Raw genomic sequence first — 121,896 nt, 5'->3', positions numbered from 1 at the left:
CAGAAGGCCAGGGTGAGCCTCAATTATTGCCTATTGAAGAGCATCAATGCATTGTATTTACCCTATACTCAAAGAGGAACATTTAAACTGTAGGTTGGGCTCTTCCATTCACCTCTCACTGGGTCCAAATTTTGAATCTTGTCATTCTCAAATCTGTAATTAAGTCACTGCTTTGGTTATATATATATATGTGTGTGTATATATATATGTGTCCTGGTTTGAGCCAGGATGAAGCCAGTTTTTCTTTTGCTGATTTTTTTTTTATTTCAGTGAGCTTTCTTCAACTAGCAACTGCGTGTTCTGCTAGGTTGATAAGACACTGGAATGTTTTTGTAATTGCTGGGCTCTCAAGGTCGTGCCTTTGCTCTGCCGGCTCAGACACTACGGAGGGATTTGTGGCCCCCTCGTGGGGGGCTGGGTTAGACGAACAGCAAAACTGGCCAGAGATATTCCATTCCATATATCTACGTAGGCTCGGGGGAAGGTCGGAGATGACAGAAGAAAACTTCCTTCCTTCCTGCTTCGCTCTCTCACCGCTTCGCCTTGCCTATCTGCCTTCCTTTTTCTCTCTTTTCCTCTTTCTTTTGTTCGTGGCCGGCGTCTGGGAAAACACCATCTGCCCATCATCGTCGAACCATCGACCTCAAGCCCTCCTGACCCTCGTAACTCTCTGCCTTCTCCAGGAGCAGCTTCGGGATTCCTCGGAATTGTCTCATCTGAGGGAAGTGCTGTGGGAGTTGCTGGGGGTGGGGGGAGGCGAGAGGCTTCTGCCACACTTTTGTATAATCACTATATATATATATACACTCTAATATCACGTATTAATATTCTAAATAAAGTTGCACGGTTCAGTTTTCAATCTAGACAAGTCTCTTTTTTTCTCTCTCTCCTTCCCTACCTGGGTAGGAGGGGGAGGGGATCGAGAGCATTGTTGTCCAACTGGGTCAAACGTTGACAATATGCATACTCTACTGAATCAAATTGGTAAATTATTAAGTGCTACTAAAATTTAACCTTTCATCTACCTCACACCACTAACAAATTTTTTATCACTATGAACTCATAACTGTGTCAAAACATTTCACCCGTGACACCCACAAATGCACGAGGTAGATGACAGTCGTTCTTGGAAGGTCTGGATCTCAGTAAAGGGTGAGATAATGCAAACCCTTTCCAAAAATCATGGCCAGTCCTCTCTTCAGAGTGGTATTTCCTAGCCGTCACTGAGCCCACAGTTGTCTACTTTAGTGGCAAGATCTCAGACACAGCCTACTTCATGGAGCTCCTGAGAACCTGGCAGCAGCAGTGGCTTTATTCTTCTTCCCTAAAAGGAGGATAAATTGACTTTCAGCTTTCAAAGGCAGGTACTTTGCACATCTGTATCACCCTCATCTCAGCACTGGGCAGACTCCAGCTGCAAACTTCACCACTCCTCTTACAAATAGGAGGTAAGGAGTTCTGTATACAAACTATTCAGCCAGGCAAAACAACAGCTGTGATTACACCAGGATCACTGCCTGTGTATTTATAGGCATAAAGACAGTCAAGGGCTTCATTCAGATAATTTCAAGGAAACTGCACATACACACATACACATTGTATTTATTAAGTAGTACAGTGGAAACTTTACCCTGACACGTAAATTAAGTGTGTAACGTAAGTTACACAACCAGTGTAACCTGGGTAAGATTCACTTTGGATTTTTGAGGTACCAGAAAAAAAATGTTATCACTGCAGTTCATAGTAAGTCAGAAGAGTGCCTCTTTACTTAGTTGAGATCAGAACTGTGCGATGCTTTCACTAAGAAATGTGAGAAAATTATACACCAAGGGGAAAAACGAGTATACGACTGTATTGTTCCAAGAAGTGGTGTTTTCATCTCGGTTAGTTGAAGGTGCAAGACTAAACAGTTCAATGGAAAACTCCTCCTATGAGAGCATTCCCTGCTACCAAATCAGATGGTTGGAGATTGAGGGCAAAGATAGCTCAATACAAGTGCAATTGACATGACAGGATGCTGGGTTTTTCTCAGATGACTACAGCACACAGGCAGATCAGATGGTGACAATCTGCAGTGCAGCTGCAGCCAGAAGACAACTGACATTCAACTAAAAATTGGAAAATTGTTTGGTGAATGAAAATAAACAACTATGCAACACTGGGGACTAGAAGAAGGCAGGCCAGGAAAATTTCAATGCATTTCCAAGATTCAGTGAGAGCTGAAACAACAACCCTGGTCAACATCTTGGACACCTTCCACTACAGTTTGCTCTTAGGGATGTCCGAGTCCATCAAGTGTCGCCAGAAAAAGGCCTGTATCCTGTGCCATGCATCTTCTTGAGCTTTGGCATGTTCCCTCCATTGCCCTCCCCAATGCACAAACATCCCAAGCACTTTGTGGATTGAAGCCTGGCATAAAGGCAAGTATGGTGGCTCCAAGAGGTGCCCTGCTCCAGAATAGGAGCAAAACTCCACTTCCCGTCCATACTGCTGGAGGCGCTGAACAGCATCCTGGCAATAGAGGTCACTTTTCCAGTTCTTGTCATCCAGTCCAGACAGGAAGAGGAACTTGGCCAAGGACCTCTCCACTGGAATGCGACAAACCCAAGTCGCTGGGTCCCTGTGATCATCTAGGACATCTGAAAAATCTATTAGTTCAGACTGGTCATTGATCTTCATCCTCCCCAAATCATATGGGTGGGCAGGAAGAGTGAAGCCATCCCCCTGCAGGGGAATGAAAGAATTAAATCCACTTCCAGATATGCTGACAGCTGCCTTGATGCCAGGTAGAAATGTGGCTATAGAAAGGGCTAGATCAGCTCCTTTAGACAAGCCCAGAACGCCAATCCCAGTATCTTTCACCTGAAACACAGTTATAAAAAAACCATTATCAACCATTCCTTATTTCCTGGGCTGACATAACATCTCCAGTACTGCTTCCTCACTCCTTGTTCAACTAAGACCACTCATATTTTACCTCCTCCCTCTCTTTATTCTGGTTACCTCACTCTTGTACCAATTCCTTTGCTGAGCCTCCAAAACAGTAACTATGAATTCTACAGCTCCTCAAAATTTTTCTTCATGTAGCAATTTTCCTTTCTGGTGACTTCTACAGACAAACCCTCTTTGCTCCCTCCACATTCTAGCTAGACACTTGGTCTCAGTATTGTATCTTCTACTGCTCCTGCCTCCAAACTACCTCAATCTTCTCTCCTCAGATCCCCTTTGGAAAACCACTTTTTCATGGGTTTACTTGCATTGATTTTCTTTCATGCCATTGTTTTTTGATACTCTCCTACAGCTGACTCAGTATCTTCTGTTTTGCCTTGGAACACCTAAGGTTTATTACACCTGAGGCTGAATAAGCCCAACAACTATTTAATATATTTACAATTAAGGCTTTTTTTACCAAATTCATTTTGCAATGTGTGCCTTGTAAGATAATCTGGAAATTTCAGAGGACCATGAGAAACAAGACAAACAAGCAAGGCAGAATTCTGCTCTCACACTGGTTACATTCCTGGTGTCCACGAGCTAAAGGATACATAACTTCTTGAAATTAATACCACATTAAGTAGCATTCCATTCAAAGTTTAAATGCTACTTAATTTCTCTTGGTCTCCTTTGGTTTAATTATGATGATATATGGCTATAAAGTGTCCTTCTCATCCTACATACCTGTTCTAATACAGCCTCAGTTTCTTAAGACATGGCACAATTTCCAGTGCTACAACTGTATGGGATTCTGTTGTGAAAGTGTCTTGTGAAACTCACTCAGAATCAAAAGCCTGTAACATTTCAGAAATAGTAGAAAAGTTCAAAGGATTTTTTTTCCCCTCTAAAATCTTGAAAGATGCAAAAGTAGTGGAAAAAAAATATAAGCAGTGTTGTGCTTCTAATCCAGGAACTATCTTAATTTAATCTTACCCAAACACTGTTTTGCACAACACTCTCTGAATTTTCTGTGCAAAACCAGCTATCCAACCACTTGCAAAATTGGAGTTGAGGTACATGCTTTTTCATTTCTCAGATCATGCTATTTTTCAGGCAATGCTGTCTCCTTCTAACATCTCAGACACTGAGTTGCATTCAGTGACTTACAACATTTCAAAAACAGGATTTATAAAATGGGAAAATAGCTTCCAGGCTGAGCACCACAATTTGTCTCTTACCTGCTGCTGCTTCTGCAAAAAGTTTACAGCTTCCTCAAAATAGTCCAGTTCAAGAATTTCTGGCATAGCAGGGAGATCTTCAAAGGCCATGTAAGCAACAGCCAGAGTCACAAAGCCTCTGCTAGCCAGAAGACTTGCTCTGTATTCAACAAGACCTCCTCCAGATCCATATAAATCGATGAGCCCAGGGAATGGACCAGCTCCTGCAAGGAAAGGTGTGTGTGTATATGCATACACACACACACACACATTGGCAGATCAGGACAGCAGATATCAAAAGGAAATCATCCTCTGAAGCTTTCCGTGGAGATTCTAATTCTCAGGCACACATACAATCACCTGTAAGAACACTATGTCGGATATTTCTCTTAGGAACTCACTGTAAGAAGTTCCTATGTTGAGCATTCTTCTCACACCAGGAGTATCAGCTGAAATTTGCCTAGATGTTCTCAGGCCGTTGGAGATTGAGGAACAAACAGTAGTGCTGTGTGAGCTGTGCTTCTTTAGGAGCTATGCTAGCAGGTTGTCTAGGGAGGGAATACTTAAGGTATGAAATGCACCCACAAATGCCAGCACTGATGGTGAATTCAGGGTTCAGTCTGATCTGTTAACTACCAGTGGGCTTCTCAGCTCTCCTCCTGCAACCATAGGATCTTCCTTTCATGCTGCTGCTCTGCCCATTCTTACAGACAGACGTGCCTTAAAAAGATTTGGTTTTGCAGCATCTGTAAGGGACTTTTTATTAATTACAGAGCAAAATATTAATGTTTAAGTACTGCTCAAGAACATACACAGTTCAGACATCAGAGCAGCTTTATACAGGACCCAGTCTCTGCACTGTCTCCATACAGAGCTGTGGAATATGACATCTGTTTAATTAAAGACCTTGCTTTTCTCATTTGTTTTACATCTTCCTAAGTAGCCCATGCAGTCAAGCTGCTCAACCAGGTAGAGATTTCTTTCTTTTGCTTTTCCTTAGCCAAAGAAAGAGACAGTGAGACAAGACCAGAGCCTGCAGAAAGATCAATGGCAGCTGCTGAAGCAGCCTAAGCTAGTTGCAGCCCTGAGTCCAGTGCTCCCACCTTGTCTCTCCTCACCCCTTGGCCAGAGCTATCTTGTCTCACAGCTCTGCTGAAGACCAGCAGCCTCTCTGTCCTGTCAGCTCAACAGAAGAACTAAGAAACAAACACACTATCCCCCAGAGTTCTCACTGCAAGAGAGGTCCTGGTCCCCCTCAGCTAGAGCGAATAGGACATGCCTCGTATCGTCACTGCTGTCTTCCTGGCATTCCCTGCCTCAGCACTTGTCCAGTCCAGGCAATGCCTGCTCCTTCCTGCTCTGCTTCAAAGATCTAAGTTGCTGAACCAAGTACTGGATGAAGGCTTTTGCTGAGGTTTTGCTCTGGGTTGCCAAGAGCATCCAGAGGCCATGGGGCACACACAGTATGTGGTGTAAGTCACACCTGGAAAACCAAAACAGAATTCGAACTCACCAGGAGGGAGGAAGAGGGTTGCCTTCAGACGACCTTCTCTGACTGAAATCCTCTTCACTCCCTCTCCTAAAAACCATCTCTCATTGGTGCATTTTGCCAGCAAGCGGGTCATATCCCCGTGGCCCTCATACACTTCAAAGTCCACATAGAAAGGTGTCAGGACGTTCCTCTTTGCCAGCCGTTTATAGGGCGCTTTAGACTGCAGCGACCACAGCAGCCCCATCGGCTCCACTCCCGAATAGCTGCCCCCCAGCGCAGGGGAGCAGCTTAGGTCGAGCTCGCCGCTGCTCCCAGCTCTATAGCGAGCGTGGGCTTGGAAAAGTTCCCCACCGTCATCCACCAGGCTGGCTCGGAGGGTGACCGCCTGCTGCGGCAGGAGTCCCGCCACACAGATCTGCACAGGGTCATCGAACAGGCACCTCGGGGAAGGCAGAACCGACACCTGCACCGCCATCCCAGCTCTGCTGCCCTCCTCGTGGCGCTGCGTGAAACACGATCCTCGGCAGCCTGTGGCTTCTCAGGTTTATAATCTTTGCCCAAAAGTCCAGGAGGAACGACCGTGACCGCTTCCTTCAGCCGACAAGCACGGGCTGCTGGGAGGTGTAGTTCAGAGCACGCCTCCCTCCACACACAGCCTGTGATTTGCTCCTGGTCTTACTTTTGATTATAGATTAAGGTAAAAACCCCAAAGTGACAAAGAGGTATTCAAATCGCATTTCCCCCTCAACAGTGGGAAAGTCCGGATTCTATTGCAGAACTGGCTTGGACACCTTTTCCAAGTGAGCACAAACAAGCCTGGAAAGCTGAAGTAATGTGACACGTTAATCTAGCCGTGAAACAAAGACTGCCCTTAATGCTTTATGCTTTAACTGTGTTTCCTTAATGAGAGGGGAGGGGAGCAAAAGAACCATTATCTTTTTTTCTTCACAATAATCAATCCTGTCCCAAAGGTATCTGCATTTTCCTAATTATTACATAGAAAACACATTTTTTTCCCCATATCACTAATGTTTCTATAGAATTGTTTGAAGATTTGATGACAAATACCAACTTTTGGCTTTCATTAAAAAATAACGCTCCATTTTCGCAATATATTTAACAGCCTTGTAGTCTTACCCCGTGGGTCTCAGACACCTAAGTATTCTTATCCTGCTCTGTGGAAACACAAATTGGAATTCAGCCTGCAGAAAAAGGCTCCTGGTTCACACAATTCACCTGACCATGTGTTAGGCAGCAATGAATGGCAAATAAATGAAACAATCAATGAGCCTACAATCTGCAGAATCACACATCATGCCACAAAATGGCAGGTGATGTGCAGTTTAACTGCAGATCTGGCAAAGCAATTGTAAAACCACTGCTCAGGATGTAAGAGAATATGGGTACATTTAAATACAATGGTGGGGGAAAAAAACAACAACTAGCAACAGAAGCATGTAGCTTAACATGGAAAACAGCCAGCGCTGACTTTTGCATATCCTACTAGATATCCTCCACACATCACATCATTTGAAAAAAAAAAAAAAGTAGGAAATTAGTATAGAAGTAAGCTTTTAAACTGACCTTTTATTGCAGAAGTTGTAATTTCTCACCATGAAAACACCACAGCCACTGAATTCAGTGCATTACAACTGGACAGGCCTTTCGCCTTAAGCTGAATGCATATGTAGGACTGATGCAGCCTGATGCACAGGTGGGTGGCAGAGCAGATTCTTCCTTGCCCACTTGGGTTGTCATGAAAACAGTCTGTAGATCTGAACAAACAGTCATGACTTCTGCTTTGGGATTTCCAAACCCTGGATTCCCTTCCTTCAAATTTTATTTTGCCCACCGTCACTAAGGCATCATGCAAATACCTAAAAATGCTATTATCAAACCTTCTACTTACTAGTTAAAAAATGTGGTCGATTGATTTGGACTCTGAAATCAAGTAAAATAGCCATGATCTGTTTCACAGACATTGCTGTGGATAATAACGTTCAGTTCTTTTTACTTGAATCATGTTTGTAGCTCAGTCATAGATGCTGATGATTGTATCACACACGCCAGAAGAGAGACCAAAAGCTTGAGTCTCCCACCTCTGCTATAACACTTCCACAGCTTTGGCGAGACAATCTAGTAGTTGGTAATAGCTGTACTTGAGGTCATATTCCATGTCATACCAATAATTCACTGAGGAGACAAGAAAAGGGAAAACATTTCTAGGGTTTGAATGTAATAATTTACAAAACAGCTTTTCCTTCCTACTGACTGAACTCTGAAATGAGCAAATCTTTGACTACAGCCACAAATAACGTAAGCAAACATTCCAATTCTTTAATAGTGCTGCCAATGTAACCCTGCCTTAACCCAAACAAACTCCTCTTCATACTCTATTCTGGGGATTTCTTGGAGCTGAAGCTGGCAAAATGTTTAGGAACAGAAAATGTATGCTTCTATGTAGAACAAAAATACCAAATATACTGCAAAGTTTAATACCTGGATAGGAACCTCTCTTCTTCTGAGTGTATAAAGGATGGCAAATTCACTACTACTGCACAATGATCATCAATTAGTGCTTTAATTTTGCTTGTAATTTTAATTTTGGTATACGTCTCCTAGAAAAAAAAATAAGCCAAGCAGTATAATATTGCACCAGTGGTTCTTGGACAAGGATACATTCTAGCTTCAGACATTCACTGGACCAGACCCAGGGAATATTGATTTTTTGCAAGTGTATACAGACTGTAGGGCAGTTAACAGACTAAAGGCCAAATAAAGTCGTCAACTCTTTGGCATTTCTGCTAGACAGAGACAAGGGCTTGCAACTGGAAACAACTCTGTTTTTTCTAAAAAATCTTTAAGGGCTGATGCAGCAGTACATTGCAAATACTGAAAAAAAAAAAAAAAGAAAAAAAAGGGCTTGCAATATTTGCAGTGCTACACAAATACTAATGTTATGTTGTTCAGAATACTGTATTTACTCTTCCTGGGCAGAAAGGATTATTCCAGATACAGGACAGCAAAAAATTCTTACTCAAACCTTGCAAAACTTACAGGATATAATGATAATACTTCGCACCACCCCTTCACCTGCACTAAATGAGCAATGCTTGAAATTCTGGAACTCTCTTTGGGAAGGAAAAAAAAGAGAGATATGATAATAAATCCTATGAAGAAAGAGATTATAAGACTTTCGATAAAGCCCAGGGAACAGTAACACAAGCACAGGCTTATTAGCAAGGTAGGAGACTGGGTGAGAGCAGATTCCAGCTAACATGTCTATAGCCTATCCGTCTTCCATGTTGTGTTTCCATCCATGCCTAAAACTCATACACTTTCTTCTTTCCTCTTCTTCCCCCAGATCCTTTTTTGCCAATCCAATAACAGCAGCTGCAACACCCAGCTTCTTTGTGAAAAGTAGGTAGCTGACCAAACTGCAGAGAGCAGGCTAGGCAGACAAGCTGCTTAGCTCCAGGTCATACACAGAAACTAGATCACGAACACCAGATTAACTATCCGTCTCCAGACTTGAAAATTAGAAAGACATTTTCTTCTGCTATATCCCTAGCACTTGTCAACAATGCTATGAATTATAAGCAAAAGATACTGCAAGGAAGTAGCCCCATGGCATCTGTTGAGATAGCTATCTCCTCCTCAGGGGAGGCAGATGATCTTAAAGGGAGCTTTAGTCCCAGCTATGCTTCGCTGAGGAATATCTAGCGGCACACATACCACAGTTCAAAAACGTATCTGGAAATATTGTATATTTTACCTGCTATGCAGCCATGTGATTGCTGAACATGATGGAACCAAAGAGAAGGCAGGTATAACATCTCACCAGCTTTCACTGTACACTGCAAAGGTTTTGCCTGAGCATACTCTGGAAACCGTTCCAGATTTGGGTTCAATGGATCCAAGGGGATCCAGGGCACCTAAAAGCAAGAGAGTATGTATATGGTACTGACCCTGGCAAAAAAATTCCAGTAAGCTTCCATAAAATGCAACTGGGAATTACATTTATTAAGTTACACAGCACATATTTTGCCTAGCAGAACAGGTACACCTACACATCTTTCCGCATTCAACTGGGAATAGGTCATGGATGCAAAAATTTGCCTCCTTCAGTGAAGCATTTATCATTAGGGAAAGGTGCTAAATGTCAGCCATGAAATGTCAGGCTCATTACATGCCTTCAAAACAACTTCAGCCCCTCAAGTCACTTGTTACTCCTCCATTCAGTACTTCAGTATTTTATCTACCTGCCACACTCTTTTTAGAAATTCCTTTCTTCTTCTAAAGCTTTCTGGTCCAATTTTGTCCCCAGAAGCTAAAACCACCTTTCCTGCTGGGAAATTCCATTGCCTGCATTCATTCCTTCTATGCCCTACAGAGTTATAAACCTCAGCACTCCACCTTATTGTGGTACAGCGGGATTCCATTAAAAAACCCCAGCTGAACTTCAGCTGCAGCATTAGTCACGCATTGCAGTGGCAAAAGAAGGGAGATCACATACAAAAAAGCTACTGAGTTTTTGTAAAGCACCTCTGGATCTATACATTTTAACTAAATAAATATTGCTCCTGCTATGAAAACACATTTTATTCATTGGAACAGATGTTCTATTGCACTGGGTTATACTGCTGTAGAGCAAAATCCAGCCTTGAGTAGAGGGTCAAGACAGTGAATGCAGAGGAATCTTTTTCAGTCTTACTGAAATAAATCAGTTCTCCTAGAGAAACTGGCTACATATGGCTTATACCAACATACCCATTGCTGGATAAAGCACTGGCTGGCTGGGCCCAAAGAGTTCTGGTGAAATGGGAGTTAAATCCAGTTGGTGGTCAGTCATAAGTGGGGTGTTCCCCACGGCTGTTTTGGGGCAAGTTGTGCTTAATATATTTATCAATTAACTGGATGAGGGGATCAAGTAACCCTCAGTAGGTCTGCAGGTGACACTAAGTTTGGAGGGAGTGTTGATCTGCCTGAGGGTAGGAAGGCTCTGCAGAGGGACCTGGATATGATGGATCAATGGGCTGAGGCAAATTGTATGAGATTTAACAAGGCCAAGTGTTGGGTCCTGCACTTGAGTCACAACAACCCCAAGCAACACGACAGGTCTGGGGAAGAGTGGCTGAAAAGTTGCCCAGGAGAAAAGGACCTGGGAGGGTTGACTGACAGCCAGCTGAATGTGAGCCAGCAGTGTGCCCAAGTGGCCTAGAAGGCCAACAGCATCCTGACTTGTATCAGCAGTGGTGTGGCCAGCAGGAGTAGGGAAGTGTCCCTGTACTTAGCACAGATGAGGCTGCACCTTGAGTACTGTGTTCAGTTTTGGGCCCCTCACTACAAGACCTCGAGGTGCTGGAACGAGTCCAGAGAAGGGCAATGAAGCTGGTGAAGGGTTTGGAGAACAAATCTTACAGAGTGGCTGAGGGAACAGGGGTTGTTCTGTCTGGACAAAAATAGGCTGAGGGGAGACCTTATCCCCCTCTACAACTTCCTGAAAGGAGGCTGTAGTGAGGACGGTGTCAGTCTCTTCTCTCAAGTAACAAGTGATAGGACAAGAGGAAACTGCCTCAAGTTGCACCTGGGGAGGTTTAGATTGGAAATCAGAAGAAACTTCTTCACTGAGAGGGTTGTCAGGAACTGGAACATGCTACCACCAGGGAGGTGGCTGAATCACCATTCCTGGAGGTGTTTGAAAGACAAGCAGATGTGGTGCTTAGAAATATTGTTTAGCACTGGACTTGGCAAAGTTAGGTTAATGGTTGCTCTTGATCTCAAAGGTCTTTTCCAACTGAAATGATTCTGTGATTCATTTAAAAGTCTTTTACTGTATCTATTTAAGTCTGATACATGTTCATGGTATCAATGGTTTCATATGTGCAGCAAAAATCCTTTCTGGAAGCTGGGTATCCTTTGCAAATAGTAAAATACAAGTGAAATATCTAGGTATTCTCTTTCCAGTAGAGAAGAATTTCTAGGTATCAGTCAGTATGCTCAGCCTGAGGGCTCAGCAGTGCCCAAAACTATTTTTTAATGCACCGATTGTTTTCTTTATATATTTTGTACCTTATCTGCACTCTTCTCATCCACAATTTCAAAAGAACCATCTTCTGATACCTGGTAGGTTGCTGGCTGATAGAGCTCTGGAACAACAGAAGGAATTAAATGGTACAACTCAGAGTAGCTCTCAGAGAAACTAATGGCAGAGCACGACACACTTCCATCAAGTAAAAGAAAAATTAAGACAAAACCATTTTCTACTTACAGTCCTCCCCTATGTCCATTTCAATATTTATCCAGTTTCTTAATTTATTTATTTTTTAAGCCAGTATAAATACTGATTTGCCTTCCTATTTGGAATTCCAACCTTTTTTCTTCACAGGAATTATTCTCCATAAAACCCATTTTACTCCTGGTCCTACCTTATTCCAGTAACTGTCTTGTTTCCCTTTCAGAAGTCATACATGCATCCCTGACAAACACACCATTCTATATTCTGCCCTCTTCTTCTCACGTCAGTCTAGAAAACCTCACTCAGGAGAGTTATTAGTGACTTGTGGTCAGGCTTTTACTTCTAATTTTATCCAATGGGGCTCATCAACTACTTCAGATACTGAGGGTTGCTCCTCTTTTATTGCTTCAGCACATGTGGTTTTCTAAGCCTTCCCTTGAGACAGCTTCTCTCCATCTACCTGATATTCAAAAAGATGGAGTCATCGTTTTACTAGATGCTATAAAATGTGTGCATTGTCTCTGTTCTGTGCTTCAACACTAACTTTTACAAAGCAGGACGCATATGACATAAAAGTATTTCATACATTCACATACATATGACAATACTTCTTCATGAGGAAATGCTGAGACAAATGAGGTTGTTCACTCTGGAGAAGAGAATACTCTGGGTAAATATTTCAATAGATAAAGGGGCTTATAAGAAAGACAGAGAAAGACATTTTACCAAGGCCTGTAGTGACAGGACAAAGGGCAACAGTTTCAAATTGACAGAGCATAGATTTGGATTGGATATAAGGAGGAAATCTTTTACAGTGAGGGTCATGAGACACCAGAACAGGTAGCCCAGAGCGTGGATGCCCCTTCCTTGAAAGTGTTAAAGGCCAAGAGGCATGGGGCTTTGAGCAACCTGGTCTAGTGGGAGGTGTCCTTGTCCATGCAGGGGGGTTGGGACTAAATGATCTTAAAGGTCCCTTCCAAACCAAACCTTTCTAGGAGTCTATGATTTCAAGGTTGTAAACAAAATAAGTATAAACAAAATACTGTACCATTGCACAAATCCACACAAAATCATATTAGTCTCCTCTAGAACTCTGCGTTCACTTAATCTGAAGGTTTGAAAGTCAAAGAATGGGAAAGTAAGGTCTTACTTGATGAAGCCTAAAGTTAAACTGTCCATCTATTAGATGACACTACAAGTAATGAAGTATTACTGTGCACATAGGAAAGCAATAAAAAGAAAACGGGCAAAGTGATGTAATGTTGCCATAAGAATCTCTTTTTTCATTCTTCTGGTTCCCAGAGATTCAGTTAGTAACTTGAATATTTCATTAAGTTACAACTTATTTTTCTGTTTCCTGGCTTTTTATCTAGATAACAGAATGAGCAGCCAGAATCCAGACCTGTTAAACATCAAATAAGATATGCTACAAAACTGCCAAGATGCTTAAATTTAAATTAAAAACTACCTGCAGCACAAAATAGGAGAGATTTCTGTCCATACTGGAAAACACAACATAGCATGAACATCAGAATGTTATCTCTCCTTCCTTTTTCATATCTTTCAATATTTTAGTCTCTCCTCTCTTCAACCTTCAGACATACTGCACAGGAAATTATGTACCATATGGGATGAAGGGACGGTCACTCGGTGGATGCAGTAGAAAATGTTTCTCTCCAGAGATCACACAGTACAAGTTCTCATAATGATCTTTATGTACTAGGATTGAGGAAAAAAAAAAGAGATGTGGAGAAAGAAACAAAAAACGGTATTATTTCCTTCACTATGCCAGAAAATAGAGTAAATTGAAAGTCTCAGCTTGCCCTCTTATTATCAGGCTACTTCCTCCTCTTGCAGCCAGTGGGCATAGAAATTAACAATATAATGTTGTAGCAAATGTTTTCAATGAAGCAAATTAAATTGTCAGTGCCTTGTGTGACACAATGCCAGGCAGATGTACCCAGAGACAGAAGCAAGAGGCTGCAGAGGTGCAGGAGAGAGAATGCAAAATAACAAATTAAATTAGAACTGCTTTACCAGAGAAAACACAAACAGCCCTACTGAGACACTAACTCAAAACAGGCTCAAAACCTGTGCTGAGAACACACAGAAGACTTACAGTGCTATACTATACATACAAGATGTCACAGCAGCTGATTCCCCAAGCCAGAAATTCACAGCATCAGGTTTCCTCCCTGTATGGTTAGGGAATAGAGAAATGTTGTTAACAGAAAAATAATTTGTAGTGTTACATTTAGAAGCATTTTGAATAATTTTCTGCCAAATTCTGCCCTTCAACTTTCTTCGTAACCATGACCGGTTTCACTCTGTGAGCAGCAACAACCTCCTGCTACAATGGAAGCCACTGTAGTGCCCACCAGACTTCGTGACATAGTATTATGCATCCCCAAATCAATGGCTACAGCCTTTTATTTCCACATTCTGAATCCCTAAGGCAGCCCACAGAGAAGCTGCAGCATGTCTACGTACAGTTGCAAAAAGGTGAGATCACAATAAACCACATTTGAAGGAAAGACATGCTGTAAAACAGGAATCAACTGCAACAGATCAGCATTTAACTAAAACCAAAAATCTGTAATTTTACCAAAGGGGGTGGGGGCTGTGTGTTGTTTCACTCATTTATTATGCTAGCTTTGGTAACAAATGTGACTCTACATCACAGAAAAGCCACTATATGAAAGGAAGTGCTATATGGCACTATCACCATGTGGTTTCATTTGTGATGGTCCCAATGCACAACTGAGATACTGATTCTGGAGTAGCCCAAACCCAAAACTTGGGATTACTCTATTCAGTATTTTACCACTTCTACTTGCTAAGGGAATTAAACCAAAGTGAGCTGTGGCACCCAGAAACAGAACAAACACTACCATGTACCTAGCATGATTGTTTTAAAGCTCCATACAAAATATTTACTGAATACAGGAGAAACAGGTTTACCAAGTGCCTCACTCATCCACGGTATGTCAGGCTGCACATCACAGACAAGCTCAGGGAACTCCTCGGTGAGGTTTGAACACTGCTTCTGCACATAAAATACGTTGGGAGAGGTCACTTTCTTCTCCACAATGTCCAAAAAGTCCATGAAAGGCATCTGGCGCTCCTCTGGCATGACAAAACGGTCCTGAAACACCGCATCCGCGTAACCATTTGGTGTTACTGCCACACTCACTACCTTGGGACCTACCACCTCCCTGCAAAATAAATCAGACATTTATAGCCAGACCTGCAATTGGCCAAGATATTAAACACTGATTACTTTAAATATAATGTTTCATAAGCAGCAAAAATAAGAAGCCTGGCTTTCCATGGATGGGTGTCTCTAGACTAGATTTTGTACTATCTGATAAGGACTCTGGCATTCTGCTCCAACTGCTCCCTATAGTCATGGCAACTGTAGTGCTTTTTACCTCTCTAAATTCTCTTGTGTCTAACAGGTGAGTTCACAAGGGAGCTTCCTTCTCCTCCGTGCAGGCAGAGGGCTCTCTTCAGCCACTTCTTTTCAGGAATTATGGTGAAACCTGATTTCTCAGGACCACTCAATGCAGTCATATATGGGTGGCCACATGTTCAAAAGCAATAGCAGAGGGAGAAAGGATGGACAGACACTGACAGACACACACATGGTTGAGCTAACAGCCCTTATTTCTGTGAGAAATTTAATTTTAAATCCATAGATTTTAGGTCTAATCAGAAACCTCCTCTCATGAAATAACATTAAAAAAGAAAAAAAATCACTCATTGTTTAAAAAATTTCGAAAAACCCCCACATACACAGGCTCACACAAGTCAGTCTGTTCTTACAGCACTACAGCCCCATGCCAACTTGGGGGCTACAGGGTGGAGCAGTGGCCAGGGGACAGCAGCCCCAGTCTGTGCTGCACACAGTCAGGAAGAAGACCCACCCTTCCCCCTGCACAGCAGCTGGTCAGGGCAGCATGTTTGCAGAAGAAATTTACACGAGTCTGGCAAGACTGAACACCTTCATACAGAAGCAGGGAGGAATCTGAGCTAATCTGAAGGATAAAAAGGAAGGCAAGGGCCTTTTACTCTGGTCAACTGAAACTGACCACCAGTCCTGCTCCACAGCTGGCTCATACCTGAGGTATGCTGAGGTCCATTTCTTCAGAGCTGGCCAGTGGCTGATGGCATTCTGAATTATACAAGGTTTATTTGGACTCACCCATTCTCGATAAAACTCCAGCGGGGATGGAGGCCCATCAAGATAGGGTACGGAATCTGTCCACCCCAGCTCTGTCCGGGAAAACAAGAGACCGTTTCATTCAGCGCCCTGAGGAGCCCCCTCTGTCAGCACACCAGCTGGCTTCAGACCACACAGACACAGCTTCAAGCAAGGGGTGAGCGTCCCCCCGGCTCCAGAAACTGCTCTGTTAAAACCCTGAGGCTGTTAGGGGGGGTTTCAGTGCCAGGTGGGCACCCGGGGCCTGCTCCTCTCCTGCTCCAGCTCCTTCTGCGGACGGCCATGCCGTGGGCCCGCAGGACAGACACGACAGGAGCTGCACCTCTCATGCGATGCAGCACCGGAAGGTTTCTGGGAGCTGGCACAGTGCTTCGCTTTGCTACTGTACACGGAATCAAATCACCCAACGGGGCCATTTTCCCGAGGTTCATTTTCTTTCTGCAGCGGCCTCCCCACTGCTCCTTCGCCCTAGAGACGCTTGGCTGCAACCAGCGGAGGACCAAGGCTGCCCCCGCGCAACCCCCGCAGCGGCCTCTGGAGACCGCCAGGCAGGCGGCGTGCCCCGGCCCCCCGCTCGCCCGCAGCCGGGCCCGCCCGCCGGCCTCCCCCGCTGCCCGCCCCGCCCGGCGCTCACCGCGGGCCTCCCGCGGGAAGGCGGCCAGGCAGCCCCGGACGGCCCGCAGCGCCGCACCCTCCGCCGTGGCCATGGCCGCGGCCCTGCCCGGCCCGGCGGGGCGGAGCGGAGCCCAGCCCGGCCGCGGGGAGGAGGCCCCGCCCGGCCCCGCCCTCCCCTCCTGCCCCCGCCGCCCCCGGCAGCACCGAGCCCCGGGCGCTGGTTTGGGGGGGGGGGGGTTGTGGCGCAGCCCAACCGCAGCTCGGTAACAAATGATCACGTCTTTATTGAAACAGTTGAAGACACAGAGTACAAATGAGTACAGAGTTAAAATCAGCTCGCGCAGGGAGCCTCACAGTGCAAAACAAAACAAACAAAACCAAAACAAACAAAAACAAGAAACGATTTTTATTATTGGTTTTCCAAATAATTAAAAAAGACGTGTTAAAGGATTACCTTACCTAAAGCCGAAAGTATAAAAACACGCACCTAAAAATAAAGCAGGAAGGAATTGTTGCTGTTTCTCAGGCGGGCGGAGCAGAGGGCAGTGCGGGAGCACAGCCAGCCCGGCGGGACGGGGCTTCTTCCCGCCGAACCCCGCTCCCCAGGGACGCGGCCCCAGCCGGGCTCCTCACACACCCTTCCACATACGGGCCGTGCTGGTCCTATCCAGCGGAGGAAGCACCTGCTCACTCAGGGGCTGCTTAAGACCTATTATTTTAATGAGGTTTTTGTCATTTAGTACCCTGGGTGCTACGCATCCCACGGGGTGGGGTGGGAGGAGACACCGTGTACATGCATTAATTTACCAATTGTGTTTAAATCCCTGTATTTAGTTTTTCTTATATATAGTTATATACATATTCTTTCTTTAAAAAAAAAAAAGTTCATAATGTATCTATTCTTGGAAATTAAACGTCTCAATTCCTCTGAGTTGTGATGAAGTCTGCAAAACGGGGTCTGGGGAGGAGGCTGCTGTAAGGCCTGCCCCTACCATCACCTGGGAGGTTGCGTGGAAAGGAGAAGACAACCTGAGAGAGGAGGTGGAAAAACGCAGACCCCCGCACACACCGCTCCTGGGCGCTACTGAGGGGTGGGGAAGAGGAAGGCGTTACCCTGCCGGCAACGGGAAATACAACAACAGCATTTGCTGCGCTCTCAGGTTGCAGCCCTTCCTACTGCACCAGTTCAGAGGGCTCAAGTACGAACCGAGGGGTCCCACAGGCAAAGTAAAACTATTTACACTATGGAAAAAAAATCCCCAACAACTGTTCTCATTTTGACCAGGAATGTTGGGTTGAAGGGGACAAAATGTATTTAAAGAGGTTACGTAGGTCCAAATTATTTTTTCAGGCTATAAGTTAAACAAATAACTGGTCTTAACACAGGTATCTGGTTGTGCATATGCTAACACCCACACAAACCAGTAAGAAGGAGAGACTCAAGTTCATGAACTTCTCCCACAAGCTCTTCACTTCTCAGGCTGTTACCACTCAGTATTTCTCTACCTGGCCCAATGGACAGCCTGTGGTGGAACACATTTACAAGGTGCAACAAAACGTAACACATTTGTTCTGTAAACTAGAATTTTGAATGATATTTCCTACTGCCAGCAATAGGAAGTTAGCAAGGAAGAATCAGTTCGATCAGTCTCAAATTACAAAGAGCAACACTACCTCCTTACCCCTCTCAGCAACAAACTTGTGGCACCAGCATCTCCGTTACTTGTACTACTCAATTCATAACATCCAAGCCTTGGGCAATCAGCTTACAACTCTGCCGTTTAAGAGAAAACAGTTGCTTAGAGGACAGCGAGCGAAGAAACAAGAGGCCATATAGGACATACTTAAAAACAAACCGCTTCCAACTCATCCTTCAATTACAGATCATCATCTCAGTCCTAAATCTACTTTCCTGAAGCCTTTCTGTACTATATCTTTCACAGGTATTGGCTGAATTGTGTTATTCAGGCCAAGACTATGTCTACCTCTACTCTGTTTTCCTAAGCGTCCTACATTTACTATTCTAATTTATTTTAAACTACACAACCATCCTCCAACTGATCTACTTGCCCAACACTTCTCTTACCATCATTCTGATCAGATTTTACCTCTGGTTTCCTGTATGCAGCTACGACCCCAAGCACAATCCATTACAGAGTGTAAAACCCACTCTGATCAGCTTAAAAAAATCAGATTTGGTTCACACAACTAATTTCCAAGGAGCTTTGTTTCATAGCCCTATGTCAACTTCACTGGTTGTTGCTCTTTACCTTAACGGGAATTTCATTCTCACCACTTGATCTTCCGCATCATCTCTGACCCTTTTTGTCACTACCTCAAAGTTCAAATAATAAAATGGAATAAAATTGCACAGGGAAGTAATATAAAGGACCCTCAAACCATTATCACCAGTACCAAAAGATACCTGGGTTGGAGGGACTGCTATTTTACCTGAGTGTCTTGTGGCCCCAGTACAGCAAGAATTTTCCTGTATACTAGGACATATGTTCACAGTCTGAAAGTGGAGGAACTTATCACCTCAAAAGCAAGCCTGACCGACACTAAATCCATCACAGACCCAACAAGACTGCAAGCATACATTCTACTCATGGCATCTCCAGCACACCTTTTCACTCAAGGAAACTGCCAGAAATTTCTTCTCTGTTTTTCAACTTACCTTCCTTTGCAAAACCTGTCTGTGCAAGCGAAGCTGCCCATGAGACCGAGCACACCAGCTGATTCAGCACAGTGCAAGGCTGAGACAGGACTAGAAAATAACAGCTTTAAAATTTCAGTACAAGCCCATGGAAGGGAAGGTTACCGAGGACACCTGAAACACAATTAGGCAGATTTAAATTACAGGCAGAAGCAGCTAGAAAGCTCTCAAAGTGCTCCTCACACTGCCAAGTACTGAAGCACTTGCCAGTGGTGGTCAGCCAGCAAACCTGTCAGGAGGAGAGAGAGAACTGCAAATTATTCAGCCCTGAAGTTATTCAGAAGAATAACTTAATCCTAACGCTAGGCTGGCCAGCCCAGTAGAAAAAAGGCTGCACTGCAGATCTCCAGTCACAGACAAGAAGTCAACAGACCACATTTCCAAGTGCCACAGGGTTTCCAAGACATGACAGCCAGGACCATAAAATGAAAGGAAACTGCTTCAAGCCTGTAACCTGTGGAATCAAGTGATGCAGTCTGGCTGCCTTTGAGTCACTTCCGCAGATGCTAGCAGTCTCTCTCCTGTCAAAAGCTTGTTGTTTGCATTAGTTTTACAAACTGAGATTACACTGCTCTGCCTGAATATAAATCCAAGACAGACTAGAGATGGAGGAAGAAATAAAGCATTTTGCATACCTGTCCCTGTTGTGAAAAGGAGTGGGACTAAGAGGGAAGGTGCTGAAGAATTCCATTTGTTTTAATTTTTTTTTTTTCTTAGCTTATCGTTGACCAAATAAAGATCACTGGACAGTTTTAAGCCACAAGAAACATAAGTTTGCATGGGCTTTGAGAAGCTTCACAGAGTGAGAAGAGTATTACACATACAAATGCCAGAAGGGAAGATTTTCTGTTTCTTAGACAAGAAATTAAAGAAAAGCAAAGAGGCTAGGGGCAGGGTAAATTGTGTTAATCACATTGCAAAATATCTTGCTCAGAGTTCTTGGGAAACCATTTTCTGTGAGTAGTTGAAATGTTTTACAAAAGTTAAGAGATGTAAATGGATGCAAATACCCTGTTCTACTGGAAAAGCAAGAAGAAAACATTTTCCTATCAGAGTGAAATGAACAAATGACACAGATGAGCTGTTGCACTGAGGATCTGTCAAATGTAGAGTTACACTGTAAGAGATGGAAACCAGCTTTTCCATGTCACTTCTCAACAAATAAATCATCACCCCATACTTCCCAGTCATGATAATATCAAAGTCAATATCCAGCTCCTAATCATAGAAGGTGGCTGAAACAAACTTTCATATTTGTATCTGAATCCCATTTTTAAAATGTCTGCAGAAAACCCAGTCTGAATTATCAGTAGAACATCAAATTCCAGATTAAAACTATCACTACAGAATTCACTAAGTAATCTCCAAAGCATGGTCCAAGGGTTGCAGAGCCTTCCTCCAGAGGTAAATGCAGATAAAATACAGTGTGGGGACTCTCTTGAAACAAGAGAAAAGCAGACAGGGTTGTCATGACAACAGTAGGATGACTCCAAGTAACAAAACTAAGGCAGGAAAAGAAAGAACAGCAAGACAAGATTTAAGCAGAAAACAGTTCATTAATTGCACAGACACTCCAGCCTGTCTCCCTGTTGGGGGTTTATAATACAGAGATTGTTTCTCGCTTGGATATGGCAAAGGGATTTACAGTTTTTGTTAAAAGACAAAGATAACAGCCACAAATGTGACATAGAGCAACAGTCAGAAAAATAAATTAATAAATAAACCCATAAAAAGTCTGCTTCTTGATTCTCATGAAGCCTTGGAGAGGAAGGGATTGGCTTCACTTGGACTCCTTTTTTTTCTTAGTCAGCAGTTCAGAATTTCTTGGATAAACTGGATTTTCTTTGTTTCTTTATGTGTCACACATCCTGACCTCCTGGCTATGAAGAAATTTCAAGGCAATTTCTCCAAACTCCTCTTTCAAGACTTTGTCTAGAGACAGGAAGCTGAAGACCATTGGGGAAAAATATTAAAATTGTGGCCAGCACATTGCTAAGAATTAGAGCAAGTCAGTTGTAGGGACCTGAGGAAATAAATTTATAAAGGTCTCCCCACCAGCCCTAGACCAGTGCAATGATAGTATTTGTCTGAAGTTCCCTCCATGGTCCTCTTCTTGGGATTAATTTTGTGTATTCAAACACCTGAAAGCCACCCCTCTTAGAGCTTTTTGTCCATGCGTCGTTCCACAGCTTGTAGCAATAGTTCTGAGTACTGTTCCAGCAAAGCTAGTGTCTGCTCATCTCCCAGACTCTTGGGACTTGGTAGATTGGCACCACATCCCTCATTCAGTGGGTTAGTGGTATCTTGTGGCCTCACCAGTATCTCCTTAACCTTTGGAAGCTCCTCCTCATCCTTCAGAGAGTCCAGTTGTTTCTTCATTGAGGAGAATGTTTCTGTCAAGAGGCCTGCTATTTTATCTTTGTCAGTAAAAGACTCTGTATCATTTAACACCTGAAAACAGAGAGGGAAAAGGATAAAAGAATGCATTTGGGTTTATGTAGAACAACTAAAGAGTTTCCGTCCTTTCGGGAACCGAAGCCATTCAAGATCTGCAAAGCACTCAAGTGTCCTTTTCTTTCAACATTTGAGACTGCCAGTTTAGTCTTACAGCAGGGCATGCATCCAATACTGCTAGTCACACAAAATCCAGAGACATTGCTCCAGTAGGATAAAAATGGGAAGCACATTTCCAGGTAGTGTTCCCCTTATACTGGGCCTAAAGAGGTGCTACATTTCCCAGCTGCAGCACAGGGCCACAGTCTCCTTTTCTTCCTGTCTGCCAGATACAGCTGGTCACAGCACACAGCAGAGCTGGAAAGCTAATGAATGCTCTAAGGTCAGAGCTGCAGAGGACCCCAAGGCCAAAGCTCACCAGGGAAGTTTCACAGGCATTACAGGAGACTTGAAAGATGAATGCTAAGCAAAGAAATTAAGAGCCGTTATCTTGTTCTGCATGTAACTCTGGTCTGCCAGTGAGATGGACTGATGAGCAGTTCCATGTTCCGTGTCACAGCTGGATTCCCATGGTAACCCACATTTGCTAATCCTTTTCCCAGGCACCAAAAACAGAACAGATGGCAATAATATAACTTAAAGCTCCTATAATATTTTGTACCTCTAAAGCACTGTATAAATATTAACTAATTCCCTAATACCCCTTTGAAAAAGAGCACTGTTATGTTCAGTTCACAGATATGCTAAACAGACCAAAAAGTTAAATGATTTGCTCAGAGCTCCATAGCAAGCCACTGGAAAATCCAGAAGTTGGAAATCTTCCTGCCTCCCCAGTTGAAGCTTAAGGTGCAGTCAAGTGGACAACCAGGCAGCTTGTGACACTGAACACCCAACAGAAGACCCTGAGCCAGCAAGCACATTCACCAGATGCTCTTGGGCTGTGAAGCCCACCCACCCACTGCAGCAGAGCCCGTGCCTGAGGTCACTCACCCTGCGGTACAGACGGAGGGCTCTGCGCATGCTGTCCTGCAGCTCGGATACCACCTGCTGGCACTGCTCTACACTGACGCACGATTCTGAAGGGGAAGAAAAAACAAAAACCCACACTAAAGCACAGATGACTCCAATACCTGCAATCTCACAGTTCGGCAAGAAAACTTTTATATATATTTGAAAGACCACGTGGACACACTTCTCGTTCAATTTTTAGGGCTGGTTTGAGCCAATAATTAAACAGGCAAGTTCTACATGAGCTTTCCTTCATACTGCTTAGAGATGCTGCTTGTTTCAAACATTCTTTTTTTGTTTGTTTTTTTCCAGTCTTTGGCTTCTCCAAAGACAGCAATGTTTTTTCTCAGATTGCACATTTTTGTTAGTCAAGGATAGGCACAGTTTACCCATGCCATTCTCAATTTAGATAAATAAAGTCAAGTTTGAATGAAGGCTTCCAATGGCAAAAAAGGACTGATCTGAGGAGCCTCAAATTTAGCCTCCACCTAGTCAGAAATCTACATGCTCCCACTCATGCATCCTTCTGCAAAGTGTACAAGAAGGATTATACTGAATTATTACAGTGTTCTCTAGTGGGGACTAAGTTCCAGAGGAGTCTTGACAACAAACTCAAACACAACAGAATCACATTTCTGAGCAACCCAGGATATGCCCTGCTGATACAACGTAATTCAAAAATTAAAAATAAAAGCAAGCAATCAAAAGGCACCACCTTCTGCCTGGCCCCACCAAAGCATCAGAGTTGAAGTCCTGCAATGTTTTAATAAAATAAACACTTTCATGAGTTAGACATAAACCATGAACAAAGACATAGACACATAAACAATCTGCAGTTATCTTCAGTTTGTAAAGGTCTGGACAAAAGCCATTCAACCTCCTTTAATTACCTAAAAGCAAAACTTGGTCACATGATCACTATTATTTCTGCAATACTAAGAACATCATCTTTGAACAGGCTGGAAGGGAACTTCACTAACTTTCTGAATATACCTAGATGATATATAAGCCAATATAGCTAGAAAAATATCTATTCATACATAAGCAAACACACCTAGAAGAGCAAAGGGGCAGGAACAAATCCTTCCATCTGCATATTTTGTTCCCAAGTCACCCAACTGTGTAGAGTCTGAAGCACAGTGGGCTTCAGTGCAATCCACAATTTTTGCCTTTTTTTTTATTTCCCCACATTTTTTTTCCCCTGCCCCACTCCACCCCTCTTTTTGTTTTAAACCCAGCTATTTCTTCTCATGATCATTTTTGGATTTTTCCTCTGATCATGCTTTTTATGCTGGAGAAGGGTCATGAACATAACATAAATGCTTCAGTAACAGGCATTTTCTGCCTCTTGGGTGTGCAGAGCAGAGCTCTTCAGAAACCAGCAGAGAATATTAAACACAGCAACAGTATTAAGCACATCTACAGTATTTTAACTGTAGGTGTCCAAACGCTTTAACGAAAACAATCAAGTCTCTTTACTGCAGCTGTTATACAGGCAGGAAAATGGAAGAACAGAAAAATTAACTGGAAACCCAAAGTTACAGAGCAAGTCAGAAGCAAAACAGGTCTCTGCCAACCGTACACTTCTAATATAAATGGCCACACTATAATTCACAGAAGCCACAATAAATTGTTCACAGTAACAGCCAACATGGATCTAAACAGCTTTTCCAGCATCTACGACCAAAAATTTGGGAAACATGGTCTGTAAGAAGCTGAAGGTTGATTGCTGTCCAGTGAGAAAAAAACAAAACAACTGGGGAACCACTGTGCTAAATCATTCTAACTAAAGGATGCTGCTAAATATTCTGTCAGGGTGTGCTATGTAGTGGGAACTACTTAAAAAAAATAATAATCAATGCTGCAAAAAATTGTTCTTTCTCTGCACTGTGCTCATTCTGCAAACAACGAGTCCTAGCAACTGACCAAAACCCATGATATGTAGCTTGATTCCCAAGTCTAGAAGAGGAAGCTCTGTGTAAAGAGTACAGGCAACTGGACTGTTACTTCTCTGCTGTAGAATGTAATTCTGCAGCTCCAGGCTGAGAAGGAAACCTCATCCCTCTGAGGAGAAGGTCTGAAAGTTTCAAATGCACTCACTTGCTCTACAGAGCAGCTACCTATGGTGAAAGAACAGGAGGTCCCTCACACAAAACACCACATGTCCTGCTTTCTGTAAGAGTGCTTCAATCACAGGGCATTTGATTCCTCTAGAAATGCAAAAAGAAAAATCACGGTGCATCAAAACCAGACTATCCTTCTGCAATGCTTCGGTGTGGAAATACTACGCTTAACCATTGCATGAAGCAGCCTGGGACCACAGAAGTAATTGATCAGATACAAATAAGAACAACTTAGAAAAAGGGATTAAAAACTATGCACTGTATCATCCCCTGAAGGCACAAGGTATCAGAGCAGTGGTTAACATGCAGCTTCCTACTGGAGAACTCAGCTGAGTATCTCAGGAAGATTTGTCCTGAAAGTAAAGTGACAGCAACACAGAGACTTTCCCACTTTTACAGGTGGCTACAGCAAGGAAGTCATGTTTGTCACGCCTTATCTCATGTGATAAGACTATGCAAACCCTTCTGGAACCTGCACATAAACAAAGTAAAGCCTGAGCTGCCTGACGTAACTTCTCTGTCACTGTTACCTGTGCTTGCTAGGTTCAGCTAGCACATGTTGGCCTGTGCTTTCATCTGTTGGTCAGACATGCTCTGAGTGGGCCACGGGTGATGTAACTTAAACACACTCACATGGGGATTCCCAGCACATCAACTTTTAACACTGACCAGATAGAGATTTTAGCCCCTAAATGTAATTGTACGACTAAAAGCATGAGAGTGCTGAGGTCTACAAAATTTTCAGCTAAAAATGGCCTTCAGACATAAGACCCAGAGGAAATGAAAATTAAAGACTGAGAAAAAGATGTTAGGTTGAAGAAGTGTCTCACCATTGAGAGGATGGCTTATGGAACGAGACAGGTGCAGACAGGACGAGACAGGCCAGAAGCTGGACGTAAAGAAATGTGATGGGATCGTGAGGCGATTCACAAAGACAGGAGACAGAAGGGGGAAGACAAGAGATGAGTATCCATGCACACCTGAGACCTGTGCCGAGGCAGTTACAGATGTAGGAGACCTTGGCCTGATGGGGTCTAGTGGGCAAAGTCCAGGTTGATTATCTAGCACACAAGTGATGCCGGTGATCCTCTCCCTGCACACGGGCAGTGTGCCCTCAGGAGACCTCAGGTGCCGGCCCTCTGACAACTCCCTCAGTTTTGGATTAGTGACCCCTGGCTCATCCTGGCAACCTGTCCTTGAGACTGGGCTCTCCACTGGGCTCTCCTTAGCAAGTCCTGTTGGGATCTCTCTACCAAGAACCAGAGACCCAGCAGTTTGAGTCTCCTTCTTGGAGGCTCGGACCTCAGGAAAAGAGGGTTTCTTTCTACAGGCCCCAGCAGGTGACTGTGGAGACTGTGGCTCAAGCAGGGTTTTTGATTTGGTAGTGGGTGAGAAGGAGGCCAGTGTGGGTCTATCAGGCAATGGCTTAGGAATGTCAAGAATCAGATGTGCTCGGTTTGATGATGCCAACTTGCTGTGGAAGGACTTGGGAGATGAGCAGTTTACAACTGGTTGAAGTGCTGGCTTCACTGGAGCATTTTCTTTCACTGGTAGCTTAATCTTCTCAGCATCTGCTGTGGAACTAAATTGTGTCTTCTCTGCCACTGGAGGGCTAGTCCTCCCGTCAGTCAACATTTCAGTGGAGTAACCAAGGTACAGATTTTCCCCTACAGATATGCTCCTTGACATCTTAGCCCGGAAGCTGGTTGTAGGGTTCATGTAGGACTTTGGTTTTGCAGCCCTGACATCTTTGGCCAGCAGAGCACCAGATCCATCCATCTTCAACATACTGGCTGATAACACCCTGCAATTGTTAGGTCTGGGATCCTTCTCAACCACCAAAAGAGTCTGAGGACGCTGCTTGGCAGAGGATATCACTCCAGGACCCTTATCTGTGAAAATTAAACAGACAAACATACCAAAAATAGACAAGAGCCTGTGGTGAATTCCAAAATTGGAAAGTAAAAGAGCTACTCCAGCCTATGTGCATCAGCTCAGCCTCTAGGAGAGCTGTATGGAACCACTACTTCAGCTTAATATTGTCAAGCCTCAACAGCTCTCCCACATCTGGCTCACACACTTCTGCTTACCTGATGAGAGAGACTTGCTCTTAGAGTGTATGGCCAGAAGACCTCAGACCACTGTGACAGTTAACTGACAGGCCAGAGGAAGCAGGCAAAAACTTACATATGATGTTGCGGTGATAAGGTTTATTATTTTTAAAACAAACCAAGTGCTTATTGATGATTCACGAGTTGACTGTTTAAAAAAATGGAGTTCTTTCACACAGAGCATGGATACAGTAAGCTCCCTCTTACTGTCTCCTCCTTCCCTCTTTCTTCCCTACCCTGGGGAGCTTCAGTTTTGGCCTAAAGCAACCACCCACAGCAAGAGAGAATTTCTTTGTAAATAGTTCGTTTCATCCTTGGCATTGCTCCTCCCACAGCTGCCAGACAAATATCAGAGACTGATAATTAGGAGATCAGCATCTGCATTACAAATTTAAAATACTTTCCCTCGACAGGCTAGGAGTTAGAAGACATGCAAAGCCTGTAGCTCGGAATGCAGGAAGACATCATATTAATTTAATCTTCTACTCAGGCTCAAATCTCCCTATTTCATTCTTCAGTTTAAACCATCATTCCAACCTGTGTCCTTACCCTCATGAACGAGGTCGTGAACTGACTGTGCCTTTCTCATCGCTGTATTCACAGGGCCTTCTGGAAAGGATGCAATAACCCGTCCAGGAGCCATACCAACTCTGCTGGCCTCCAAAGCTGATCTGCGTTTTTTCTGGACACAAAGAGCCTGATTTGAATTTACACTCTCCAGGAGCTGGCTGTTCTCCAATGCATCACCAGGGTGGCTGCTGTCATTTTTCGACAGGTCTGGTGTGAACCGACTGGTCTGGGTTGGCGGCTCAAGGGGCTTTGAATCCAGTATCAGATTTGATGAAGAGAGTGACAATCGCCTAGAGAACAGGATAAAGAAATCCCAGTTAACATAAGTAAGTATATTGCCCTGGACAAACAGACACACAAATTAAGCCAGTTTCTCTAGGATAAAGAGCCCCTCCCTATCTGGATTTTTTTTAAGACAAAAATGCCCCAGGCTGTTACTGCTTCATTATACTCATCCCTAGAAGCACTGGTCTTCAGGCATTTGACCTTACGCTGCATGATCCCAAATAGCATTGGGTCACTGTTTCCAGGGGGGAACATTGTAAAAGGTGAGAGCGAAAGAGAAGGAAAAATTCCAGGCAGAGGGAAGACTGGGCAAAGTCAAGTCAGGTCTTTTCTCTCAGGGCACCTTACTAACAATAGAATCTTTTCAATTCTAAGATACCCTAAGAGAAAGTAATTATACTTTCTTTACATTATGAAAGCATAATTACTAAGAAAACTGGTTAGTATCTTCAAGAGGAAAGCTTAATTTCTTCTTCCTCCCCATTTCAGACAAGTACATTGGGCTTATTTCAGAAAGGAGGCAACTTTCAACCTGGCATGTTTGAACAGCTGAACAGATTAAAACTAAAAAGTTTTAGGCTATGAAAAACTGCCTCTCTTGTTACATCTCTAGAGCACCAGTGGCTTCCTTTACTCACCACTGCAACTCTCCAGAAGCTTACACAATAGCTAACGACTGCCTTTCTTCCCACACACACGCTCCCAACGTGAGACAGCAGCAACAGCAGCTGAATACAGCAATGACAAAAAAAATTCCCTAACGTGATGAATCTAAACATAACTGGTGAACCATAGAAGATGTAACCAAATCTGCTCAGTCCTATAGAATGAAACTAATTTGAGCTGAGATTTCAGGCTGGCATTTTAGAGTACAGGAGTATTTGTTTATTAAAAACAGTAATGAGCCCAAATCTACAAAATTATTTACCCTCTTTTTTTGTTTGGGTTTTTGTTTCTTTTTTTGTTTTGTTGGGATTTTTTTTCTTTAAACAAAAAGGGAAAGAACTTGGAGAGGTCTTTTGAGGTGCTTTAGGATTGAGGGGTTTTTTTTGAAGAATAAATCCCCACAGGGCTTTGTATGAAACACCAGAGGACCCTGTGAAGACATGGGACTGAGAAACAAAGCTGAATAAGAAAGGACTGTAAAACAAAGGAAAAGTTGACAAGCCTACTTTCATTGTCCAAGCTGAATGAAATGCAAAAGAATAAACAGAGCATAAACAGCAAAGAGTAAATTAGGTAATTAGCGATTCCTCCAGCTTAATCAATAAAGGCATTAATCATGAAACAATTAAGCAGATTGTTGAAAGAGGAAAAAGAACAAAAGAACAGTGTTACTTTAGAAAGAAATAGAATAATTGAAGTGACATAGGATGGCCTGTCCAAATCACAAGGGTCCGCAACCAGCCTGCCAGCTGCTGTGCTAACACTTTGCTGTGCCCAGGCATATCAAGGACAGAAGTTTGACCCAGGGCCTAGAATGAGAGCTACTCACACTAGTAAAAATAGACAAACAGAAACACTCAAAACAAGCAGAGTCATACCTGAGAGCTGGGGACTGGGAGAGAAAGCGAGAGGAAATGCTGAGATTTTCGGTTCTTTCCAGACTCCTACATGACCCACCTAAAAATTTTGGTTAAATGGAGAGAAAAATAGAGCAGTTTAGTTACAGAACAAATATTCTGAAACATGCATTTTCTTATCACAGAGACTATCAAATGTTCCCCTATATCCAGAGGGATTTTTGGAGCTAAAAACACAGGGAATGATGTAATTTCATTGCCTTTGCCTTTTCTGTTCTACATAGATTACTCTGCCTTAAAACTGCTACTCTCCCTAAGGGTATGTCTCCTCCTATTTTACTTCCCTTTGTGTCCTATCCTGCCTGTAGTACTGTGAGGCACTGGCATCAAGCAGAAAACAAGCCAATCAAAGGAAAAACAAAACAAAACAAACAAAACAAGAAAGAAAACAGACAACTCACATAGATATTGCTGCCTGCAACCATTATCAATTCTAAAAACACATGCTTTGTGCTGGAGCTGATCGACAAAGACTAACCAGTTCCTTTGCCACTCTCATGTGTCTTATTCTCTCCCTCCACCCAGCATTTCAGCCTTTTCTTTTGTGACATTTGGTATGCCTCACTGTACCACTAGAGGCCACTACATGTCACCGATGGGGGCGGGTGAACACACAGTTAATACCTTCGCTTAGAACAGGAAAAACAAGTTGGGAGAACAAGAGAGCGGCTTTTCAGAATTTCAGGGGCAATCTTTAACCCAAGTTGACACAGACCCCAGTCTCATCCACACAAACTTACACACAGACCGATGGAGTTAACAGATGTCAGTCATCTTTAGTGCTCACTACATGGGTTCCCCATTTTTGCTCCCTCATACACACACGTGAAAGCCTAGCAGAACTTGTAGCCTGGTTTGATTTATACAGGTGACAAATCTGGAGTGACCACACAAAGTCCACCCCACCGAGCAGAGAGCTGTACCTTTTCCATCAGTGCTGCTCAGGGTCCCAAAATGTTGCTTGAGAAACTTTTCCTGATCGGGTTGGGGCGGGGCTTCTCCCTCCGGCAAGCTAGAACTGACATCCTCCTCTCCTTCCTCTCCCTCCAGGTCTGAGATGCCATCCACACTTAGGGGCTCAGTGCTTTCAGAATCTGGAAAAAGGCAAAAAATCCCAATGCTGAAACAGCACAATGACAGTAACATTAGCTAGATTTAAAAAATAATCACCAAAAATGCTAAATTGAAAGTAGAATGTTAAAGCAAAGCTTGGTCAGCATTAACTGTAATTCTCTCCTCTGCCATATTCCCCAAACCAATAACATTGGTTATTGGGATAACCAATATTAAACCTGCCTCCATACCTAGAAGGTAAAAGAATGCTAAAGGCACACAGGAAAGGCCTCAGGTCATCTCATGAAGAGGATCGAGTATTAGAGGTCAGGATAGCAACTGATAAGCATGGCACAGAACCACCCTGGCAAGTTTCTGCAGTGTTCCACATCACATATAAATACATGTATAATGTCTTTGCATTTTACCTTCATTCGGATGGTCTGGGCTGGACAGACGACTGCTGCTGTAATCTACAGAGCAGGCACTGTCTGGGCTGTGTTTGTCTGGGCATCCATTACTGTGATAATCTCTACTTAGCTTCCCATGGGCTGATGCTTTTACCTGGAACTCACTACAAGAGAGACAGGAAAGATACAACACTAGAAAATATATTTGTTTGGCATGTAAAGAAGCACATTCTAATTTTAATAAGGCCTTACCTGAGTTAGTAACACCTTTGATTACAAAAGTAAGGCTTCAAATGGAAAAATAAGTTGATATCTCTCATCATTATACAGTATGTTTTTGCATTTCATTAAGCTTGGACAGTGAAGTCTCAAGGAGACTGTCTGACTTTCTGAGTGTTGTCAGTTTCCCAGGATTACCAGGTGCCAGCACAGCACTGCCCTGGCTTGATTTCCAGTATAGAGAAGGAATAAATATAGGGGTCGGTGTAATGAAAAAGGGACTAAAACCAGGCCTATACCTGCATGATAAAGACTTGTTTGTCATAGATTTAAGCCCTAATATAGTATTTTTTCCACTATGATCACCTGCTTCTTTGGGCAACTTCTGTGTTGAAAAACAGAGAAGATTCTGGGTTTGAGCAATAATAATTTACTGAAGAACATCATAGAAAAATACAGTGTTGTAGGACAGGGTTCCTGATTTCAGTTGCTATTTCATGAGTCTTATTTTGTCAAATGACACCAGCACTGTTCTTCTCCCTGGTGCCTGAGGACTTCAGTTTTCCACTTTATGAAATACTTTGGTTTCAGATGTACTTCAATGCAAGGCAGGATGCAGAAGTCACTCAACGGAACTGAATGGCAATTACCCCTGGAAGCTTGAAAATTCTATATACTTTGAGATGTGTCTAGTCTACATCCGAAATCACCAGAGCCCCTCCCTTTCTCACATGATGGAGAAGGACATGAGTCTGCACTGTCTAAATATTATCATTTAAAAAAAATTAAAATGTAAATAAGGAGAAACTGGGAGAAACCTAGCAGCTCCAACTGCAAAATCGTGGCATGCGGTCTTGCATAAAGCCTGTCTAAAGATATCAGCTCACTGTTTGTAACAGAGTAGGAGGAGACAGAGGAAATTAAACAGCCATTAGCATCAGGTTAAGAGGAGATGGGAAGAATAAAATTCAGGGAAGGAAAAAAAATGGAACACAGAAAGAATATTGAGGCAAAACTAAAAAAAAACAAAACAGCAGAGTAAGAAAGCAGGTTTCCACTGTCTCCAACATCCTTTTCTATTCCATCTATTGCATGCAAGCCTTACATTCTACATTTGTTAAATTCTTCCCAACTATGTTTGAAAAATTATCATAAATAGTAGTGTCCTCTATTTTTTTCTGAGCAGATATTTCACTGCCATGTATACACCACTTTTGGGTGGTTTTAGAGCTCCCAAGTTTTCCTTTACGTATTTCCACCCAGATAAGGGAGAAAGCAAAAAGGCTGCTCCCAAGTTGTTTATTAAAAACAAACAAACAAACAAACAAACAAAAAACAACTTAAGAGAAGAGTGTTAATGAGCAGTTTCCTCAGAGGAAAGATTATTTTAATGGTGCCCTCTTAATTTCAGATTCCTTTAGCATCAGGCTGGTGTAAAACTTTCAACTAAACATGCCTGGCATCAGTCACGCAGTAAGTCAACTCACTCAAGTTACCACACAAGCTGCAAGGAAACTAAACCAGAAATGTCTAAGCCATGCACAGCAGAGAGCTTATTTTTAACCTGCTAGAGTCTGTGTGTTGGATTTCATCTTGCTCAGGGTAGATTACACACTCCTCACTCTCAGAAGGTTCCAGTTCCTGAGGGAAAATCCCCTCTTCACAAGGCATAAGCCGAATCACTTGAGATCTCACACAAGACTGGTTATCTTGAAGAGGTATTGAGCTGCCAACCTGGTTTAAAAAGAGAGAAAACTAGATATTACAGGTTTTTTTCCTTAAGTCAAGAAGTGCTATGCAGAGTTGGAAAGTATGCATTACAGCACAGAATATGATCAAAAATTGGAGATCAGAAAACACAATACTACTATGTCTTTCCTGTTCCTCCTTATTTACTAGCCTGGACGGACAACTGTTGTAGTTTCCTATTTTGTTTCCTGTTTGCAGTCCCCTAAAATTCTCTTGGAAAGTACTGAAATCTCCATCCCTCTTTGACCACACATCAGAAGTGTAAGCCATGCAGCTGCAGGTTCTTCCTTTTATAGACTGATCAGACATAGTTCAGAGAAGTCTGTGGGCCACAGCTGAAAACACACTGATTTACTGAACGCAGCAAGCCCAATCCTCTTCTCAGTCATGCAGTTATAAAGGAAGGAAAGTCTCTAATGAAGTTAGGCATCAGGACAGACTGATACTGGAAAACAAGCATTGGGTTTCTGAGGTATGAGCATACATGACTTGCTGTGACCCACCAATACAAAGATTAAAGAGAACTTAATGATCGAGCACAACGCACAATCAAGGGCATCATAAGAGCCACATTCAGTGGCTATTGGAGTTAAGAAATTGCACCCCAGCAGAGTGGGCTAACAGGTAAACAAGTGCACATCTATCATTCCAAGCTCAGCTTTTCAGCTTGTTTTTGCCATAATCAAAGCGCTAAAAGAAAACATGAGTTTTCCCTGTCACTGGAAAGAAACCTTGATCTCATACAGGGTCTGCTGTAAGATGTCAAGTCACATGTTGCAGGAGGACTAACTACAGAAGAGCTATCTAAACAGGTTTCTCAGAAGATATAAGAATGGCATCAGGTAGTAATAGATATAGGTAATAATAAACAGAAGCAGGACAGATGCACTCAGAGTAGATTCACTTCCTCATAGTAGTACTGCCCTTACTTTGTTGATGTGCACAGGAAGATCTGCCTGCTCCTCTCTGTCATCCCCATTGCTGTTCTGAGAGAGCGAGTCTCGACTCGGAGAACGGGAACCAGAGAAAGACTCCAGCTGACGCAAGTCCAGCATGGATTTCACAGTCATCTCGATGCTGCTGCTTGGCTGGGACCAGCGCCCGCGCTGCCGGGGCATCTTGCTCATCGGTGCCTCTGAGCGCTGGATCGCTGCTATCTCTTTGGCCTGAAGGGAAACAATAGAGGGTCTTAAGGACTGAGGGTCTGCTGATGGAAAAAACTGGACGGAAAACACAAGACCCGCAGAAAAATACAACTATGTCCATCTACATAAAATCATAGAATCTTTACGGCTGGAAAAGAGCTCTGAAGCCATCAAGTCCAACCATCAACTCAACATCACCATGCCCACTAAACCACGTCCCACATGCCAAGCCTACACGTTTTTTGAAGACCTCCAAGAATGGTGACTTCACCGGGCAGCCTGTTCCGATGCCTGAGCACTCTTTCAGTAATGAAATTTTTCCCAATATCCAATCTGAACCTCCCCTGGTGCAACTTGGCCCCATTTTCTCTTGTCCTATCACTTATTACTTGGAAGAAAATACCAACCCCCACCTTGCTATAAGCTCCCTTCAGGCAGTCGTAGAGAGCAATCAGGTCTCACCTCAGTCTTCTCTTCTCCAGAAAAAACGATCCCAGTTCCCTTAGTTGCTCCTTGTAAGACTTGTAGAAACCCCAAAGCTGTCTGTGAGACAGCTTAAAATTCCTCTCTAATCATAAAGCATCAATTAAAAGTAATACTTTTGTTGCTGTTTTTTGCATAACAGAATGTTTAGGTGCCTCACTTAGATCCAAGTATATGATCAGCTTCAGCAGCACATGATTCAGGTCAGAAATGAAGGGGCAAAAGAATAACTTCTAATGGAAAGATACTGATGCAGAAATCTCAAGTGAAACTGTCTCTTAAATAGGCTCCATTTTGCCACTTTCAAGTCATTCTCCACAGAGCAGCTTCTCAATAGTTTACCACCTCAGCTGCACCTTTGCCTCCAGCACAAATGAAACTTTTAATCTCCATGGGAATTTATTTTCCAGTTTCCCTATGATGAGAAATACAACTTGAAGATTTAGTAACTCACCCTCCTCATTTCCCACTGGGAAAGGCTTCTTGAGAGAGTAAGGTCTGGATCTGCAAAAAGGAAAACACATAGTTGACATCCTTGGGCAGCAGTCCAGCTTTTAGAGACCTCTTACTTCATCTTTCCTCAAAGGAAGCATTCCTACACTTTTTCAACCAGCAGACCACTGTCAACACATGCTTTCCAATAGACTACCAAATCGTATCAAAATTTTCATGGAGACATAGTGTTTTATGTGCAGACCCATTGCAAAACATTTGCCACAGTGCAGCGGCCCACCCAAGGTTTGGGAAAAATCCCTGCCCCAATACCCTGTAGCATCTGTGGTAAAAATACCTCAAATTAGTAATAGCAATATCTACTGCAAGTTTTATCAGACATTTCTAGAATCCTCCAGGAGATCTCTTTTGGCTTCTGTGGATTTCTAAAGGCCTGTAGACCCAAGCTGAGGACACTAATTCAAAATTTACTTGGCCAGTTGGAACTAGAAGAAACTTGGCAATTTAACAACTGAATTTCTAGATCAGAGAACTCCAATATTCACCCCTCTTCAGATGCAGGAATGGGCAACTTCACATTACTCATTGGTGTTGATTCATCTGTTTCTGTCTTAATCTTTCTCTTTCAGCCAATATCTTGTTATCCCTAAGCCTCTCATCTATCTCTCATCTCCCCACTTCACATTCATGCCATTTTTCTCCATCTCCACTCAGGCCCCTCTCCCATTTATACCTGAATCTCTCTCAGTGTTGCAGTTGGACTGAATATGGAAAGACTGCAGCCCACGTAACTCATCTTCATCATTCCCTTCATCTTCACCATCCTTGTCACTGTCTGATGAGAGTGCAGGCACAGAGGACAGGGCAGAGATGGACTCGTGCCTGTGAGACCAGAAATGGAAGGAAATGGTCTATCTCAAGAATTGCCCACCATTTCAATCCCTACACCATGCAGTTCTCCACCTTAGCTCCATCCATACTCAGCAGCTGTCTCAGCTCTCTGTAACAACTGTTGCTCTAGCAAAATCCATCTCTGAGAAACAGGGCAAGTTAAACTCTGCACAAAGGTGTGTAGAGCCTGCAACAAATTTGTATGGAAGGATGACAGAAACAGAACAGAAATAAATGAGTCTGAGAAAGTCAAGAGGCATGAAACTTGGCCTTCCATTTCAGACCCTACTGATTCATAAGGTGTAGATGGCAGAACATACTTGAAAAGCAAATATTTTTCTCACCCTTAAGCATTTCCTTTCTGCAACTGCTTTGCACATCAAAAATGTCATTCCCTGTTTGACAACAATTCGGTATATGGCAAATTACCAAATAAGAGACAGGTTCACATCACGGATTGCACCATCCAGAACCTGAAGGCACAGCCTACTCACCATAAGAGCCCAGTACTGCCTTTTTCAGCCTTCAAACACAAGGAATAATGTAAAACATATTTTGGGCAGACCTTTAATCAAAATAGATCAGACAGGCGTTCCCACAGAGACCTCAGAGGCACTTCCAGCATAGAATTCCCCAGTACCAATCAAGGACACGTACCAAAACCAAACTCTACCTTCCCTCTTCCTTCTCCTCTTTCTTGTCCTTCTCTCACCCTTTCATTCAGCAGAACCAAATGAACTAACCCACTTTGGACAACAATTTAACAAGTTAAGCATCCCCAACAAACAAATTTGAGTAGTACCCACTCTATGTCCATGAGATAAAAGTGCCAAACTCATCATCAGTGACATTTATAGGGTATCACTGGTGGGTGTTGAGTGCCAAGCATTAATCATGAAATGAAAACAGCTCATCTACCAAATACAGCCTGGCCAGAGAACAACTTCCCCTGCAGCTGACAGATTGCAGGCAGTATATCTTACATGGTAAGAAGCAGTTAAGGTGTTTTAATCTTTTCTCTTCCCACACAGTGGCAGAATGATAATTTCCATTTTATTAGGAGTAGCTGAAAAATAACTATCGAACCCTTTCAGATGAGCTTTCAGATGTTCTGGCAAAAAGAAGAGGGAAACTGACTGTATTCTGCAGAGTCCTCCAGTGAAACAGTTTCATATTGGCTGTCCTCACCTACTTTTGACATTTGAGTTTGTTAGTCTCTTCCCCTTTTTTACTGTCCACCTTGTCACACTCAGGTTCTTGTGACTAAGCAGAGGTGCTTAGCACCACAGCACATTTGAGGTCATGTCATGTTTCAACCTGTGAGGTATTTTAAATTTACGCATGGTAGGCAATATTAACTTTGTGTCAGTAACTTTGATAGCATCCTTCTGCTTGTACGTGTCAGGGTTGTTTGAGGAGTTTATTGAGAAAGAAGGGTTGCATGATTAGACATTTTAACACCTAATCCATTGAATACCTCACCATGATGAGGTGATACGGCAAGGAAAGGCTACATGCTTGCTGAACTCCTGCATGTACTGTCACTGGTGTAAATGGAGAAGGTAGGATTGCTATCAATGTGTCTTATGAATAGAAGGCTGACCTCTGACCATCAGATGGTGAGTGACAAAATTAGTTAAGGAGAAAAGTATGCTCCAATATCCTCAAAGATGATGAGTAAGAGAATACAAAACATAGTATGGAAATTGGGTGGGCATTTTTTTGATATGCCACAGGAAGTGCCAAACAAATTATGAAGTCACGTGTCTGATACAAACATAAGGTTATCTTTCATTATCCCAGCAAAAAACATGCCTCCCTTCCACATTCTTCTTTTTAGAACTCAAATATGCATTTCAAACCCAGTCCTGGGACTTTTAAGGGAGATAGCTAAATGGGGTTTTCAAAAGGATCTTAGGCCTACTGACTTGCATCTGAGATACTCTCAAAAACAAAACCTAGGATCACAAGGTGATTTAGCTGTTGTGCTTGCTCAAGTCGATCCCTCAATTTGGGCTTTAGTACTTCTTTTCTTTCCCCGCCTTCTTCTATGTACTTTTTTTTTTGTTATTATTATTCTAAGCCCTTCTGTTGCACATATCTCCTCAAGACTCTTGCTCTGTTCTTGTTTATGCTTAGATGGAAGTTAGAGTAATGAAGAGTGAGGTTCCAAGCACAGGAGCTGCTTCCAACTAAGTGCTAAAGGAGCGCATTCTGAAAGTGAAGGAGTAAGACTGCTGGGTTTTGCTGAATTCCTGTTGAGAGCAGGTTCAGCCAACCCTAAACAAAGCATCATTATACCAGAAGGAATATTTCAGAGTAGCTATTCCAGAACAGCATGTACAGACATGTCCAACTCTCATTATACATCTGACTTGAAGCAAAGATTTTAATTGTTCTTTCTCTTGTCTTCTTCCTTTGCTGAGGAACTATCCCATTCTAGTACCACGCCTGGGTCTTGTTCTATACAGGTGGGCAGAGTTAGCTGCACTTCAGTTCCCAGTTTCTGAAGGGTCTGCCAATAGGTCAACAGCAGGGAAGGACCTTCAGTTAGAAAGTCTTCAGGATACATATACAGACTTAGAAGTGCTACATATCTTTATGCAGTTCTAGTATTAAGACATCTGATATTAGGTACTCTGAATTCTTTGACATCTCCTGAATTCAGCACTTCTTTCTTTTCTTAAAACAAAACAGGACAAGAATGGCAGCTACCCATATAAAAAAGGTAAGTTATCAGCATTTCCACTCTGATCTTGAGCTACTTAAACCCTCAGCTTTAGGGACCTGATTATGAAAATGTAATATCCTGTATGGTAGGGATGACTACCAGATTGCCTCCCTCCCCCCTCCACAAATGCCTAAGGGTTTTAAAAAGAAAGTTACCCTGCTCTTCCCCACAGAAAGATCACAGTGCTGCTGACTTCAGAGTTTTCCTAGTGTTATAATTGCAGTAGTTCAGCAGAGACTCAGGCACTACTTCTGATCTGGCATCAAAAACCTGCCCCATTCTGAGCCCTGGAAACCACAGAGATTCCCTGACCTGGACCAAAGCCTCACTGAGAATTAAGTAAGAAGCTCTTCTTTCCAAATATATCTGAGAGCACACAGTACTTCTTCAACATACATATATTAGTTTTAGACAGCTTATTTTGGATAACATTTCTGTCTCTTGCTATTTATACTAAAGTGTCAATGTAAAATACAGAAAAAAGTTACTTCTGAAATAATTGTTTTAAAAAGCAAAAAAAGTTCAGCTAAAACATTACTATAAGCCTCACAAACATTCTACAGTAAAATCAATCTAAAACTTTCCTTTCAAAAATTGAGACAAGCATTTCCAAACAATAAATGCATACTTGGATCAAAATCAAAACTGTATTAAAAGGCCTTCACATTATTCTTTCTCTGAAAATATAAATGCCTCAAAACCAAAATGCACAGGCAGTATCAGCTGAGCACAAGTTATTTTAACCTAAACAACCAAAGCTCCTCATGTTCAGCAGATGGGAGAAAAGCACACATCTACAGTTACCACAACCAGAAGCAGAACTGAAAGGCCCTCAGGATCGCTATGGGTGATCACTGTGGGTCATACAGGTCAGATCAGTTCCAAAATAATCCAGTCTCCCATAAAGGTGAGTCAGAAAAATCCTTCAGAGGAGACACTTTAGTCTCTCTAGAAGTTTTTGGAGGGACTGAGGAGTCACAGCCTTTTCAGTCTGGAGAAAAGGCTGAAGAAAGGTTATGATGAAGGTTTACAAAACGATGAGGAATACAGATAGCTGGATGCAGAACTATATATAGTTCACCAAAGCTAACAATATTCAGAAGCAGGGAGCTTTCAACAAAACCAGCAGAAGTGTGGTTTAATAAAGACAAAAAAGTGCTCTTCTTTCCACAGAGAGCAGTGAACTTGTCACCTCTGGAGGCTGCAGAGGCAGACAATTATTAAAAAGTTCAAAAAGGTTTTATACAAATTCAGTGGACAATGGGTCTATGACCAAATACTAAAGGGAACAGGCAGAGAAGTACCTCCTAACATCCCAGAGACAACAAATGAGCATGAGGTGAAAGGACCACAAAGGTTCATATAGCTCACATAATGTCTCACTAAATAGCATCTGCCATTGCCACTGTCACAGGCAGGATATTGGGCTGCATGGAGCACCAGAAAGGCATTTTTATGCTCCAGATGTTATTCACCTGGGTCAGTCCCTGCCCTGCCAGTCACAGGTGCAAAGGGACAGCACTGTCCTTAATGGGAAACCTTCCGTCTCCCCATCGCCTCCTCCGTGCAGTTTTATCTCCCCAGTATTATTCATCCTATGAAAATAGGAGAATGCATTACTACCCCCAGAACATTCTAGAAATCCTACTCCAGATAAAATATTGTAGAACAAATTATGTATCACTGGGCAGGGACCTTCTCTAAGCCCTTTTGAAACAAGTTTTACACCAAAAGGTACAACCTACACAGACAGACTTTGGAAACACAATCAAAACAGGTACAGGGCATCTAGAAAACCAATCTTACTCAAGTTCGTTAGCTCTTCATCTCCCACCTCAGCAATCCTGGTCCAATAGGCTCTTCCTCCATATTCAGTCCCAATCCAAAATGCTCTGGAGTTATATCTTTGCTGATTTCCAGTGACCACAGTGGTTGATCAAAACTGAAAACAAGCTTCCCAAGCTGACCAAACAAGTAGATTCCAGGCAATGAGGTTACCAAACAAGTTTAATAAAGTACTGGGCTTGGCGTGGCACTAACACCGCCCTCCCACAAGCGTCTGTGATGGAAACAAGAATCACCTACTGCAGAAGAGGACTGGGATTATCTGTCACGGGCTGAGCCTCGGCAGGGTAAGGCTGCAGCTGCTGGAATAATGAAGAGTCTGCTATAAAAAGCACATTGCTTGACAGCTCCAGAATTTTGGCTACAAAAAGGCTTCCTGAGGTCTCCCAGTATCATTACCAAAAGTACTTATTAGACAAGACTTGTTTCAAGAATGAGCAGATCAAGACTTTCCCATATGAAACTATGCAGACAGACTTGTTTCAACATTACGTCCTCCCAAAGGGAGTGGGAAGGTCCCTGTGATACTCTAACAACCAGTGTGATAGAGTCCTCTAATGCTTTGGCACTTTTCTATCCAGAATTCAATTTATAGACATTTGGAGGAAAAAAATAGGACACAACATAAAAAATTTGCATTTAACCTTTCCTCCTCATTTTGATGCCCTATCAGCTCAGTCATGACTCTCCTGCATCACTTACAGTCAAATTAGTCTCAGCTACTTACTAGCTACAGAGAAACCAAATACACTACACTACAAATCCATAATCCCCTGTAGCTCTTCCTATGTTTTCTTCTGTCTTTAAACAGGATCTGTGTTTAAGCACCACTTTTTAAAGAAAGGTCACCAGATAAATTTAGATCTATTCAGTTTGTGGGCTGTGGTAGTTTGTATTTAGAGATGTTGTTTACTGAGCAAAAAAAGAATAATATGATTTAGCTGCCAAGAACTTTTCTCATGGAAATTATTTTTATATTTATTATTTATATGATAATAATTTTTAGGTGACCTTTTTCAAAGCCTCTTGAAACCAGTTAACAAAGAAGCAGCACAACTGTAAGGACTCTTTCAGAATTATGATCAACATGGGAAACTGGTACAGGTCACAGGTATACTTTAGTACTGACACTGCAGAAAACAGCCTTTAAATTGCATTCAGCCTAGATCCAGAGAACTGTATCCACGAAAGAGCAAGGCTTCCCTGGTGGGATGCTGTGTACCTGCCTCAGTATAGCTAGGCAAACTGCTTATTAAAGCTTCTGATCACTTCCTTAAACTAAATTAAGACACATGGGGTATTGCATACATATTGCAATCAGTAAACCAACCCTAAGTAAGTCTGTCTGGAAGATCACAGTCAGGCTTCTATATCCAAAGAAGGGGAGCACAAAAGCCATGGCAAACGCAACAGAACAGTAAGAGAAATGTTGGAAGGTACTATCAGAGAAGACAGCAGAAACCTTACAGTTGAATCACAGAGTCACACTTTGCACATTACACCCTACAAAGCCAGCCACCTCTTCAGTCTACTCTGCTTACCTCTTAAGTCCAGCTGTCTTGTGTGGAGGAGACTTTTCTGCCTGCTTCCCTCTCTGTTTCATGTCAGAAAGTCGCTGCCGCATGTTGATGGTCATCTCCGAGCTCAGACGCCAGATGAAAATACAGCTGAAAGAAGGAAAGTTGAGGCTGGGGTCATGTCTCAGCTTAGCTTATTGATATTATCAATTCCCACTGAAGAGACAAAAAAGAGCCCTTCTGTCTGTGGCAGGGAGACACACACACACACAGAAACAGCTTCACAGAAACTCAATCCCATCCCAAGCCTCGTGACAAAAAGGTAAAACCTGCCTGGCAAAGACTGCCTGTGGGCAAGAGCAACTGCAGAGATATTTGCACAGGCTCATCTCAAATCCCATACCTTTAACTGACTATCTGACCAGCTGCTGAAGGAAATGCCACAACAAGTCCCCCCATGGTCACAGTAGGATAACTGGAGCCTACAAATGTCCTTTATATCCTATAGCAGTGTCTAAGCTGCAGTCTTTGATTGCAAGTAACCCTATGGGCAAGGCCTTGCCAATGCCCACCATCCCATGGAGTCTCTGTAGTGTAATAATGGTTAAGTTAATGTGGCAGTACTTTTTGGAGTCAGAGTACTCCTAATATTTTACTTGGACTCACTCCAGGAACCTTCTAAGGAATTTAATTTAATTTGGACAGTGGATTCAAAACTGTCTAAGAGAGGGAAACAAACAGTGTGATCTCATTCGTCTCATTTTCTTCATACATCTGGCTACAAGAGAAACAAACAAAAAAAATTCCTCATCACATTAGAGAATACTGTATCTGATCTTCAGTTACTAGAAAGTAGAATGATCCGCATTTTCTTAGAAATTTAACTTCAGTGCTAATTCTTTTTCTCTCACCCATCTTTCCTGTCCAGCTGAGTATACTTACACTGATGGAGAAACAGAAGTGGTGCTTTTAAGCATCATTTATAAAATCCTGCACACTGCTTTGAAGTACAAAGAAGACTTAATCAAGTTCCCCAAGACCCATCAGTGCCGCCATACTCATGGGTGCTCCAATCCGTCAGGGAGTTTTCAACAAGGGGATCTCCCCTCTTCCTTGCTAGTTTGTAAAAATTCCTTTGCTATGCCATTTTGAACAATGGCCATGAACTTCAGTCTCCTGCACCTGAGGCAAATGCCAAAAGCACCAGGACCCTGAGTGCCTGCATCTTCTCAATCTTTCACTCTGATGAGAAGATACTTTAAAAGGTTTGATTTCCATGCCACATGAAAAAAAAACAAACCAACAAACAAAAAAAACAAGCCACACAACCCAAAAACAAACAAACACAAGAACAAACAAACAAAAAACCACAAAAACCCTGCAAAAAAACCACACCGCACAAAACCCAGAACACCACTTTTTAGTCTGAGGAGACTTTAATGAAAAACTAAATATACCCTTCCTGTCCCCCAGTGTCCCTCCCGCTGTGACAAAGCTCAGGAGCGTCACTCCCAGCTGCTGAAGTCCCACACAGACACAGATGCTTCCCATCAGCAGTGAACACGCTGCCGCTGTTTCACCCCAGCTTTCCAGCCAGGAGAAAGTGGTGAGGCACTGCATCTGGGAACTATGGCCACCCAGGGGCAGCCAGCTGCTTCCCCTTTAGCAGCTCTCTTGAATGTAACAGCAACCAGAACCTGCTGCTGAGAAAATACTGAAGAGCAGGAAACAAAATTCAGAAAGCAAATCTGGCTTGTTCATTTATGCCACCCCCACAGCTACCAAACCTAGAGATAAGCAGCAAACAGTATGAACTTGTAAATACATTAACATTCAACACAAAGCTCTACAGAATCATGCTGCCACCTACACCTTTTGCTGCTTTTTTTCCTTGCAGTAATTTTCACACATGGATCTCCCAGTCCTTGTGCCCTTCTCCTTCTCCATTTTGCTTTTTAGTCTCAGTTTTATTCTTTGCACATGCTTCTGTGTGTGAACAGGCTATTTTCCCTTCTCTCCTTTGAAAAACATGCCTTTCCCCCTCCTTACAGCAAACTTCTTTGTGAATTCTTTCCTTGCTTCTCATCCACCTCCTTCACACCCTTACTAAAGGAAATGATCCTTTTGCTCATGGAAATGGTCAACAAGGGAACACTGCACTAAGTTATTAGGATGACTGAGGACCTCAAACCACCCACACTTCTGAAATTTATCACAAATCTGCAACATAAGGACTCTTCTTTTACTGCAACTTTTCCTCTATTTACACACGTGAAAGGTAAAGAAAGAGAAAACCCCTATTAATTACTTTTTACTGAAAGACAGAAATAACCAACTGATGCAATTTAAGGTGACATCATGTATATTCTGTAATAGCTCACCCTCTAAAACTCTTTTTTTTCCAGTTCAGTTATGGTTTATTACTAGAAAAAGGAAAGAAAGAATCTGGGCTGCTCTGGCCATAAAATAGCAGTATATCTTTCCAAAAGACAGATTTTATTCATTTCAGCTGATTTAAGTATTCATTGATCTAGAAGTAGTGGATCTACTCACCTCTACAATCATTCCATTAGCTGTGTATTCTCCTTTTTCCCTTGGGCTTAGTCTGGTGACTACTTAAGGTTTTGCTGAACTGATTTAGCAAGCTCAGTCAGCAGAAAACTCAGCTGAGGGCAGAGGAGTGCTGATGTAGTGACCTGAATAAGCTTAAGGAGGGGTCAACCACATCACAACAGACTTAGGGGAGTGGGGAAGAAGACCATGTAGACAGTAGCAAAGAGTGAGCACAGGCCTGTCCCTTTCGCTGCTAGACAGGTTCACTCACCTTGTGAAACCTCACCACCAGAAGTACTGTAAGATCAAGTTTTGGCACCACCATATAGAATATGACAAGCTGCATCACATCACAGACCCGAAGGCTGGTAAGGAAACAGGCCACATCCTTGTCTCCTTTCCAGCAGGGAATAGCACCTACACTCAGAAAGACACAGGGGAAGCACTTCACATCTAATTCCATGGAAGGATAATATAAGCTCTGAACTCTGCCAACAGCACTTAGCCCTAAGGTTTCTTTGGAACTCATAAAACATCCCTCATTCTATACAAAAAACCAAACAATTCTACCTTCCTTCAGGACATAAACTAAATCCAGTGTGAGGTGGCATGAGCCATTATCACAAATAAGCAAACCCCTCTTACCTGTCACCAGAAACAGAGATCAGATGTTTGCAGTCATTACTGAATTTCATCCCGGTTACAATCTCTGTGTGAAATAAAGCACAAGCAAACAAAACCTTCCTTGAATTATTCCAATTGGCAGAAGAGATCATCAGCCAAATAGCCATGCTCAGTCGCTCAAATTCTGATTCAAGCCAACATTCTTCACTGATCAATAGGCCCTACTTACCATAACCATTTAACAATCTCAGCTTGACATAGCAAGGGTATCTCCACAGCAATATATGCATGAAGACTCAAGTCTCTTTTTGCTTTAATAGAATAGTCTCTGCATGGTAGAAGCTGAGAGTATATCATAACAAAACTTAATACATGCTTCAAAAACACAGATTACCTTACAGGCTATTAGAAAAACTGTGTAAACAAATACATGCCCTGACAGGCATGTGTGTTTGTGTTTTGCAATGCAAAATGAGGTCTGGAAAAAGTTGAAATTGCAATGAAATAAGCTATTATACTTTATCCAACCATAACCTACTCCAAAATACCCACTGAGTAAACTTTGGTCGGGAGGGACCTTCAGAAAGCTTGGACTAGTATCAGACCCAGCTATATAGTCATCAGGAGAAAAAATACATTTCCAGAAGCTTACATGCCTTACCTGAATGTCCATACATGGTTGCAACACACTCGCCAGAATAGAAATCAAAGATGGAGAGGTTCTTGTCTGAACAACTGGTTGCAATATAAAGACCAGAGGGATCTGTTTGCACCTGGTTGAGGAGATAAAAGAAGTGCAAAGGTCTGGTGAGACAGTGCCTTCAAACTACACGAAAATGGTCCAGAATAACCAAAACAGTCATAGCAGTTAAATTAACAAGTAGGTTTTACAGGACTCCAGTTGAGTACCAGGCTACCCAGAATCCCAGGACCAATCTCCAACTTGATTAACAAGTTAAACAATCTCCAACCTCATCAGAGACTAAAGGCACTTACATTAAGCACCTTCATGACTGTGAAGGCACCACCACCAATGGAGAGACTTACACCTCTCTCTCCTACCTCCTTTAAACCACTGGGGTCTTACTGTCATCTTTCTTAAGATCAAAATGAAACCCATACTCCAAAACACCCTCCCCAAAAAACATAATCAGAGCTGATAGAGTTAATTGAAATATTAAAATACTCCTCTTGAGGACAGAAACCAAAAAAGAACTCAACACTGCAGAGAAATTTTCTGATAATGATGTTGTCAATCTCCAGCACTTGCAACTGCCCTTTTTGGATCAGCTGTGGTTGTTTTACTTGCACATACAGTCACTTGTTGCTTTATCTTGATCAAATACGAACCTCCTCCAAATGCCTCATGAGGTCTAAAGCAGCACTACACAGCAAATATAGCTACTGTCACCAAATGTCCTGCTTTGCCCTTTGCAGAGCTTCAAGGAACCAAGAGTGAAAATGTCTTATTTTTCAAGACATGGTATTTAAATAATGATAACATTTTTTGGTTATGTTTATTTTGTTGCTGTATCTTTTGTTTTGGATGTCCCTGCTTGGGTTCTACCTGTTAAACCACAACGTATATTACAATCTCAGAACAACATGCCAAGGAAGTTTAAATTCCAGAGACAACCATAATCCCTTGGCTACATCATTGAATTATAAATGAACAAAGCAATACTAAAAATAATTGAGATTCCACACTTGAGCTACACATGAAAAAAACAAAAAACAAAGGATATTAAAAACAAAATATCCAGCTCCCAGCAACATTTCATGGTTTGTGGTCTGAGAAAGATATAATCAAGCACCAGCAATAAAGTGTAGCAGGAATTTTTCATTTTAATTATTCTGGCTTATAAAAGACTTTGTAGGAATTATAACATGCCAAGAGAAAGACAACTTCTCTTTCTCTGTAAAACAGAATAAGTGACACTGAACAAAACTGTTAGTTTTCTTTTCCCTCTCTATCCAGTTATTTACACCCTTCAATAACACTGCTGACCTGTGCAGATGAACAGAAATATTTCATTTAAAAAGTAGAAAAATTATCAGTGAAAACAAATGCAATGAAAACACTTGAGAGATATTTTTGTTGTGTCAATTGGTCTTCCCCTTTAAAGACAAGAATGCAATTCTTCCCCATCCCAGTGCACTGGCATCACTCTGAATGTTGAATGCACCTGGTTTACCAGGGGAAGCCTAGGACAGTGGCAGAAACAGACATGCTACCCTACCCCAAGGCCTGGATGTACTCAGCAGGTAAGAAACATGAACAGACTCTAAACAGTACTAAGCTTGTCCAGCACTCCAAGACCTGAAGAATACAGGGTTTTCAGGGTAGATGATACTTTATTTAATCAACTCAATAAGAGTTTCAGTCATATTTCCCCTCAGGCAACCACAAATTTCTCAAACACTGATCAACCACCACCAACTTAAAAATCCTATAAAAAATAGTCAAGAAAGCCAGAATGAGCTCTCTGGAGCAGAAAGTAAAGGATTAAAGTAAATGGACTAAATAATTTCCTGACAGATACTGGTGCAGTTCTACTTGCTTTTATAGCACAAGCCTGTGCCTCACTTCAGAAACAGGACAGAGAGAGAAGTTATAGATCAACTTCAGCATTCATTGACTCTTTTCCTGTTTTAGCTTAATGGAAACCAAATATATTATCAGCCCTTAAGGATGGAGGTAGGAGTAAGCAGCAACAGGATAAGGGACAAAGTATGGAACAAGTGGAAAAAAAGAAAAAAAAAAAGAAAAAAAAGAAAAAGAAAAAAAACCCCACAACCCCGAAGTTCCTGTGTTCAGGTTTGTATTTCATTTTCTTAGCCCTGAGCTACATTCAGAAGAGCTGGAAAAAAAGGAAAAAGTAATAAAGAAATAAAACAGCTTACTTTGATGAGGGTGCCATCTTCACCTTGGGAACCCTTGTAAAGCTTCTTCTGTTTCCCACTGCTTATATTGAAAACCCTGAGAGGGATGACATAAGACAACATTGCTTATTTAGTCCAGGTACTGCTCTCTGGATCTTGTCACCAGGATCCTTTTCTCTTTCTGCTTCTCATTCCACATGAGAAGGGACCAGAGCCAAGACACAGGAAACGGAAAAATCATGTCAATGAACTATAACCACCGACCACTTAAATGGTTCAAGAAACAACCTTGAAAGTAAAGTCAAGGCTCAAGATGGAACTATTTCTTATCAAGCAGATTATCTGAATTAAAATTGAGGCTTGATTCTCAAGCTGATAACCAAAAACAAGTATAGTATCATGGCACTGAAGGAGAGGTCAAATGGGAGGGAGAAAACCTTTCCATACATTCTAATGGCAAATGGTTATGTAGCAGGAATGGCTCTTGATAGGCTTCGGTCAGTCCTCCCTGCTTTAAAAATACCTCTGGCTCCTTCATATTAAAGTAAAAGGTGAAGAGAGCAAGACCCTTTATCTGCATTAAAATACAACTGCAAATCAGATTCAGCAGTGGTATTCAGCTGTGATACAACAGGAGGAGACACAACAACTACAGTCTCTTTTGCTTTGAAGGCAGGAACAGACAGATTGGAGAAATTAATATAAAGTGAGCAGAAAATTGATTCTACATGTCAAAATACAGTCACTCCTAGCTCAATTTCAGGTTCTGACAGCCCCAGCTACTCTATGGGACCTCACAACTTCACACTAGACATAACTTTAAAAGTAAAAATTACCACCGCTCAGTTGTGTGTCAAGGAAGGCGCACCTGCTCTCCCAGACTTTGCTCTACAGAGCGACCCAGCGAGAAGCTGAGTCCCATGGGCATTTGCATATATTCACAGCTTTTCATCAGTGAGGGTGAGAGTTCAACCTCACAAAGTATGAGGTGAGGCCGCAAATCGGTCTGAAAATGCTGTGTCAATGAGGAACAACAATGGAGACGAACCCCCCTTGGCCAACTCATTTATGACTGCAAAAATGTTTTCAAGACAAGAAGTAAACTAACCTGATGTTACGATCTTGACATCCAATAGCTGCATATTTCCAGCTGGGGTCCACATCCATGTCATACAAAGTGGTCTTCCTAACAATGTGATGCGTTCGGGTAAACTGAACCCCTTCTCCTGTCTAGTATGTGAGTAAAGACTGTGTCAAAATCAAGTAGTTAACCCATTGTTAAAAACTTCTAAATAGAAACCAACTCTTCCCACTTAACCAGGTCTGCTGGAAGCAGCTGGAACTGGGAGCACAAGGAACTCCTTTCCAACCCATACCCTTTCACCACTCCTCACAGTAGCCTTGGCAGTGAAAGAAAAACAGATATCCTAACAGCTGTCTACTTTGCATCTTGCTGGGAGAGGTCAGGCTTGGAACAGCTGCATACCTCACAGAACTAGCTCTCCAAATGTAATCTCTTGCACTGAGTCAGTGGGAGACACTGAGGCTGAAATAGTAACAAGCTCATCCAGAAACTCTGATATCACTCTTTGAAGTAGTTCCTTTGTGGAGAGATTATTTTTTAAAAGTGCACAAAAAGCTGTAACGAGGTTACCTTCTGCGCAGTTCGGAAATAGATGCTCTTGTCTGCCCCACAGCTTATCATTCGCACTTTTCCATCGTTGGCTGCAGCAAAAGGCAGGAGAGATCAAAAGATAAACACAAATACCAGGTGGAGGAAATGTTTCCATGTATACCACTGCTCATTTATTCCCATCCTGATTAGCTAAGATTGACTCCTACCTAAGCAGCAGGATGCTGCAGCAAAACAAAAGCTCCTTCTCAGGGACAGGACTTGTTAATGCTCAGAGTGCATGAAGCCATCTGACATGAGTTAAAGGGAGTAAATCATCACAGAAAACAACTTTCAAAAGAAATGCTTAGGACTTCAGTCAGGAGATGGTTTTGAGTGGGGAGGAAGGAGAGGAGAAAAAAAACAAAAGGGAAAAGAAGGCAAGTATTGTCAAATATCACTGTCTGTTAGGACTGCAGCTACAGAAGATTACAAAAAAGCAGCTGCAGCTTCAGCCTGTCATAACCCAGCGTTTAAGCAGCTAAAATTACTTTACAACACAATGGGACAACAGCAATGCTCAAATACAGCTTTGGAGGGAGGCCATGATTCTCTACCTGCAAACTTCACAGCAGTGATGGAAGAAGAATGTTCATCCAGGGTCTGCTGCAGGCTGTAGTCCTTTCCAGCATCCAAGACATGAATCAACCTATCCCGACTGGCTGAGGCTAAGAGCTTTAAGCCTGTCAGAAAGTTAAAAAGAGTGCAAGACCATTATTAAAGGTCGTTTCCTCTTCCAGTCACTATTTTAAAACAGCTTCTCAATCATCTAAGGGACAAAGGAACACTCCTGGATTTCACACTACTATAACAGGCAGAACAAGTTTCCATCTCAGCCTACAATATTCCAAGCAAAAGTATGAGACAGAAGCCTTTTTCAAAGTTAGGCTCTACTGGCCCAACACTACAAGCCTGCTCTGAAATCCAAGAGTGGCTCACCACTGAAAGTTCTGACATACCATGACTGGACATTCTTGACTAGCTCAACACTACATTCACATGCACAATGGAATAAGCTTAATTGCATTTACCTGTGTCAGGTTTGGAGTACTCCAGACATAGGATTTCTGAGTCATGAGCTTCCACCTTTAGCATTTCCCTCAGAGACTGCAACTCATATATCCTAAGACACAATATGGCTGATTCAGTATGTTGAATAAAATTAGCAAGACCTGGTTGTGATTCTCATACCTGCCCAGCCTGCAGTTTGCACAAGAAGCTCTATGGGATTACCTGAGAGTGCCTATCCTGTCCCCCGAGGCCAGGTGCTCCCCACTGGGACTCACGCAGACAGTGCGTATCCCCACCTTCGTGTCCATCACTTGTGCATCAGCTTTGTCTGCACTTCCTGCTGAGTTGTAATCAGTGTCCAGAAGTACCTGAGTGTTGTCATCTACATAGATGATTTTCATCAAGTCCTGGGGATACAATACACACAGAAATATTATCTGGTTACAAAATATTAAAGTGAAGCACCTGCCTTAGAAACTGGGCTCCTGGCCAATATCTACACTTCACTGGCAGTAATGCTGTAATGGGTGGGATCTGTTAGCTAGGAGCAAGCACTCAGCCCCTTCACATTGTAGGATGGAAGTTTCACAGCTGTGTCTCATGATGACCCTATGCAAAAGATTCCCCTTCAAGCTAGAAAGTTACAGCATCTCCCATGCAACAGACAAACTCTAGGATTAGAGGTTACAACATAGTAGAGGATACAGCAGGAACCTGAAAGACTTCTAGGGATCATCCAAGTCAGCCCATGCCTTTTGAGAAGTGACAGAAAAAGCAGGAGCCTTTTCCACCATGAACAAATTGCTGAGAATGCACAGGTCAGTGCTTCTACGTCCATGGGTCTTCCAACACAACTGAGAACAGAGGCAAGTGTCCACAAGTAATCACTGTTCCATATGAGTACCCTCCTCATTGTTTCTCCCAAACCTCTGCCTCATTTAATGCACCTTTTCCAAACAAATCTTGAAGTGTTTACAGAGATGGAGAAAAAGAGAAAAAGCTTTTCTGAAGTTTATGGAAAAATGAATAGTGCACAAGACCGTATCATACAAACTGTCTTTCCACCTGATACTCCCTTCATGTTTCTTCAGCTTCAGACTTGTGCTCTGTTTACAGAGAAGCCTGTGTTGACTCAGAGATCCCAAGAAGTTTGGGCCTTAACTTGGGAATACCTGTGCATGAGGAAGAGCAACCCCAAAGGCAAGGAGGTGATCAAAACCTGGGATCTTACATTGCTGAGGATGTTGCGGTGCAGGGCTGTGCCATGAATGTTGGAGCTCTCAGTGTTCCACAGACGAATGGTGTTGTCAGAGGAGCAGGTGATGAATGAACCAGGGGGGAGGCATGGCTGATTGTTGTCCTTCACCTCCGGATACACCTACGGGCAGGTAAAATCAACCCCTGAATGAGATTGCCTGGTATTTGGCATCCTGAACACTGGTAGCAAGTTTCTAAACAAAAGGAGATAAAGGGCTGTCCTGTCTGTTTTGTAAAGGTGAGAGCCAGCCAGTTCTCCTGACAAAAACCTGTTTGCAGATCAGAGTTTTGTGTTCACTTCAAACAAATGCTCACTGAGCTTCCCTGAATGCAGAACATCTCCTTAAGAAGCATGCAACTAAGTTCAAAGAGAGCATCTCAAAGACCATGCAACAACCACGCAACAACCACTCTGCACCATAGTTTGCAACTTTTAGCTACTACTGTCAATTTATAATCCAGAAAAAAAGGGTGAGATGCAATTAATAAATAATAATAAAGAGTCCACAACCTGTTCCCACTTTATTTCCACTTCCCCCTTTCCTAACTACTGTTGGACATACTTCAACACATTAACGATTACATAGTTTCCTACCCCTCCTCTCCACCCCTCTGTCCCTCTGAGGCAAAGCCAACTAGACAGACTGCAAGATGATGGCCACTTGAGCAGGATGTCCTGGTACATAGGTTAAGAATGATCAGAGCTGTGATCTTATCACTTACTTCGTTCCTTTGACTTTAGAGCACGTGCTCACCACAGACCTCAAACTTTATTTTTTTTGAGGTCAGCAGTGAACTCTTGTGCATTTTGTGAGAGGCACCACTGCATTCAGCTTTATCCAGTTCTGCTCTTTCTCCCACCTCTCAGCTTTTAATGCAAGACTTTTTTTCCAAGAGCACACTGCATCTAATGCATTTGGTCATCCATTGCAGTGCTGTCAAAGAACTGTTCCCAGCTCCATCTCAAGTCCTATAGCAACCACACTAACCAGAGGAGGAAGTCTGCAGTACATGTTTGCATTTACATTTGGTGGCTCTTCAGATTACTTCCTCAGCTGCAACTCACAATCCAACACTTGCATCTGTAGACAACATACCTCAATGTTCCACACACAGGAAGAGTGGTACAAAGCAGAGTACACCTTGCCCACTTTCTTCGGGTCTTTGACATCCCACACATACAGGCTGTGGTCATTGTATACACAGGAAAGCCACTGGTTGGTGGGGTCAAAGGTCAAGGCAATCGTGTCCGGATACTTCGCATCAGCCACACCAGAGAAAAGACGACTGCACAAAGAGAGAACAAAAGCCAGATTAATTTGGATTCTTGAAGTCAGAGCATGGAAGTGAAACATGAGAGCTTGGACTCTTCACACGATTGTGTCAAGATGAACAACACACTGTGGCATACATAGGTAGCTGACTGCTACCTGTCTCTTGAACAACCAGAGTCCCAAAAGAACCCTGAAAGTTCCATGGCAACAGTCATTCTGCTTGCCGCCCAACCCAGAGTCCCATCACAGACAGGTGACTGACCTTTCCTGAAGAAGGGCCAAACAGAACACTTGATCATCACAGAAGATCATCATCATTTACCCCTGAATAACCAGGTTGTAAAAACCAAGTCAAGTCTCAAAGGGGAGGGTGGACCATCTTTCGGTGGGTAGTATATTTTGTTTCTTGGTTGCAGGAACAGCTCTTGTGCATGACCAAGCAGTAGACTACTTCTCTCAGGAGAAAGGAGCACACCAGCACAAGGGACAAAGGGACAATTCATTTCAGTGGCCCCACTTGTGTGACATACTTTCTTTCCACCCATGCCCCACACATAGGCCAGCATGGTGCTGCTTGCAGCAGCTCATGAGATGGGCAACTGCAGATGGGTACAGTCCTTTCTAGATAGGCAAGCTCTCTGATGCAAACTTTAAAACAGAGAACTTCTGCAGAACAAGGAAACATTTCCTTCCCCAGGTTAGACCAAAATCACACCATGTGAACACTCTACAGGAGTCCTCTGTTGAGTCCTGCTCCTATGTACATAAAGAAGGAGCTGCTCTCTTGACCCGAGGTGAACACAGCCATCCCACAATGCTGTTAATGGTATAAAACAAGGCAACTGTAGCCAGAGTACCAGGGTGTTGAGAGCAGGTAATTTAAAAGAACTGGTGGAGATGCAGAGATGAGGGTCAAAGCTCATGTAGCACAACAGGTAACAGAAGCCCTGCTCTGAAAGGGCAAAGCTCTGAGGGCCAGAAGAGTGCAGCCCAGATCCCATAAAAAAATCAAGTCATTGATACAGTTGTGGGCTTTGAGGGCAACTGGCATCCCACAAAGAAGATCTGGCATGCATGGAAAAATAAGGAGTCCTGTGTTTTTAAGCTTCTTTGGAAGTAATTAAAAAAAAAAAGTTGTTAAGATTGTAATCAGCACTAAAAATGCATGTTTAAGAATCACATTAATATTTCTGCTCAACTGATGGGTGAGAGCAGCAAAGAGTATTTTTAAAGGGTCCACATGTACAATTTCTTTACTTCAGCACTACCAAAAGCTGGTAACATTTTAAATTGAGAGTTCCTTCTCCATCTTCCTTATTGGAATATCATTGTCTCCTACTGATCTTCTGGAGAGGGACTATATAAAACAAGTTTGAACCTTTACCTCAAGTTCACAAGGAAAGTTTAGAGAAAACCTGTTGAGACACAAATGAAAAAAACAAAAAAAAAAAAGGAAGGAAAATAAAAAAGTGTATATATCTGTAGATGTGGGAACTCCAGATATTCCATGGAATGATGGCTGGTCAATTATTACATCTTTGGATTTCTTTCCCCACTAGTGACAGAAGTGAAAGAGGGCAACAGAAGAAGCCTCCAACCAGGAATGTCAAACAGCAACACATGAAGGGTTTCCTCTGGCATAAGTCTCCAGAAGCTGGCAGACAGAGCTGTATGGAACTTACAATACCCATCTCAGAAGGTGAGAAACAGAGAGTCAAAGCAGAAGATAGCAAGGTAGCTATCTTGAGCAAGGTAGAAAACAAAACAACATAATGGACAAGATATAGGGAGAAGAAAAACTACAAAAGATAGTAGAAGATTTAGGTCTACAAAAGATTGGAAGAAAACCTTTGAAAAAATGCCCCATGAGAGCCTGTACATCTCTCAGCAACATGATTGTACTAATATGGAAGAGAGTCTTTAGCCCTTACCAGTGACAAGCAAAAGATATGCCATGGTACAGGAACAATTGAAGTGGGTCACAGCATCTTGTGCCTTCTGCCTGCTTGCTCATGGCAACCAGTGTCAAAAGGCCACCAGACCTGAGCAATGCCAGGGAGATGAAGTGCAAGCTATGCTGTGTACTCCAGCAACCAGCTTTGGACTGTAGCCCAGCCATGCAAGGCAAGACTGCAACAACTCAGGGAGATCTGCAACAGGCTGCCAATTTTAATCCATAAAAAGAGCACAGTGCAGATGGCAAAGTTTTGGGGAACGGTTCTAACTCTCAGAAGCCTCCCTTGCTCCCTTTCACCCTCTCCACAGTACCTGGCCTCAGTGACACTGGCAATGTCTGTTCCCAGGAAGTGCGGCTTCGGCAGCGTGGTGACAAAGTGAAGGTTCAGAGGGTTAAAAATCCGCACGGTGCCATCAGCGCAGCCACAGAAGATGTAGTCGTGATTCACAGAGATGCAGTTTGCCACAGTGGTCTGAGAAGGACACAGCACACAAGATGACAAGTAAGCAATGTGCTCTCACTTCAAACGTCACCAGACACATGACAGGGAGAACAGTATATTGACAGACAAAGGAGTCATGGTTAGAAAAGCTGAAGTGAAGTGAAGCCCTGGGAGTAAGGAAAAGTCTAAAATCTGTATTTTTTTTCTGAGGAGCTTCCTAGCCAAGGTCCATTGCAGATTCCAAGTGGTTAAGGAAAAAGCTGAATTCCTCTGTCACCCACAGTGGTGGGAGATCAGCAGAGCTGCACATTTGCTCCAGGTGAGTCTTACTGTGAACTTTGCTTTTTGTTCCTCTGTGACATTCAGCACCACTGGCAGGCAAGCAGCACTTCATCCTGTACTAGCAAGCCAATATATTACCTGTTACAAGTGAATAAGAAAAAAATTGATTTTCTTCCCCCTCCCACTGGGATCAGTACAAATGGCAGAAAATGGTACAAAATGGAGTATGGTGATAAGGGGATGAGTTCAATGGAAAACTTTTTTCCAACTTACTGTGAAGCTGTCAGTATTCTGAGCAAGAGTGAAAAGCAGATTTTAGAGAGGGAAGGAAAGAAAAGAAGAGGCATTTCACTTCAGTGAAAGCATGGAAAGATTTTTCCCTTCATTTTAATACACTGAATCCTTTCAGCTAGGCATCTTGCATTCAATTGAAAGAAAAATGAGCACCGACAAATTTATTGGCCAAACTGGTAGAATAGACAAACCAAGCAGTACCTCAGGAACCTGCATTTGAGATGCACAAGCCAAGTAAGACACTTCAGAGTGGACAGAAATCAGAATCCTTCTAAAACCCCTACTCGTCCAGGCCAAGCCAGGAGGGACAAACCGGGTTTTGCCAAAGTTACATCAGGACACAGCTTTGCCGGAAGGGCAGTAGCTGTAAGGCTGAGGCTTGAGAATGAAAGAGTCTCAATGATTAATAACATTCCTTTGCTGAGGAGCAATGCTATTTTTGCCTGGCCTTCCAGAGTAAATCACAAAGTGGCAGAGGCCCAGATACTTTCACTGCTGGTAGTCAGCTTGCACTCCCTGAGTGTCATTATTTGCTGTTCCCGCTCTGCTTCAGCAGGCAAATACTGCAGGACAGAAGGATGGAAAACTCACCCTCAGCTCTACCCACTTGTCTAGCAGCCTTTTTTCATTGAATTCACAGAGCAGGCCTGAGGATGTGATACAGAAGGTGCTGTCAGCTTTTTTGCCCCTTCCACATGCCACATCTGCAAAGAAGTTGTTCCTCAGTTCTCCAAGCAATCCTGAGCGACCTAGCAAGGGGACCGTGGCATTGACCTACCAAGAAAAAACAGTTAGTTAGAAATATAGCAAGGTACTCCAGGCAGATGGACAGTTTTTAAAACATCAAGGCTTGAGTGCTGAAGTGCCTTAAAGAAGGAGAGCTGCAAAAAGCCTACAAGGAGACATAGTGACACGTTTTACCTGCTGCAGACCCAGTGGCTGCATACTGTGTATTGGGACCATCAGTATTAGCACATCAGTGGAACAGAACATTATTAATGACATCAAAATTGTGTTTCCAAACCTATGACCCAGAGATATCAGATCCTTCACTGGGAGGAACAAATCTTCCATGGCTAATCTGTGGTTTATACCAAATGCCAAAGCAGGGTTCAAGCATGAAGTAGGAACATATGTTTGTGAGGCCACAGAAAAAATATCATATGTGGATTCTGTTCCCCAGAGAAGAATGAACAGCTAAAAGTTTAAACACTCATAAGACTCAAAATAACACTCATAACCTTTTGAGAAGTTCATACCAACATCAAACAGCTCTCCCCACCTTGAACAAGCTGCAGTTGTTAAAAAACTGCAGCTCTTTTCTGATTTTTCTGCCCTTCAGTATATATAACTATTAAAGAACAAGCATGCTGCTACACACCAGGAGACATGCCCCTATCTCAGCTCAGGGTAAGACAAGCTTTTGGTGCCACAAGACCATGGGAAGACTGAGACTTGAAAGCCGGGGCAGGGGGGAGGGCTATTCTTGAATCCCAGGAAAAATCAAAGAGTTCCCACTTCCCACAGGTCACTGGGGCAAAATCCACCCTGCAGTAAGATGGAAACGCCTGTTCACAGCTTGACCTTGATGCATGTTCTCTCACCTTGGAGGTTTTGCTGTCATCCAGGTACCAGAACTTGATGTGTCGATTTCCAGCAGTGACAAAGTAACTGCAGTCCTCTGAGAATGACACGGCTGTCACTTTACTTGAGACTTTGTTGGCTGCCACTACAATGTTTTTCTGGAAACATAATTGTTTAGATAGCTTAATTTCTTCACTCAAAAGCAAAGGAAACTCATTTCAAGTACAGGCAGAAACGCTGCAGCAGGGAAAAGACAAGGCCCAAACTGCTTCCTACTCATCCCTAAATTCAACCTCCCCAGCATTAGCTGGGAGCACTAATTTGGTGGACATTACAGTTCACATTTACATTCAATTCCACTTCCACGTTGACTGGAATCTAGAAGAAATCAGAAGGCACTAGTGTCTGCAGGAACTTGCTGTCTCAGCCATGACAAATATTGGTTTCGCAATCACCGGGAGCTCAGAGCAAACCCATTTCCCTTTCTAAACAGCAAAAGCATATGCAGGCCAGCACAAGGAGGAGCTCTCCCAGCCTCCAGGAGAGCCAGCAAGGAAAGCAGGGCATGCAAGATGAGGAACAGGCATTTTCTGCAGGGAAATCAGTACTGGTTCCTCATTTCTTGAATGACTCAAAACAGAAAAACATCATGCCTGTTTTGGAAGGGACAAAACAAAGTCTTCTACATCTCAAATGTGCCCCTCAAAACATCAAAGAGTTTGGGAAAGGAGGAAGAACACTGCAGGGACACAGAACAGGAACAGACACTGCCTAAGCAGAACAGTCACATGCCAGGAGCTCCTTGTCCACAGTACCAGCACTCTGTTCTCCTCCTCCTGCTTTTCCCCAGGGACTAGTAGAAGTGAGAATAAAAAAGTCTTCCTCTCTGCCATTCAGCACATGGAGTACAAAATGCACCACTTTTTATTCTCTTTCTGCTTCCTTTACCCTTCCTTTTAGAGACTGGATTGCTCCCAGTCTTCCCAACATAATGCCCTCAAGCACACAAACTCACCACACTGAGGGCCCCTTTGGACAACGTGCAGGCAGAACTGAAGAAACTGGCAATACAGCAGTCTGGGCTGCTGTCACCTCAGAGAACCCCCCAACTCAGACTGGGGGGAAAAGCAAGGGGGACAGCCGTTAACAAAACTTCTTTCGAGACAGTGAACAGAGACAGGCTTAGAACAGCTGCAGAACTCAACATCTGGATTGTTCCTGTGGCCTTTCTTTAGCAAGGGGACCCTACAGGTAACAGGGGGTTTATTTTCCATCACAGTCAAATGACTGAGTATGTCTCCCCAGCCAGGAAAAACTGCTAAATTGAAGCAGCAGCACAGTGGATAGAAGGGTTGTGGTTAAAAGTACAGGAAAGGGCTTCAGGAGATCTGTTTTCATATCTTGGTCTCTTATTCATCTTTAACTTTAGTCAGGTAAAGTTTCTCTAGTTTCGGTGACTAGTCTCCAAAATAAAGGCTAGCTGGACCTCCCAATAGTTATAGTTGAAACATATGCTTAAAGTGCATGTTCTTCAGCACAGAAGAGTGAGATAGCCCTCACAAGCTCTTATACACATAATTATAAATAGGATTGCAGTGAACAGAAAGACCTGTGCAAGCAAGAGGAAACAAAGCTACTTGTATTTTCCCACATATGCCATGTATTATGACCACCTCCAAGTCACTACATAGTTCATACATCTCATTCATCACTACATAGTTCAGCTATACAAAGAAAAATAAGGTGAAACTTCAGCTCATGCAGGAGCACAGTGAGATCTTACACTACAGCATAGCAAATGTGATTAAGAGAGTAATATACTAAATGAACACAGACTTACAAGCTGCAAGAGAAGGGAAGGCTCCAAGGAGACCTTGTAGCAGCCTTCCAGTATCTGAAGGGGGCTAAAGAAAGCTGGAGAGGGACTTTTTACCAGGGCATGTAGTGATGGGATGAGGGGCAATGGTTTTAAGTGGAAAGAGGGTAGATTTAGGTCAGACATTAGGAATAAATTCTTTACTGTGGGGGTGGTGAGACACTGCAACAGGCTGCACAGGGAAGTTGTGGATGCTCCCTCCATAGAAGCATCCAGGTTGGATAGAACTTTGAGCAACCAGGTCTAGTGGAAGATGTTCCTGCCCATGGCAAGAGGACTGGAATTAGATTATCTTTAAGGTCACTTCCAACCCAAATCATTCTATGATTCTGTGATTATGTAATATTTAACAGATGAACTGAAGTTGTTTTTTTTTAAATCACATATCTTCTAGAGAGGGTTACAGCACCTGAAGAAGTAGCAGGAGTTACAGAAGACTCCAAGCCTACTGACAATAAACATTTCTTTTCTTATATACAAACAGCACACACTTAAATGTTTTCTAGAGGATAAGTCACGAGCTTTGTTTCCACAGAGAGCTGCACCAACCCAGTCAGTGGCAGACAGAGTGACCTCCATCAGCTTTCACCCACTGTGATTTCTCTGTGTTCCCTTTCTCACTCATCAAGGATGGGATCAGAGTATCACAAATCCTGACACAAAAAAACCCAAACAAACAAGCCAAGAGCAACCACTGCACCACAAAAAAATTCCCTGGCTGATGAGACTTTTCCTTCCTCAACCACATAAATTAGTTTTTAATAAGCCTCTAAAAAAGTACAAGGTTTTGACAAGGTTGCAAAATCCAGGCTTTTCTGGCTGGACAGCAAGATGTCACACGTCTCCAAGTATAAAGAATATCCCTTCAATGAAGTGACGTGGACCTTCCCTAAGGGACCAGAGCTCTCTCTCATGTACAAACTTGTCTGTGTCCATGAATGTCAAAACACAAACAACAACATGATTTTTAAAAGAAGCAGAAAGCAAGATGAAACTGAAACAGCCTATGGTTAGACTGTCCACTCTCTTTAATTCAGCAATATCCTGTGGTCCACCCAACCTCCAAGAGAACTTACCTTCCATGACCACACGTTGACAATCATGTCATGCTGGTACCCCACTGAAACAATGTACTTGGAGCTGGGGGAAAAGGCCACACAGGCCACACCATACTTGTGCTCCTGGAGCTCAGCCACCTGGGTTCGTTCAGCCACATCCCATACCCGAACTGCTGGCATGTGTCCACTCTGGAGGGGACAAGAACAGACACAGAATAGGAAATGTAACCCCCAAGCTAAGTTCTGACAAATTCGAGCACATAAATGTGTGAGCACTTGGAAAAACATGTCTAGATGGTGCATTCACAACAGGGTTAGAGGTTCCTTCAGTTCTTTAAAGCCCAGGTTGAGACTACAGCTTAAAGAGTATATGCATTTCAACAGGTGTCTGAAAGAATTAATACCATCACTGCTGCATTAATCCTCTCCTTATGCTACTCACAAAACAGCTAGAGATGAGAACAATACTTTTGATGTGCATCCCTGATCTTTGCAATGGGAACTCACAGCACACAAAAACGATTCTAAAAATCATATCTCTGGACTCAGTGAACTAAAAGGCCCTCATGTCCTCTGCTCCTAACACAACATGGACATCAGAGATGTCAAGCCAGGTCAAGCCATACAAAAACATGACATGACTGTTATGATAACTATCACACACCATTTGAGGGAGGCTTCTGGGAGACTGGCAGCATCATTCCTGTCACAAAGGTAACACATGGATGAAAGAGCACGGACAGGGTAGCATCAGAGAAAAATACATGGAGGGAACACAGCCTCTGGCTTTACGCTTGTTCTCCCAAGAAACAGATGGTCACAGATTTCAGAAGTGCCAATTCAGTACCTTCTGCAAGACTATTCTATTCTTTTGTTTAATTTTTTTGTTATTAAAGCAAAATAAAACAAGGCACACAAGATGAGCTGAAATGCTGGCCAAAAATGTGCCTGATGGGCCAATCCTACTCAAAGATCCTATTCATGATTTCACATTGAAGTCTCGTCAAAACAGTAGCTTGCACGATAACATATCCATGGCAACATGGCAAAATGGTACCCTTTCTGATCAGTTTTAAGCAAGTAATTTGATTGTGTGGGAGAGGCAAGTCTGATCAGAAGGAGAAATCAAAGCTTTAACAACTCAGAATTGTGCATGTTTTAATTGTCTCATTCAAAAGCTTTGCCAAGCAACTGCTTGTGGCCTGGAAAAATGCCATGGTCAGGTTTTAGTGCACTTGGTACACTTCTCTCTCCTGCAAGGCAGAGCTCAGGTCTCAAGGTGGCTGGCAAGGTGTTACAATGAGCTGGATCAGCTGCTCTTCAAAGCAATTGCTTTACTTAAACACATACATACGTGTATACAGACAGACAGACAGACATATATATATATATATAAAATTTTTTTTTTCAAACCATCTTGGCTTACACCCCAAGATGTTTATGAGCTGAATTTGGTTTTAATCATTTAAGAAAAGCTGACCAAAAGTGAGCTCTGTGTGATCCCCAGGGATAAAAAATCTGTGACTCCATGGGGAGGAAGAAACAAACAAATAAAAAAAATGGAGAAAAAAAAATAATCTTCTGGATTTGAAATAAAAGACATTTAATACGTACGGTGGCCAAGGTCTGACCTCCATGCTCTCCTTCCTGAAAAGCCAGACATGCGGAAAACTAAGGTGTTACCAGGCAGAACTAGCATAACGCTGCCAAAAGTGAGCTTTACAAAATGAACCTGGAAACCATTTCCCCACAGGACAGATGCTGAACTAAGACAAGACTGCTGACACCGGCAGGGGACACTGCTACGCTAAATAGTAACTCAAATGTCAGACACGTGGGAGGATACTGAAAAGAGAAAAGGTTTTTACAACAGGGCAAGAGGAGACGTGTTTTGCAACGAGGCCAAAAAAAAAGCTTTCAAGTGTAACTGGGGAAGAGCTGCTTTTTTTTTTTTTTTCTCCCAATTAATTTTCAAACCAAAAAGTTTGTTAGTTAGAAAAATACCCACTTCATTTTTTCACCGCTTTTCCTACTCCACATGAAAAGAATAAAGCACCAAAGGTTTAGGAAAAAAAATAAATTAAAAAAAAAAAAAAAAAAAAAACCACAAAAAAACCCACAACCAACCAAAAAACAAACACAAAAGCAGAAAGAAAAGAAGGCACCAGAATCATCATCAGAACTGAACACCACAGAGAAAAAATACTTTTAATTTTAATACAAAGGTTTTTTTATTACATTAATACTTCTAGAGTGGAAAGAGGCATTAAAACAAATTGCAGCTATAAAACCTCATGCTTTCACTAAAAGGTTAATAACAACAACAATCTCTGATGCTCTGATGGAAAATTTGGTCTTACTTTTTCTATGTCAAGATAGCCACCATCCCAAAACACTGTTATTTTTGTCCTTGGCCTGATCCATGCAGGATTCAGGCCCAGATTGGGAGCCACCCAGTGACATGACAGCTGCCATCACGGTGGCTGCACTAGGGACCTCTGGGGTGAGCAGCCTCTGCCTTGACAGCTCCAACACAGGGCTGGGACATACTTCTGTTCTCTGTGGCTGAGGCTCAGGAGGGGACCTGTTTCACACATGCTCCCCCCCATGTTTTACAGAGGCACAGAGACTAAGTAGTAAATTACCATTAATCACACACAAGAATAAAATAAGCCAAACCATATGGGGAACAGTCAATATTTCTGTGGATTTCTAACATCCAGCAATTCCAGCCTCATGACACAGACCATGTCTTGAACTTCTAATGCAGAACAGACATACAGTGCACTCATCCTTATTCTCCCCCTTTGGCATGCTTGGAAAGGGGAAGCAATTGTTGCCCCCAGCCAAACATACAATGCCAAACCACAGGCACCAGCATCTGCTGTCACCATTCCTAAAGCTCCATTCCACATGTACATTTCACTTTTTCCATAACACTGTTACTGGCTTCAGTTACTTCCTGAAATCCTGAAGGAACAATGCTAAATTCAGACCAAAGACCATCTAAGTACACTTCACTGCTGAGTACAGCCATGCTGTGTGTCCTTCCATGTATTTTCATTCTACCTTCAGACCACAGAGGCCACCTCAGATGATCCATCCCCCAAGCTGATGAAAACTGCCAGCAGGGGCACCCAGAGCCACCCATAACCCAGTAGGTCCATCAAGAGATGCAACACTGAAATAGATTTGTCTGTGTCAAGGCAGCTCACTGGCTGTTTCTTCTAAAACTCCCTGCCCTGCTTCAAAATGGGATGGACAAGATGTGCCCTCTCCTCTCCCACTTACCTCTCCTGTAACCAAATATTTTCCATCTGGAGAGAACGCAAGTGCTGTAATTGTTTTCCTAAAACAGAGAAAATGACACTGAGAAACATTTTGATCATGTGATATCATTTCAATACATCATGACTGGGGAGTAGGTTGGGACAAACTGGAACGAGGCTAAAATCACACGTAAGAGCCTGACACAATGGCTTTGCTTTACCAGAGATCTAACACTTGCCATGGGAATTCCCTGCTGCACAAGTCACAGGCAGCATGCCTACAATACTGGAAAAGCTCCAAAAGCTAAGGTTCAGCCTGGTGCCTTTATTCCAGATGCAGGACCAGATCCTAGTGCTGGCTTCAATAACGAGGTCATAGTTTTAGGTGGAGAAAAAAAAAAATCAGGTACTATGGAATTGTAATAAGACCTCCCCCATGCCATGCCTGTTAACAGTTCTTCTTGGGACCACAATGTTTATGACATGGTGCCTCATCAGCAACAGCACCTCACATTAGAAGGAGCTGGAACTAAACCAGCAGGCAGCCTCTCCCCCAAGGCAGCTCACACTAAGGGGATTTAGCCTGGAGCAACATCAACTACTGCATTTCACACTCAAGCCATAAAACCCTTGATGTTCACCTCCCACAGAAAGCAAGCCCAGCCTGAAGCTTCACTCACCTGGAACTGTTTAGAATATGGTGTTGCTTATTTTTTCTTGGGTTGAACAGCACAACAACACACCTAGAAGGAAGAAACAGAAGAACAAGAAGAGTTGACATGACTGTGTCTATAAAGAAAAACATCCTGGCTATCCTGGCTGGCAGAGATGCAGCAAAAGCAACCCCAAATCTCAGTCTTTCATCCCCTAATCTCGAAGGCAGAGCTGGGATTAAGCAGAAATCACAAAGAAAAACCACAAGTCCCTCCCATGCTGAGGAGTACCATGTGCTAGTACCATAAATAATTACCTTTCCAGCATCTGGGAGCCCTGAGTCTCTGATTGCTCAAGCTGAACAGAAAGATTAACCATGAAAGTTTGTGCAATGGCCCTGATGGATTATGTCCCTGCCATAAATATGACCCTAGGTACTGGGCACCAAACCAGCATGCCTAGAGCAGAGTAAGAAGGTCAGGATACAGGGGGTCTTTAGAAAAGTTCTCAGGGGATGAAAAGAAGGAGAGGTAGACAGGATATATTTCTGTGCCTGGCTGTAACACTAGACAGAACTGTTGAGTATAGCACAAGAAGTGGCTGACCAGCTGAGAAGTGAGATGTATGATGACAAATACTATTGACCCCAGGGACATAGCTGAATAAACAAATTGCTCAGGGGCCTTTTAGAAATCTCTCAGCAAGATGAACTGCAAAAGCAAGCAGTAGTAAACTCCTGGTAATCAATATAATCACCTCCATTGGAAACAAAGCAGTTAATGACTGGGAGGAGAGGGAAGAAGAGGCCCCACCTACCCATTAATTTTGCCCATAGCAAGTTGCCTTGCTGCCTCAGCCCACCACAACCAGCCTGGGGCAGTCCCAGGTATTGGAGCCTTCCCCACTCTTCACAAACACCCTACACACAATTTTTAAATCCTCATGTAAGCCCATTGTCTCATAGCAGAGAGCAGTAACAACTAGTAACAGAAAACACATGGCCCTTACTGCCCCCTCCCAGCAGCGTAACTGTTAAGCGACTAAAAGGAGCTAGAACACCAAAAGCTCTGATGACCTCTCTCTCACTTCACCTCTAAAATAGAAATTGTGGGTTTTGCCTGTCCCTCTGTTAGTACACGCCGCCAGTGCTTGGGGAGCCCTAGCTGCTCCTTGCTGCGGTGCCAGGGGAGTGCTGTGGGATGTTCCAGCTCCACTGCTAGCAGCCCTCGCTGCTCTGGGGACTTCACTCACGTCACCATTGGTCTGGGGCTGGCCCACAACACGTGCCAGGCTACAGACATCAGTCGGGAGGAGAAACGTGCAGGATAGAGGAGTAGAGGCCTGAAGCAGCCAAGCAGAAAGGCAAAAGCCAAGGCACACCTGGGCACCATGCTGCCCAGAAGAGCCACGTCCTTCCAGGCCCTGATCTGCATCCCCAGCAGAAGGCAGGACTAGCACTGTTGCAGGCAGTGTAGCTGGGGGTTGACAGGGACCTGCCACGTCTCTGGCATCTCCTGGCCTAGCCCAGGCATCTGACCTTCCCCTTGGTCTGACTAGGTTAGCCTGCCAGAAGTGGTGTAAATTTTGAAATGTAAAAGGGAGCAAAAAGCAGGACTGACACACCAAGACCTTGAGCTCAGAGTCCTTGGCTGAAGCTGTCATGGTCCATGAACATCGATAGCTCAGACACCTTCAGAGGGTACCAAAGCTTTAACATCCAAAGCACCGACCAGTCACAAGGTGTGCCTGCCCCCATTAGACTATTCCTCTCCACCAGTGCCATTCCATCTACTCTTCTCCACCCATGCCCTACCCAGAAGGCCAAGGCAATAAAGGCAGCAAACTTTCTTGATAGTTAAGGCAAACAGCCACGGTTGGAGAGTTAATCTTGTGGAAGACCACGGAAAGTGTAAATAAGCAGTTTGTTCAGACCAGGATTGAGTCTTCTGTGCTTTTCACACTGGGGAACCAATATGCAAAGTTTCAAGTCAAAGCTATGCTATATATTTCTGAGGGATTAGTGTAAAGAAGCAGGTGGTTTGTGATCCATTAACAAGTCAGCAGAGGTTAAGCCTCACAAATCACAAGATATGAAATAGGAAGTTAGCAGATGTGAAAATCTACCTAATCCCAAGGCTCCAGCTGATTGGAAAAGCAAAGCAAAACCCCACTATGTGAAGATGGATAGGGTTAATGGACCAAAATCCTGCTGACTTACGACAGGTAGGAATTGTGCTCAAAATAATCTTTAAAAAAAACCAAAAACAAACAAAACAGAAAGAATAACAGAATGACACAAAATCCTGGCAAAGATTTTCCCAAGCAGCTCTTAAATTTAAGTTTCTGTTTTATTGTGAGGAACTCTGCAGAAAAACAGGACTTTAGAGAAGTGAACACAGCCTAAAAACACAGGAAAGATTAAAAAAAACAAACCATGGTCTTCAAACCAGGCAAGAAAACAAACCACTTCCTAGAATAGTATAGTGAACCACAAAGGTCCAGGGCTCTGCCATTATTAACTTACATGACAGAGCGTTTGGCCACTTATGAATTTTAGCTCAGTTGCACTCCAGAGAGGGCTGTCTGCCAGCAGGCTTCCACCCTGCTTCCCAGCTGTTGGCCAAATCAAGACCCCACAAGTGAAAATAAGAGCCACCCAGCTCACATACCGAAGCAAATAAACAGACCACTCTAAGAGCCACGTGGCTTCCAGAACAGCCATCATAAGCATGGATATTTTAACTTTGTCTTAAGACAACCCTATGCTTGATTCACTGAGTTGGACCCATAATTAATAAACTCCACCTGGAGGGAGGGAAAAATAAATCACAGTATCTCTTTCCTGGTCAGAAAGCATTGATTTATACCATGAAAAGGTAATTTTAACTCATAAGACTCAGGGAAACAAGGTTGCATGTAGTTATGTTGAGCTGTAAGCTAATAACTGACATAACTTGCTAAGTGGTCATGACCTTCTATACCAATAAAGTCATTGAGCCAGGATAAATTAGTCTTCTAAACTTTCTTTTTCAAACTAGCTACTACCCAACAAAAGCTACCCCACTGCTGTGCTGTCCCATCATGATTTCCCACCATTACTCTTCTGCCTGCCATGAACAAGAGCAAGAAGGATTCCAGCCAACTCCAAGGAGACCTTATTCAGCAAGATGGCAGGCCAGAAACCACAAAACTTACAGCAGGACACAGATACTGATCTGGGAGTCAGAAGCATCTTGCTCCCTAGCAAAATGTTTGGGAAGGTGTCTAGTCCACTCCTACCTAGAAAGCACATCACCTCAATGACCAGAAATTAATCATTTCTAGCACTCTTCTGAGTGTTTAGGGCAGCCTCAGTTGCCTGCTTAGACACCCACAGCTCATCTCAGTGTGGCCCAGAGCAGCTCCCTCCACCTCACACAGCCAGCAGTTCTTAGCAGTGGCTCCCCAGACAAGGTGGTTCAGTGCCCATTAGTACTCTGGCAATGCTCTGTTTTAGCAAAGGAAATTGGTCTAGTAAAATAAAGGGAATGGAGACACTGAATATTCAGATCACTGACTCACCTACTCCACACTGCCTCGAAGTCCATAAAGGCTACCAAGCCCTCAGGAGAGCCAAAGTGTCTATTCCTTTCCATTTATGTTGGTTTTAATCCTACAGCAGTTAAAATAATTACACTGGAAAATTAATTGCATAAAAGAGCATACACCCATCTATCCATCCTCCACCCTTTTATGCTCCTTTATAAGACATCACTCAGCATTTTGCAGCCAGAGGGATGGAAATGATGCAAGGGAAGAGAGCACTGATCTTTTTGTTCCTAGCTTCCAATTGTGAACGTAGACCAAACTAAGTACTACAAACCTGCACTTCTATAGTGGTCACATCACCTCTTCCACCCGCCCCACCCCTTTCCCAAATTGAAGCTTTCAAAACAAATTCAAGTTTTCAAGGCACCTTTGTCTGAAGCGACCTTTTTAAATGCTAGTGCCAACATGCAAACCAAGACTAGCTCCAAAGGCACCCCAGATGGGATCTTCACAGGGAAACATTGACCTTGGTGCACATGATCAACACTGTTGGCACCCTAGTTTCAGCACAAACCCTACCTCCCCTGCAACTGTGGCAGGCCTTGATGATCACAGCACCTTTCTAATCCACAAGTATATTCTGATTTCCAAGTTGTTTACAGTTTATAGAAACTATTCATTGCCGTATGGATTACTGCTCTACAAACCATCTATCAGCCAGCTGAGATCAAATGTCCTGTTTGTTTGTGTGCTGTTTCCTGCAGAGGCTGTTGGCAATGGCACACATATTTAAAGGTATTATTTCTAGGTCTATGATGCCACCCCATAAGCTTTAAGTACACCTTTCTGATGCGAGCAGCTTTTAAAAACAACTTGGCTGAGGAATCTCTCCCAGTCCTCTCTTGTGGGACGTTCAGGTCCAAGGGAAGGACAGAATCAGCTCTCACAACAATGTCAAAGGTTTCTGCAAACAACCTGAGCTCTCACCATCAGCCAACAGAGAAGTGGTGCAAAGTTCCTTGCAGAGCTTTCCAAACCTCCATGAAGGCACAGCCTTATCTTATAAGCACACAACTGTGCATCATATATGCAGATAAAAAGCTGGTGTTGTTTCCAGGGAGTGGAAGGAGGGGATGAGGGCAAAGAGAGTGTCACAGCAGTTTCCATTGCCTCCAGCAAGGGGGAAAAAAACCAAAATTTAAAAAAAGCAGCAAGTTCCCTAGGCTAAATATAGGAGCTGGAATGGAGAGGAATTGGACGTCAGTATCACATTTACATGAAGTATCTGACTCACTAAATCAGCAGCAATAGGCTCTCCATGTAGCTCCCCCCACCTTCTGCCTTTTCTCCTACTGGTTTCACTCCCGTTCTTACCAAAATCCTAGTTCCTGGGTATTTTACTCTTCTCATTGCCCTCCTGCTTCCCCACACATCCTGCTAGACTCAGCTGCGTTCCCCCAGGCACCTTCTTCCTCACCCTTCTTCAGCAAGCAAATAAACCCCAGATTTCTGCAGCAGTCAGTTTTGTTCTTTTCTTCCTCTGCAGGCCACACTCCCCTCCAGAGGGGTTGGGAAAATTAGAAGCCTGTGATAGCATTCCTTTCCAAGTCATCCATCAACTCAGCATTGCCCTATCTTGTAGGACAGATGACTGGAGGAAGAGTTCATGGGTCAGTTCCTGCTCTCCTAAATGCATGCAGCCTGTGCTATAAAGAGGATGCTGTACGGGGGGAAGAAAACTCCAGTAAGACATCAAAACAAACATTGGCTTTCTCTTTTTCCCCACAATATATTCCTTTCATGGTGCTGCAAGAATAAATGAAAAGAGCAGACAGTGCCATCCCTTCAAAATTGGTCCATTTCTCAATTTCTGGCTCATACTCTGCTCTCTTTCCCCCACCCAAAGCTATTCAAATGAGAGTGCAATAGCTTCCTACGCACTAAATGCATGAAAAAGAGAAAAGACATTGATAAGAACCAAATCTTTTTTACACTGCACTGGTTGCCAAGAGAAGCTTGATCAGAGTGAAGCAGTGACTACAAAAGCTGGAGTTAATTTTATATGTGGCAACTCCTACTGCCAAAAAGCTTCTTTAACTCACAGCCAGTACTGGGAGTGGGTTAACAGTGATGAGAGGATGTGCACACTGACTAAGTAACTGAATAGGTATTTTCATGCAAGCTGTACTAACTAAATGCATGCTGAGAACAAAGATGTATCTGTTGAGAGGTTAAGAAATGGGCAGAAATTATTTTGGATGTCCCTGCAGCAAACCATGACCAAAAAGTCTGGGAGGGTGGGAGCCTGAGAGATGCAGCCAGATTCACATTTCAGAAACCAGCACAGGCTAATGAAAAGCTGCACATGCTGAACAGAAACCCACTGTGAAAAAAAGAAAGTGATTGATATATTTAGAGTGTCACCAGGCTAACAGAATAGGGATTTCTGATGGCCATCAAGGACAAAAGGCTGTGTGGCACCCCAGAACAGGCTATGCTCCAAAACACATGAGAAGAACAACCATACTAGGCCAAACTGAAGTCCAATGATCTTGCCTACAAAAGCCCAGTTCTAAAGCAGATTTTGGAGATATTTGTCCAGGCTATTTGCCTAGTCTCCAGAAATCTGATGTTCAGAGATATATCTGAAGACAGCAGGCACCCACACACAAGAAGAGGGAGAGCAGCTCAGTAAATTGAGTCTACAAAAAGGTGGAACAGAAGTGACAAGGATTAGTAGAGATAATCCCCAAAGGGACAACAGCACCCTCTGCTTCCCTCACCATTTCAGCATACCAAATTCACACTGCCCATTGCATTGACTGGTAGGGCAGATGTGTCCAGTTCTGATGTAAGGTGAGATGAAAGAGTCAAATAGCCTCTCTCTCTGTCTCTATACAGTGTCATTTGCTTTGCATAACCACAGGATAGTGCTCCAATTACTCTCAGCTCAGGTAGGGTAACACAAACAACAGCTCCCTTCCCACGCAACCTTCAAAGACTGAGACAGAAGAGCAAACCATGCAAGAGAACAAACACTACATCCCCAAATATGTGAGCCTCAAAATCCCACCTCCCCACACCCAAAAAAATCACCAGTGCCTATGTCATCTGATGACATGCAGAAAAATAGGCAACTGCTCTCCCTACCATCTGGTGAAGACACTGCCATCCTGATGACCTGCTGCTGCTGGCATGGTTTGTGTCTGCCTACATGTACAGGCTCTGCTGCAGATGAGGGGACAGGGCTGAGTGTCCAAGAAGTTCCTCCTCAGCTCCTGCCCTTCATAGGGTCAACAGCTTCCACCAGCAGCTCTCAACAGCGCCCTTACACTTGGCAGCCAGCTGCATCTCTGACCTCAAGCTACAGATGGGAGAGAACAGACACAAAGATCTGAAAAGACACCCAAAACACTTTAAAAATACATTACAAAACTCAACACACAAATGGATTAAAAGATCCAGTATGGAGCAGAGATTGTGACTGTACACTGGCCAATCAAGACCTCTTTTCTTGCATACAAATAGACACCACTGAAACTGTAAGCTGAAAGCTTTACCAGGAACACAGTGGAGAAACTCTGCAGGAGTTGTCCTGCTTGCCTCCTACCAGGGCAAAGGTGCTGTAGGCTCACAAGGACAGGCTGCAGGTTATTCCTAGCAGGTCCAGCTGATCTTATTGCAACATATCCTTGCACCCCCTGGAACTACCACATATGGAAAACTCCATCTTAGCACAGAAACCTCCAACACCAGGTTATTTCAGGGTCTCTTTTTAAAACCAGCAACTTGACACTGAATAAACATAAGGCAGAGTGACAATTCAGGAAAACAGACTCCACACTTCACATGAAGTGGATGCAGGGATGAAAGACAGCCAGGGTCCTGTCTCCCACTGGATAAGTTGTATGCAACTCCACAGCAGCCACGCTGGAGCCAGAGATGCAGCAGTAGTGCCCTCAGGAGACTGACGGCCTTTCACAGAGCTGCACAATAAGGAGGCACCTTTTCTGGGAAGCAAAGAGCTAAGCCAGACAGAGATTGTGAAAGACCTGGGCAAGAAAAGCCTGTGGGGAAAGCAGAAGGGAGAAACTGGCTCAGAGGAAAAACATGGAATTTCAACCAGCTTACCAACTAGGAATCATTATAGTTGTAAGGAAGATGAAAATTATTCCAGTTAATTGTTATGGCTCACGGCTGCCTAGTCACCAGTGATTCAGCAGGAACTTCAACTTCAAAACATTCCAATTCCCTTTGACATGCCAAAGCCAGAGAAGGAAAAAAAAAAAAACTCATAGATGAGAAACCAGGAGTAAAACCCTGAGAGGCCATCTCCCTTGTCTTGAAGAATATCCCATCTCTCCTCCAGCCTGCAGCAAAGGTAGGTGGAACAACAAAGCCACACAAAGTGGCAGCTGCACATGCAAGTGCTGAATTGCCCATCAGCTCCAAAGTCTGACAAGCTTCAAAGGATGTAAGGCACTGATGACAAACACGTGTGCACACACACATAGATATGTGTATGTAGTATATATACGGACACATGGATACATAAGGCTCGTGGCTGACTACAACATACACACAGAGTCCACATTTCTCTCTCCCTCTCTCCAAAACCACTCACTTCCCTAGGGGCAGAGAAGCAATGCCAGCAATTACACCTACATGAAGCATTAAGTCAGCTGGGCTGGGAGTAGGAGTTGCAGAGCTGCGCTTTATTTCAGCACTCTTGGCAAACACCCACTGAACACTGCAAATGAGCAGCAGCAGCCCTGGGGGCTAGAGCAATGGGCAACTGATGATAGGAAGGCTGGAGGAATAAAAGGATCACTGAGACAGTTCATGACAAGAAAATGTGCTGATCAGTCAAACAGGGGAGACTGAGAAGCAGTAGAAAATGGGACGCTTGAGCAAAACATGGCTGGTCCCTTGTGTGACAAAGAGAGATGAAACAGTCATAACATGGCTGAAAACCTGAAGAGCTTTGCATCAGTATAGGGAATGCGACTTTTTCCAGGATGGATTCTACAGAATTACAGCACCCTATGTTAGTTCTTGAGAAAGGACTTGTCTCTGTACACTGAGGTCTCCTCCCAAAGTTACAGCTGTCACAGGCACATCAACAAGTAGAAGAGAAAAACTTTCTGTCCTGACAGACCAGCCAGAACACCTGCTTCAGGGATCTCTTGCTCCCTAGTTGTGCTCCACCCCTCCACTTGCTCTCAGGAGCCAGTCTCTCTTCAATCAGCATCTGGCTGACGGTTCCAGATTTGCCACTCTCAGCAACAGGCCATAAGCTCTGTACTGACTCTGAAAGGCCTCAGGCTTCCTGGCCTTGCTCACTGAACTTTTCTTGACCTGCCTGTAGCTTTGTTTCACTTGGTTGAGCTGTGACAGCAACTTCTCCAACTGATCAGGTGTCTATGGCTAATTTGTGTTACTCCTGTTTATCTTCGTGTGATACAACCATATTTTTTTATATAAATAACAGTAACAAGCAGATATTTAATGTAGACTGAACTATTTACAACAAACATGATGATGTAGCAGAGAGAAATGCAGGCACAGGATGATAACAGAGGCCTTGAGAAATGGAGACGAGGCACGTGCTTGTCCCACAGCTGTGAACATCTCACCCATGGTCCGTTAAAGAAATATGGACCTGGAGCTGAAGAAAATAGGTTTTAGGAGGAACAAAGAAAATAATATCCAACATACGTGAAAGACACCTTACACAGTAAATTCAGAAGCACCATGGAGCTGCAGATCAACTAAGAAAGAGAAAGGCATCCAAGTCTCTTAGCAAACATAAAAATGACCCAGGTGGACCCTGGAGTGAGGAAGAATCCAGCAACATCTGTACCGTACTCGTCCCAGTGAAGAATACTACAAAGCTACAGCTTCAGCTACAAAGGCTGAAGATTTATGGTGTTACCTTCCAACAACTGACTTTAAGATCCAGAGGAGCAACACAAGGATGAGCATAATACTGGGAAAAATTAACAGAAACAAAGAAACATGTTACAGTTTTAGCTGCATAATCACATTTTTATTATTTCTTTTTCTGTAATAATATGCACTAGAGTAAAATGATTCTTGAATTAGAGTGTTAAGAATTCAGTTACACTAACAATAAATTATTGCCATTTTTTATTTATACATGCACACAGCCCATGTATATAAGGGGCACCCCTTTGCTCATAATCAACACTGGGTATAACAAAGCCCAAGGGGGGTGCCTCAGAGAAAAGAAAATGCAGAGACCTAGGGAAGACAAAGCAATGAAAGACAAGTTGAATAGAAAAAAAAAATATTTTAACCTCCCAGGAAAAGAGCAGTTCAGAGGAAAGGCAAGAAAGATATAAAGAGAAGCAAAGTTTACAGTAAAATTCCTGCAGAATAATCAAATCTGCCATCAAGAGCTGAGCAAATTCAGCTCCCCAGCACAATGGCCTAACAAGAGAAGATGGGAGCCCTCTCTGAAAGCACCCTCCTGGGAGCAAGCAGCTCCCTGCAGAGATGTGCAGATCCACCTGGGCTTACACAGGTGCATCTAGCTCTACACTTCAGGTCTGCACCAACTTCTCTGCAAGAGTTGTTCACACCACAAAACCTCAAAAGCTGAATAAGTGTCTTCCTTTAAAATTAAGTCCCAAAGAAAAAACCTCTTGCAAGCAATTGGTCAACACCTCTGTTTCCAGCAGCAAGCACAGCCATAGTATTCCCTTATTGTGCCTGAACAGCTCGGGAGTAGGATCCATATATCAAACTAATCATCTGGGGCAGATGAACAAGACAGCTCATGGCAGATGCCTCAGGGCTTTAATTGTTTTACCATGAGCAAGCCATGTAGTCAATATTAAAGTGGCATCAATCAAAGGAACAAAACAAAAAGTAATACAATTTAACTCTCTCCCCACTCTCATCTAATTAACCTTCAGAAAGAAGCACACTGAAACAGGTCTTCCTCCCCACCACCATCTCCCTGGGGAGGATGGCCACAGGGGGGACTCTCCAGTGCCCATCGACCCATCGATGATCTCTCCTGCGTTCCAGAGCAGACAGCAGAAGCCCCCACTGCGGCAGAAAACTGGAGCAGCTTTTCCCCTTGAATGCTTCAATAAGCGTAATTCCTTGCCATATCTTTGTAAGAGTGTCAGACACCAAAAAAAATACCCAAACCCACTTCTTCAAAAGCAGGGAGTTAAAGAATCACCCACCCAAATGGTCAGTTGTTTCAGGTCCTCTAGGCACAGGCAAACCTCACAGCTGCCTTGGGCAGCAGGCTGCCAGGGCCAACAAAAGGCAGCACAGCCTCCTGCCAACCCTACGAGGAGCCCTACAAGGTCAGGCTGGCAGATGCTGAAAGAAGGGGCAGGGCGGAGCCAGCTTCTCCCAACAGCTGCTGTCAGTGCCACAATCCACGGGAAGTCTGCTGCAGCTCCCAAGTCCAAATTCCCAGAGCTCTTGCCGGCTCCCTGGCCAAGCCCTGCCACTTGTCAGCAGGAACAGCTCAGGTGTTGCCAGGTTGGCAAAAGTCTATTCTGCCTATGCTGTCTTTGCAGGAGCTTTGTGACAGCTCTAGCTTTAATGGAAGATGGACATTTACCTCTGCTCTGCTTGTTAACTCAGCATAATACAGAACACTCTAAATGCACTATAATTTTTCTTCAGAGTAGCTAATGAGCATCAGTTGTCAGGAGAACTGAAAAGGCAGCTTTCCTGGAAGCAGAAGCAATCATGATAAAACTCAGTTTTTCTTTCACATATACCTACATCCCTTGTCACAGAGAAGCGTGGCCAAATTAGAGTCTAAGACTAAGAAGTATTAGATGAGCATTGCAAAAGCCTAGCACCTGACACCAAAGGCAAGCAAGTGGTTGGTGTCAGCTCTGTCGGTCCTTGACTGCCAGCTGGAAGAACCAGGTTCAGGTGAACAACAGGCACCAGAGCAGATGTGCACAGGTTGCAGCGTATGGCTTCCAGCACAGGGTATGGCTTCCAGCTCTAGCCTAACAGGGAGGGCCAAGTCCTACATCTGGTTCCTAAGCAATAGTCTGGGCACTTCTGGGCATGCTTACAATAAACAAAATACACTGCTTCTTGGCACTTCTTAGCTACCCTAACAAGATGCTCTTTCGCCTTTAACTTGTATTTCTGACACCAAGTGAAACCCAAGACCATCTACAGTCCCAAATCTTCCAGGAAAAGAACCGATCCTGTTTTTCCCACCTGATGATGGGATATGTCCCTTGGACTGTATGTACTTCTTTTAAGTTAAATTCTATGATTTGTATCAAGGTTGCCAGGAGACACAGTGCCTGTTTTGAGACTCTTAGAAAGGGTGGAGCTCAGCTGAGGCAGCTGGTATCTCATTTTCATCACAGACTTTGCTATTCAGTCCCCATTCCCCCCCTCCCCGCTCTTATGCAAGCTTGGGACTTGGCTCATGAACAAGTCATGTTGCTGCACCAAGGGGCTGGTTGCTAGGAGGTGTAACTGCTGGAGAGATACAGAGCAGGTAGAGAAGAAAGCAGGTTACTACCTGCAGGTACACGGACTTTCGGGCACTCCTGATCTATGCCATCCCCCTCCTTTCTCAGGCAATGGGCAAACCCCAGGAGCTTGCAGAGCTTGAGGCTGAGAAAAGGCCTCCATGTTCCAAAATAGCCAAGGCAGCATGAGCTGTGCAATCACTCCTCTTTCCTATTCCACTAGCATGCAATAGCTTGCCAACCTGTCAAAGCTTCCCACTTGCAGAGCTCTACCAGAGTGCTTAGCTCTGTTATTAAATAAAGCAGACATGCTTATTCTCTTGCTGCAATCTCTTTGCACATAAACTGCAAGTGACCCCCAAGTGGAACTGCCTTTTTTTTTTTTCCCCTTCTTGTTTTTTTAATAGTGACTTCCCTTCAGTTCACATGCTGCTTAATAAGATCAAAACACAAAGAAACAAACTAACCATCTAAATGGGATTATTTCTAGCTTGCCTCCCAATTTAAAAATCAAATTGGTATAATTGGCACAGTAAAAGACTGAGACAGTCAGCATTTCTCTTAATAAGGCAGGTTAAAGCCAGATATGACCAATACAATAATTAAAACAACAGTTGTAGCTATTCTAACAGGCATGATAACACTGTCTTACTGAGGGAACTGGAGTATTTGCCCTGGAACTAGGATGGAAGCAGTAATAAGCCTGTACTATATAGTTCTCCTTAAGATGGTCTGTCAGGCAACCCACACAGCAGCAAACTCTAAGGACTCCCCCTAGGAAGCCCTGTCCTTCCCTGCTAGCAGCCTTGAGAATCCAGCACAGGGAAGCTTCAAGGGCAGTTAAGTGCTTTTTCTTTGTCATAAGGATTTTCATTGCAGCCTTGTGAAGACAAAAGCATTCCCACTTCCCTGCTTTCACTTTCTTCATCACTAACATTTTTGGCAACAGCAAGAATCCACACTCTTAATATAAAATTTCCTGAGTGCTCAGTTAATACCTCTGGCACCCCAACACACTGCACAGGCAGGGCCTGGACATGCCACACCAGTTGCGTGAGGCAGCGCAGGACTGAAGCTACCTAACTAGACTTGCCTTACCCACACCACCAAACTTTACTTACATCTCACTCACACCACTACAGCATCACGCACGGAAACAAACATCCCTCCAGGATTTCCATCACTGAAGGTCAAAGCATACTTTCTCTGCCTGCATGCACACTGCAGGCAAGGAGCCTTCTTTGGCCCAGAATAAGGGTCCTGCAATTCATTCTTACACTAAAAACCATCCTTAGCTTCAATGTCAGTTAAGCACAGAAGTTGCTTATAGTTAACACAACTGTGTGCCATGCTATGGTACTCAAGGGTCAGAGTTCAAACATATATGGTATGGAAGAGGAGAGGAGAGGGTTGGAACAAGAAAAGCTTTTACTTATTTCTTTGAAGTAATCAAAGAAATACCATGTAAAAACACCCTGATATTAAAAAAAAAAAAAAAAAGCAAACTGCACCCCTGTAGAGACACCTATGGAACCTCGACCCAATTTCCTTCTACAAAACCATTCTGAGAGCATTCCTTTCCACCACTGCCCCATCCTGCTCTGCTCTCCTCTCTCTGTCCAGAACCTTACCTCCAGAACCTTTGTCCAGGCTTACTCAGTGCTGGGAACAGGTACAAAGGAGGACACAGAGACAGTGGAGTTGGCAGCATCTGACATTCTTTGCCTTAAATTTCTGTACACGTACCTAGCACATCGTCACCCGAGCTCATGTCCTGTGCATGGAATCAGCTGTGGGACGGGACGTTCCTCAGGAGCAGCACACTGTAGAGGCCCTTAAGAAGCAGCACAACATGTCTTTGTGGACTCTACTGCTTTGAGGGCTAGCTAGTATGTGATGTTGGGAGAGCATCCAAACTAGCAAGGGTAAGCACTGTGGTGTACAAGACAGCACTTTGAAAGTATTTATTTTTTAAATGATCTGTTTAATACCCAGCTCCCATCACCTACAGCTCCATAAGAGAGAAAATAGAAAGCTGTTACTCTTATTTTTAGAAAAAGGCACAAGCTGGGAGAAGCAAAGTGATTTTCTCTACCATCAGTCCCATGGCAGACTAAAAATAGTGAAAAAAAGTCTCAGTTCACCATGCCCTACAACACATTGTCTCTTCCCCATTGCTGGCTTTTTTCAGCAAACTCACTATCATCCTAAACACCCAGAAAAACACAAAACAACATACTTCTGGTAAGACCCTGCCTGGAGTACTGCATCCAGCTCTGGAGTCCTCAGGAATCCTGTTGGAGCAGGTCCTGAGGAGGGCTACAGAAACAATGAGAAGGATGGAACAACTCTCTCATGAGGGAAGGCTGAGAGAGTTTAGGTGGTTCAGCCTAGGGAAGAGGCTTCAGGGAGACCTGATTGTGGTCTTTCAATATTTAAAGATAGCTTATTGGAAAGATGGGGACAAACTTTTTAGAAGGCCTGTTGCATTACAAAGGGTAACAGTTTTAAACTAAAATAGGGTAGATTCAGAGTAGAGATAAGGAAGAAGTTTTTTTCCAATTAAGGTGGTGAAATGCCAGAACAGGTTGGCCCTGGTAGATACCCCATCCCTGGAAACATTCAAGGTCAGGTTAGATGGGGTGATGATCTAATTGAAGATGTCCCTGCTCACTGCAGAGTGTTGGACTAGATGATCTTTAAAAGTCACTTCCAACCCAAATTATTCTGGGATTCTATGATTTTCCTGATGCCAACCCTTTAATTTTTAAGGTGGGAAGGGGAAGGAGAAATACCTCACCTCTGAACTGAACCCAGTTTTCTGCTCAGCTCAAAGCAGGGTTTCCCACATCCCAAGGAGATGTTTTCTTCAGGGGAAAAGCACCTGCACCCACACATACACTCCCTTTCTCCACAGAATTCCTCATGAACAAATTTGTGAAACATTTTCCAAAATGTTTCATTGCAGTTTTATCATTCCCTTGAACAATCCTCAATTTGATTTAAATGTCTAAAACCACCTGGCTATCTAAACAGGTCAAGTCTTCCTGTTGTGCCTTTCAGGGGTTTGTGCGGGGTTGTTTTGGTTTGTGTTTTTTTGGGCTTTGGGGTTTTTTTGTTTGTTTTTAAACAGCAGCAAACTTTGCTACCAAGGGTTAGCAGACTTCAATTCCAATTCATCCCTGAGCCCAGAGAGCAGGTACTGCCTGTCAACAGGGTTGGTCTTCCCACTGGAAGGGCTGCTAGAGGAAGTACAGATTGCTGCTCCTCACTTGAGGGGGTTTCTATTGCAACACTGGAATGCAGCAGCACACTCCTATACTGAGCACAGCTGATGAGTCCAGCCCTTTCCCAGTGCCTGACAGAAAGAAGGAAGCACAGAATCATAGATGAGTACAGGTTCACCCCAGATAGGGTGTACAAAGGAAGTGTTTTGGGAGAAAGGGCTCTCATCATACAACTTCTATGGAATGACAGGGGATAAATAGACACTTTGGTACCTGGCGGCTTGAGGAAAGATGCCATATCAGATCTATTGCTGCTGCCAGATCCTCAAATAGTAACTGTGGGACAAAGTGTCACATTGCATCTCTATTTGTCCTGAGGCTGTAGCAGCTGGCTACCAAACAGCAACCTACCCCCTTGAAACCTGAAGGCTGGATTAGCATATGGCTCTCTGGAGAAGTAACCAGAAACTCCATGTACATCAAAACAGCAGCTTGTCTCAAAGGGAGCTGGCAACACCAAACATCAGCACTGCCCTGACTAGTTTTTGATGCCAAGTGTGACACAAGGTACAAAGTGACACAAGGAGTGAAGCCAAGCATCCCACAAGATTCCCACTGTCCACTGCAAGATTCTCAACCTATTCCACTGCTGACAAAGATGGCATTAACCACCTCCCCAGGCAGAAGCTGAGCTCTCAGAGTCAAGGGCTCACAGTCTGCCCTCCAGCAGTCTGACAGCACCCTGATGCTGCAGTCTTCAGCACAGGCAGCAGCACTTTTGGCAGAGACTTGACACCGTCTCCCTGTGGTTTAGTAAGCAGCTGTTCTGCCCAGCTATTTTGAGGTTTTGTCCTATTTTTCTCCCTTTTCTGTTGGGCAGCAGGTTTGCTTCAGGTCTGGAGCTTTGCAGCTATCTCATTATTTAAGATTCCATCAAATGTTACATCCTTAGTTGGTTGTCGCAGGTAAAGATTTTAAATTAATTAGACATGACCTCAAAAGCCCACACACACTTGGGGACTGGCTGACAGAAATTGTCTGGAAGTCAATTTGATGTGCTTGACTCCATTTCACTAAGGACTTGAATCAGGGGACTTCACTCACTGCTCTGGTTGATAAATAGTACTGTTTTGTTTGCTTCTTCATCTCCTCTTCTGCCAAACCAACTGAGGTAACAGCTGAACTGGATCAACACACAACCATTTAGCAACCAAGTCTACCTTTTAAGTTCAGTTTTATTAGAGACATGGATTCAACATGGAAGAGCCTCCAGCACTCACAAAAAGGTAGACCAAGATAAAAACCAACATAGGAATCTTGCCTTGCTGTGTGGGCATGTGGAAACCGCTCAGAGGAGTAAGACTGCACCTACTCTATTAGGCAGGGTCTTCCCTGAAGCCAAATGATGTGGATTCAGGACTGGACCCAGCTGCTACCTAGATGGAAAGAGGGCAGTTGCTCCAAGACTGCATGATTGTTACCTGTGACTCAGAGGCCAGCAGCAGGAGAGCAGCAGATTGGCCATAGCCCCCTTAAATTTACCTCTGCAAATTGAAATATTAAAGTAATGATTCTTTGGCCTAAGAATGAAGCACTGCTGCAAAGGGGATCTCCATGCTCTTGTCACAGTGCAAAGAGTTTGCTCACTTGCCAGAAACTAAGACTGAATGAGCCTTCCTCAACCCACTTCCCTGTCACATTAATAAAAGCAAGGAGTGAAAGGATGTATTTTATACTTCAGGTCTTCATGCCTCAGTTATGTTTCTTTCCCTCCAGGAGACTTGAGAGTTAAACAAAGCATTCCTGCTTCTTTCTGAAGGATCTGCTATTGCTGGGGAAGTAAAGGGAGGGAAGGATTTGGCTACTTTTCGTCATCTTTTTGGGCACTTTCAGGACACTGAAGCCTGGTGGTATTCCCTCCTAGTACAGAAAAATATTGTTTGCTTTGGTTGTAATGGCCCAGCTGCAGTCACATCAATTCAAATTCTCTTTAACAATCTCAATCATGAGGATTTTCTTATCTTCGCCTCCAGGTCCACCACCACAATAATGCCAGCTGGAAAATCTCCCCAGATGACTTGTACAAACACAGCAGCCTCACAGAAGTGCAGTAACAATAGTCCAGATTCATGGGAAATGAGGGGAGGAAAGAGATCTAACTAATGGGACAGAGGCAACTGTCCCATTCTAAGGAGGACAAAGCAAGCTGCCTCTGGTGTAGCCAATGATGCTGAAATTTGCTTTGAACCACAGATGATAACTTCTCTTCATTTTAGTGTAGGTTTATGCAGTCTTTACAGCAACTCAGGATTCTCCTTTAGAAAAGGACAAAGACAGAGCAGAAATTCTCCTTCACAAATTTGGGTACAGTAAACTTGAAGAAACTAGCAGCAGCAGATTTATCTACTGGTAACACAGCACTTCAAGTATTTCAGTGTCCCTGTATCTATTCAGATAATAAGGCAAGAATACTTATCTTACAAATTAGGATTTCATTGTCCATGTAGCCACCAATTTTAATCTGGCCACAATGGTCATCAGTCTTGAAAAGATTCCAGTTCAGAACAGCCTTTTGCCTCGTTCACCAGCTGCCATCTGCTAGATCTGCCTCTCAAAATTCATTCCTGTACACGACTGTCCAAATACTTCCATTTCAAAGAGGAAGGAAAGAGCAAGGCAACATCATGCCTAGTAGAGTTATGCAATGTTTATCCTAAATGTTATTCTTCCATTGTGGGTTACATGCAGCTTAAAGGGAAATGGCTCTAAACTGATGAATTATTTTGTTGCACAGTAATCTATCTATATAATAATGGAAAATTGCGACTAAACTTTCCGAGAGACTCCACATGTGGATGGGCTGGAAGCCACCTAGCCTTGCAGCCTATCTACCACAATTGGAAAGAGGTATTTGGGAGCAAACCAACAACCACTTCTGGAAAAGAAAAATCCTCACTCCTTCAACTTCCAGTGGGATTTACCCCTCAATTGTGCGAGACAGCTCCACACATGCTGAGCAGACTCCTGGCTGGATTAACACCAACTCACTCATTTCCCTTTGTGCTCCTCCCCTTCCTCCCTTCGCTGTGACACAGACTGTGGTCACTGCCCTGCCTCTGCAGGACCTGACACCTCCCTGGACATGTGGACAGGGAGCCAGGAGGGGGGTGACTCAGAAGTTAAGAGGCTTCCACTCAGTACCGCAAACCAGCCAAGGATGAACAGGGAGGGAGAGAGTGAAATGAGGAGACTGTGCCTTGATTCTGCTGCACACAAGAAGCTGCTGCACTGACATTCAACACGCATTAGTAAAACAAAATTTGACCCAGACAGGTGTGCAGTTTCCTCATTTTGAACACATCATACCACTACTCACTTCTGAGTATTAGTTGTCCTACCCCAAAAAAACCTCAAGGTGATAAAGCTGAAACAAGAACAAGTCTAGCTCTTCAACAAGATCTTGTGGCAAAACGCAGCAGGAGAAAACACTTGACATCTTCCTCTTAACTTGGATCATACAGCTCCATTTTTATTGTACCTCCTTTCCTATGTACAAGGAAGGGTGATTCATTCTGAAATGGTACAGAATATGGGGACATCCAGATCGTTTGTTCATCAAATGTACCATGCATGCAGAGAGCCAGGCAGGGAGCTGTGTCCATACTGACTACAGTAATTTAAGAGAGAAACCCAAAGAAACATATTTCACTGTGTCTCAGAGAGGATTCCCTGTATTAAACCCATGTCTGCCTTTAGCAGGAATTTATGTATGTAAGGAGCTACACTAGAGAGACGAAGGGCAGGGAAGAATATGCAAGCTGAGACTGATCAACTCATTACACACGCTATGTAGCAAATACCAATTTCCCAGCAATGAACACTAATGGGAAGAATCCCTGACTCCAATTAGAGTGGCTGGGAATTGACAAGAGGAGCTAGAGAGACACTTAAGCTAGCCAGTACATAGCAGAATAGTGTTTAAAAGACATTGCACACTGAACAGCACAAAGTACTACTTTCCTGCTTTTACAGAAAAAAAAGCACAGGCTGCTTCCTCAAGCAGGCAAGTGCCTCACATGAAGACATGGTTCCCAACGAGCTATTGTGACCAACTGAGCACCAAGTAAAGAAGAAAAAAGCAAAATAAATCAGTCAGTCATACTAACCTACAAGGCTTAAAAAACAACAGTAAACACAACCCCAAAACAGATAAGCTGACTCAAGCTATCTGCGCAGCTGGTCTAGAATTTAAATGGATAGACAAACATCTCCTCCCCCCCCCCCTTTTTTTTTTTCCTTTTTTAATGCTAGTCGTCCACAGAGGATTTTCTTAGTTTTGTTTCCTTTCTTGTTTCTAGGAAAACGAACCTCAACTAGCTATTGGGAAGTTTAAAGAGAGAGAGAGAGAGAGAGAGAGATTACAAACCAAAATGAGAGAAAGGCAGGGAAAAAGCAAAGGGGGAAAAAAGCCTGAAAGGAGGACACAGCATCAGTCCTGCCACAAGACTGACTTTGTTACTCACTTCATAACCCTAGCAGAGATAAAATTAAGCCACTTTGGGTTTATTTCACTTGCCAGCATAAGGACAGGCAAGTGTAGGCCACAGCTGTAAGACCTTCAGAGAGGATGTCATTTTCTATCCTATGTTGTCTTATCTTCCAATACAACAGCCTTATATGAAAGTGGTGGCCAGAGTATCTGCAGCAGTTGGTACCTTTAGCCTTTATGGCAGACATGAAGAAAAAACCTCCTATGACACAAGTATCTCACCAAAACAATACCAGGGTCAGCAAAGCTGCTGTCACACGCTGCTGGAGGGAAAGCCTCAGCAGGGTGAAAGAAGTCAAAGTAGAAAAGGTTCAAAAGCCAATGAGAAGGAAAGAAAGTAATAATGTAACTCAGCTCTTTGGCACCACTGTGGAATTGGAAGGAGCTTGGGTTGCATTGGGAACTGCTTCTTTCAAGAAATTCAGAAACTTCTCAGGAGACTGAGAAACTCCAGGAAAGAGAAAATCCAGAAAAGCAATCTTTAAAAAAATAAAAAATAAATAAATACTTTAGGCAAACCAGAGACCATAGTTAAGATTCTGCTCTAAGAATGCCAAAAGTTCTCACGCACAAGTTCTCATTCACATATGCATTTGTATGCCTGGTATGGATGAAGTCAGGTTCCCTGGGGCAACTGTGTTCATCTCAACCAAATTCATCTAGGTATGTTGAAAGCATTCTTAGGAAAATACAGAGCCATTACATAAATTCAGCTTTTAGGGGCAGGAGAGACTGAAGGAGTAAAGCATCTGCATGTCAGGATTGTAAAACCTCAGTAGATGAGCAGAGGGCTGAGGAAATCACTGGAATACCTGGAGCACAGCTGAAAATGACCAAGTTACATGGACAGGTCATGAACCAACTGTGCATGAGCCATACCCAGTCTGCTACGTTAGCCTCATGCAGGAAGCATGGGTGTCCAGTAAATTCAAACAAATAGAAACAAAATAAACAACATAAAACAAACCTACCAGAAATGCCACAATTATTACAAATCAAGAGAAATACACTGGAAATCAGAATATGGAAAAAAACAAAAACCACCAACAAGCTGAACTTGCATCAACTTATCAAGCTCTGTACCTGTACCCTCTCATGTTTTGACTCCTTAACTAATGTTAATTTTGTTAGAGATTGCCTTGACTGCAAAAAATCACAACAGCATCACAAAACAGGCCAGCAAAAGCAGCAAGTCATATAAGCCATTACACTGTTACAACACAGAGCTGGTATATTCAATAGCTTTCCTTCCCAGGCCATGACATGCTACCACCAACAAGTAAGAACAGGAATTGCCCTCTAAAGCCCAAAGGAAACGCATAACCTTTTAATTACTCAAAAGAATCCCCAGGTGATCTCATGCTTGATTAAATCAATGTTAGACACACATAAGCTCATCAGAGGACATGACTATTAGCAAAACTAATCTATTTTTAGCTATGCAAGAGCCCAAAACATCTGTTTACGGCACTTGTTTTCTTCTCTCTCTCCTTGCCCTCTTCAAGCATGAACATATTCAGTGTCAAAAAAGATGCAGAGGAAGAGGAAGAACACCCTGGAATGTATTTCCCTGGCTCCAAAGAGTTCAAGTATCAAGGATGCTGTGAAGCACACATCTGAATCGCAAATTGTCCGAGTTTAAAAGAGTGCCCACTGACACAAAAAGAGGTAATGGACAGAAATTAGAACACATTAAATTCCTTTTTTACACAACATAAAAACAAAATAAAAAAAACCAAACACCTCACAGTTCCTTTAAAAATGTTCAGGGGCTACGTTCTTTCAGATAAGCCCCATACCACAGACCAGCAACTCTGACATGCTCTGCTCCTTCACAGACACATGGCCACTGGGTGAGCTCTACATTCAGCAAGTTCAGAATCTGGCCCCAAATGTCTGATTTTGCTAAACATGCAACTCACAAAACCAGCACTCCAGCCCTCAGCTGTCTCCCTCTCACTAGCTCTTTTGCTGTCCATCAAAGTCTCCTTTTGGATCTCTCTATCTGGACTTAGATCATGCTCAATAGACATGTCGCACTGCAGAGAACCCACACACATGAGGCAGTCAGCCTGAAATCTTTCTCAGCATCTGGATGAGGAACATGGTAAGCCATAAATTGCAGGGCATACACAAGAAGGCTTTTGTCAATTCACTGAAAGCACCATCTGCTCCATTAGGTACTCACTGGCTTGAGAATCACAGTGAGTTATGTGTAAGCTCACCACATTACAGAGCATAGTTTAAAAGTCCACAGTGTATTTATCTCAATGTATTTAACTTTAAGCAAGAAGAAGAGGAGTTCCCTCTAAAGGGATCCCATTAAAACTTGACAGGTAAAATGCAATCCCTCTCCCTTGCCAATTACAGTGATGACTCTCATTATTCCCCAGTGTTAAAAGACTAAAGAACAGTAAATAGCCTCCCCATTGAAGACCATAAGAGAAACAGCATGAATCTTTATGTTGATACAACAGTCCTGGTTTATCTTAGCTTTGAAGAACATGGTTATTGACTCACCCTGCTGGATAAGCAACAAGGCCAGTTCTGGGGTCGCAGGCTAATCCTCTGCCTCCCGACACAGTTATCCCCAACACCTTCTCCAAAGTCACCTAGAGCATATGAAAAAGAAAACAAGTATTATGAAATGTGAGTGAAGTTGAAATGGATCCATACACAGGTGCTGATAGTCTGGTTCACAGTGGCACTGAGAAGAACCCCTAAAAATTCACTGACAAGCACCCAGGTACAGAAGCAACTCTACTCAGTTTTCAACATGGGCACAAAGAAGGAGCTATCAATCCACTGACTACTTTGTCTGTGTCAGAGCATTGCAAATTTATGGCAAGAAGCTGGGATGCACATTCACTGCCCATCGATTCCCATCCTCCCAGCAAGAGCAGCATATCACTTTCTCCAGAGCTCTTTCCCAAAAATTGTTTCTGGGTTGACCTGTACTCTTTATCTCCTCCATCCAGTGGTAGGTGGTTTGGTCTCATCCCAGCCCCATATTTCTCGAAACGGAATAGTTGTTTTTTCCCCACAGTGCTTGAATTAGAAATCACATCCAGTGCACCAGGGCACCCCTCCCCAGGAATTTCAAGAGGCAGAGGAGCTTATGTGAATGGGTTCACAAGCCCAAATACCAATGACCCATGCAAGAGATAGCAATCCAGAATGCATGCTTTCCCTCCAAGCAAAGATCTCAACTATTTTTAGGAAAAACACAACTGGGGAGAGCTACTTAGAAGATACAGAGATTCACAGCCAGGCCTCTGTGAGAAAGGCAAAAACAAAAGAGGAAGGGAGTGGGACAGATGGACACAACACAATATTTTGGGGAGCAAAGAAAGCATGAGAATTTAGCAATTACACCAAAGCAGAAGTTTCCAGTAGGATTACACAGCATAAAATCTGGTTTGTGGCATGAAAGGACACAATCTCTGAGTACAAACCAGTTTTCAGCCACGGGGTTGTTTTGACTGACACAAAATTATTCTCTTTCCTTTACATTTGCACAGCTTGATTCTATTTATTATATATTTGATGCATACATTCCTCCTCAGCATTGCTGTCTCTGCCAAACTCAGAGATTTTACTGGGTCACAGCCTTCTGTTTTTAATTATCATCATCTAAGTTATATTTGTTTAAGGCCTTAAGGGCGCAGGCAAGGCATAAGAAGTTACTATTGTAAAAATTACTACTATATTTAATAGCTGCCCTGAAGATTAACATCTTGCATTTATACTAATATGTTGCACAAAAGGCAAGGGCAGGGCAGGTTCATCATGCCATCCTGACCACATAGCTTACCGGTCCTGAGGAGTTTGACTGTAGGGTGAAGATATAAGGTCTCACTGAGCTCATGGCCAAGGTCACTAGAGAAGGTGACAGAAGTAACTCCACATAGAGAATTGCCTTGCTTCAACAGGTAAAGCAGGGGTGAGGTGCCACTACTTAAACTGAGCCATCCATGCTTCAAGCTAGTTCAAATTTGGCCTGCCTTCAAACCAGTGACATGGAAAGTGCAAGATTTCACATCCCAGTCTCTGGAACAACTTGGTCTTTTTTTCCCTTTTAGTAATAATATACTCCAGATACTTTGAGACAGTATGAGAGAACACCAAATTGTCCCCTTCCCTTGCAAAATCAGTATCTCTGGAAACATGGCTTTTACAAAATTCCACTGGATTTTTGTTAAGCATAAGAACCTATAATTAAAAATGCATTTACAAATCCATTGGTAAAGAAAGTAAATAATTTGGTTTCAACTTAAAGTTAGAACAAAAATGTTGGAGGGAGAGGAATGAGGGAGGCTAGGAGGATATCTGCTCTTCCAGATTCATTAACAATGCTTCAGAACAAATGCACATAAAGAACCCAGTGTTTCTACTACTGAGGTTCCAGCTCATATCAGCAGTTTCCAATCCATCAAACTAAGAGGGTATAAAATTCCTATAGAAACCATATTCTTGACAGTGAAGGAGGAAGTGGAAGAGACATGTGCCATTTGAGTGCTCCAGTCTAGATAAGGCACAAATTGCTTGATATTATCAGCAAACACCAGTTTAGCAATGCTGTGCTTACGCCCTGCTCAGCACAGGGTTTAGCTCAGGCTAGCTGTAATTGCAGCTATGTTAAAAGGCACTGACTGACTTGCCTGAATCCAGCAATTCAGCAACCTACTTTCACCAACAGTTACATTTTTGCTCTGCAAGGATGGACATCGAGCCTCTCAGCATGCAGTCTTACGCCAGAGCTAAGCTGATTTTACAGCTGCCAGCCCTGGAGGGGACAGTTCCTTCCTCCCTCCCTCATCCCAGTGACACTCCCCACAGTTTCCCTTGCGCCAGCACTGGCATGGCAACTGCCTGCCCAGCAGGCCAAACCAGCAGAAAACCTTGCTGTAGTTCTTGTTTTCTGTTTGCCGACCTGGGAAAGCCACAGGGAGCTCGCTTAGAGCCAGAGAAAGAAAACTGTCCCCTTTCACTGGCAAGACCACCAATTCAACTGTACCTCCTGAACCCACCCTGTACTCAGTAGTGTGGAAAACTCTGCCCCCTCCTAGTCTTCTAGAAGGAGAGACACTGATCAAGAGTACTAAGTCACTCATCTTGGCACTCTCATCCCACAAAAGGCAAAATGTCACACTTGTTCCAGCTTCCTGTCTCCCTCTAGGGTCTGTGGAAGCCCCACACTGCTCTGCCATTAGACTATCGCTGGCAATGCCAGGTGGAAAGTCTACCCTTCTCCTATGGTCAGCAGAGAGCTTGACACAAAGAAGTAGCTCAGTCTTCGGGTCCAACTATTCTACTGCCAGTGAGCATCTTTTGGCCTTCAACAGATCACTCATTCTATTAGAAAAAGACAACTAGCAAGGCAGACCTAGTGCCACAGAAACAGATACCTGTGTCCTCATAACTAACTTTCTGAAAAAGACTCCCCCTCTTTTGCTCCTAAGTCTTAACTTTAGAACCTTCCTAATGTAAATAATCTGACAGGCAACCCCATGAGCCTATCCAATGGATGCTCTTACAACACCTCTGCATGATAATCTTGAGTATTTGTATAAAACAACTTGCTTCAAAAAGGAGTAAAAGCAAATTTAAAGTTTGGGCTTATGGCACTTGTGAGCTCCACTCCCACCACCCTGCCCACAATACACCACAACTTTATCCCCATGACCAGCCTCCAGACCAGGTGATACAGAGGTAAGAGATAGTCACTTGTCACAAAACTTGACAGAAGAATGAAAGACATTTCAGAGATAAAAACAATAGGCAACAAGCAGTAGAAATTGGATTCCTCTCAACTTGCCAGCTAAACAAAGACATTATTCATATAGTTAATTAAGGCAGGAGTACACCAACTTTAACTTCATAATCTGGAATTAAGATTTGTCAGCAAAGGGCAAATTGGTCCATTCAGGTCTGCCATTATCCCACTTCTGAAATTACAGTTTACAAGAAGGTAAGAACCCACTTCCTCATGTGGCAAGCACAGCTTCAAAGTCCTACACTGCCATTCATACAAGTCTCCCAAGTGGGACTTCAGCACAACGCAATCAGAAATAAATTCCCTGACACCCCTTTACAAGTCTGATCTGAGCTAACCAGAGGATCTGGTGAGCACCCCTTGCAGATCTGAGACACTGTTCTTTACAAATTGCTCCCATGCTGGCCCAACTTGCTTCCCACAGTCATCAGACATGTCACTTCTTGCTCAGGCCTTCACAGGCAATCAATGGGCCACCTCACCACCCTTGTCCATGCCTGGAAACAACTGCAAGATCAAACCTGTCATTTTGTGTGCCTAAATTAGAGGTGCCAAGAGGAGGCCAGCGATCCACATTTGTTACTTCATCTCCAGGCTTCTATTAATAGTATTTGGCACTTTCAGTCAAGGTTCTCTATATGATTTGCAAGCGTTAATGAATCATTCCACAAGGAATATGCTTCTGCAGCTCACTTTGCATTGCCATTACGTTACCTGTAACCACCCCATCTCCATTCCTTTAAGGTCAACTTAATTTCAAATTTGGAGGCTCAGCACCAAAACCAGAACCAGCTGTGCAGCTAACATCTTGCAAAACCTGATATTCACCCATTTTACAGGCTCAAACCTAAATTTGGCTGCTTCGAGTTACACAAACACATACATAAATTTCAGTGCCTAAGCAGATCACTTACGAGACAGTTCCCACACCTGGTAGAGACAGACCAGCAGAGTCCTGAATTCCAGGACTTGAGGTACTGACAGGTATTTATGGTAGCCAGGTCTTCCCAGGAAGAGAGGCCTTGCTGCAGCCCAATCCCACCTGGAAGCCAAAGGGCACATCTAAGAGCGGCCCATGTTTCCCTCAGGCACAGTCCTATCAAGCAGCAGGAGGGGAAAGCTCGCACTTGCACGACAAAATCATGCCACCTCTGCCTTACTACTGAGGCGCAGATAATCCTTTTGGAAAGGTTGGTCTAAACAACCCCTGCGAGCCTTGTTTGTCTTTTAAGGAAACAAAACGCATGACCAGCTGGTCTCAGATCTTAGAGAGCTAGTTTCCTACTTGCCTGAGCTCCTGTGGTTTTCAGGAAGTTACCACAAGCAATCGTTCCCACATGCTAAAAGGACAACACAGAAATCTTTGAAGGATCAGCCCAACTCCACCTACCTGCAAACACTCTCCTTCCTTCCCACCATTTGCATCCCTTAGGGACCACCTACACTGCAAAGCCACACAGGAGGTACAGGAGGCAAACACCGTGGCTTGCACGCCTGCGCAGCACTCTGTTAGAAAGCAGCAGTAAACACACCCAGCACAGCAATAATTTCCACCAAAATGGGTGCCAAAGGGGACAACCTAGTCACAGTGCCAGTCCTGCTGGACCTGAGCTCACAGGCACTCTCTGTCCAGCTGCACTGTTTTACTACTGAGCCACCACTGCTCCTGTAGTGGTAGGAGCTCCTGTGTCTATGCCTGCTTGCCCACCAGCAGAATTCTGCAATCTGGCTTCACCTTAAAAAAAAGAGGAAAAGAAATTTTCAAGAGAACACAATTTTTAACACCAGGCATCCCTCAAAGAGTTTCAGCTGTAGGCTGAATGATGCTACTGCTCATCCCATCACCCTCCTCAGGCCAGCAAAAGGCTAAGTTGGAGTTCAATGGTATTTCAGCCCCTCTTCCCCATACTCATATATTCAATAAATTAAAAGTTTTCTGAGTCCATCACCTCATTTACTTCCTCTAATACTATTCCTGTTCTCTCCTGGGTCCAAAAACTCATCATTTGCTACAAATGCAATCTATTTAAGCATGGAAATAAAGAAGCAAAACATTTGAGAGGATCCGTGCAATTCTCCAGTGCTCAAAAAGGCCACTGAGGGGAGAAAACTGGTGTTACTGCACAGAGCTGTCCATATGTCCCAGTATCTACAGCACTAGCAGGAGGCTACTACCTGGAAAAACCGTATCCAACAAGCAGATGTGTCTGTTCCAGACTTCATGAGATTGGCCATCTTGGATCAGACACCAGTATCTAGCCCTGTTTGTTCCTTCCACTTGCAACCATAAATGAAGGAGAAAACTCAGGAAGAACAGCAGCATAAACATATGTACAGATTCAGTTTAAGAAAATCAATTTGCTTTCCCTACTTTCTTACCTCCTGTCAGTCTCTCAGTCTGAAAATAGATATTCTCAGCTTTTAACCTATTTCAGTAGAGTTCTCTACCATCAACTTATCCACTATGCCTTTAAAAGCATAACATTCACAACATCTTTTGCCAAGGAACTCCACATTGTGCAAAAAGAAGCATCTTTCATTGTTTGTTTTACACCTCACTTCTATTAGTTTATTTTAATGTGCCCTAGTTCTTATATATATGGGAAGAAAGAGTGAACAGCCAATCCCCTACCTACCATCTTTAGGTGGCTTATGATTTTTTAAGGAGCTATGCTACCACCCCTAAGTCACCTATGCTCCAAGTACAAGAATCTTCACTCACTCAGCTTATGGCTCAGCTGAAAACAGTTTCATATCTTTGATCGGCTCTGATGCTCTTCTGTGAGCCACATTCCAGGTCCACTGTATCCTTCCCAAGATGAAAGATGAAACACCAAGACTAGATACAGCTTTCAAGATGTGGTCACAGCAAGTATTTACAGAGCAGAATAACATAGTCTTCAGTTTCATTCTCCATTCTTTTTTCTCATTAATACCTTACACTCAATCTGCCTTTTTGACATCTAAGATCATCTACAGACAGCAGCAAAGAGGTCACCCTACTCGAAAAAGTCACAGGTAAGAACTCCTGCTGCTTTGCACTTGGAAACTTATACCACATTCTCTCCTCTCTGCTTCCCTATGGAAAAGGAAATCCTATTCTTGAATCAACAGTTCGATTTCAGTTTCCCCCTCTCTTTCCATGCCTTTGTAAGCACTTATTTAAGAACAGGAGCACCATCAGAGGGAATTCTTGCAGCACAATTATTCCATTCCACTCCAGAATGGCTACTTCAGTAAATGTCCACATGCAGACCAGCTCTGTTTTAAAAGCCTTCCCATGGGCCCATGTATAACACAGTTAACATTTGAAGCCATTTAATTAACTAGAGACATCAAGTCAGCATGAAAAGACAACATTCATCAGAGTTCATCTATCATGCACTGCACAATGTGCCTGCCCTCATCCCTCTCCTGCCTGAATTTGGGCATATTAATAATGTATGTGAAAGGCATGCCTTCCTGAGAAAGTGCTGGACACCAGAATCCCAGAGGTACATAACCCGTGAAGGTTCTTAGGAAAGCCTTCCCTAGCACACCAAGTAGTCTGAGGAGTGGCTACATAATCACCTGTTCTGTTGCCTAAAAAACACATGCTTTTACGGCTTGACTTGAGACCCCAGTACTCTTCAGTCTTGGAAATACACTGACACAGGGAGCTCCAAAATCAGGCCCACGTTTCACAACAGCACTGTGCTTTTCATCTTCACCTCCCTATGTTCAGCCCCCAGAGTTTTCAGCCCTGCTGCACGTGCTCCGGTGTGTTTTCTCCCCTGCGACACAGCAAAGCCGTATCAATGCGCTCCGGCACCCGATACGTGAGCACGCGCCGTAGCTGTACATTGTCAGCGTCAGCATTTAAGAAACAGCTGTCTATTCCTTACATAAGTTAAATTTGATCTGGAGTGCCAAATCTCACAGCTGGCCCTGTTCGTACGTCTCTCCTGCTGCCCCTCAGCCCCACTGCAAAAAAGCACGTCTAACCTCCAGGGACCAGCACACACGTTGTAGGCTCTAATCCACCATCTGAACACACTGTCTGATCTCCTGTTACCGCTGCAGAAAAACAAAGGCTTGAAGTTTTACATTTAGCACTGCTGTGCTTCATTCGGCACATTAAACACAGAACACTAATTACAGTATACTATTCTACTTAAGGGGCTGTCAGCATTTCCACTGCAAAGCCTTCAAGTCAGGGCTTTATAACACAGCTGTGAAATATTCATTTTGCACTTGAGCTTGACACGCAAAGGTCTGGCTTCGGCCCAAGTTCCTCTGCCTATTTGTTTTTTCAGGAGTTGGGGTTTTTGTTGTTGGTTTGGCAGAGGGAGGATTTAAGATGGGTGGATGGAATTAACTGCAGGGGATGTTTGACTTACAAAAGCACAAAAACAAGAAAACCACTCAGCTCCACACTTGGTTTCTGACCCCCACCTACCAAATGCCTCCCCCATTTTTGTATGTACATGTAGAATATGCACACTTTCATTTTCTTTTTTTTTTCGTTGCTTGTGGGGTTTTTTTAAGAGACTTTTCTATCCTCTGCCTCCTCTCCAGCCTGAGCCTTCTGTCCCTGAGTGTCCTGTGCTAGCAGAGAGTATTGTCTTGACAAGCCTGGAGATCTTATTTTAAGTTCCACCTACAAACACAACAGTAGTAAGCTGAGCTCCAACACACAACCAATTTAGAATGTCTCTGGCTTGACAGAGCAGTCTCTGCGTCACAAGCCTTGCTCACTGCTACCACTGCAGACTCATATCAGTTGCCCAACTGATCCTCTAGGAACTACTCCAAGACCATCAAACTGGTTTTGTGCAATCCACCACACAGAATTGTTGCAACATTTCATGGTGTTTCCAGCCAATACCTAATTTGAACCAGCATTCATTGGGTGAAAGGATTCAGTCACATCTGACCACTTAACAAGTCCTCACATTTTAATCAATTTAAAAAAACCACAAACTAAAGCAAACAACCAAAAAACAAAAACCAAACACCTGACCAGGACATCATAATCTGCAACAAGATCTTGCCAACTCCACGTAATTAGATCTCAAGATAACCACTTTAAGAACATCAGGGAACAATTTCCCACAACACAAATTATGAATGACACGCCTTGGCACAAGAGAGGCAAGGGTATAAACCAACTTACCCAAAGCTTTTGAATTGCTGAGTTACAGGACACATCACACTGCATTCCATTTGTAAACCTGCACAAAAGCAGAGGTGGGATGGGGGGGATGTTCTAATGGAAATGCTGAGCCTCGGCTCTGAAGGCTCTGCCAGGTTACCACACTGGTTGCACAGGGGTGTGCACACACTTATTAAAAATGATCCAGGCAGTTGAGAGAACAGGAAACAAAACAGGGATGGAGGTGGAAGAAAGGGAACGTGGGCAGCCCAGGGTCCCTGCAGGCTCTTTCCCAATGTGCCTGCACGCAGCGTGCATGCGTTCAGCCATCTCTCCACACAGCCTCTCTTGCCTGCTCTCCCCTCCTGGCCTCCCCACTGTGCTGGCTGCTCCAGTCCCATTCCAGCTGTCAGGACTGCATTCCTGACCCGTCAGCCCCAGCTGTCGGGGGCTACGTGCTGAATCTGCACTCTGCCTTCTTCTTCACGCACCTGGAGTAAGGCAGTCCCAGGGAGGCCATAAATACCATTGCCTATCCCCAGGGAAGCAAGTGGGAGACTATTAAAAGCACCTCTACCAGGAACCATTGTGAGGGAACTCAGAACTGACAGCAGCCCGTATCTGCAGGTGTCCCTGTGGCCTGCAAAGGAGTATACATAGAAGGTTAATCTCCTACCAGCTTCTGCAGCATGACCTAGCCATCATTTAATAATAACCTTCTGTTTCTTCACTTAACACCAGCCTGATCCCCTAATTTTCTCTTCTCCACCCCCACACCAAGGTCCAATTTCTTTGAAACTACTGGAGGGATGAGGAGAGGCACATGTAACCTTATCAACCCTGGCTAAAGACCCAGCAAGCAGCAGCTTCCCCTTCTCCCACTCAGCCATGGTTCTCATTGTAAAAGCGGCCTCAACTCAGATTTTCACAAAATTTCACAAAATCTTCAGAATATCTGAGCTTCAGAGACACAAAAGCAATGAAGGGACAAGGGGTACGGTGTGCGTAAATTGTCCACCTTTGTTGGTGTTTTGATGATGCTATTTTGACTTTGGTGTGGGGAACTCATTTGGTTGATATATGCAAAGCTTGTGAAGATTGTGTGATGACTGTATATTTTTTAAAAAGAAAAAGTGACATCAAACAGGCTACAGGTTTGCTGGCACATTAAGAGTCGATCCTGATTTATTGCAGACCACGCATATGCACATGGAGTCAATCAGACCAGCTCCACGGGCAGGCAAGCCCAGTGGGACACAACAGAGAGACACATCCTGTGTGGGCAGGCTTCAAAGAAGACATTCCTCGAGTTCTCTGGACCTGGAATTGTGCAGGATCACTTCTTCAGAAGAAACAGATTTTTTCAATCTGCAAACGTGCATTACTTTTTCATAAGGAAAGAGAGCAGGCAAGATACCATACTTTACATAGAGGGTGTTTTTGCCCTCCCACACAGGCAATTTGTTCAGCAGTTTTTTTTTCTTTGTAGTAGAAAAAAAAAACAATTCACCTTCCCCTGCACCTTTCTTACTATCTGTAAGAGGATTAGGTACAAGCAAGGACTTGCAATACTCCCCATCAATCTGTTCTAACAGCAGAGATCAAAGGAAGCAACTTCTGACTTTCTGGCAGTATTACATACTGGTGTCCTCCAAATCCATGTACGGGGCCTGAATATAGGCAAAGAAAGTGCTTCAGCAAGAAGTAAAAAAAAAATAAGTACAGCTCTCTTGGGCAGCATTTCAGTTACTCATATAAGGGTTTGAAATCAAGCAGGAACAAACGGTTCTCTCAGCATAAGGGTCACTGTTTATCATGGTTAATCATCACTTCCCAGATAGGAAAGGCTCCTTCCCCTCTGTTTTGCCCAGGCTTTAGCACTCACAAGAAGCAAGAGACAAGAGCAAGGAAAAGAGCCAAACAGGGATGCAGGCAACGGGCTGGCAGGGCTGCTCCCTCTGCTGCTCTTCCAAAGCCTCTCCCTACAGCCCTGGCCCCGAGCTGGGCCTGCTTCTAAATTCAAACAGCCAACAGTTAAAAGTCCACGGCTTCATGTCAGAGACAGGCACCCACTCCAAGGAAACTGTGGCAGCTCCACATAAATCCTGACTCCAGAGAAGTCAAACACAGGGGGCCGTAACACACTGTTTCTAATACTGATACTCTTGTGGGGAGGAGCTCTGTCCTAAATCACGTCCTGCTGAACTCTATAAACAACTCATACATTCAAACTAAACTTGGACACAGAGAAGACAGACCAAAAGAGAGGGCACAGAAAGCCTTCCCCACAGTTAACTCAGCCAAGGGGAACCAGAGAAGGAAAGCCACATCTCAGCACTTCTGGAAACGCACCATGTTACAATCCCTTTCTCCTTAATTTCTTCTCATTGGGGCTTATTTTTGGTATAAATGGATCAGAGCACTCTTTGACCAGGCTTGCAGGGGGGAACTTGGTGGTGGACATTGAGTTTATGAGTAGAAACACACAAGCTAGAGCTACACAGGGTGAATAAAAGCCTTTTGATCAGCCTGCATGAGGTGACAACCATAACTCATTTGTTATCTCTTTATTCACGCTAAAGCCCCAGGCTAAATCAATCTATTTGCATCCTTCACCACCAATTTGCATAGCAGTTCTGTCCTAAAAGTCATGGACTGCCACTTCTAAATTGTATCTCTAGATCTCATCCCTACCTACCCAGCCCTCATTGTCATGAATGCAATCACACAGGTCTTTTGGAGGAGGGAACAGCTGCAAGTAGTGCATTTAAGTCCTCAGGAAAGATTTAAAGAGACGTTCTGTGTGCAAAAGCCTCACCTTTTTATGTTCTTCCCTCTGCAGGAGGTCAGAGAGCTCATCTCTCCTGGTGCCTGAAGCCTCCTGCTTATAACACCTGAACCACTCCAGGACTAGACACCCTGTCTTCCCACACATGCACCTCCCTGAGACTGCAGTGATGCTATGGGGGAAAAGTACACACTTGCATCCTCAGGGGATTAGAAAAGGGTTTAATTGTAAGCCAATTATATTTTAAAAACTCCATATTTACCAGCAATTTAAAAGGTGCTAAGATTGGAATAAATACAATAGAAGGGGCAGAGCCAGTACACAGCATTTATCACACAGTCCACACCCCTACAGAAGGAGGCAGGTGGTAAAAAGATTAGTATTCAGCCTTTCCCTAAATATTGTCTGGACTATTTATTATTTGTTTCACAGTACCCGCAAGAAGTCACAACAAACATGAAGGCCTCCTGTGCTTACAGCCAGTAGCAACATGTACTCCCACAGAGCTTGCAATCTATAACCCCATGTAGGAAGACTAGATGGCAAAAAAAACCATCAAAACAACAACAACAAAACCAAAACACAGAAGCACTGAAGTAAACTGTCTTGATCGTGGTAATGCAACAAATGAGCAGCAGACCTGGGAATAAACTCACCTTCCTGCCAAATTCCAGCAGCTACCTACTGTATTGAAACATGCCACACCACTGCTGTATCTAACTCCTTCTTGAGGCTAGGGACAACATGCTTAAAAATTAATCAAATGAAAGGACGAGAGATTCCTTTTTTCCCCAAAATCAGTCAGGATATACTGAAGGAGCCAGGCAAGCTTCCTGCTCACCCTCTGCCACCAGTCGCTGCCTGGCTCTTGGCAATCCCTTCCTGCACTCCCTGCCCTCTGCTCTGAGGAATAAGCTTCTTACAGAAGAGACTTTATCATCAACTGCCCTTCATGCACCCTAGAATTAAGGAGCCTTTTGCATCTGTCAGTCAACACGCATACTAAACGCTCAAGAGATTTCTGCTGTCCCCCCAGAAAGGAGACTACGTCCTCTAGGAGAAGCAATACATATGGACACAGGCCAAAGGTTGAGAAAACAAACTTAAGAGTACAGCACAAGCACTGCTTTCCATTGTTTCCTCAACAACCTGCTGCCACCTCCTCCTGTTCCAGTAGAGCTGAGAAGTCCTTCACCAGTAATACAGTGTTCCCATCACTGCACATGCTGCTCAGCCAACAGCACAGGCAACTCCAGCAAACCTACTTGTGCTCACTCAGGTAGACACAGCAGGTTCTGCTTCAAAGATGTAAACCGGTACTACAGGAGAGGCAATCATCATTCACAGTCACAGCTACCCCAGATGCAGAACTTGGTTAATCTTGTCCAAACAATTAAAATTTCCTGCAAGTTTTATGGCCTGGGCGCAGCACCCAAAAGACCTGAATAACTCTCCTGGCGAGTCAGCAGCCAGCAGCAAGAAACACTATTGATTCTCCCTCCCTTACACACACAGGATACCACCACTAGACAATAAACCACACAGAGAGAAAAAAGGTTATAAAGATAATTACAAAGCAAATCTAAACAAACTCATTAAATTATTTATTTAGCCCACTTTCCTTCCCCTCTTCTCCTTCTCCCTTAAATCACTTCTTTCTGTCATTTTCCCCAAGCATCTTTTCAGTTTCTTTTCCTGAATGAAAATAAGTCTCTCAGTGAAAGCCAGAAAGTCCAACAAAAGCTTACATATTTGAGGAGGTCATTAAAGGCGACTTAGCAAAAAGGGAGCAGGCTGCCATCTAAGTACCTTAAAGCCCTGAAACAGGGAGTGTAACACTGGAAAAGCAAGTCTCCTCCAGGCTCAGGAGCATGGATAACTGGTAGAATTACCAAACATGAGCACTGAGAAAGTAAAACCACACACAAAGAAAGGAATTTTTATCCACAGGCTTAAAAACCCACTTTGCTTTTGTTACCACTTAGCTCCTACTCTACTTCAAGAAAGCAAACCATTTCAGCTACCACAATTTCTTAACTGCTTTTCTTTAGAAATTCAGGAAGCCCTAGATCCAGGCACACAACCAACTCCTGTTCCTTTAAAATTTCACGAAGTACTAATGTTTTCACACATTTAGTTCTTAGCAAAAATTGCTGCTGTAAAAAGCAAAACACAAAAAAAGAGATTATGGAACTCCAGTCTTAAGTAAAGAGTAAATGGTCCCAATGTGTGATTTTCCAGTCAGTAGTTTTAGATGCATTCACCTACTCAGAAGCATTTTGCAGAATCTGTCTTGGTAAGAAATAACTTCAAGTGACACATGTAGTTCAGAAATACCTGAACTACTAGTCCTAAGTAGGTTTCTACAGTTTTAACAAAGGATATAAGACAAAGACAAACACAAGAAGGACAAGCAGTAAGACTCAACAACAAAGCAATGCATAGAGTCAGAATATCCTTGTTGGCTGTGATTTGTACAGAACTAGAATGCTAACCCTGCTCAAACTGTCATTCACATCCTCCAGCAAAAAGATAGCTATGAAGCTTCTATGTAGTTTCTGTTTGCTCCTTGCTGTGGTGTGCTGGCAGCTAAGGCAGTGAGCAACACCTGGATATGAGACTTTAATCTCACCCCTGTGCAGGAACTGACCCCTGTGTCAAGCCAGGCTGCAATTTCCATCACACCGACCAGGGAAGAGATGTTGGATGAAATGGAGCTGACTGCCTCTCAGAGTTGTAAGACTGCAATGGATGACTGGGACTCTTAAAAAAAAAAAAAAAATGCAGAAAGAAATTCTTGTAGAGAATTGTTCACGGAGCACTGAACCTTGAAAATGTTCCCCCCTGCTCCAAATCTTCCCTCTCTTCTTCAAATTGTATCAGCTTATTTTAAAAAGACATTACTTCTACCTACAAACCTTGCCTTTCTTATGTCCTTGGAACATCACAGGTTAATACACAGGTGCAATAAAGCACTTAGGAGACAATATTGTGGAAGGATCTGTTCATAAATTGGCCAAGACAAACAAGCACTTAGAGTTTAAAGATGGGATTAACACCAGCCACTAGTAAACACTACAATTGGCTGCTCATTGCTTATCAGCACTTTCTGCTATTTCTATAGAGGTCACTTTCTACATTTCTTTTCCTGAGATAAAAATCTACTAGTGACAGAAAGGACCACAGAAATTGGCACAATCTGCTACGGCAGCCAGGCTGACTGAGCAAAGACTTGTACTAAACAATCTCCTACAAAGAACCAGAAAGGTACTTAAGAGACTGCAGAAGTAATTTCACTTAAAACACTACCTGGGAGAAGTCCTATGCACACTTTACATAGTTCAAAAGATGACAGCAGCATCTCCGTGCACCTGTGAACCACCACCACACAATGATGTCACTTCAAAATAATGCCCCCTACAGTACAAGATGATGACCGAGGCAACTAGAAGTTCCACATGTACCCAGACTTTGTCTAATAGCTAGAGGACAGAAATGTCTGCCAGAAGGAGTTCCAAGAAAATCAGCAGCAGTTTCAGAGTCCCAACAACCCAACAGACTCTCACAGACCAAACACCATGGCTTTGAGGGATCAGGTCCCTGTAAAATGAACTCCATGGGGCTTCTGACATGTTCCACCACAGGAGAAAAGAGCTGGACAGCCATCAAGCAGGAAAGCAATGCTCCAGACCCTAGTATATCACACTTCATGCTCTTCCCTGAAGGCTAGACATACGGTATTTTGCTGCGGCTTTCAGCCACCTTCTGCAGCTCCTTTCAGCTCCACAGAATATGGAACACTGGTAAGTCTTCTCAAAACAGCTCTAAGGAAGGGAAGCCCTGGTGCTACCCCTTTCTCCTATTTATACCACAAACATTACTGCAATAGTTTAAACTTATTTTATATATAGCTCTGTGGCTTATTTCCAGGCAGCAGTAACTCAATGCTGGTGTACATATGTTTAGACCACAGCAACTGGAAGAATGTCCCAAACACACTGTTAACTCTGCTGCTCCACAGTGACCAGAACAGGCTCTACCACTGCAGAAACACAAACTGTGATAGGAAAATCAAAAATAAATAAAACAAAATCGTCCACCCAGAAGCTAAGCAAGCCACTCACCATCTACACAGGACTTCCACTACAGCCCTAACAGATTTATAGCTGTAAGCTAACATCCACCTCTTGTCACATCAAGTGTCCGACTGCCAAGAGACCACAAAAGGTGACCAGGGTATGTGCCAGCATAAGAGCAGACATGCAATACACACAACATCTGCCAGTATCCACTTGCATTTTAAAGTAATCTTATAAAATTAAGGGCTGGACAAACAAAAGATAGATTTGCACAGCTCTATTTGCAAACCCTGTTCATACTGAAAATATCAGTACTGCTATCACATTTTAATGAGTCTGATTTTAGTCCAATAACCCTAAGCTCATGCACTGAAAAGAAACAAGGGCAAGTTGCAGTAGCCACAGACCAATGTCCAAAATGTTCTCCCTCAGCACTGGTTGCAAGGACTTCAGTGACACGCAGATGAGAGAGGCACCTGCTAGACCCACAGGATGCTGACACCAGTGCTAGGTCTAGGTTTTAACACCACCCCTGGTGAGCCAAACCCAGGCAGCAGCCCAGAGGGAGAAACAGTGCCTGCTGCACTCCCTCTCCTAAAGGAGAGTGCTCCTGCTGCCACATGTAGACAGCTACCAGGTGATAAAAACTATGCCTTTCACCAGATTGTCCCTCTCATGTCTTTGCAAATACAGCTCTGCCAGTCTTCCCAGAATACATTAAAATGACCTTTCATTATATTTTTCATCACATTTTTCCATGCAACAGCTAAACACTGGGTGGAGAGGGTGTTTAAAAAAACCTTACATTTTCTTATGTCTGAAGACAATGGGACTGGACTTTAAAGAGGAGGAAAGCATAATCAGCACTTCTGAAGTATCTACAAAGGCATGGCATCTTTGGTTATGTGATGTGGAAAAGTTAATGACCACCATCTCAGGCCTCTGCAGAGATAGGCGTCTCTTGTCCTGGTGTATAAATAACCAAGCTGTATCCTTGCATAAACCTGTGTATAACTTCAGGGATGAAACTGCCCTTCCTCAACATGTTAGGTGACTATCTTGCTTGGATCAGAGGAGGCTCAGTCAGAGAGCCTCTAGCTGTGAAGAAAAGGGGAAACCAAGTCCACGCTTTGGGAATGATGATAGGGGTACAAAAGAAAAATGGAATTGCTCTGGTGAACTGTTTATCTGGGGACTGGGAAAGCAGGAAAGACAAACAGTCTCTGTTCCAGGCTTCACAGGACTGGTTAGTAACACGCCCAGGGAATATGGATTAATGGACAAAGTACAGCTGTGTTGATCAAAACATGATGATAAAGACAATTGCATTATATATATACAAGGCATGTGCACAAATACAGTTATGTGCTTGCAATGAATCATCACACAGACTCTGATCTGGCCACAGATGCACCTACCTTTACATCCATTGGGTGAAACAGAACCACTCAGGCTCATACTACCTTACACAAATTAAGCACATGCTTAAGTATCCACAGGAATGGTGCCAGAGTTTGCATTCAGTCTTCTTTTAAACCCTTCAAGCTCATCACAACCGTAAAAATGTTAAACAAAGAGTTGTGCAGGACTGTGTACATCACAGCTGTAACACAATACCAGTGTCACTTTCTAAGCAGGGCAAAGGAGTTCTAAGCTACTGTACTAACAGGCACACTAAGAAAAGTATCATACATTTGACCAGAACAGAGTATGTTCTTCCTATTAAAAACACACAAAGGCAGAAAAATAGAAACATACCATCATCCAACCAGGCCCCAGCATTTCAGTATGCTCTACAATGCAAAATCCTGCTTGGTAGCTGTTTACAGTACTTTCCTTTTTGGGGATCTGAGAAAAGCATCCAACTTAAATCACACTAGAGAGTGGGAGGGCGTGACACAGGACAGAATCCAGGCAGACCTGGAAGTAAATCCCTCTTCCAGGGAGATGGTTACGTGTAGGAAGCATTCCCTCTGCTGCCCAGATACAAGACCCGCCACCCCAACAAGGAAAATCATCCGCTTTGACATTTTATAATGGATTTTCCTTCTAAGCCCTTCCTTCTGTCCTTAACTACTTCCACAGCTTATGTAGATCACTGATGATTTACAGTTCTGCCATTTCCTCAGCACAAGAACTCCCTGACTCAACTAACCCCAAATGCTACAGAAACATGCTTCAGGCCCACAGCTCCCTTACCCACAGCCCAGGGCAGGAATACCAGCTGCTCTCCTCCTGGAGTTACAGTATTGTTTACACAGCCTCCTCCCCTCCTCAGCCAAGGCTGCTGGCTAAGGCGGGACAGATTACTCCTCCCAGTACAACAGGCCCTAAGTGCCAGAAAAAACTACCAGTAGAAAGAAAGAGTTTACCGTTGCGTGCCAACAAACCTTTAGGCAGCAGGGGATGAGTGCTCACCATTGTTTTAAACCTCTGGAAAGCCCTGACAGCAAAACTGAATGCCTTATTGCAGCAAGCACTCTCCTCTTCCCACTGGAACATCACAGGGCTCTCCACAGCAAGGAGTATTTCTCCAGCCCCTGGTGACCTCCGAGTTTCCCAGGCGCCCTGTACAACCCTGTTCTTTCACAAAACAGGCAGATTCTCCTAAACTAACAAGACAGCTGTTTCACTGGCAGAGGTGCACAGCTGGAAGTGCATCTCACGCAACCATACCCTCTACCACAGAGGAGTGTTTTTACCTAGGGCAACCTGGTGCTCTCTTCCAGGCTTGCTGGTCAGCCTGGAACCTCAGACACCAGAGCTCCACTCCCAACGACCAGTCACAGCCTGGAGACACAGACTATGAGCACTTTATACAGGGTTTGCCAAGACTGGAAGCTCGGGTTGCCCGTTTTTCCCAAACCCCGTGTTCCAGTCAGGCGGCATGGGCTCACCCGGGGGTGCAGTCCCCGGGAGGAGCACCGGGACGGCGCTGCCCGAGCAGCCCCGCAGCCCTTCCCGGGAAGCGGAGCGCGGGGCGCGCCCCGGCCCCGGCCGCGGCCGCGGGGGGCGGGGCCTGACGCCCCCTCCGGCGCGCCCGCCCCTCATTGGCCGGGCGGCGTCTCCATGGCGACGGGCGGCAGCAGGCCCCGCCCCCCGCCCGGCCCCGGGAGGAGCGGAGCGGCCCGGGCAGGCGGCGGAGCAGCGGGGGCTGCGGGCGGCGGAGCAGCGGGGGCTGCGGGCGGCGGAGCAGCGGGGGCTGCGGGCGGCGGAGCAGCGGGGGCTGCGGGCGGCGGAGCAGCGGGGGCTGCGGGCGCACGACCCGCCCGGGCAGCTGCCAGCGGGCAGCCAGGCAGGGCAGGCCGGGCAACTGCAGTGGCCGCGGTTCCGGCTCTGGCGTCCGCTCCAGCGCGCCTTGCGGGAGGCCATAAATCAGCCCTTCATGAACGGCGTGCCTTCAGGCACTTCATGAACGGCCGTGTTTACATTCAGGCACTCCTGGGCAGAGATGTTAATTCCAAGGACCGGGAGGGGCTCAGATGCGCAGCAGCTAGCCCCGGCGCTGCATCTTGTCCCTTACGACCACGCTCTGTTTTCCACCGATGGTTCCATAGAAGAGAATTTATCCCAGGTCTCGGACATCAAGAAGCTTATTTGCAGCCCCGCTACAAAATGTGAGCTTAGCGTTTTGCAAAGCGAGCATCTCCAAACCCCCCATCACAACTGTGATGCCGAAGACCCACTCTTCCAGAAGTTACAGTCAAAACCGCAGCCAAAGCCACCGGCGAGGAGGCAGCTGAGGAAAGACACCTCCAGCCCCGAGCACCCAGCCCTCCTCCTCCCCCAGCGCCAGTTCTTCGCACTGCTGACTGCGTGCAAAATGCATCTCAGCAGCTTAGCTCAGGAAGCCTGCAGAGACACGCAGTGCAAAGCGTGGATTATCAGGAAGGACGATTATCCTCCCAGTGCCAGAGAAGGTGGAATCCCCAATTCCAGCCTCAAAAGCAGCTCAGGGTTTTAAAACGCATAGCGTCCATGGAGCTGTGCTGCACAACTATCAGAAATACTTGTTAATGTATTGCATTAAGAGCGTTTTATGTTACCTTGTCCCCACCACCACCCCAGAGCAGGGTTCAAGGAGCTGGATGGGGGAACACCCTCCAGCCAGAGCTCACGGCCAGGCAACATACAAGGAACAATTTCTGAAGCCTGTCTGGCCACAATTCAGACCAAGAAATCCAGATAAGCTGGGCTTAAACAAACGAAGCAGATCCCAAATTTGTCTGTTCCAGTTCACAGTCAGCAATGCTTTTGGACCCAGCTGCTCAAGAAGGATGACACTCCAAAGCAGGTTTGAAACAACTGCACTTGGGACCACTGCATCTAGCTCAAAACTGGGAGATAAGCCAAATGCAAGGAGTTATGCAGATGTTTTAAAGCCCTAGATGCTGGGACACTTTGCAGTAAGTGGATAAGTATCCTGCCTGTTTTACATTGAAGGGGAGGGGGAAGCCCAGAGACAGTCTGAAAAGCAAAGCACAGAATCCAAAACCATTAACTGTATTTTACAAAAATATACACAGCTCTTGTTTCAAGGTTTACTCTACTTTTACGTATTTCAGCAGCACAGAAGCCTTGGTTAGAAGCATGAAAAACATCACTCAGCCCAGGCAAAGCTCTTGCTGAAAAGACACAAATATTGATGCAATGTAACTGACAAAAATAAGTCCTGTTACTGGTATAGCCTGTTCCTTTGAGGGACAGGATCGTTCAATCAAAAGTCAAAAGACTCTTTTGATGCTGTGTCACCACTAAGACAGCTTGTTATGGAATCTCAGCTTGCAAGTTGTTTCTAGCACAGGCAAGTGCTTGGCCAAGCACACCTTTAGAGTCATGCCCATTCCGGACACCTCTGACAACATCCCCATGCCCCGATGGTGCAGGTCATGTCTCCGTGGCCATGCCAGGGCTGAAGCACAGAGCACAGCAAGTCCTAAGCACCAAGAGCAGTCAGCAAATAAGGAGGTGGGTCTTGCACACACTCCTTTCACCCTCAGTCCTTTTCAATGTTTCAGCAACTCCGGAATTTAGATTGCATTAGGTACCCTGTAACAGACACAAGCTCTTTGGGTGCAAAGTCCTGGGCTCAGCAAAGGCAGCTGGATTTCTGTTGGTTTTGTTTTGCTGGGTTTTTTCCAAATGAAAGCATCCCTAATACAAACAAGACTTCAAAGGCAAGAGGCCCCTTATATGCTACTCAAAGGTGAATAACTATTTTCCAAGCCCTTGGGATAGCTCAAAGGCTACCACTGTTGAGCACAGGAGACTTAGCTAACACTTCAGCATTGGCACTTCAAACAACTGTCCTAGGCTGGGCCAGCCTGCCCACTGGGAAGGGTTTCTGAACAGGCAGTATTGTTTTTCACAGTGCCTACTAGGAAGCAAAATAGGAGCAGAGAGCTTTACAAGTCTATATTTTTCAATCTATTCACACTGCCATAAAGTTGCTTTCTCCTTCTTTCACAGACTCCTCCAGCTGCTTGCTCTCATGTCATTTGTTAATGTTGTGACTCTACTACTATGCAGCCTCCAATAATCTATTTTCTTCCAGAGAAAGGAGTCTCTGGATCCATGACAGGGAAGTTTCAACCTAACTATGCAATGTGCTTGGGAGATGCAGAAATTAAAGAGCTGTCACTGTAAGGAAAGAATGTAGTTTTTCAGATTCCAGCAGGTAAGAAGTCTCATATTAGTTCTTAAACAACACTGGCCTTCTTCAACAATTGTGAATTTTTAATACTGTATTTGGGAGAACAAGCAGGACTGGCTTTTATTGCTATTGGCTTGGAAACACTGAATACAACAACAGTTCATAGACTTCTCTATAGTACTATTTTCAAACAGAGTTTCCCCACAGTAACTAACAACAGTACTGGTCTCCTGGGACACTAGCAAAATTACAAAGTTTACTGGTGTTTCCACAGCTCTAATTCATATGGTGCTTAATCTGCTTGAGCCTGTTGGAAAGTCATCACCTCCAGTACTACTGAAATCATTAGTGACACTGGAACCAAGTCAGCATTTACAACAGCACAGTTTGGGGACTTTTAAGCAAATAATTGTAAATGAATACACAGCCCTCACATGGGAGAGGTGAGAAACATCCCTGGTAATCTGCAAGAGACCGAGCTTTGTGGCTAAGATTTGGCTTCAGAAGATCAGCATTAAATTTCCAAGTCTGCCTCATACTTCCTGTGGGAGTTTGGAACCCTGTCTGTCTAGGAAAAGCATGTCCCGTTCCCCTCACACTTTTGTTGTTCTTTTTTAAGCCTGAAGGTCCTTTGGGCTGGGTCTACTTTATCACATGTCTGTCCAATGCTCACCAAAGCAAGGTAGAGATGGGATGCTCCTGCAGTTTACGGTCATACAAATACTAGCAGCATCTCACCTTTACACTAACAATTTTCAAGACGGATCACATGGCACAGATCAACTGCTGGTTACAACAGCCACAGGCCTCAGCTGTATTTTCCTTGCACAATATGCAGATGTGCTCAGGGCAAGGCTAAGCAACACTGTGGTGAAAGGAGTATTTTTTGAATTGCAGTGGCCACCCTTTGGTGGGTACAGCCTCAGCAGGGCCCACAGGGTTTCAGGCACAGGGACCAGCCCACAACTGGAGCTGGAATCCAGAGCAGAGAGCACACCACAACCCTGCTACGCACATATGGGAGCCCTCAGAAACTTCCAGCTCTGCAGAGGCAGGTATGTCAGACACAAACAGAAGCCTGAAGTGACTGAAACTAGGCTTGGTGCTAGTTAATTATTCAGACCTTAGCTGGGATCATTCAGCACTAGCATTATGGCTTCACTTTGCTAAGCGCTGCTTGAACACCATGTTAAGTGTCACTCTCTGCCCCCTAACATCATGACAAGAGACCATTTAAAAAGCTAAAGACTATCCAGCACATGGCATTTTCTTTCCCTCACAGAGAAAACTGTACCAAGGCTAATCAAGTAACTTCCTCCTAAAATCAGATGAACAGGAAGCAAACTACCTTTTCAGCTTTGCCAGGCCAACAAAATGCTGGCCACATCTTTCTCAGGTGGAAATGGTGGTCATGTCCTTTAAGTTGATTTCCACTGGACACAAGTCCTTTTACAGGTAGTTGCAGACCCTTGAGCAGACAGTGATCCAACCTGGCCTGACTCCCAACCATCACTTCAACTATTCTGCACTCCTGAAAGAAATGATGTGATACCCCACACACAGTGCCAAACACACAGCTAGTGAAACAGATGGTTCACTTTGGAGGAGGTCTCTTTCCACTGTGTCTGTGGATGCCTTTCTCCACCAGACTTCCCTTCACCACAGTGAACTACAGCTCTGACCAGCAAGCAGTAAATGTACCACCAGCAGCACCTCTGACCAGTCCTAACCTCCACTATCCCAGCCAGGTCTCTGGCAAAAGAGAAATTTGTCTTTGGCAAACAATAAATCTTTGCCAAAAGACATGCTTCTCAGCTCACAAGCCAAAGGAGGTCGTCAGCCTATATGTGTACGGCTTATCGAGCACAGCAGGGACAGTATAAAACCTGCTTACAGGTCTCTCCAGCCAGGTTAGCTAAGTCCCACATGCCTTCTCAGTATACTCTTCCTGTCTGAAAGAGGTGAAGAACAATATGCAAGCCAAGACCTCAACAGATATAAAAGACCATCCAGGACGAAGGGAAGGAATAACCATTTAAACTCACTCAGCAAGTGGCCTGGTTTGCATTATCTGTGTGACTGTACCCCAGCTGTTAATACATCATACTCCCCCCTGCCACTAAAGGGTCTTCCTGCACAGCACCTTATTTAGGGGTAGACATTAGGATGATCTTTCCAGGAATCCTGTATAAGGATTGGCAAGAAGGGCCACAGTGGTACATGGATACAGTAGCAGGCTACAAAACCAAATACGTTGAATTGCTGTATGCCTTTATATCCACCTTACTTCAAGAACCAGAGGCAATTGGTGCTACAGTCCACCAACAGAAAAATTTTGGCTTTGATATGCCCTGTGGCTGTAAGTCATATTTAACGCTCATGTTCATCTCCAATTCAGGCCAGAAAACCTAGCCAGATCATCCTGTAATTTCAGGACAAGGCATAACATGCATAAAGTGAAGAATGGAGCAAGGAAAAAACATGTGTGAAATTGTTAACAAACAACAGGTCATCTTAAGTATCATGTATTTGAGGATGAAGCAGAAGGTACCAGAGCAGCCCAGCAAGGAGGGATTCAGCCCCTGAGCTACGACACTCTCAGTTGTTCCGCTGACTACCCCCAGATGCAGACAGACATGTCACTGAAATGCAGTTCTGACTATCGAGAAGTTAATCAGCCTTTGTCCTCTGCTTTAAGACACACTGTTATAAGCCTAACCAGATACAGACATGAAATCCCTTCTATCTCTGGCCAGCAGCCCCTAAGCTGTTGAAGCAATTTGGTGTGTTTAGACTGAGCAGTGCAGAGCTGTGAGAGAGATCCCAAGCTATCAACTGGGACCAAGGACATTCACGGATATAAGCTTTGAAGCAGAACAGGCACAGCAGCAGAAGGCCAGAGCAGGGTCAGATGCATCCTCTCAGCTGTGCCACTGGTTGCATTGATCCCAGAGCTGGTGGGCTGAGCACTGCTCAGACTCTAGTGGAATGGGGCAGGGGAACAGGGCAATACAGTGCTAAACAGCTCCTCAAAAGCACCATCATTACATAAAAGACCCTTCCAAATCCTGCCAAAACTGGAGCTTGTGACAGCATCAGATAGGCTGCTCTCTTATCTCACCCACACAGCTAGGCTCCTCAGCCCCACCTCCCGCTCCCTGGGAAATGCTGCCCACCAGGAACCCAGCAGGTTCTCCTGCTGCAGGACTAAGTTGTTTCCCGAGAGTTACAAAGAATCCCACTCCTCAACAAGCCTCAACTGCACCTTAAGCAATTTAATAAGAGGTGATGATTTTGAAGCATTTAGATCAGTGAATCTAACTACTGGGGTTTTTGGTTCTGTTCCAGTTCACGTTCAGCAATTCTCAGCTGATCCAGTTAAGACCAGTGGTGGTCTAAACTGATTCATGTTGGAAGTTATAATATTTTCAAACAAAAAGGACTGTGTACTGAAGGCAGGAAGCTACAGCCAGGCCAGAAACACTATACCAGTCTCCTGTGTCCAGGACACCTTGTGGTCCTAGCCAAGCCCTGCACCTTCACAGAGGACTGGGGAACTAGAGAACTGTGTTGGAATGCCGGGAGCATGGAAAGGCATGAGGGGTCTGAAAATTTCATGAATCTGCTTTCCTCTTTAATGTGTGCCTGTGCAGGTTCTGCTCACTAGCAGGACACAGTGGTATGTGTACATGTTTCTGTGGCCCTAACCAAGGAGCTACCATCAGCTTGATGGGAGCCCAGAAGCTGGCGGTAAGAACAGAACCTGCTTCACCAAAGGAGGACAAGAAACTCTGTCCCACTAGCAGCAACTCAGTCAGGACTTATTTTCAGAACAAAAGCTCTCTAAAAGGTTTTTGTAGAGCCACCCCGTCCAACCCAGCACCATGGCACAGAAACAGGCGCTCCAGCTGCATGTGCTAGCACAACATTTGGTGGGGGGAGACCACAATACAACAGTCCCCGTGCTGAGTGACTTCCTGCTGGGGAACATCAGGTTTCAGTCAAAGCACTCTTTTAAACTGGCAACCTGAAATACTTCTGGCTTAGAAAAAACAGGAGAGATCAAAGAAACAAGCAGCAAATTCCAAATGTGTTTCTTTGACTCGCTGACTTATTGTTTTAGGGAAAAGCCTGTAGCAGGTTTTGTAGCGATTTGTTTCTACACTGACATTCATAATCCGGTTTGACTGAAGTTATCCATGCACACTGTAACACAGGCACAGCTACCTCCATTAAAAAATTCTTACAAGAGTAGAGCTTAATAATATGAACATCCCCTGCAGGAGCTGTACCTGCTCAAGATACATCACTTTTGTGAGCAGGGAAAGCTTTGGGTACCCAAGTGGCAGGGTACTACAGCAACCAGGGCATTTTAGCAACGGGAGATGACTCAACTCTTAAGCTTCTCCACTCTCCTAATTCAAAGGCACTCAGTGCCAAGTTTTCAACTCCATGTCTCTACTGGAATCACAAGCACTGTGACCAGACGCATGGCTGGTTTTCTGGTAGGGCTAGAAATGTCTTCTAGAAATTGAACTCAGGCCAACCAACTTATCAGAGCAAATTTTAGCTTCCAGCCACCACACTGACACGTTACAATCCCAACAATCAACAGACTTAAGTCACTGTACTTTATGTCTATATTGGTTCAACACAAAAAAACTGAGAACTGGAGAGGACAAGAAAAGTGAATTCGAGCCATGAGCAGCAGAAGACACAAAAAAAGTCTAAACACAAAGATAGTCATGCAGCAACAAAAATCAAGACTCCCACAAAACAGAATTTGTTTTGGAAAAGCAGCAACAAAACCAAACACTACATCCAGTTTGTCAACAATATTTACTTAAAGATTCCTTCTCCTTATTTTCTTTTTTTTTTTTTAATATCCATGATTATGTATTGGTTCCTTAGTTTTACTCCTGCAGAGATCTCCTGGGGCTGCACAGTAAAACCATGCATTAATTATAGGCAAGAAATAAGTCACAAAACAAGTTCTCTCTTGTACAGCTCCCAAGTAACACACTGCCTGTCCTGCACAGCCCTCATGCAAAATATCTGTACTTACCCACACTCCCCCTTCCAGAGCAATGCACAAACAGGTCTCTGCAGAGCCAGCCTCCCACAGCCTGCCCACGTCCAGCCCAGCCTTACATGGCTGCTTCACTGAAAGGAGCCAATTTTCACAGGGCTTCTCTTCAGCGTGACAAACTACCCAAGGGATCTGTCCCTAACCACTGAGACAGCTCAGCAGGCTTCACACTGCCAAAGGGTTGTTTAGGAAAGAGCAGGGACACCAAGGACACTTTGAACTGGAGGGGAAAATCACAGCTCATGGAAGTCAAGACATTGCCACTGAGCATGCTTGTCCATCTTAAACTGAGCAGCTGGTTGCAATAAAAGTTTGAGGGTCTCAGAGGAACCACAAAGATGTTGAGGGCTTGTTCTTCACCTACATCTGCACGTACAAAGCACAGTATCACCTGTCAAGCATTAATCTAGGGCAACAGTCTGCTCCATCCTATATAACCAGCCAGCATTCAGCAGAGATGACCAGCCAAGCTACCAGCTTCATAGGCCCTTCCATACTACCATGCGACTAGAGTCACATTTCTAAAAAAGCCCAAGAGAAAGATGCCTGAAAAACTGGTCCCTGCAGGTCAGAAAAGATCCTTCAGGATCGAGGTGTATGATGCTCAGTTTTGGTCCCAAAGGATTTACACTCACACCAAATGGCAGACTGAAAGGATCTGCTTCTCACCTTGGAAGGCAGAGGAACACACACATTTCAGAGGGAGCATCTCCACAGATATCCCACATATGTTGGATCTTTGCTAAGGGGCCCACTGCTTTTAGCCTTGCCCACTCTAGCTGTGCCACTGAAGACAGGCCGTCTTGGACAGGACACTTGAGGGAAATTCAGAGCAGGTCCCTCTAAGAAACCAACAGCAGCACCCAATTCCTCATCATGACAAATTGCTTCTACCAGCGAACTCCCCAGCAGTTCCATTGCATCTCATTGATTAACTGCTCTTATTAATAAGATATACAAAATCCAGACCTCAAATCCTAATGTAATGGTATGGGATGAACCCATGGTATCTCCAGGGGATAGGCAGCCCTGGCATGTGCTGCGGGACACAGCATGAGGGATACAACAGAGCTCTTCCAAAAGGCATGTGCAAGGGAAAAAAAAAAACAAACAGGTACCAGAGAAGAGAGGGGTATGTAGCAGCAGGTTCTGAGTGTGCAGACCTCAGCTCCTACTCACAGAGACAGAATCCAATGCCCACTGTACGTGGTGGTACAGCTGGCTTTTGGCTCTTTCAGCAGAGGTCTCTGCAGAATACAGATCAACAACGTGCTCTTCAGCACAGCCTACAAAGCACGTTTCACTGGCAGTCGCCACGCTGCATTCAATGCAGCACATGTGTGCACCTGCACGCACCGAGGTCATGCACAGACACCAAGAACTCTCCTCCAGACAATGCTGAGGAAGGCAAGCAGGTTTTTCTCTTGCTTGGCAAGAGAAGAATACTGTATTCCTTGACAATAAATAGCCATCTCAGGGGACCTCCAATATCAACCAGAGTTCTGAGAACAAGGTTTCATGCTAGGGACTGGCCATTCAGGTAAGGCCATTTATTTGCCCTGAAGTTTTACACACACTCTTCACTCCAAGAGATAAATTTTTAAGCATTACTGTTTTGAGGCAAATGAATTTACTTTGCAGCCAGGAACTACATGCTTTTATTACTTATTACTGAGTCTTCATAAGGGGGGAAGGGTTATGGAGAGAGCAAGCTACGGAAAGGCTGAGTGACTTGCCCAGGGTTACAAGTGAATCAGTGGCAGGGACAGAACGAGGTGCCCTGACTCAGCGGCGCCTGCTGTCAGCACAAGGCAGTGCCACCCAGCTCCTGGTCTCCCTGCAGCTGGAGTTGTCATCCTCCTCTCCTCCTGACACCAGTCAATTCCCAGTGAGTGACTGTCTGTCAGGAATTCTCCACAGCACCAAGACGAATTATGGACTTTTCAGGTAGAAGCAATTATACCCCAGACAAGACATCCCCAGAGGAAAGGGACTTGAGGCACACACAGGAGGAACATGGAGGAAAGCATATCCAGGCCTGTGGAATGCAGACCCCATCTGAACAGTCACCTCTGAGACACATCTTGCCTCCTCCATCTTTCAGACCATCCTGCCCTTACCTACATGCTCACACAACACTCCTTCATGGGGCCGAGAGCAATTGCCTAGACAGAAGAACACGTCTTTGTGTGTTGTTTGCTGCTGGTAATGCAGGGTAGCAGTGAGAAACATGGAGAAAGAGGCAGCATTACATTTCTCCTGTCAGTCACCTGTAACAACACCACACACCACAGTGTGGGAGAACCTATAAGCTTTCCAATACAGATTGGGTACACACCACGCAAGCAAAAAGTGTGTTTCAGAAGAGGGATCTGGGCTTCAAAATGGATCTGAAGCACAGTAAAGATCCCAACTAAAAGGCAGACTACAGCCGTGTCTCAGTCGCTCTGCATGATTCTACAGATACACCAGGTCTCCCCAAGCAGTAGTATTGTTCATAGAGATGGCACCTTAGGCAACAAAGTTCAGGCATGCTGGCCACACCACACAGCACTCACCTTGCTGCCTATATCTTCGCGCTTGTTCCCAGGCTTGCTTCTTCTCAGCTTAATGGAAGGGGAGCGAAGTAGATTTTTGATCCGACTCGTTATTGTAGACCCTTCAACCGACATCATCTCCAGGTGCCAAGAGGGTATTTACCCCCCACACAAACTGTGCCTGTGGAACGAGCCCAGGTTTGAGGCAGAAACACCAATGCACTTAGCTTTGCTTATGCTCGTTCACATTATCTCTCAGCAGTTCTGCTCGGGAACTCCGCTCCTGTTACACTGCAACGCTTTTCACAGAGGCTGGCAGACTTTCCTCTTGCAGATTCCAGAGGATCAAATCAGCAGTAATCTAAACTGAAAGATGCACCCGTGGGTCAATACGACATTTGCAATGAATTCTAGCCTCATTCTTTGCAAGAAATGCCAAATGCAAGTATTTATTATAAGGATGGGTGCAGTATAACTTATTCTCAGAGGCTTCTACAAAAATTATTATCCTTTTAGTACAAATTAGTATATCTAAACCAATTCTCAGATCGAAAACTGTAGTGTTTTCACACTTCAGTATCGGCTTTTATGGCAAAACCAAAAATTCCCCACCCCTGGAGTCCATTAACAGTGCCCACCCGGCCCCTTGCCTTTGCTCCACACACATCCATTTCACCTCAGCCTGTGCAGTCCAGAAAGCACAAGGCTGTACTGGATTATTAAATGCCAAGTGGCAGAAGCACACTGAGAATAAGCACGAGGGAGTTTTTAACTCCTACAAATTCAGCTCTGCTTTAAGCACACATACATGGTGTGTGGTATCTGACAGTGAAGGCATATAGTATTTCACATCCCCGCACCCCCGATTTACAAAGGGCATCAAGGAGGAACTGTTAACTGCTCCCGGCGATTCCAGACTCCCCGCCAAACCTTCACCTTTCCCGAAGCTCTGGCGGCAGACGGAGGGAAGGGGGGAAAGGAGGGATCCAGCCAAAGCCTGCAGTAAATTATCCTCCCGGCTTCCGTGAAAAATGGGGGCGGGGGGAAGAGAGAGCGAGAAGGAGAGAAGGGGAGAGAGAGGAGATGAGAGGAGGAGAGCAACGTCCGGAGCAGCACAGCCGCAGCCCCTCTCCCTGCGGCGGGGGCAGCGCTGCGGGCCGGGAGGACGCGCCTTCACCCTCGTCCCGCCACCTCAGCCGCCGCGTTAAACCTCTCCTACCTGCCTCCCAGGAGCGGCTCTGCCGGCGAGGCCGGCGACCACGGTGCCCCGCAGCGGCTGCCCATGCAGCCGGCCTCCCGAGGAGGGGCCGCGGCGCGGGCCGCCCCCGCGGGCGGGGCGGGGGCCGTTCCCGCGGCGGCGGTGGCGGCGGCGGCGCCACGGAGGGGGCGGCTCCGCAGCCTGGGGTCTGGGCCGGCCGCGGGGGGCCGAGGCCTGGGGCCGAGCTCCGCGCCAGCCCCGGCAGCGCCGCAGGGCGAGCGCCCGCGCCGCCCGCTGCCCCCCGCCCGCCCGGCACCGCCGCGCTACGGCGGCCCGCCCGGCTCAAAACGCGGCGCGGAGCTGGCGGGCGGCCGGGGCCGGACCGGGACCGGCGCCGCTCCAGCCCCGGCGCCCCGGGGCGGCCCGCAGCCGCAGTGCGCCTCGCAGGCGGGAGAGGAGCCGAGCCCGGGGGCAGAGCCGCCCGTCGGGGCCGGTGGTTGTGTCCCCCGCGGGTCGGTCTCGCTGGGGGTGTCAGCCCCGCCTGACCGGCCGTTTGGGGCCGGAGCTGCCTCTGCTGACAGGGCCCCCGGGGAGCGGCGGGGCCCCGGCCCTCGAGGTGCGAGAGGATGGCGAAGCTGGGCCGGTCTCGGCACAGGCCCCGTTGCTGTGACACCGCGGGGTCTGCAGGCCTTCCCGGGGGCGGCGGTGCTGCGGGTGCCGCTGGAAAGGTGCGGGTCAAACGTTTCCCTGGGGAGCTGGAAGAGGCCTCGAGGGGCTGCCCCGGCGCAGGGCGGCCCGGGCTGGATGACGAACGCTCCGCGTCTGCTGTTGGGGTCCATTGCTGGGGCCGCGGTGGTCACAGAGCTTGCTGGCACGAGGCTGCGGGCAGAGCCAAGCCCGTGGCAGCTGAGCTGGGCGTTACTGCGTCGCCACGGGACTCCACGGCCCCACAGGGGCACGGCAGGATTCCCCTGCAAGTGTGATCAGCTCTCGCCTCTGGAGAGGCCCGACAACTCCTCCTTTCCTCAGCCCTCTGAAGGTTTTGTTAAGAGTCCAGCAGACCACCGTCCCATCAGGAGGGCGGGTTGGAGCCCATGGAGTCAGAAACTTGGATGCTTTTGTGCTGGTTTGTAGCAGATGAGGGCATGGAAGCAGACATACACCAGGCCAGCAAGAAGGTTTTGTCCCGAAGCTGCCTAATAGCTGTTTCCCATGGAAAGGTATAGAGCCACTAAGCTAATCCTTGTGCTTCCCAAACGAGGACAGGCAGCTGCCCTACCGTGCCATGACAGGTATTAACCACATGAGAGGGCATACATGTAGGATGTAGCACACTCTTTCTAAGAGTTCAGAGAGACTATACATGTCCATACTGGCCTAATACACATCTCCACACCAAAGCCTTAAAACCCAAGCATTTCTTAGGGTGGAAAAAGTCCTGCTAGCACCTCCTTCCTTAACATGCTTTGCCATTTATTGCAATTTGTCTTATGTTCTTGGAAATCTTTCTGGCTCCCTGTTTCCTATTGTGGGAGCCCTTTTCCATCTTTGGTGATGGTCCCACCTTCAGTGACTGATGCAAACCCAATGTATTCACAGCAATTGGAGAGGACCATTCAAAAATACAGTCCATGAAAATTTGCTGAAGTTCAGGCATGGATTTACCATGATGGATGATCCACATCGGCTGTGGTCTTCCCCCCAGCAGTGCCCACTGTGGCCGCCAGGCTGCCATCGTCATGGCTGGTGACTGTGAGAACCTGTGCAACCTGAATTTCCAGAAAAGATTGTTTGCATTCAAAGTGGGATTCTGAGCAGGCATAAGTGCTTGCAGGATTAGGATCTTGAGGCTTAACTGGTCAGGAACCTGCCTGTATTGATTAAAACACCCAGAGGCATAACAGAGGACATCTTCCTACTCTGTCAGCTCCATAATAGCCTGCAAAAAATGAGTTTAAAATGTCTGTTTCTAGTCTTTGTCAGGCTTTAGTTTTGATACACAGATGCCATAGAGAAATGCAGCTTGTTGCTGTGTTTAAAAGTCACAAAGTTTCCAGAACTGGGGCTTTCAGAAAGATACCAACATTTGTGAGATTTGCAATAAAGTTGCAAGAGCTGGTAATGTCACCATTATTTCTAAAATGAAAATAATTTACGTCCTTGGGAGCTAGGAATAGAAGTATCACAGCTTTCAGCCCCGGGCCCAGCCTGTAACTCAAGATGTGGCACATAAGAAAAGGATTCTTATAGAAAACATGAATGTTGTCCATTCCTACCAACTCTGTTGCTCTATTGCTGAATAACAGTGCCCTGTTGCTAAGGGTAAGGAGAAATTCATGAAGGAAACCAGAACTGCTGCTGCAAAAGATCTGTCCTCTATGAAGATTTATGCACATTCTTCATATTATCCAGACGTGGATCAATTCTAGTGAGTGGAACTACTCACACTGAACGTGGAGTTAAAAATGTGCACAAGCCTGCATGGGTCTGGAACCTGGCACTGCACAGGGGTGAAAACAAAGTTGATAGGTCTTAAATTTCTGCTGTTCAACAGTAAAACACCAGAGTCATCACATTCGGGAGAAACATGCATACATTTGAGAAAGAACTGCTGGATGTCTTTGAAAACAAGGACAGCTGAGATGTTTGCTTGGGAGACGCTGTTTAAATGCAACTAGCATTGTTTCTCTTCTGTTGAAAGCTGAGCACAGCATAATGTGGTTTGTGATTACAATTCTTTGTGTCTGTGAAGGGCTGAAGAGACAGACTAGCTGAAACACCAGTGGACTTCCAAATTCAGTGAGAAGTATCTGGGACAGGGAACAGATGTTTCTGATTTTCTGACTAAAGCATACTACCTTCCTAGTTATTTTTTAAGGATGAAATGTTGCAAAGTTTCTTCAGATCATCCTAAGGAGAAGGATCTTGCCAGTGAATTTTAAAAACTTTTTTCTATAGTTTTATTAAAACAAACACTTGCTCTTCTTTGATCATATTAATACAAAAGGAAAACAAGCAGGAATCACCAGCTTCGTCTAGGTGTTGCAGTACAGGTCTTTCCACACACCTATTTCATCAGTAGAAAGGGGGTGATTTTCCAATAGTAATATCAAACTTAGGAAAGGGCAAAAACCTTGCACTGACTCTACAACTACTAGAGCTTTAGCTTGGGACAAACTGGAGTAGATGATGCTAACCTGCATGGCTTCTGTTCTCCCAGTCCTGTCTTCCAACAAATACCAAATAACTTGAAATGAAAATAAATTACTTTCTACTTTTCATGCAGTTGCATGTCTAGAAGGAATTGGTAAACCCACTGCTCCACAACATGCCTCCTGACATTGCTCTTGCTTATGGTGTCCAAAATAAGCTCTCACACGGCAGCAGTCAAGCTGGTAATCTGCTGGCCAGTCATTCAGTGCTTCCTCTGTCAAAGCTCATTAAAGGTACACGTGTGGTTTGTGATGGTGTGTGGGCTCCTCACTGTGCTCACTTATCCAAGCAATTACTGCTGCTGCTTTTGCTGTGCCCTGATTGTCTTCTCACTATTGCTTGCATTTTTGTAGATTGCCTTTACTTCAGAACAAGGGTTGTCTTTTACAGTATGTTCCTGGAGGGCCCATCTCCTCCAAGGGCAGCCCCTTGACTGAGATAATTTGTTCATGGTAACTGAAAGCAACAAGATTTTCAGCTTCACTCTAGAGGTCACAAGTTCTTCCTTGCCAGAAATCACAAGGTACCATGAATAAATTATACCATTTTTCTTTGGCTATTGTGGCACTTGCTCATGAGTGATGTGTTCTTGAAGTAGACTTCTGAGAGATGCCATAGATAATAAGGGAGAATAGGTGCCTCAATAAATTAAATGCTGTATTTTTAAGCATTAGGTAATGAAGTATCTGAAAATGTTTTCCTCTGTTGCAAAAATCCTCTGTGCTTTTCTAAGAAATAGCATCCTGTAATCCTCCTGCAGGGCTCCATGCAACAGGAACATTTTAGAAGTGATTTTAAAAAAAAATTATTTTCCCAGTCAGAAATATAATTTTAAAAGAGCATGTAAAAGAAGACACAAAGCAATGAAGCGAAGTGCTACATGAGCCCCCCCCCTCAGTGTGGTATTAAAACCTTTCCTTGAACTTGTTTTTCTTACACACAAAGCTCTTACCATCTGTGGCCAGGCAGGGAGCGTGAGGTGTCTCTCCAGCTGGCCCTGCTGACATGGTGAGGGCAGCCGTGGTCTCACCACTGAGCACTGCTCAAGCACTGTGTGATGGGGGCAGCAAGGTGCTCCATGCCTCTGAAACCCTGACATGTTGATAGGACACTGCAACCATGACCAGGATGGTTGCTTGATCAGCTTGATTTGCCATTTTTAAAATTGATTTCCTAGTCAGAGAAACAGATCTGAGAAAGGATTTCTCCAGGTGTCAATATGCTGGAGCTGACCTTCTCTCCTGGTACTAGAAGGAGCTCCAAACTGGAAGCTGTGACAACTTCACGAGCAATTGAGGCCAGCTCAGAGACCAGGTGAGTTAGCAGGGATCAGTGTCACACGCATGCAGATTCATAGCTTCCATGCAGCTTAGAGCATGGGTTGAACTTGCTTATGTGTATCTGCAAATACAGTGGGGACAGACATTTTGCTCCACACTCTGAATTGCCACCTTCCTGAGCAGCTTCCAGACCAAATGAAGAGCAGAGAACACATTTTTCCCATAAACTTTGAAACCCCATGGAAGAAGAGTATTCAGTCTTCTTCTGTAAGAGTCGTCTGCCCTTATACCTCCAAAGGAGCATGGCACTGCCTTCAAGTTAGGCTAATGGCTGTCATTTTAGCCTCACAGGATGTTGATTCAGCAGGGTCATAACGTCTTTCTCCACCTGTTGACTTGTTATAACAGTGAACAGCAGGCACTCAGATAGGGAGAGCAGGCAGAGGAGGAAAGACAAACAGCTTTGGTCTAGTCCAGAATAAAAATAACTATATGAGAAACTTGAAGGATAGAGGGCAAGAGAAGAAAAGCATCTACGATGCAGTATATAGAGGGCATTTTACATTTAATGTTTCTCCAACTATGAAAATGACTGC

The 121,896-nt window shown here is 44.1% G+C and overlaps 3 protein-coding genes across 9 annotated transcripts; all 3 read right to left on the bottom strand.

Annotated features, from left to right (window-relative positions):
* Positions 1-1,582: 1,582 nt before the first annotated feature.
* On the bottom strand, positions 1,583-7,315 carry LOC127385121 (acyl-coenzyme A thioesterase 1-like). Its single transcript, XM_051620519.1, has 4 exons — positions 7,228-7,315; positions 5,665-6,467; positions 4,173-4,375; positions 1,583-2,862 (listed from the first exon to the last, which is right to left on the bottom strand). Exons 2-4 carry the CDS (start codon positions 6,116-6,118, stop codon positions 2,260-2,262), a joined length of 1,260 nt encoding a protein of 419 aa, XP_051476479.1. The 5' UTR covers positions 6,119-6,467; positions 7,228-7,315; the 3' UTR covers positions 1,583-2,259.
* On the bottom strand, positions 7,211-16,835 carry JMJD7 (jumonji domain containing 7). The gene is made up of 8 exons (XM_051620520.1): positions 16,738-16,835; positions 16,003-16,156; positions 14,843-15,096; positions 14,020-14,076; positions 13,505-13,600; positions 11,716-11,792; positions 9,419-9,578; positions 7,211-7,836 (listed from the first exon to the last, which is right to left on the bottom strand). Exons 1-8 carry the CDS (start codon positions 16,808-16,810, stop codon positions 7,748-7,750), a joined length of 960 nt encoding a protein of 319 aa, XP_051476480.1. The 5' UTR covers positions 16,811-16,835; the 3' UTR covers positions 7,211-7,747.
* Positions 16,836-16,982: 147 nt separating this feature from the next.
* Positions 16,983-116,907, bottom strand: MAPKBP1 (mitogen-activated protein kinase binding protein 1). Of its 7 annotated transcripts, none has more exons than XM_051621074.1 (32): positions 116,829-116,907; positions 115,631-115,975; positions 87,074-87,165; positions 64,781-64,843; positions 64,123-64,180; positions 60,850-61,020; positions 57,918-58,055; positions 56,905-57,087; positions 56,293-56,310; positions 55,607-55,767; positions 53,162-53,351; positions 52,039-52,185; positions 51,030-51,214; positions 50,828-50,919; positions 50,354-50,479; positions 49,779-49,849; positions 49,233-49,354; positions 48,146-48,221; positions 45,903-46,014; positions 45,263-45,326; positions 42,089-42,214; positions 35,814-35,962; positions 35,082-35,131; positions 33,929-34,165; positions 32,815-32,984; positions 31,050-31,195; positions 30,492-30,662; positions 29,530-29,608; positions 27,680-27,990; positions 25,850-26,911; positions 22,879-22,964; positions 16,983-21,885 (listed from the first exon to the last, which is right to left on the bottom strand). In XM_051621074.1, the coding sequence occupies exons 2-32, from the start codon at positions 115,745-115,747 to the stop codon at positions 21,592-21,594; spliced, it is 5,067 nt and encodes a 1,688-aa protein (XP_051477034.1). In that variant the 5' UTR covers positions 115,748-115,975; positions 116,829-116,907; the 3' UTR covers positions 16,983-21,591. The 7 variants fall into 7 exon arrangements, with proteins under 7 accessions (XP_051477034.1, XP_051477037.1, XP_051477036.1 ...); XM_051621077.1 differs by having other exon boundaries at positions 26,000-26,911; XM_051621076.1 differs by having other exon boundaries at positions 115,631-115,970; positions 116,829-116,905.
* Positions 116,908-121,896: the final 4,989 nt, after the last annotated feature.

Source organism: Apus apus, chromosome 5 (genome assembly GCF_020740795.1).
Source record: "Apus apus isolate bApuApu2 chromosome 5, bApuApu2.pri.cur, whole genome shotgun sequence".
Lineage (NCBI taxonomy): Eukaryota > Metazoa > Chordata > Aves > Apodiformes > Apodidae > Apus > Apus apus.
Note: the sequence above shows the minus strand (reverse complement) of the source record. Positions and strands in the feature narration are given on the sequence as shown.

Coding starts and splice junctions, on each gene's coding strand:
- LOC127385121 (XM_051620519.1), bottom strand. CDS start 6,118: ATGGCGGTGCAGGTGTCGGTTCTGCCTTCCCCGAGGTGCCTGTTCGAT. Junction 4,376..5,664: donor AACCCTCTTCCTCCCTCCTG/GTGAGTTCGAAT, acceptor CTTTCCTTGCAG/GAGCTGGTCCATTCCCTGGG. Junction 2,863..4,172: donor TTTTGCAGAAGCAGCAGCAG/GTAAGAGACAAA, acceptor ACTGTGTTTCAG/GTGAAAGATACTGGGATTGG.
- JMJD7 (XM_051620520.1), bottom strand. CDS start 16,810: ATGGCCACGGCGGAGGGTGCGGCGCTGCGGGCCGTCCGGGGCTGCCTG. Junction 15,097..16,002: donor TGGACCTCAGCATACCTCAG/GTATGAGCCAGC, acceptor TTTATTTTGCAG/GGAGGTGGTAGGTCCCAAGG. Junction 13,601..14,019: donor ATCAGCTGCTGTGACATCTT/GTATGTATAGTA, acceptor CCTCAATCCTAG/TACATAAAGATCATTATGAG.
- MAPKBP1 (XM_051621074.1), bottom strand. CDS start 115,747: ATGATGTCGGTTGAAGGGTCTACAATAACGAGTCGGATCAAAAATCTA. Junction 64,181..64,780: donor CATATTCTAAACAGTTCCAG/GTGAGTGAAGCT, acceptor TCTCTGTTTTAG/GAAAACAATTACAGCACTTG. Junction 30,663..31,049: donor CCCAGACCATCCGAATGAAG/GTAAAATGCAAA, acceptor GCCTTTTTCCAG/ATTCTGAAAGCACTGAGCCC.